The sequence below is a fragment of the Lissotriton vulgaris genome, chromosome 2_1, assembly GCF_964263255.1.
Source record: "Lissotriton vulgaris chromosome 2_1, aLisVul1.2, whole genome shotgun sequence".
NCBI lineage: Eukaryota > Metazoa > Chordata > Amphibia > Caudata > Salamandridae > Lissotriton > Lissotriton vulgaris.
In genome coordinates, this window is record NC_141687.1 from 80,688,225 (window position 1) to 80,832,403 (window position 144,179).

General features: G+C 47.2%; 1 protein-coding gene across 2 annotated transcripts; it reads right to left on the reverse strand.

Annotated features, from left to right (window-relative positions):
- Window positions 1-9,036: 9,036 nt before the first annotated feature.
- On the reverse strand, window positions 9,037-91,336 carry LOC147729596 (uncharacterized). 2 transcript variants are annotated; one of them, XM_086958462.1, is made up of 6 exons: window positions 91,259-91,336; window positions 62,869-62,940; window positions 55,775-55,875; window positions 51,029-51,178; window positions 46,451-46,620; window positions 9,037-9,630 (listed from the first exon to the last, which is right to left on the reverse strand). In XM_086958462.1, the coding sequence occupies exons 2-6, from the start codon at window positions 62,938-62,940 to the stop codon at window positions 9,485-9,487; spliced, it is 639 nt and encodes a 212-aa protein (XP_086814588.1). In that variant the 5' UTR covers window positions 91,259-91,336; the 3' UTR covers window positions 9,037-9,484. The 2 variants fall into 2 exon arrangements, with proteins under 2 accessions (XP_086814588.1, XP_086814589.1); XM_086958463.1 differs by having other exon boundaries at window positions 91,255-91,286.
- Window positions 91,337-144,179: the final 52,843 nt, after the last annotated feature.

The window sequence follows — 144,179 nt, forward strand, 5'->3', positions numbered from 1 at the left end:
ATTACAGAAGAACACATTCATTTGTGGTAGGCACGGGGAGACAAAGCGATTTGCCTGGAATCACAGGATGTTGAGCTGATGCCGATATTCGAACGTAGCTCCCCAGCTCTAAAGTTCGCAATTCTAGAACTTGTGGCGGGAGGTGTGTCTAAAAGTGTATGTCGGTGCTGGCCATCAATGAGAGAGACCTGTGCATTTTTCAAATGGGTGGTGAAAAAAATTTGAGTATGTTGCTGGAGATGTGGGCCGCCGTGCCACCAATGTACTTACCAGGGGAGGGTAAACACCCATTAATCCGCAACTTTCTTTCCGCATACCATGACTCCGCATACTTTCATTACGAAAGTACCATGACTCCGCAATGCCATTATAACGCATGGCATTACATTTTATATGCTTTTACCTCACATACATTTACAACGAAATTCGTTGTAAATGCATGAATGGTAAAAGCATGTTTTTTTTTTAATGTTTGGATAAGGTAAGTATGGGTATAGGGGTATTTTTTTGGGGTACTGAGGTATATGTTTTGGGGTGTTTGGGTATTTTAAGGGTTCAGATATAGTTTTGGGTTATGGGGTACAGGGGAAGTTTTAGGGTTTAGGGATAGGTATGGGTTTTGGGGTACAGGGGTATTTTTAGGGTTCAGGGCTAGGTTTGGGTTTTGGGGTATAGGGGTATTTTTAGGGTTCAGGGGTAGGTTTGGGTTTTGGGATACAGGGGTATTTTTAGGGTTCAGGGCTAGGTTTGGGTTTTGGGGTACAGGGGTATTTTTAGGGTTCAGGGCTAGGTTTGGGTTTTGGGGTACAGGGGTATTTTAGGGTTCAGGGGTAGGTTTGGGGGTACAGGGTTATTTTTAGGGTTCAGGGCTGGCTTGGGTTTTGGGGTACAGGGGTATTTTTTAGGGTTCAGGGGTAGGTTTGGTTTTTGGGGTACAGGGGTATTTTAAGGGTTCAGCGCTAGGTTTGGGTTTTGGGGTACAGTGGTATTTTTAGGGTTCAGGGGTGGTTTTGGGGTACAGTGGTATTTTTAGAGTTCAGGGCTAGGTTTGGGTTTTGGGGTACAGGGGTATTTTTAGGGTTCAGGGGTAGGTTTGGGTTTTGAGGTACAGGGGTATTTATAGGGTTCAGCAGGGCTAGGTTTGGGTTACAGGGGTATTTTTAGGGTTTAGGGATAGGTTTGGGTTTTGGGGTATAGGGTATATTGATAGGGTTAAGATGGGTTAGTGTTTAAGGGTGTTGGGGTATTTTAAGGAGTAAGGGTGGGTTATGATTATGGGGTGCAGGGGTATTTAAAGGGAGCAGGGTGGGATTAGCACACGATATGAGACATGGCATGAAGGGCGGAACGTACCACACGCCCCAGCGTTTGTCACGCCCCCAGCACACGCCCACAGCACAACGCAGACACGCCCACAAGGGACTACTTTGCTGGCACGGTTCTTTTACCTTTTAAATGTATATGGTGGACGTCTGCATAGCCTATGTTCTTCTGCTGCAACTTCCCTTTCCAACGCTGTATTGGGTGTTGTGATTGGTTCTGTGGTTCCTGAGATTACCCGCATCAAAGGTTTGGGCTCTCTCTTCATTATATTAGTATAGATATCTATCGGAATTGAAAATGTTTGTTTTCATTTTGGGATTATAACCATACCATTAATTAGAGTTTTTTAGATTAAATCGATTTTTATTAGTCTTTCTACCAGAAAATAACATTTAACACAACTGCTTGCCTACACCACAAGGCCGGCGAGGTAATTGGAGTTTTTGAAAGGATTTTTTATGATTACAGTAATGTTAACTCAAAATATACGCTTGAGCATTTGAGGTCTGTGATTATATAGTTTAAAATTACTTGGAATGTGCCTGTACTGTGGCCTTCATTGCTAAGGATGTGGCCTTTGAGCCTGCAATGCCCCCACCCTTCTGACACAAGATTTGAGAGACCTCTGGCAAAGCCCTTTTGTCAGTGCCTTGGATGCTAAAATCTACAAGGCAGTGTTTGGCAGTGCCCAGTTGGCTCTGGGAGTAGGAATTGGCCTCCAAAATTACCCACTGGCCTGTCCCCCTCCCACAGAGCTGACAGGTTATAGACAGAGTCTGTGCCTGGCAGACTCTGGTGGCATGCTTGCACGCCCATGCCTCCAGAACCTCCTGCATGGAGCCTTTGGAGTGCCTTTGTGCTTGAGCGTGTGTGGAGGAGGTAGACAGGGCGGAGGAAAAACCAAGGTAGAACAAAAATAATTATTAAACATGATGCCGTGAACAATGTAGAGCTAAGTCAAGTGGAGGCAATGTATTTATACCCAAAAATTCTCCATTTAGATGTGTGAATCTTTATATCACTTCGTAGAATTATATGGGCCAAAATTATTTATGAGGTTCCAAATGACTGTATATCATAAATACAAAACAAAAAGGACCAATTATGTACCACCACTCCCAACTACGAGGTACTCAGTTTAGAAAGTTACAAAAAAATAAAAACATAAGCCTGTGTACCTTTTAAGAAAAAGACTGAGTCCTTGAGGCACACAAAGCCTCGGGATTGATGGTTCCTAAAAAAAAGTGACAGAACTATGTGGAAGAATATGACCTTTAAGTAACGCGATGTCGCGCAGCAACCAGGCATGAAGAGAAACAGCAATAAATTACTTTGACTTTAAAGTGCATTCGTTCACCGCATTGTAAACGGAGCACTGGGCGGAAAAGTCACTAAGTACCCAGCCGTCATGATGTGCATGTGGGGGGCGCGTCGGGACAGTCGCTGGATGATGCCCGATTGACCTGCAAAAATGCTGAGTCAATAGTAAAACAAACTCAACAGTAAAAATACTATCAGAGGTGCTTTTAAAAGCCGTAAAAGTGTAGAATACCCTGCCACTAAAGAATGGGAAGAATATTAAGATCTAATTCTATCCAAATGCGTTTAAGGTTCTAAATCCTATTTATTACGTGTAGGCTTGCATCTAACACCAATGCACGCAAACTGATTATAAGAATGGGACGAGAACAATCATGTTCACATCAACACGTGTAAATGCCATGGAGAGATTTTGAAACAAGAGGCCTACAACGGTGTGTCCGCACTCAGAGAATCGGTGGGCGGAGTTAGATGGCAGCGCAGTGAAACAAGCCCAGGGCGGAAAACTCAACAGAAGGCGTACCGCTGTAAACTGGCGCCGGACATAGTGGCAGGCAGCAAAAGTGAAACGGGAACGCGGATAAAAATTCAAAAGCTGCTGCTACAAGTAAGAGAGAGACATGCCAAATAGTGTGTGTGCCTGGCCCGCAATGGAGGTGAGGCGAGCTGTGTAGGCTTAATTAACCCCGGGGCATTGAAGTGCAAAATAGGCCTACAGCAGTATATCCGTGTTTGGAGATGCGGTGGGCGGAATTGGTGGGCAGGGCAAAGTAACTTGAGCTTGCGGAGGTCAAATTAACAAAGGGAGGAAAGGAGAGCTTGAGCCTGGGATGGCTGTGAACAAATGCTGAGTGGACACGGCTACAAGGCTCTGTGGAGCCGACGGGGAGGGGAGGAGGGAAACTGAAAGTGCTCTCAGCAGTGTGTTGTGGGGGCGAATGAGGCTCAGACAAATGGTGTGGGATGTGGCTGGCAATGGTGTGGGTGTGCGATGTGCAATGTGCACGCGCCTGGCTCACATGAACTGTACCCGATCCGCAGCAGTTTGGGTAGACTTTTGAAAGCCCTTTCTAGAATCTCGACAAACCAGCATTGCTAAAGCAATGATGTAGGTCGAGACCTAAAAATGTTGATGCTGTCCTCACTGTGCTCAGTCTCAGATTGAACGTGGTCAGGGTTGCTGGTGTTCTCATCTGGAGGAGACCTGGCCTGGCAGTTTGGGCAGGAGATAGGCTGATGTGCACCACTCACCTCAGACTACATTGGCATTGTGGGAAAAAACAAAAAAGATGGACTAGAATGCACTCTAAGAAGAACAACGCTCAGATAAACTTGAGCACGTCACCCCATCGTTTTCCCCATAATTTGCTAGTGGCACAGTCTGCCCACAGTACGAAAGCCTTCGTCTGTTCTGACGTGGCCTGCTCCGGAATCCTGGCTCTCGAAAGGAGTGCAGTTGGTTCTGATCTGTGATTCTACAAACAGCCTGAACTCTCGCTGGCTGAAAGTTTTGCTGGTAAATATTAATGAAGTGTGCTTACAAGGCCGTGGGAGCTCCAGGGTGGTAAGTGCACCAGATGCAGAGGGGTTTCCAGTTTCTCCGGCTGCTGGGGCTGCTCCGAGGTAGCTCATATTCCAGAGTGAAACGGTGCTCAAGGGTGCACTGGTACCTCAAGAGGTGAGAATTCTGGGATTTGTAGTTCCTTCAGGGTGTGTTGTGAACGTATCTAGGACCCTATTCAAATGCTTATTATGTATTTTGGGGTGGGCTCGAAAACACATGCTTCTTTATATGTTTAGTATTGCTTAGTATTTAGTAATGATGGACATTATACGTTGAGTGGGTGTTGTGAACGTATCTAGGACCCTATTTAACACATTCCCGATTTATGCCCTTATGTGGTTATATCAAATCATATCCTTATAAAGGCATAAAAATCATATCCATATTAAGTCATAGCCAATGCAGTCCAAATACGGCAAGGCTACTCCCATAGACTCCTAGAAAGCACGTGTTCTTAAACAAACCAAGCCTCCAGAAGTTCGGGAATTCCCCCTGCTTCGGTATTGATTTGTCCTAGAACTCCTGGAGTCCTGAAAGAACTGCGAGTTCTTAGTGACGTCTTATGTCCAACCTTACATCAAACTCGGCACCTTCCAGGTATAAATATACCAACATCTGCCTTAAGCAACACACGGTGGCTTGGAGCAGATCGGCTATCTACTTGCCCGACGCCCTGCTGATGCGAGTGCCGAAGGAAGCCGACCCTCCCACTGACGCACTGAGAAAGACGCTGTCTTTTCTCCTGCTGAGAAATCCAGCTCCAGTGTTTCCCTGTCACCCTTACGGGCTGCTGGGAGATTGAGTCCTGAGAGAGAGATACAAGACCTCCTTCATTCTATACCCAAGGTACGGAGCTGATTAGACCCTCAGAGAATTCTTGATTCAGATTCTTGGCAAAAACTATAACTCATCTACTCCTTCCAAAGTACTAGGCTTAGGTTAGGTAGACCGGGGTAGGCGTATCTTAGAAACACCCGTTGAGTAGGTTTAGTCATTATTTTATCATTGTATGTATTTTATCCATTTTAAGTATCTTATGGCTTAGAAATCATATAAATGCTTTTACAGTATTATTTCATAATACTCATTTTACTGTACGCACTTTACTTTATGACAAGTATTGCAATTGTGACAATTCACTTCTCTTGCATGAGAAAGAAGACTGCTCAATAAATAATCACTTTTATTGAAAACGCCCGTCTCTCCATTTCTCTGCACTCCTGGTGAAACTAAGCATGCACGATTGACTGAGTAAAATAACTATCTATTGTTTCCGTGAATCTGGAGATATTCCTTATTTCAGGGGGAACAAAGTTGTCATGTTATATGGTTGTCAGAAGCTAATCCCTTCTTGTGAATTCGAGAAAGTTTCTAGGGACCTCTGAGCTAGCTGGCACACACGATTAAGTCTAACATATTCAATAGAGACCTAGTCGACCTAAGACCTACGTCTAAACTATCGTTTATGTTATTCCAATGCGCAGAGCCTATTGGGAATATAGGAACTACACTACATGGCACCCAACGTTTTGTAAGGCGATAATTTAACGCTAGATACTAGAGTAACTCAGTCGTGCTTTTCACACAGACCCCTTTTCCCAAAAAAACTCCAATAGATGTCTGGAGTGGGTAAAAGGTTAATATCCGCCAAAACTTAGTAGGAAGAGATTCCTATGTATTAGTTTTTTGGTTTAGTCAACGTTAAAGGATACAGTGTTCCAAAATATTGTACACCTAATCTTTGTTTCCTTGAAACTTGATCTGCAAACTTTCAGTCAGTAAAATGGCGGAAAGTGACGAACAAAAGGGAGAGAGCTAGACTAGCAACTCAACTTTTGGCGGAAGACACAAGTCTCCAACAGAATGAACCGGATGCAATACTCATCCCGGTAAATGTAAGGAGAACCATAACTATAAAACTTATAGAAAATGGAGTATCATCAAGAGGTGGTACAGTCATATTTGTTGTCGAGGCACATGAATATCGGCAGACAGAGGTATTCTATTCATGGATTAATTTTCCAGCAGCAAATGCTGTGTCACACGCGAGTTCCACTACTATAAAATAGATGAACCTCCAGAGGAATTTGCCCCTTTCGAGGACGTTGAAATTCCACTAACTTACCAGGAGCATGATCTCTGGTTTAATGGCGCCCTAAAACATCAAAATCACATTACCAGGCTCGGTCCACTAGGTAGACCAGGAGCCACATGGCCGGTTCTAGACAGCTATACACCACATCATGGCATTGAAAAAATGTCAGACAGAGAACTTTTAGTTCAACTAAAACAATTAATTAAAATACATGGACAATTTGTACAATATGTCATGAGGACTTTAACAGTCCAACCGGCAATACAAATTCCACAGCACACCCCTCACCAGGGGAACACAAATAAAATTACACCGCAGAATATACAATCATGCATGGGTAAAATACCCGCAAAACGGGAACAAATTCCGTTCTGGTTAGTTAAAAAAAATTCTCAAATAGGAGGCAGTATTTCCTGATACTACCCCTCACGAAAAACACAGAATTCTGACAATCTGCCTACCAATGGGGATTGCACCACATGTGGAGGACTGTGACACTTGGGGAACAGTCTTTGCTTCAATATACACAAAAACACATGGTGTTCCGTCTATGGCGGTTATACCAGATGTACTAAGACAGATTCAAAATGAATACGGTCCAGAACCTGCTTTAAATCTAGGTATGAAGTTACTGAAAGACTTTAAACAGGTCTCGGCTATACTACTAGCCAACATAAAAGGAGAAGCAGCATCTGTGGCGATCCGCCAAAAATTAAAAGAAACAGATATAGCAGACAGCCTTTTGAACTTGCCAGAATAATTGAAAAATCCTATGAAGAATTAGGTAGAGATAGTTTGGGTGGGAAACCACTAAAACCACAACTAACTGAAAATCCTGAAAAAACTTTTATTAAGAATAATCTCATTACTCAAAAAAAGAAGTGGGAGGGTAATAAACAGACCACTCCCAGAGAAAAACATTTCCAGACCAGAGAAAGGTCTCCCCAACGAAGAGATTGATCTCCAGAACGGGGGGGGCAAGTCTCCACAACGGGAGCCCTCTGAGAAAAGATATAACCTTAGAAATAGGGACAATTTGAGAAAACCTGACAGATATCAAGATATTGATACACGTCCCTCTCGATCTTTTCAGACTTCCTCACAGAAATCGGAAAGAAGAGGACGGTCAGAACATAAAGAAGAGCCCGTCAAGTCCAAAGACAAAGAACCTGCTCATCAAAGTAAAAAATTACTATTTCCCAAAAAGAATGTAGCCAGTATCAAAGTAAAACATGCAGAGGATCCTGAGGACACAACTCAAGACCGGAGAATGGGCCCAAACAATGCTAGACAGCGCAGCAGAAGTAACCATAGCTCGCAAGATCCTGATGAATCTTCTGGAGACAGTGGACACGAATTAATACATTCAGGTGGAAACTGCAGACACCAGAGTTAGTGTACCCCATAAATTATATGACATAACATTACGTATAGAGGGGGACAAAACTAGGAAAATAAAAGGTCTCTTTTGGGAAAATCTATCTAAAGGCTATGATAGGGAAAGAGACCAGAGTAAATCGTGAGACAGAGACAGTCGTAGGGAGGGAGGCCGCAAGATCAAGACAGAAGGAAAGAGACAGACAGCGTGACAGAGTCAGATTAAGGCATACAGAGAAGAAGTTAGAGGGTCAGAGACAGGTAAAAGGAAAGAGGTCAACAGAACCACGGGGTTAAAAACAAGCATTGGGCACTTAACAAAATTAACGCGAGTTGTGCGCACGACTGCGTGCGCAACGAAAAAAAGTGGCGTGGACGTCACGCGCGTGCTTGTGCGGGTGAAGGGTGCGGCTTCTAAATGTCTCGGCCGAAATCAGCGCATGCGCTGGATCAGGCCGAGACCTAAAAAGGGCACTCTCCGGCCCCAGTTTTCAAATAATAATTTAAATGTTAATGAACATGGAGTTTGTGCCCTTCCGGGTAAACCTCTGTGACTATCGTTTGTGAAGAGCGGATTACCAACTCTTCCTCTGAAGGCCAGTGGAACGCGAGAGATACCAGGGCAGATCCAAAACAATCACTGGGAGAGCGTACTCAAGATAAAGCAGTTCACATCCTCAGAGTGATCACTTACAGCAGGCAGCAGCAAATAATTCAACTTTTGTAAGAGACGGAGCAGAATCATAGTGAAGAGCCCCTGTAGATGTACAATAGGACAAGAATTCCGTAAAGTGGATTAGTGGTGTTGTGGGATAAAGGGGTTTAGCCTGTAAAAGAGACTGATTCAGTACCACTCTTTCTGAGAATTTTCTTAATACATTGACCTTTAAGAATAGGCAGTTTCATAGCAGCACCAGAATATGAGGAAAGAAGCTGACTGCATGCAGCTTAGCCACTCCAGGATTTGTTTTTTGGACAAAAATACAGGCTGGCTGTTGTCATTGATGCTTTGAGATGTAGCTTCAGCCACTGGTGTAAGGCGGTGTATTAACCAGTAAGGGGTGAATGGGTGAAGTAGAAGCTCTTTTTGGATGACAGGCTGTACATTGGTTAGAAAGACAAGGACTTTACCAATTATACCCATTGGGACAGAGAGGGACTCAAGAAGTGTTTGCTAAGTTTGTGTTTTTTCTGTGTCCTTCCTTTAATATCCCCAAATTAGACTTTGTATATGGTGATAGACATTGGTGAGAAAGCTGTTTGTGTTGTTTCTGTGCACATTGCAACCTTTCACTCTGCTAAACGCCGCTAGGTGGATCCATGCACTCTTTGTAAAGACAACAGAGAAAATAACATGTTGAAAAAAAGAACTTTAATCATGGCAGATAGATGAAAATATTTTTTTTGTAAAACTCTGCATGACCTTCTACTGTTTGTCCGTTTCCTCAACATTGAGTATTATTCTTGTTACATAAAATAACCTTTGGTGTTCACACACAGCACAGAGTACTAGCCACTAAAAGATCACGGCCCCATAACCTTTGGTGTTCACTAACAAACATAGAACCAGGAAGGGACCCGACTTCCATGCAACTATGGAATGTTGGTGCTCATCTTCCTCCTTCTGGTTAATGAATACAAAACCAGATCCTTTTCTGTCCCATATGCCATCACCTATAAAAACCAATGTGGCCAGTGCACCAGAATCTGTCACAGGATACCCACATACATCAGCCTCCATTATGAAGTGATAGGACATCTAGTCAACAGGATCGCTCAACTGTCATACATTAAACACCTATCACTCATTTCATTTTCTTAGTAAGACGCTGCAGCATTCCCAGTCGTTCCAAACATGCATCCACGAGCCGGTCTGTTTCGGTCTCTGCAGGGGACGCCACCGAGCATCCACTGGAACATTCTTGCTGTAAAGCACGAAGCTCTTCCTCCGCTGCAGAAAAAAAGGAAACCCAGAATGTAAAATATTTTATTCAGATCTATCCAGTATCTTACATTGAAAAAATTACAAATTTCTTAAAAACTTTTATCAAGACTATAACATGCATACAGTTTCGCATTCTTTGCGCAGTTTATAAATCGGTCTACGGCCTACCCCCCTTTCTAACCTTGTTCACCAATTCCATCAGATTCCAACTGAGAATTGCGGCTAACAACGCAGTCTAGAATCCTAATCCTTGAGCATTCTTGCGCTTTCTTTCCCCTAACTGCCAAGCTCTGGAACATTCTTACTCTTTCTGTCTGCTTTGGGCCTTCCCTTTCCATGTTGTAACAAACAAATACCTGCTAGTGTCTGCTTCGTACATGTATATAAAGCATCCTTTGCATTGGCTATCAAATGCTGTATGTTTCACTCATTGCTTACTATTGGTTTATGTTCTGTCAATTGCTTTTTGCAGAGTGCCAGATAAATTGAATACAATCCTGTTTCGCAAACAGTCACATTTTTCGATAGAGTGCTAACATATAGCATAGAAAAGACCTGGACCTATTTGTACCATTTAGTAAGGATCTGTGTACATATCATTAAGATGGACGATTTTTTAGCCGCTGTTTTGGTTCCTGAAGAGGAACTTTTACCATGTATATCTTTAGCATCCACATTGCTTAGTATAAGCAGGTGAACACATTATTTCATCATCTACAGTATGCTTCATTTACAGCTATCCATAAGGTGTCAATGATCAACAGCCAAACAGATATCTGTATGTGAGAGACCAGCGTAACCGAACAGATGCTAAATTCTGCAGATATTTATACCCATCTAAAAACAAGACATCTATTTTTGTTTGTAAAATATTTTATTGATTTTTCCAAACAATACAACATGCATACACCGTCCAAATAACCAATCCCTAACACTCCCTCTCCACTGAGGTCACCGGCTAAATTACCAGAAACATATCTCATCCATCCTTTTCAACTTTTTAAAAACAACTTTATGCATCCCCTTCTTTTACAAATCACCTTTTCATGCGCATAGCTTATGTTTATTTTCGTTTCCCAGTCTCTGCATAGGAGCCACAGAGGATCATGTGCCCCTTCTCCCTTGGCTAGGAGAAACCCCAGGTAAATTGATATGTGCTGATAAGAAGATGCATCAGCTCCACTCCATATCCTTAACAATATGGATAGGGTCTCCGGAGTAATCCGGATATCAGTAGCACCCTGAAGTCTGTGTCACCCCGTCTCAGAATTCACCTAGGATCAGGTACTCCAAGAGTGTGTGGAAGAAGGTACCCTTCTGTTCACACCCTTACAAACAGTCCTCATCCAAGATTTTACCTAATGTAAGCAGGAGAGCTCTGGTACAACAGACCCTGAGCAGGATCTTTAGTAGCATCAGTCTGTAACAGGTCTTCATACTACCTGCCTGGGGAATTCCAACGCCTTTCCCTAGTCCCCATCCTCTAAGTCTCCAACGTCCCTCTGCCATCTTGCCCTCAAGCATTCAAGTTTTCTTTGGGTATTCCTCATCGGAGTCTGGTATGCGAGAGAAATTGCTTAAATGAGTATTGGCCGCTCCAGCAATCTGTTCTACAGAGGTAAGGACTTCATAACCTCCACATCCAACGCGATACTAACCTGTAGCGCATGTCTCAGTTGGAGGTACTTGAATACCTGAGAGGGAGGCATCTTGTATTCGGTTTGAATCTATGCAAACCCGCTGGCATCCCATACATCTACCAGTATGCTAACATGTCCCACTTATGGAAGCCAGCAAGGCCAGATAATAATCTCAGTTGTGCGCCCATCAACAAAGGGGTCCTTGGAGTGAGGAGCACTCGGCATCCCTTTCTCTTTGAAGCTCATGCCATACAGCCACTACCTTTTTCGCTGCTGGGGGGGCATTCTCAGTCAGCTCCCCACTGTAGGTAACATGCAAATAGCCCATCTCTCCCAGCATCTCTCTGTCGAATCAAAACACCGGGTCTTCTGATTGTGCATAGACGCAGCCATTGATCACGTTTTAATGTGGCAACTTATAGTATCAATTAACATTAGGCAATGCCCTCATAAGTGGAGCGCTGTAGAGTAGTCAATGCTATTCTTGGGGGGGGGGTGGGGGGGGGGGAGGGGGCACCTCCCATAATTTCCTCAGTAAAGTATCTCATCTTTAAAAACATATTGTAGTATATAGGTAAAACGGGGGAGTGCCACCATCTTAAACAGCGCTGCTCTACCCATTAAGCCCAACATGAGCTCTTGAACCCTTGCCTGCATACACAGTGTAGGGAGCCCGGGTGATTGCTACCACAGTCCCCAATCCTCCTTTGGAGCGTTGGCAGCACCTGACCAAGCCAATCGTGCTGCTCCCATGCGGTTTCCTAACAAACAGCATGGGAGCACAGTCTGAATTGACCAGGAGTGGTGGTGGTGGGGCTCAAGACTGAGCTGGTGGGCAGGTCACTCACAAGCTTGGTTTGATACCGGATTGGAGCTACTGAGTAAAACCACCTTCAGCTTCTGAGGAGTTTGAGAACAGGGGGCAGAAATAATTGGTTCGGATGCTCTTGTTCACACTACCAGTTGGATAATAAGAAGGTCCCACAGCAATTGAGCATACGTTGCAGATAAGGTATTGTTTGCATTTATAATTGTGATTATGTAAGGATTTTACCCGGTTTATGGTTGAAAAAGCATTTTGGACGAGATGGGCCAGGTGGAGAATGTGGGTGTGGCTTCCGTATCATACACAACGGTGGTGGCCAGACTACGGGTCTCTCCGCTGCCGTGGTATACCCCTATACCAGGACTCAACAGCCCTCCATTTCGCCTTCACTAGCGCGTGTTTCGCGCTAAGGCTCTTTTGGGCAGAGACTGATAGGGCAGCAGTCCTCCTCTCCCAGGGACCTACAACTCCAAAAAGCCCCACACTCACCCCGGGCCTGGAAGATTCAGCGACTATTATTTTGCCATCTATGCTTAACTGCTTAACTGCTTGAGGCGCTGGGATCCGAGGTGTTACCGGTGCCACTTAATGCGTGTTGATATCCCCTTACTGTGCTCTGCAGCAGGATGGGTCGAGAAACCCACTGAGCCTTGCGAGTCCCGAATACTGCAACCAGTTTCTCAAGACAAATTCAGCCCGCTGCACTGCTTAACCAAAGCTCCAGGGCTGGAGAGCACTTTAGCTATTTTTTCTCAAATAAACATTTTACAGGTGCGCTGCTACTCCCCTTCAGGGATACACAAGGTTATTGTATTTCTTATTAATGAATATTGTGCTACTGTCAACCAGATTGTAAAGCGTCCTATTGGTTTAATCAACTTAAAAAATTAGCACAATGTGTGCCGATGTCGTTAATGTATCATGTCTAGCGAATGGTCCGCCACAGGACCAGGTGTATTCAAGAATTTCAGGAGCCCATCACCAGTTAGCTGCATACACATTAGGTCTGTATCTATGCAGTGTGTCACCTATGTGCACAACCACATGTTCTTGAAACACCAAGACTGTACGTGTGAACTACAAAAATATCATAGCCACAATGTGAAGTGCCAAACGTGGGGAAGAACAGTACAGATTTACTATTCTTGTCTCCAAACACATGGACTTTGATGATACATGTTGGTATGGTACCTTCAGTGAAGTTATGGATCACAAACCTATATTCAGGATATTTTGTTTATGATGTTTTGTGACATATATTTAAGAGTTGATTTCCCCACAGTACATCATACAAAGTTAGGCACTATAACCAAATTCACTCCAAGTCGCGACTATAGCACTGAACACTGTACTTCATCCTTTTCTAGGCACTGTAATTTAAATGATAAACATTAGCCATTTTATGGTGGTTACAACCACAGACGAGTGGAAGGCTGAGGATGATGTCAAGAACCTAACATTTGGCAGTGGTGAGTTTTCAGCTCACTGAGGTATCCTTTGGCCTGGCATACCACATCTTTTAGTACAATACCCAGTTACACAGGCTCCGACTCCGAAGATAGAAGGTAATGTGTACACACTGTGTCTGGAACGAGTATGGTAAAGAAGGCATGTAAGAACCAGCGGTATCGGGTAGATCCTATGTTTATATCCATATATCTAAGTCTTAGCAGGTGGCCTCCTCGTAAAAACGTTGAACAATAACCTAAAAGAGTGGAAACAGTTGTTACCAGCAGTTCTCTATAAAATTGTGTTTAATGTACACATATACTTTGAAAACATAAGCCACACTGAACCGCCGACGATCTTTATACAAAGTTGTGGGCCAGACTTGTTATCATCCTGAGCAAAACAATCGCGATACAAGCCGCGAACCTGAATTTTGGGAAACATCTGGGCTGAACTACACCCCACAAACATCTTCCTAATGCATTCAAAATCTGTGTGCATTCCTGTGCACAAGAATGAATAGTAATTTGAAAATGTAGAAAGGCTTGCAAGAAACCTCTGCCCCAGCCCTCCCAGTCTTTTGAGGGGTGGTCTAAGCTGGACGCCAGCACGGTAGAAATGCACAGCTTCCGTCGTTGATGGTGGAGCTGGATAGAGGAATAATCAACTATCACCATAAGCACAATAACCTCTAATGCAGAGTTGGTTTACATTTGAAAATCCTGAACGGAATGGGACATCCACCCACGTGCTAGCTGGGTTTCAGAGAGCAATAGAAAAGTAGCCCTGTCTTGTGCCTCTCACCAGTGATGAACGTTTGGGTGCACTCAGTGGGTGATGAGTCCCATTGCCCGAGCAGAAGAGGTGTGCATTCATTCTTCTAGGGGAATCCGACAAAGACTTCTTCCAGTCTTGGGTGCTGCTGGATGAAGTTAGTGGTTTGCTTGTTGGACATGCCTAGATGCAACACCTTGTCCATAAAGTAAGATCCGGTGTTCTGTCTCCATTATCCACTGTTGAACCAGCAGACTAGTGTTCAAAGCCCGCATACACCAATTGATCAAATAGTGTACACCTGAATAAATCATGCTAGCCCAGTGCCCAAGATGTACTATATACAAACATTGTAAACGCTTAGGAAAAGGGCAACCACCAATATAAAAGGTTACATAAAGAGGCATAATGCGGCCTCATGCTCCACTCATGCATTTTGCCTGAGTACCACAATATCAAAACTAACAAACATTGGCGAAGCCAACAGGTCCAGCCTTGGCCACAGACCCTTTGACTTAACCAATAGGGGGGGATGTGCTTTGATGGATCACCTCGTTTCTAAGCAAAAGAACCAAGAGAATCCACTTCCCACCTTTCACCTCTGAACCAGAGCAGATCACCTGCAGTGTCCCCCAAGGCTCAGCCCCACGCTCTTGAACGCATAGACAACCCCACTGGGCAGCATTGCCAGATCACATAGTCTCAACTTAATTTCCTATGCAGATGACACCCAACATATCCTGCCGCAGCCAGATTCATCCTTGGCCTTCCTCAACGAACCCACATGACACCCCACCTCAAGAAATTCTTTGCGTCAGTGGCACAGCCTGCATACGCCAGACAGCAGAACAAACCCAATGCTTACTGTTTCCGAGAACATGCACTAATTCTGACAAACATCGGCAGTTTAGAAGTTGCAATTGCACAAAAATAAAGTCACATTTGTGTCCTGCGTAACCACATACATTCATGATAGGGTATGAGGTTGCCACTTCTTCCCGGAGAAAAATACCGGTCATCTGTTCACGTTTTAACATTCTGAGTTTTTAGTAGAACTTTAAATTAACTTGTCCCTATTCATTTTTTAACATGATATTTCTGTCTTGTGTACTTTAATTTGAGTCATTTGAGCAGCTGAAGAACATATTTTAAGGTGTTTTAATTCTTACATTTTCCATTATAAAGTATGCACTGATAAGTGGAAAACATTCTGACTTTATATGATTTTTCCAATTTTTCTACCGGCCGGACACTACATTTTCAGAAATGCAGGTCTACAGCCGGCCAGGTGGCACCCCAACTAGGGTACATATCTCATGTCATGTCTACCCCTGTATACAAAATTCAATTTCCTGAGTCAACCTCTCACCCAGCCCTTTCATTTCTTATTCATACATCAGCCACATGTCCCCCTGGTTATGGGTCAGCTGTGTGCTTCAGCGGCACCTACAGATCACACTACACACAAGGGAGAAAAATTAGGGAGCCTGCGTTTGCCAACAGAACAAGTAGAGGTATAAGTGTTATCTACAGTTATGGGTTTGATGTGTGTTTTTTTCTTCATTTTGTTTACAAGGCGCTCCCACCTGCAGTGCCCAGTCTCCCAAAAGAACTAAATGATAACAGCAGCAGTTTATTTATATGAAAGTCGTCTACTGGTATTCGAACACACAAGACGCTACCATTTCATAGGCAAAAGAGCAACCACTGCGCTATAGCTGTAGCACGCTGAATGAAGTTCACCATATTAAGCATGTGGAAATACACCTACCACCTCATATATCTAGGACTAAGGGGAGAATGCGAGATAGCTGCAGAAAGCAGCCGGTAGCAGCTTGTTGGGAGCGGCAGGGACTCTCATAAAAAAAAAAAAAATTATACAATGTGTTTCCAAAAGCAAAGCACAAGTAACAAATTATAAAAAAATGAAAAAAATATGTAATACAAATTGGCAGATCAATTATGCCAAACACCTCACATAATGAAATAAAGTCAGTATCGCCTTCGCAGAATAGCCACCACACTATTAATTATACATTCTTGTAGAGGTTTGCAGCATTACTATCTCGGTAAAAAGACCACTGCTCTTTACAATCTAGGTGACAAAAGAATGTGAGCTGAAGCGAGCTGGCTTGCTGTCGGGAGCACCAAAAAACAAATGCACTGGCAAAAGCAAAACTAGTAACCAAAAAACAAAAAATGAAAGGTTCATTGGTTCACAAACCGTGCCACTGTAGTGCACTATTTTGCCAGTGAATAAGAATGTTTGTTGACAAAAAAGGTCACTCACCATGTGAAATGCCAACGACTGAAGTGGGCTGACCCATTGCCCCATGATGTATGTTGTGGTGGGTGGAAGAAAAATGTAAATGATAGCTGAACAAACCAATGGAGAAGAGCACTGATTGGAACCCCCTTGATGTATGTATATCCTTATGTATTTTATATTTAGGAATTTTTCTGAAAATAGAAGTCTGGCGAGACTGCTAAAGCAGACTCTAGGTGTTTGGGAGTCATTAGTTGACAGAGGTTTGCACCCTGTGCAAATGTTTTAGCACAAAGTACCTCAGATTCGTAAAAATCAAAGACGAAAACAGGCACAGGGAGGCGAGATGCCGGAAAACAAAAGTGATTAATCGAATCCTTAATCCCAGTGGAGGTAAGGCACAGTTCCTTATGTTAGGCAGGGGAAGTGTTACGTTGATTCCTTACTGCGAGAGGAGGTGATGCGTCGATTTCCAGACACGGTGCATCAGTTTCTTACTGGTGGGCAACATCGATGAGAGAGCATCGAAATACGATGTGTTGAAATTTCGGACACGCTGTTTAAACGCAGGGGTGGCGAAGCTGGCACTGCGTCAGTTTCACAGTTGCGAGGCAGGTGATGCGTCGGAGAAGGTGCGGGTGCCACAGACGACGGTGACAGTGCTCAGGACTCAAAATGCAGCAATCTGTCAGCTGCCAAGCAGGCTATGCGTCGATTCTCCAGCCGCACGGCGGAGCTGCATCCATTCTTTGGCCGCACTACAGGTGCAGCGTCGATTCTATTACAGGACCGGAGGCTTCAGATTATGCTTCTCAATCTTTACTGCAATAAACACAGCAGCCAATGAAAATGTATATTTTCATAAAAAACAGTAAAACAAACTACATTTCCCATGAGTACACATGAGTATAGGCACGCCCCCATAGTCCATAAGAACCCCTTACGTGCACCCATCATCCTCTTTCTTTGCTGCTCACAGCAAGAGTTAAGTGCACCTATTTTCTGGTACCCTCACTCTGCTTTAGGAGGGGGGTATTTAACTCTTATCAAGACTTATGATATGTTTTTTGTGCTTCATTACTTGACTGCTTGTTGTTTTGATAACATTTAAAGGTTTTACCTTGGGGAATCTGGTTTAGAAGTTGGTACATTCTTAAGGAGATTGTTGAGCTTGTTGCTGCGCTCCACGGCGCTTAGGAGCCTCATATTTGCATCGTGGGCTCTTCGTCGGTTTCAGACATTCCTTTGACACTCGCGCTTCTGGCACGTCTTTTGCACGGTCTCTAACCGGCAGGGAGCCGGTCGCTTTGTCCAGTAGAGCCCGTTGTCCGGTAGCCCTTCGGCGCGCGTTGGGCTTCCCTGATACGCCCTGCACGTTAGGACCAGGTGACTCACGGCCGGCGCGCGCGCCCAAACACAACCAATTTGGGCTTATTTTTGGTTGGATTTTGGTCGCGTTTGGGCTGCGCGCCTCGGCGCGATTCCCAAGCAGACACGGAACGCATTGGCTGTGCGTTCTCCACACCGGCAGGCTCCTTGTGTGATCGCCTGTCTAATCAAGTGTGTACAGGTTGTAAAATAGAGGCCTTGTTGAGTGTGCACACGCTCCTGGGATACTCTGGCCAAGGTCACTGACCATACTGATTACAGCATTGCTGAGGGGGTTTGGGTAAAGTTACAAATTTGACAAGTGTGCTGTGGACTGACCCCCCCCCACCCCCCCCATTACCCCTCCGGAGTGTGGACAGTAGAGGATTGTCCCTGTGAGATATCAATCCAAGCATTATCAGTATGGAAGAGTGGGCCCAGGACCCTGAAGAATACTATGGAGGAGAGGAGGAAATTGGTGATGGACAGCAGGAGGCTGTTTTAGAGGACAACATTGTTGAAGCTTAAGATGCTTCGGTCCAGGCTTCAGTAAATAAAGCCATGGAAACTAAAGTTCCTCAAACTGTGCAGCAGGCACTAGCTGTGGCTCTACGCCCTATTAGGAAACAACTAGAGGGCTTTGCTGAGCGTCATGGGTATGACAAAAAGAAGACACCGAAGACGAGGGAATCCTCGTCTACCGCCACGAGCGCGAATACCCAGAAAGACTGGCCGCATTCTCAGACTCTGGCAGCCTTGCCAGCGACAGGTATGGCAGAACACACCTACGCAGGCGGGAAGGCGAAAGCTAAGCATCCTGCTCCGGTGGATACGGATACGACAACCACCAACACAGACACTGACACAAATTCCTCGGAGGAACCACCTCCTCCTCCTAAGAAGACCAAAGTTGCGCCCAAAGCTTCGGCAGAGCAGGTCAATACTACTTTCACCTTTGATCCCTCGGACATTATGCATCCCCAGTCCTCGGATTGGATTCCACCCCCTGCAGTGTCGGATTACCTCCACGAAAACATGCGGAAAAGCTTCTCTAGAGAAGTCTGTAATCGTTTAAAATCTGAATGTCCACGTCCGGAACTGCCAGACAACGTGGCAGTGACTCCGGAGATCGATGCCAGCATGCTCACCTTCCTGAAGAAATTCTCTAAAGACCCCAAACGTGGGTTGGACTGTGCTTGGCGAGGTTGCCAAGATAAAATGCTCGACGTTGTGGGTCCCCTAGCGAAAATATTGAAGATGGCTTTGGCGGCCAAGGAAGGGGCGAAGCCAGTTGACCCGGACATTTTGGCAGGCTGGACCCAGCGCGCTATCTGCCTCATTGGAAACGCAAACTGTGCGATCTCCTCGGAGAGACGCACGTCCTTGCTCCTAAGAATGGACAGTAACCTGGCTGAGTTGGCAGAGGCAGAGCCAGGTCCGCTGGCGGGTGGTCACTTGTTCGGTGACCGGTTCGTCAAGGATGTTTCGAAATATGTTGGGACATTCACCGCACTGGACAAAGCCCAGAGTGGTATCAAAAGAGCCCTTAACCAGGGTGTTTTCAACAGAGCCAGGCGAGGCGGGGGCCGCTCGTCAGGCCGAGGCTTCCAGCAAGGCTCCCAGCGCGGCGACTATGGTCGCGGAAGAGGAGAGTGGGACTCCACTTTTACCCGTCCCGTAGACGCTTCAACAGAGGTCGTTTCCAATCGGGAAACAACAGGGCGAATTTCAAGTCACAGCAAAGTACAGGCGAGTGTACAAGATAACTCTCTACTGCCCTTGGGGGGGGTCGAACACAACATTGTCTTCCTCAGTGGCAGGCTCTGACTCAGGATGCTTGGGTATTGCAGACCGTTCAGGGGTTTCAGTTTGAGTTTTATTCTCATCCAACACAAGCGTTTCCTCCACCGATTCTCCATTTTTCCCAACAAGATCGCAGTTTGATAGAGGAAGAAATTGCAGACTTGCTGCAGAAGCGAGCGATTGTTCAATGCCTAGGCGGACCTCGCGGGTTCTGCAGCAATGTCTTTATTGTTCAGAAGAAAGGGGATACAGATTAGTGCTCAACCTCAAGGATTTCAACCAATACCTTACTTACAACCATTTCAAGATGGAAGGTATCCATCTTCTTGCGGATTTGTTGCAGGAGGGAGATTGGTTGGTCCGATTGGACCTCAAAAGACGCATATCTGTCCATACCAATTTTTCCTCCACACCGCAGGTTCCTGCAGTTTCTCTGGAAAGGCAAGTGTTACGAATATTTGGCTCTTCCTTTGGGCTCTCCTCAGCACCCTGGTGCTTCACCAAGGTGATGAAGCCAGTGGTGGCCCACCTCAGAGAGAGAGGGGTCAGACTTATAATTTACCTAGATGACATCTTGATCTTGGCTCAGAGCCAATCCACGCTCGAGCAGCATTTGGTCATGACGACGACGCTGCTTCAAAGCTTAGGTTTTGTGATAAATCAGAAGAAGTCGGTAATGGTGCCGACACAGGTGATAGACTTCCTGGGGTTCACGATAGACTCCCAGGCGGCACAACTGTGTCTACCTCAGGCGAAATTGAGGGACTTGAAAAGAGAAATTGTGAAGTTGTTGGACAGCCAGACGGTTACATTGAGAGCGATTGCCAGGGTAGTGGGAATTTTGGCCTCCTTGATTCAGGCGATATTCCCAGGTCTCTATCTCTTCAGCACTGGAGCTCACCTAAATTTGGGTTTATGTTTGAATCCAGTAGATCACAGGATGTATATTGTATGAACTATTATTGTTCTTCATAATTGATGTTGTTTATTATCTATGAACTATTATTGTTCTCTTTAGCTGATGTTTGTAATTTATCATATGTATAAAAACAAATGAAAGAAATTGGAATGGTGGCACGGTTCAAAGTGGTGTATATTCTAAAAATGTGATTATGTTTTCTGTTAACAATAGATTGAATACGGACTATTTTTGCTTATGCGTTGTGTCCCCCACTACCTCAACGTGAGAGCCCTGATGAAGGTGCGCCTGTTCATCTAGGCGGAGCACCGAAACGCGCATTGGCTTTACGTGTGTTTTGGATCCTGTGTCTGGCAACTGGCCACGAAGATCTTCCAGGATCCTATTATTTACTGTGTCACTCTGGTGATTACGTTGAGGAATGTGTTATTCTTTTTGTTGAATGTCTGGATGTGAATGAAAGATACGAGAGGATGTGGTGTGTGAGAGGTGTTGTGGGGTGATGATGTTGAAAATATATATAATATCTATTTGAATATGTTTTAAAACTCTATGAATTGATGTATCAAAACATTACACTCTTTTCATGAAGTCTGTTTTGATGAAATAGAAAAAATATGGAAAAAAGAAAATAAAGATTTTTATATTTTTCTATAATACCTTCTGTGTACCGTGTGACCTCTCTATGACCCTCAGGTGAGCTCCTTGCTGTGGGTTATTTAATATGTTGGGTCCCGTTTCGGGCCACTGTTTAATTTATTAGGGTAGGCTTTTCCCTTTAGTAGGATATTCCCAGGTCCCCTTCATTACAGGGCACTTCAGCGCCTGAAGATCAAGCATCTTCAGAGAGGACTATCGTACACGGACTCCATACCACTGTCGGAAGAAGTCCGAACGGAGTTACAGTGGTGGCTCGGTCATGTAGAGGCCTGGAACGGCAGGGCGATCTTCGGATCACAGCCAGAGGTGGTGATCTAATCAGATGCCAGCAGATGGGGCTGGGGCGCTTGCTGCGGAGATATATCCACAGGCGGCAGATGGTCAACGCAAGAACTATCGTTACACATAAATTACTTAAGAACTGCTCGCAGGGTCGTTTGCGATTCGCACGTTATCCCCGAGGCAGACCTCTTGCTGCATCCTCCTGCGACTGGACAATGTCTCAGCAGTGAGGTATATCAACAAGTTGGGCGGCACGAGGTCGTAGCTTCTTGTCCAGATGGCCAAGGACTTTTGGCACTATTGTCTTGAGAATCAGATCTCAGTGGTAGCAGAGTATATCCCGGGGCAGTCCAACCAGGTAGCGGACTGGAATTCCAGGCACCTCAGGGATTACAGCGACTGGAAGCTGCTTCCCCAAGTATTTCAGTGGTTACAGACACTTTGGGGCCCTTTTCAGACGGACCTCTTTGCCTCCAGGCTGACCTATCAGATTCCCAGGTTCTTCAGCTGGAGGCCAGATCCGATGGCGACTGCAACCAATGCCTTTCTCCAGGATTGGTCGCAGGGGATTCAGTATGCCTTTCCCCGTTTTTGTTAATCCCCAGGGTAATGACACAGGTGATCAGACAACGGGCGGAAGTAGTCATGGTGACACCGTGGTGGACGTCGCAAGCTTGGTTCCCCAAGTTGTTGCAGTGGAGCTGCGATCGCCCCCGGCTACTGCCGGACGAGGAGTGGCTGTTGCAGGGCCCTCGTCAGGAGCAGCACCCGTTGCTGTTGGAGGGCAGGCTAACGCTGATGGCATGGAGGCTTTCAGGGAACAGTGGCAATTGCCACGAGTTTCGAGCAAAGCTTCAGAATTCATCAAGCAGGCATGGGCACCATCTACCAGGAAGCGTTATTCCGCGGCCTGGCAAAACTGGGTGGATTGGTGTGTGGGAAGACAGGTGGATCCCTTGGGGGCAGAGTTACCCAACGTGATGAGCAGCTGGCGGTCTGGCTTATCGGTCAGTAAATAATTTCCGTTCAGCCGTTTCTGCGGGGCATGCTCAGATAGACGGGAAACCGGTAGGCATGCATCCGGTGGTTTGCAAGTTACTGAAAGGGATAAGGGTTGCTAAACCCAAATATACGGGTCTGTGGGATGTCTCTTTAGTCATCTCCTTGTTTAACAGATGACCTACTATTGAACTTTTGTATAGGAAACAGTTGTCGGCCAAACTTACCATGTTGCTTTGTCTATCGTCTTGCAGGAGGTCTTCGGATGTGAGAGCACTCGACGTTACAGGTAGAGTGTTTACCCTAGAAGGGGTTTCTTTCTGTATTACAGGTCGTATGTGTAGTCCAATGTTTAAAGGCATATGAGGATTGTACAAAGGCCTTGAGGCCTCAAGGTGGTTCGCAATTATTGATTGCTTTGCAAAAACCTTTTAGACCAGTGGTGGCTGCCACAATTGCCAGATGGCTTTGCTTCATAATGCAAGAAGCGGGTATTGATACACAGATCTTTGGTGCTCATTCAGTGAGGCGCTATGGCGTCGAAAGCTTATAGTTTGGGATCTAATATCCAAGACATTATGCGTTGTGCAGATTGGTCTTCAGAATCAACGTTTAAGACGTTTTATTATAAGCCGTGGGTAATATTACTTCTGTGGTCTTTAAAGAGCGTTAAACTAGCATAATCTGAAGCCTCCGGTCCTGTAATAGAATCAAAAATTTGCTAGCATTCGCGCCAAGAATTTTCAATTCTATTAAGGACACGGAGGCGAGGATTATCCCACCCGGCTTAGTTTACAGTAATAAGCTTGCCCACCCAATTATACAGTGATTACGGTGGTGTTATTTCCTTTCTTTCAGGATCAGATAAGAAGTCTGACTGATCGATGATGGACGGCAGGATGTTTGGCCTGAAACCTTGGTTCTTCCATGTTGGAGGAGTTATGATCTTATTCAAGTTATTGTTGGACTTGGATCGCCTCAAAGAAAGAGGATGATGGGAGCACGCAAGGGGTTCTTATCGACTATGGGGGCGTGCCTATACTCATGTGTACTCATGGGAAATGTAGTTTGTTTTACTGTTTTTTATGAAAATATACATTTTCATTGGCTGCTGTGTTTATTGCAGTAAAGATTGAGAAGCATAATCCTTGCCTCCGTGTCCTTAATAGAATTGAAAATTCTTGGCGCAAATGCTAGCAAATTTTTGATTCTTCAGCTGCACGGTGCTGCGTCGAAAAAACTGGTGCCGAGAGGCGATGCATTGATTTTTTCACTAGATTTATTTCCAAGGACCCCGGAAATGGATTTGGCACCACATGGCAAGTCAGGGCTCTCAGCAGAAGAGCCCAGGTACTGGTAGGTGAAGTGTTTGATGGCAGTTATACTGCTTAACAGGAGGCAAGCATGCACAAATCCTTGCAGAACCTTGGAAGCAGGATGTAGAAAGTAGAGTCCTTTCACTCCCAGGACAGAAGCATCAAGCAGCAGGCTAGCACAACAAAACAAAATGCAGAGTGTCAGTCCCTCCTACAGCATCCAGCTCTTCTTTCTGGCAATATGTCATTTAGTCCAGACATTTTCTGAAGTTATGGGGCCACAGCTCCAGTACTTATACCAGTTTCTGCCTTAGAAGTAGGCAAACTTCCAAAGAAAGTCTTATTAGTGCACAAGACCTTGCCTTTCCTGACCTGGCTCCAGACACATTACGGGGGGGGGGGGGTGTTAGAGACCGCTTTGTGTGAGGACAGGCACAGCCCTATTCAGGTGTCAGTGACAACTCATCCCACCACTGTAGCTCAGGAAGGCCCATCAGCCTATTGATGGCCCATCAGGATATGCAAGGCACACCTTTGTTCTCTTTGTGTAACTGTCTACAGTGAATGTACCAACTGTCGACCAAACCAAGATGTGGATTTCACAGACAGGCAGAGACACAGAACGGTAAAGCAACAAAATGCCCACTTTCTAAAAGTGGTATTTTCAAACATTCAATTTAACAACCAACGTCACCATAAGATGTACTTTTAAATGAGGAGTTCAGACCCCAAACTCCAAATCTCTATCTGTTCCCAATTGGAAAATACACTTGTAATGTGCTGTGAGGTAGCTCCAATTAAAACCTATGGGAGAAATAGGCCTTGCTGTAGTGAAAAAAGAAATTAGCAGTATTTCACTACCAGAAAATGCGGAGAGGAGGAGAAATTGGGGAGAGGAGTTGGCCTAATGGCTAGGGCGGTCGACCTCGAATCTGGGGAACTAGGTTCGAGTCTCAGCAATGACGCTGAACATCCTGTGATTCCGGGCAAATCATGTAATGCAACTGGTGCTATATAAAGCGTTCTGATACCCGATTCTGGTCTAGTTCACTCTATATAAAACTCTGTAAAGTAAAAAATAAAATGTAAATATAAATGTCCTACTTTTAGAGACATGGCACCCTGACCATGGGGCTACCTTGGTGCCTTACATGTAGTAACAAGCATTTACAATGCAATGGTCTCGGCATTATTAAAGGTAGAGCTATTGGCATTGCTCATGACCTTTTTTAAATTTTTTTTATCATAAATAAATGGCATTGTCATTAACATTGCCAATAGCTTAATCGTTAAATAAATGGCATTGTCATTTACAATGCCAATAGCTTAAACGCTCGCAAATGCATGACCTATTGCATTTACACCCACACACACAAAGCTACCCACACACACATACAGAGCCACCCACAGAGTCATTCACATAGACCCACCTACACATGGATATTAAACATTTGAAAGCCATGTTCCTTCTGACTTGAAACACCCTCATAACTGCTAGTGACGTCACATGACGAAGGGTGTAGTTAGATGGTAAGGAGTCTCAGTTGAAGACCACAAAGGCAACATTGGACACCACACAAGCAACTTTTATTTATGTTTCCTAAACCAGTGGACAGTCTTAAAATCACTGCAGAGTTTGTTTCACTGTTCGTAAGAGGAGCCAAGAGAAGCAAAATAATACTTAATTTTTAATAATGTAAAGCGTCCCTCTACTGAATAAAGGGTTGCTGTAGAGAAAGAGGTAGCAACAGAGAAGGAAGGTAGTGAGAGGAGAGTTAGGGAGGTGGAGAGGTGAGGCTGCGAGTAAAGGTTAGACAAATTGAGAGATTACCTTGTGAGAGAGGTGGGGTACACAGATAAGAGTGAGTGACGAGAGGAAGAGAGGAATTAGATGGAGATGAAGGGGGTGGGGTGGGGAGTGAAAGAGTGGGACTAGAAGGACGGGGAGAGGTGAGGTAAAGTGAGATGAAAAGAGGAGAGCTAAAGGAAAAGATGAGATTGAGAGAGAGAGAGAGGTGAGGGAGTGAGATGGGAACAGTGCAGTGAGGTGCAAAGAGAACTGTGACACAGTAAGGTCATGATAGTGAGTGACAGAGGTCAGGTACATAGAAGTGTACCTGCGAGAGGTGAAGGGTGCTGAAGAGATGTGAGAAAGCCAGAGGCGAGATGGGAGTGGGTGCATGAAGATATAGTGGGCGTGAGTCAGAAGACCTGAGGTAACCTAAGGACAGAGGTGTGAGACACAGGTTGGTGAGGCAGAGATGGGGGCTAGAGGGTGGTACAGAGAGGGGACACTCAAAGGTAGATAGAGAAGAGCTGCAATTTATTTATTGTGAGGTAGAGAGATAAGGTAATACAATATCGAGAGGTAGAAAGATGAGAGAGCCAAGGTAGAGGGAGATGATGTGAAGAGTAAGTTAGTGGAGGTAGACAGAGGTAAGTAAACATTAGTAAGGGTAGGTAGAGGAAGATGGCGGAGAAAGAGGTGTGGAAAGGGGGAGATACATACGTAGGGGGTTTGGAAGAAAATGATAGAGGCGCAGAGGCAAAGGAGAGAGAGTGGTGAGGTAAAGTAAGGATAGGTAGAAAGAGCGAGAGTCAGGGGTAGAGGTACGCAGAAAGAGGTTGAGCTAAAGAGAAGGGGGAAGAACCAGAGATCACTTTATCGCTGGTGGGAGGTTGGGAGTGGGCTCTTGGAAAATGGGAGGCCTGTGCCCAGGCTTAAAAAGCCTGTGCTTACTTCTTCCGTCTACGTGGAAAGCTGAAAAATAAACGCAATAGATCTAAAAATGTACAAAGCTGAAGCCGACGCTGAAACAAGGCCCTGTCATAAAAGGGCAAGAGAGAGGCCTGCAGACATCCAGTGTGGCGGAAAGGGCGTCACAATGTTGGGCGGGCCCCAATACTTTTGCAATAATAGTGTTCCTTTTGGAATGCCCGAAGTGCAGGTTTCCAACACGTCCTTAAGTCCCAAAAACACTTGATGCAGCGTGTCAGCAACTTCTTTAGTGTCAACAACACGGGATGCAGGGTTTTAGCAACTTTTGGCCAGGTTGGAGCAGGCTGTGCGCTTCGTAGCGCTATGGTGCGCTTCGAACGGGAAAAACAAAGGCCCTACCGATGCTCACGCATCTCGCGGTACGGCGCGTACTGCTTGCAACACAGAGACTCAGGAGTACGCGGCAGACAGTACAGGCGGTTCGCAGCGCACATATTCGTTCTGTCGATGCGATGCGTACAGTTCTTTGCTTTAAAATCACAGCGTACAGTTCAATGCTTTTGGTCTTAGCGTACAGTTCTAATGTGCCCAGGCAGAGGTACGCGACGTACCGTTCGCCTGGGTCTCAGGGCACAGTTCAATATTAACCTGGTGTACACAGCGTACAGGGTTAACGTGTAAATCAGTGCAGGGAGCGTACGCAGCGCACAGCTCCCAGCGTACGGTTCTTCCTGAATTAAAGAGGACGAAGCGTACCCTTCTCTTCGCGGAGCAGCAGGGGTACGATGCAGCCAGATCAAAGTACGCCGCGTGTGGGTCAGTTTGAAACTTTAGCAGTGGCACACACTCTATGAGAAGCGTACCAGAGGCAGGGAAGTACGGCAGGGGTACGCGGCGCAAACTTGGATCCAGGAGGGGAAAACAAACGTTGCGGACCCCGAGTCCGTGGGGCAGGCTGCTGAGCCAGCAGCGCGCAGAGAGACCTACTGTCCACAAATCACTGCTCCACTGCACCACGCCATGAACACGACCACGTTTCTCCGAGGCGAGGCAGAAATGCCTCGGAGAAACACACGGCCATTTTGGGATTCGGGGGTGTGTTTTTTAGGTTCTTTCTATCTGTGATGTCATCCGTCACTCAAACCTAAAAAACACGCCCCCGAATCCCAAAATGGCCGTGTGTTTCTCCGAGCCCTTTCTGCCTCGCCTCGGAGAAACGTGGGCGTGTTTTTTAGGTTTGAGTGACGGATGACGTCACAGATAGAAAGAAGGAGTAGTTTCTTTTCTGTAACTCCAGTTCTGTAGTAGGGGTATCTCTGTTATAGTCATAATCTAGTGAATAGTCCCGCCCATGTGCGTGGACCCCGGAGCAATCAAAAATAATCTCTTAAAGTGTCGAAAAAATGCAGAACTGCACAGACACTGAAGAGAGAATTTAAAGACATATAATGCAGCCTATAAACAGGCTACACTGTCCAGTACTTCAACTAGCAATTCCACCAAAAATCCACAAAACAGCAAAGCCTGTCCAGATTTCCCTTGCCTTCAGCAAAAACCCCTCTGGAATGATAGAGAGGAAGACATGCACAGACAAGCCCCATAGGCTGCCATTATGTGTCTCAGAACAGGATACTGTGCCTTTAAGAAAACTTTCCAGAACTTCACAGTATCCCAGAATGCCCTGCAGGTCCCTCTTACTTTCAGTTCTTTTTGAAGGCGTAACACGCCAGACCTGTAGCATTCCTTACATGAATATCTTACTCCACCGGGGAGGAGGGCGGGCACTTACGACTATAACAGAGATACCCCTACTACAGAACTGGAGTTACAGAAAAGAAACTACTCCTTCTGTAGTAGGGGATCTCTGTGTATAGTCATAATCTAGTGAATAGAATGGCAAGCCCATCCCCACACCAAAACGGCGGTGGAGAAAAGAGAAATAACACCACTATTGTGCGAACAGATTTCGCAGCGAAGCCTGCCCAACCTGAGCGTCTGCCCTGGCATCAGTGTCCAGGCAGTAATGCTTAGCAAAGGTATGAACCGACTTCCAAGTGGCGGCCTTGCAAATTTCTGCAATCAGCACATTACGGAGCAAGGCTGTCGTGGCAGCTTTGCCCATGGTGGAATGAGCCTTAGGCTTACCTCCTAAGGTCTTATTAGCTTTCTGGTAACACAGTTGTATGCAGGACACAATCCACCTAGAGATGGACTGCTTAGAGGTCGCAAGACCCGTCCTGACCGATCCATAATTGATAAACAATTGGTCTGACCTACGAATACCTTTGGTCTTATCCAGATAAAATTTCAACACCCTCCTAACATCCAGGGAATGTAGAGACCTTTCCGCTGGAGATGAAGGGTTCTGAAAAAACGTAGGCAAAGTTATAGTCTGGTTGACATGAAAATCAGAAATAACCTTGGGAAGAAATTTAGGGTGAGTACGCATAACAACCTTAGCAGCATGAAATACAGTATAAGGTTCATTACAACACAACGCCTGAATTTCACTCACCCTGCGGGCCGATGTAATGGCCACGAGGAACGCCGCCTTCCAGGACAGGTGCTGCAACGAAGCCTTATGAATGGGTTCAAAAGGCTCCTTCATCAAACTAGGCAGCACCACATTCAATTCCCATGAAGGGGAAGGAAGCCTGACAGGAGGGAACACTTTCTTCAAGCCTTCCAAAAAATCTTTGATCACAGGGATCTGGAAGAAGGAAGTCTGTGAAGGGCTTTTCCTGTAGGCAGTCAATGCAGCAAGATGAACCTTAATGGAATGAACATTAAGGCCAGACCGCGCCAAAATGTAGAAGGTAAGGAAGGATGACATCTTCCTTGCACGTCGTTGGGTCAAAGTTCCTGGACACACACCAGATACAAAATCTCTTCCACTTGTAAGCATAAGAAGTCCGAGTGGAAGGCCGTTTAGACTCCTTCAGTATGTCCATGCAATCTTCGGGCAGATTCAAATGGCCATATTGCACTATCTCAGGAGCCATGCCGCCAAACTCAAGGACGAGAGGTTGGGGTGCAACATCTGCCCCCCAAACTTCGTGAGAAGGTCCGGCCTGCACGGCAGCCTTATGTGCGGAAGGATTGACCGGTGTAGAAGGTCCGGGAACCACCACTGCCTGGGCCATCCCGGGGCAATCAGGATCGTCCGTGCCCTGGACCGGGACAGCTTGATGAGCACCGATGGAATCAGTGGAATGGGCGGAAAAGCGTAAACAAAGCTGTTCGACCAGTTGATCCAGAGTGCATTCCCCAGCGTCCCTTGCTGGTAGTACCTGGAGGCGAAGTCTCGGTATTTGCTGTTTTCGGCGGTGGCGAACAGATCTACGTCTGGAGTCCCCCACCTTTCGAAGACTTCTCCTAGTACGTCGTCGTTTATGACCCATTCGTGGTTTTCCTGAATCAGTCTGCTCAGTGCGTCTGCCTGAACATTCTGCACACCTGGTAGATGGGTAGCCGTTATCGTCAATCCTCTGGCCAGAAGCCAGCGCCAGATCGTCTGCGCCTTCCGAGACAGAGTGCACGATCTCGACCCCCCCCTGCTTGTTGAGGTAATACATCGTGGTCGTATTGTCCGTCTGTACAAGCAGAGAGTTGGTCTGGAAGGACAGAAGAAAGGCCTTCAGTGCCAAGTGAACAGCTCTGAGTTCCAGGAAATTGATGTGGTACGTGGACTCCATCTGAGACCACGTTCCTTGAATCTGCAAGTCTCCCGAATGCGCTCCCAGCATTGGAGAGAGGCATCCATCACGATAGTCTGAGTAGGGATGTCCTTGTGGAAGGGAACCCCTCTGAGGAGATTCTCCGCTGAACACCACCACTTCACAGACTGAAGAGCATGCAGAGACAGTCGTATCTTGTCGTCCCAAGATCCTTTCCTCTGGTCCCATTGGTCCTCCAAGCACTCCTGCAGAGGTCTCATGTGTAGCCGTGAGTGAGGAAGATACAAGAGGCCATCGACCCCAGTAGAGAAGACACCGTCCTCACTGTTGTAGATGGAGCGGTCATAAGAGCCTGAGCCTTCCGAAGGATTGATCGCCGTCGCTCCTCCGAAGGAGACACGCTTGCTGACAGCGTATTGATGGTGGCTCCCAAGTATTGAATGCACTGAACCGGGATTGGGACAGACTTGGACATGTTGATGTGCAACCCCAACTTGTTCAAGAGAACGCATGTCTTCTGGAAGTCTGCCTGAGCTTCCGAGAAGGAGGAGGCCTTGATCAACCAATCGTCCAGGTACGGGTAGACAAACACCTTGTTCTTCCTGAGGTGTGCCGCTACCACTGCCATGCACTTCGAGAAAGTCCTGGGTGCAGATTTCAGCCCGAATGGCAGCACTGTGTATTGATAATGGTTGGTGCCGACTTGAAATCGCAGAAACTTCCTGTGTTTGTACGCGATGGGCACGTGGAAGTAAGCATCCTGTAGGTCTATGGCACAAAGCCAGTCCCCCTGTTGCAATTGAGGATAAATCTGATGCAACGACAGCATGCAAAGCTTTTCTCTGCGAATCCACTTGTTTGCCTGCCGCAAGTCCAGAATGGGCCTGAACTCGTTCTTGTCCTTCTTGCGAACCAGGAAGAACCGGGAGTACAGACCTCTTCCTCTTTGAGACAGAGGTACATCTTCTATCGCCCTTTTCCTTAACAGGATATCGGCCTCCGTCTGGAGCTCACGCAGTTGATACTGCGAGCTGACCGGAGGGATCGCTGGAGGAGGGCTGATGAACCGAAGACTGTATCCATTGCAAACAATATTCAGCACCCACTTGTCCTGAGTAATTTTTCTCCACTCTGCCAGAAAGAATTGAACGCTTCCCCCCACCGGAGCGGGTAACGGATGAAGGGGAAGTAACCGCTCAGGGTCGAGACCCGGCCGGGCCCTTGTTCGCGGTAGAGGACTGCTGTCCTCCTCTACCCTTTTGCCGTTTTTGGAAGGGTCTTCGGAATTGCTGCTGTTGTTGCTGCTGTTGTCCCGAAGACTGTCCCCGTCCTCTTCCTTGTGCACCGAACCGCCTTTGGAACGGTCGGTAGGCTTTCTTTTCTTTGGGCTTCTCCAAGCCCACAGCCGTAAGGGTCTCCGCCTCCGCCTTCATGCGGGCCATCTCATCATCTGCGTGTTTCCCAAATAGGGTCTCCCCGGAAAATGGCAGATTGGCCACCCGCTGCTGGGCCTCCGGCTTGAGTGACGTGAGCCGTAGCCAGGCATGCCGCCGCTGATTGATTCCATGGCAGTAACCATGTGCGGCCAACAGGGAGGAGTCCGCCTCTGCACTGATCACCTGGTTTGATACCAGCATCCCTTCCTTGAGGATCTCCTGGAAGTCCTCCCTCTTGTCTCTCGGTAGCAGTTCCACGAACTGTTGTAGGGAGTCCCACAGCGCCCGGTCGTAACGGCCCAGCAGAGCTGTATCGCTGGCAGCCTTCATGGCTGCAGACGCGGTCCCACACGCTTTCCTGCCCGCCGAGTCGATCCATCGACTCTCCTTATCTGGCGGCACCGTGGATGACGAGGAGGTAGAATGCAATTTCCTTGCCGCCGTCACTATCACTGAATCCGGTACCGGATCCACTCTCAGAAAGGCAGGGTCCGAATCCGGGGCCCTGTACTTCTTTAGAAGCCGGGACGGAGCGGCCCTCACCACCGCTGGCGTGAGGAACAGCTCCTCCGCAGGTTCCTTCAATCCAGGTACCAGAGGCAGAAGAGGGCGAGACAAGTGCTTCTTGTGAAGCGTCTCGAATATCACGGACGTCGTAGGTGTTGGAGCCGTCACCGTGATACCTAGCTTCGCAGCTCCCCTCAGGAGAACTTCCTGGAATGTGGCAATGTCGTCCACTGGAGAGATCCTGGTCTCAGGAGAGTCCGATAAGGTCGGCGAGTAGGAATGGGTCCTGTACGAGTCCGTGCGGGACCTAGACCCCCGCCTCCTATGGCGACGCCTTGATCTGGTGGAGGATCTATGGCGACTCCTTGATCTTCCTCTCCGTCCTGAGCGTGAACGGGACCTCCTCGGCCGAGGACGATCAACCAGGTCCACCGGAACGGGTGACTTGGGTTTGGACGGAGCCTTCGGTCTAGGTGTACCCTTGGGAGGCGTCGGAAACTTAGGTAACGAGGTTGACCTCGGTGGAACCGGAGGTGGCTTCTCAGGCAACCCTGACCCAGGTTGCGGGGGAGGCAACGGAGGCGGAGTAGGCGTCCTCGGAGGGGGACCCCTCGGTAACGGAGGAGGGAGAGTCACCTTCCCCGACGGGGTATACACCTCGGAATACACCGAGTGCAGCGAACCCCCTTCTCTTCCAGCCTGGGACGTAGGCGAACCTCCCACGGCATCAGGTCTCCTTCCACCTCTTTTCGGCGTCGAAGAACGGCGACCATACGCCGAGCGTCGGCCCCTGGACGTCGAGCGTCTCTTCCTCGGCGTCGAACGCCTTCTGCGCCTCGACGGCGACCTTCTGTGCCTCGACGGCGACCTCCTGTGCCTCGACGGCGACCTGGGCCTCGACGGCGACCTTGACAGCGAGGACCTCAAAGACGACGTCCGCCTCCTCTTCGCCGACGGCGAGCGGCGGTATCGCCTCGACGGCGAGCGCCGACGCCTGGCTCGTCGACGCCGATGCCGACGAGGATGACGATGAAACAGTCACTGGGGACTTCGAAGGTCTAGTGATATCCCTCGACGCCGAGCGTCGACGTCGTTTCGTCTCCGACGATGGGGAACAGACCGCAGTCATCCCTCTCGACGCCGTAGTGGGCGCAATGGACCCAGGCGGAAAATGGTGACGTTTGCTGGCCTTCCTGCCCCTGGGGAGCCCCCCAGGGGCCTCAGCATGGGCAGAAGAAGCCCCTTCAGACCCACCTTGTGCCTTCAGTCTTCTTTCTTCGAGACCCTGAAGTCTGATCTTCTTCCTTTCCCTCAGGGTCCTTCCAGAGAAGCCTTGGTAGATAACACACTCCTCTGGAACATGAGAAGCTGGAAGGCAGAGGATACACACCTCATGGTGGTCCGACCTGGCCTTTTTCCTGGAGCACTCCGGGCATTTGTCGAATAATGCAGGCATATTCGACAAAAAACAGAGTGAGAAAACCAAGAAGAAAAGCCCCACAGTACAATAATGTACTAAATCTGTGAAAATTAGTGAAAAAACACCAAATAAGTCCCAAAAAGGGAGAGCTCAATGCTCCAGGGTCCTGCTAGCAGGAGCCGGAAAAAAGAACTGAAAGTAAGAGGGACCTGCAGGGCATTCTGGGAAACTGTGAAGTTCTGGAAAGTTCTCTTAAAGGCACAGTATCCTGTTCTGAGCCACATAATGGCAGCCTATGGGGCTTGTCTGTCCATGTCTTCCTCTCTATCATTCCAGAGGGGTTTTTGCTGAAGGCAAGGGAAATCTGGACAGGCTTTGCTGTTTTGTGGATTTTTGGTGGAATTGCTAGTTGAAGTACTGGACAGTGTAGCCTGTTTATAGGCTGCATTATATGTCTTTAAATTCGCTCTTCAGTGTCTGTGCAGTTCTGCATTTTTTCGACACTTTAAGAGATTATTTTTGATTGCTCCGGGGTCCACGCACATGGGCAGGACTATTCACTAGATTATGACTATAACAGAGATCCCCTACTACAGAACCTAAAAAACACGCCCCCGAATCTCCAAAAGACAGGGCTTAAAGGGAGTGACGCCCCTCTCCTCCAATGGCTGGCAGGATTTACTAGGCCAGCCGATGTAGAAGAGGGGCGAGTTCAAGCCCCCTACACTAAGAAACATAAAATCTTCGGAGCTCCGCACACTGCTTACCCAGTGCGACGGAGTCCTCGACACGTTTGGGCCTGGCAAGTGGTTGCAATGGCCAGGTCGACATGGCAGTTTAAAACTGCACTCACAGACACTGCAGTGGCAAGTCTGAGATATGTTTCAGGGCTACTCATGTGGGTGGCACAATCAATGCTGCAGTAGCATTTGATTTACAGGCCCTGGGCACCCCTTGCGCGCTTTACTACGGACTTATTAGTAAACCAAATATGCCAATCATGGATGAACCAATCACAAATACATTTCACACAGAAAGTACTTGCACTTTAGCACAGGTTAACAGTGGTAAAGGGCTCAGTCCTAAAACCAGCAAAAATGACATTCAGCGCAGAGTAAAAACGAATATGCTACTTACCAGTATGCATCTGTTCTTGGCATGTAGGGCTGCTGACATTCATATCTGTGCATAGATCGCCGCCTAGTGTTGGGTCCGGATGATTGCACATTGTTGTCCTGGAAGAGTCTTCGAAGTATCACGAGATAGGTGGCTCCTCCCCTGGACTACAGTGCGCATGGGCATCGACTCCATCCCCAGATTGTTTTTAGCCATTGTGGCCAAGATGGAGTGAAACTCAGTGAATGATGACCATGCTATCAGTATATGTGAATACTGCAGCTGCTACAGGCGCCGGGGAGGAAGGCGGGCGATATGAATGTCAGCAGCCCTACATGCCAAGAACAGATGCATACTGGTAAGTAGCATATTCGATTCGAGGCATGTGGGCTGCTGAATTCATATCTGTGCATAGAATACATAGCAGTCCCTCCATTAGCGGCGGCCGCCTGTGCCAGCTGCAGCAGTTTGGAAAAGTGTTTTGAGAACAGCCTGCCCTACAGCTGCCTGCTGTTTGGAGTGCACATCAACTCAATAATGCTTAGTAAATGTGTGTGTGGTAGACCATGTGGCTGCTCTACATATGTCTTCCAAAGGAATGTTTCCAAGGAATGCCATAGAGGCCCCCAACTTTCTAGTGGAGTGGGCTCTTGGTGGAATGGTAAGAGTACGTTTTGCTTTCAGATAGCAGATCTGGATACATTTAACGATCCACCTAGCAATACCAGCCTTGGAAATAGGGTTACCTTTGTGGTGTGGTGCAAAGGCGACAAAGAGTTGCTTAGTTTTCCTAAAATCCTTGGTCCTATCGGTGTAATACATTAGGGTCCTTTTAAAGTCAAGGGTATGGAGCATCCGCTCCGCCAGTGACTCAGGATTTTGAAAGAAAACAGGTAATTCGATAGTTTGGTTGATATGAAATTGAGACACAACCTTGGGTAGAAACTTAGGGTTAGTGCCAAGCACTACCCTGTTTGAATGAACTTGAATAAATGGCTCTTGGATAGTGAGGGCTTGCAATTCACTAACCCTCCTTAGCGACGTAATTGCTAAGAGGAAAGCCACTTTCCACGTCAAGAACTGAATCTCGCAGGAATGCAGTGGTTCAAAGGGAGGACCCATCAGCCTGGTAAGGACCACATTGAGGCTCCACTCAGGAGCTGGTGGAGTCCTTGGCGGAATGACTCGTTTGAGCCCTTCCAGAAAAGCCTTAATGGCAGGCACCCTGAAGAGGGAGAGGTGCTGCCTATTTTTGAGATAAGCGGCCATTGCAGACAGATGAATGCGAATGGAAGCATAGGCCAGATTACACTTGTATAGATGGAAAAGGTAACAGATGATGTTTTGAATGGAAGCATCCAGCGGGTTAATGTGGTGCTCCGCACAGTAAATGACAAACCACTTCCATTTTGCCGCATAGCATGCTCTGGTGGTGGGCTTCCTTGCCTCCCAAATGATGTCCATACAGTCGGAAGGCAAGTGCAGGTAGCCAAACTCTAGGACCTCAGGAGCCAGATCGCCAGGTTGAGCTGTTGCGGATCCGGGTGCTGAATGTCGCCATGGCTCTGCGTCAGAAGGCTGGGTGTGAGATGGAGCCTCTGATGCGGTACCACGGACAGTTCTAGAAAAGTGGTGTACCATGGTTGGCGAGCCCACGTTGGAGCAACCAGGATGAGAGTCATCGAGTGCTGCCTGAGCTTGCATGCCACCAGCGGTATCAGAGGTGCTGGGGGAAAAGCGTACGCAAATTTGCTTGACCAGTTCATCCATATCGCATTGCCCTGCAACTGTGGATGTGGGAACCTGGCGGCGAAGCTTTGGCATTTTGCGTTCTCCCTTGTGGCAAAGAGGTCGATCTCTGGATGACCCCACCTTCGGAAGTACGGTTGGAGAACTGATGGATGTATCTCCCACTCGTGCATCTGGTGGCTGTGCCTGCGGAGCAGGTCCGCCATCTGATTGTCCTTGCCCGGGAGGTGCTCTGCCATGAGGAAGATGTTCCTCTGAATGGCCCACTTCCACATGCTCTGAGCCAGATGAGACAGCTGCGGAGAGTGTGTTCCTTCCTGCTTTTGAATGTAGTGCATTGCTGTCATGTTGTCCGTCCAAATCAACACGACCTTGTTGCACAGATGTACTTTGAAGGCTTTTAGTGCCATGAAGATTGCCATCAGTTCTAGAACATTGATGTGCATCTTCCCTTGTTGATGCGTCCATAGTCCCTGCACAGTGAACTGGAGTACATGTGCTCCCCATCCCTGGAGAGAAGCGTCCGTCGTCAGGATGATCTGTGGCACAGGCTCCTGGAACGGTCGGCCCTTGCAAAGGTTTTGTGGATTCCACCAATGCAGAGAGTTGTATGCCCGACCGCTCACCAACACTAGGTCTTTCAACTGCCCATGAGCCTGAGTCCACTGACGTGCTAAGCACTCCTGAAGCAGACGCATATGTAGTCTCGCGTGCGGGACAATGGAGATGCAGGAGGCCATCATGCCTATCAACTGCATGAACACTTTTGCTGGAAGCGAGTGTTGAGGTCTGAATTTCTGGATCAGCGATTGGATGCTGCTGACTCTCACTGAATTCGGCTGTGCTGTGGCCGCCAGAGTGTCTATGGTCGCACCCAGATACTGTCGTATATGGGCGGGCTGGAGGTGGGATTTTGGGTAATTCAGTGAGAATCCCAGATCGTGCAGGAGGTGAATGGTGTGGGACACGTGGGCGGCACACTGCTGGGCTGACTTCGCTTGGATGAGCCAGTCGTCCAGATAGGGGTAGACGTGGATGTTTTGTCTCCTTAGATGTGCCGCCACCGTCGCCAGGCACTTGGTGAAAACCCTGGGTGCCGTGGTGACACCGAAAGGCAAAACCCTGAACTGGTAGTGCTGGTTTTGCATGGTGAACCTGAGATATTTCCTGTGTGAAGGATGTAGTGGAATGTGAAAGTACGCATCCTTTAAGTCTAAAGTCGCGAGAAAGTCCCCCTGCTGGAGCAGCGGGAGCACTTGCTGCAGGGTCAGCATATGGAAGTGCTCCGACAGGATGTAGAAGTTGAGGGGCCTGAGAACCAGGATGGGCCTGAGGGACCCGTCCTTCTTTGGAATCAGGAAGTACAGGGAGTAAACTCCTGTGCCTCTTTCCTGCACAGGCACGAGCTCTATTGCCCCTTTTTGCAGCAGGACGTTGACCTCCTGCTGCAATAAGTGCAAGTGCTCGTCTGACATAGGACGGTGCCTTGGGGGTATGTTGGGTGGAGTGGATGTTAACTCCAGACAATAACCAAATTGGCTAAGCTTTCTGACCCACCTGTCCGTGGTGATGGACTTCCACACAGGCAGGAACTGCTGGAGTCTTCCCCCGACCGGTGTTGTGTGGTCGGGGGCAGTGACAAGGCGTCACTGTTTGCTGGCGGTAGAGGACCTGGAGCTGTTGTTGCCACGTCCTCTGCTTTTGGCGCTGTTGCCGCGATATCCACCTCGACTCTTGTTGGCATAAGTAGTCTGGGTGTTGCCCTTGTAAAACTGCGCGGACTGTGAAAGCTGACCCCTTGAGGTGACTCTGGTATTGGAGCGACGAAAGGACCCACCCCAAAACTGTTGGGACTGCAAGGCACCCATGGATTTTGCAGTGTCAGTGTCTTTCTTCATTTTCTCTAGGGTGGTGTCAACCTCCGGGCCAAACAGGTGATCTGGGTTGACCGTTTGGTTCAAGATGGTGGTTTGGATGTCTGGCTTGAAACCAGAGATTCTGAGCCAGGCATGTCTCCGAAGCATAACACTGGTGTTAATGGCTCGCGCAGCGGTGTCAGCTGCGTCCAGAGCGCACTTAATGGAAGCGTTGGAGATTAGCTTCCCCTCCTGGATTAGCATCTCAGCCCCTTCTTTGTATTGATCAGGCAGGTGTTGCAAAAGGGTCTCTAGTGTATCGTAGTGCGCCCTGTCCAAACGCGCCAGAAGTGCTTGTGTGTTGGAGATGCGCCATATGTTGACTGCCTGTGCTGCTACCCTCTTCCCTGAAGCCTCAAAGACCTTGGATTCTTTGTCTGGGGGAGGAGCATCACCCGTAGTCTGAGAATTGGCCCTCTTCCGGGCATTCGAGACGACCAGGGAGTCCAGAGGCAACTGTCCTTTAATGTAAGTTGGATCAGTAGGCGCCGCTTTGTATTTTTGGTCAATCCTCGGGTTGATGACTCTCGCCCTGGTAGGTTCTTTGAAGACCTCAGCAGCATGCTTCAAAACTCCTTTAAGCATTGGCAGAGTTTTTACAGTCTTTTCAGACACAGAAAAGGTGTCAAAGAGGAAATCCACATCCACAGGGTCAGCATGCAGCTGGACATTGCGATTGGCAGCGGCCCGTTCAATAAGGGCATTGAAAGCAGCAGAGTCCTCAGTAGGTGAAGTCTTAGCAGAGAAGAGTTGAGGGTCTTGTCCCGAATGAGGATCCCCAGGGTCACCACCAGCTGACCAGGGCTCAGTTGTATCTTCTGGGTTGTGTAGACCGGATAGCTATATTCATCCTCCTCATCGCCCTCACCAGCGTCCACATCGGAGTAAGTTGGCGAGACCTCATGAACTGGTGGTGAAAGGGGCTCCACCAAGGCAGGAGTACCAGAAGAGTCCATTTTCTTTTTGAGGGGGATTTTGTAAGACTCCAAGTGAGGTTCTGGGGTGATTTTCCTCTTCAGAAGGGAAAGCCTGCCCGTTTCGGCGTCGATGAAATGGTCCTGACGCCCCTCCTCTGAGGGTTGTCGAGGCCGCGGGCCGTGGACCACCAACGCCGCCTTCGGCGTCGAAGAGACCTTCTCGGGCACGCCGGCCCCCGGCCTAGGAGCGAAAGCCTTCGGCGCCGTCTTAGGCGGCAAGGTAAAGAGGATCGGCGTGGAGGCTTTAGCCGGTTTCTCCAGAGGTTTGGCAGGTGGAGGGTCTTTCGGCTCGACCGCCGCGGCGCCGTCCCTAATTCGCTGCAGGGACTCGGTGACCTTTTTCGTGAAAGCGGCAGATGGACGTGCCGGTTCCACGGAGTCCTTCGAGGAAGGTTTCGGAGTTGAGTCCTTCGAGGTTACTTTCGGAGTCGACTCACGTGGCGCAGCCCCTTTGGCCTTGTCGTGTGGAAGCGGGGCAGAGAGGCTTTTCGGGTCATCGGATCGCCTCCTTGGGTCGCCGAGAGACTTCTTGATGTCGTCGGCAGCCTTCCTTTGCTCGACCCGAGCCTTGCCGGCGTCGACCGTCTTCGGCGCCGATGCGCCAGCGTCGAACACCTTCACCTTAGTCTTCGGTGCGGTAGCCTTAGGCTCGGCAACCTTGACTTGCAGAGGCCGCCGCACCCTCCCGTAGGGGGGGGGAGGCTCGAGGGCCGGCGCCATAACCCACGCGGTGCCAGCAGTGGGGGTGAACTGGTTCTGGGCGCCCCGAAGCGGCCAGGAACCAGCGGAAGCGGGGTGCGCACCAGCCACCCCGACAGGAAGTGACCTCGTGACACGGGCGCCTTCAGGGGGCGACCAATGGTCAACCTTGCTACCTTTGAACCCCCCAATCAGGGGAGTTCACCTGAGACCCCCTAGGGGTCTCAGGAGGATTTAAGCACCGCCGCTCCCCAGCAGAAGCACAACGTCTTCAAGGAGCTGGGAGAGCGGCGCGACAACGACATCGTTTGAAGAGGAAGGAGGAACCAAGGATCGACTGCTGCAGGAGACGACGAGGGACAGCCGAAGCAGAAGGAAGGGGAACCTACCCCCCCCCCTCCCGGTCGTCGGTGTTCGCCCTGGACGGCACCGCAGAGTAGCGCGCCGCTCCAGCCTCTCGCCCAGCTCCGTGAGACTGCAACGCTGACGATTAGGAAGCGACGGAGGCGGAGTACGAGCCCGGCGGCCCAGCCAAGCTCCACCGCAGTAAGCGACTCGACTTTCCCCCGCTTTCCCGCCCTCCCCGCACATAGCGCGCATTGAGCCGCTACACCTAACGAACGGGGAAGGAAAAATAGAGGGAAAAAGCGGCGGCCGGTAAGCTTGAAGGTCTAGGCCAACCCATCCGGGTTAGCCGGCCCGGAATTTCTCCCTCGATCCAGCGGCGCAGAAATCAGCCCGCAGAAACCAGGCCGGGGCCCATCGACGCGATCCAGCGGCGCAGAAGACAGCCCGCTAAAAAACGCCACACAGCCGGAGCAAGCCACACCTCCCCGCCGACCACGTGGGAGAGCGCGAACGCGCCCGCTCGGTCTCCCCTTGAAATCTCACGCATCAGGCGGTGCGGACCATAAAAGGGGTACAACGTGCTCAGAGCCCGCCGAAAGCACACGCATCGTGCGGTGCCACCGCAAACGGCCTGACGCAGACGCGAGGGGAAGAAGACACCATGGCGGAGGATCAGCCAGAGGAAGTAGCGGAGGTGTTGAAGAGGATCCGCGAAATATCGGCAGTGCACGGCGACGACTGGCTCCAACCTCATTTGGCCAAAGGGAAGGAGAATAGGCCGGAGGGCCAGGCGGAGGAAGAAGCAGGCCCCTCAGCACCCAAGAAGCCCAAGACCACACCCCGGAAGAAGACTTCCAAAAGAAACCCCCCAAAGAAGGTGCGCCAGAAGCCCCCACCGCCGAGGCTGGACGATGCCAAGCAGGGCGAGATGACCGGCAGAGCAGTTAATGGTGAGCATATTAGTACCATTGTAAAAGAATGCTTGAAATCGCTGGCGCCAGCCTTGCTTAATGGCACAGGGCAGGGGGCTGCAGGGCCTAGGGAACAGCGCGCGGAGGAAGCAGGGGGCATGACATGGCATATGGTCGACCCGGGGTGGGCACGGCAGACAAGGGTCCAGGAGCAGGTGGGCCTGTCCGCGCAGGGTGAGCAGGTCTCTCCGCTACCCGGTTGGGGGTACACTACTTCGTCCGGGAGCCCAGGGTTGGGGGGGCTAGGCACTGACCTCTATGTTAGGCCATCTCCCGGACCGGCCTCCTTGACGACAAAAGCCACTGGGCTGGCATGCCTTATTCCTCTCGCAGTGAAGGAGAGGATATGGCGTAAGGAGTTTATAGATATATTTTCACTGCTGGAAATACAGCTAGAGGGCCTCGACCTGACCACATGTGACAGGAAGGAGGATGACAAAAGAGAAAGGCGCGGGGCCAGAAAGGAGCGGAATTTTGAGAATTGGCTAGACGCATTCAGAATTATGGCATGTATCATAGTGGAGAGGTTCCCCCACTGCGCGGCTGATCTATGGTTATACAAAGCCAACATACACTTAGCACAGAGGCAGTTCCCTGGGGACGCCTGGTTGGAATACGATAAAGGGTTTAGATTAAAGATGCAGAGGCACCCAGAGATGGAGTGGAATGAGGAAGACGTATCAGGTTTCATTCATAAGATGCTCGCGGCCAAAGAAGTGAGACCCTGGACAGGCAAATATGACCAGTCCTTTCGGAGCTCTTCCCAAAAGGGGAAGAACAAATCTTACCAAAAACATTCCTCGGGGAGATCCAACTCCCCGCCCACAACCAAGGCAATATGCTGGAGATATGATGCGGGGGACTGTTCATGGGGCTCCTCGTGCAAATTCCAGCACGCATGCTCGAGCTGCGGGGGCAGGCACGCCGCGGTGGCATGCAAAGGCTCCAAGCGCGAATCAAAAGGGGACAAGAAAGAGAAGGCTGAAGGCTCGCCACGTGCCAGGGGCAGAGAACACGGCTGCAGATGCGTTATCCCGGTCCCAAATGAAGCGGTTCAGACAACTTGTACCCGGGGCGACCAGGGAGATGACCCCCCTTTCCACCATACCTGTGGGACCTGGGGGGGTTGACCTGTCCAGATTAATAGGGCACTCGCTCACCTCTGAGGCACACAGGAGATACAAGAAAAACGCAGGCACAGTGATGAAAATTGGGGGCATAAAGTCACTGGAGGACAAGGCCGAGGCACGCACAGCAGTTGAGAAATTCGTGCAATGGGCATTCAACGCCAAGAAAACGAGATCTTGGGCCCAGGCACACCTGTCCGCCATTGCTCACTTTGCCAGGCTCTACACAGGTGAGGACCCCACGGCCTCTGCCTATCTAAAAACAGCTTTGAAAGGCTGGCGAAGGGTTGAGGGGATTAAGAAGGACGGCAGGCGCCCCATTGACTTCGACAAGCTGGGGCAGCTACTGGGTACCCTAACCAGCATCATTTCAGACAAATACGAGCTGCTACTGTTCAGGGCAGCATTCACCACGGCATTCTTCGGGGCATTCCGTGTAAGTGAGATAGTGGCTCCCAGCAAATAAGGCCCGGCACAGCGTTGCCTGCAAGCCAGGGACATCAAACCAATGGTAAGGGCCGTTGAGCTCACGCTGAGGCAGTCCAAAACGGACAGGGCACGAAAGGGGACGACGATACGCCTCCATAGCATCCCAGAGGCTGGGCTCTGCGCGGTGTGCTGGCTTTTTAAGTACATGGCGGCCCGCCCGGCTGGCGAGGGCCCCCTCTTCATACATCAGGATGGAAGGAACCTGAGCAGGTTCCAATTCACGGCTGTAATGCGCCAGGGCCTCGGTAAGGCCGGTTTCCAGGCAACATCATTTGCTCCTCATTCCTTCAGGATCGGCGCAGCGACCTCGGCATCGCAGCATGGCATGCCGGAGGACAGGATCCAGGCCGTGGGCAGATGGCGTTCCAGGGCCTACAAGTCTTATATACGCCCACACCTCATATAAAAAAAAAAAAAAGAGAAGAGAGGAAAAAGAGGGGAGGTGGGGGAGGGGGGGGGAGGGGGGGGGCGGGAGCAGCCGCCTTGGGATGCCGCACGGCAGGGTTCTTGCCCTCCCTCGACCACACCCGGTGCGCAGCAAGCCACCTTAATGGAACGCTTTCTCTTGACAGGGGGACGCCCGCGGCTTGTCTGGGTAGTGGGACATTCATTCGTGTCCAGAATGGAGTCGTGGTGGCGGCGAGCGGGGCACAAGGCAAGCAGACCCAAGGCGACATACATCCGCTGGATAGGACGGCCCGGCATGAGATGGGAGTAGTTACTGCCGACCCTGGACGGCCTTATGGCAGACTCAGCGTGGCTGCCCGATGTCCTGATCATACATCTCGGGGGGAACGACCTAACACGTTTGGGCCGCAAGGCGGTGGGTCAGGCCATTCAAAAGGACCTCACCAAAGCAGCGGCATGGCTGGGTCCCACGACAGTGGTCTGGTCGGAGATGATCAGCAGGAGGCACTGGAGGGGTGCCGACTCCAACAAGGCGGTAGATAATGCGAGGCGCAAGTTGAATATCGCTATGCATAAGTTCTGCTCTACCAATGGCCTAGAATCAATCCGGCACGGCCTCATCCACCCAGGCCGCCCGGAACTTTATGGACAAGATGGGGTGCATCTGTCCGACAAAGGAATGGAGGTGTTCTGGGATAACTTGTGGGGTGCAATGGCGCTCGCAGGTTGTCTTTAAAAAAAAAAAAAAAAAAAAAAAAAAAAGGAGGTGGGTAGCCGCGAACCAGGGGCAGGGGGGGAGCCGCAGAAAGACGTGAGCCTCCCTGCAGCGTGGCGGAAATCCTACAATGGTTGGCTAACCAAACACACCGGCGGGCGGTGTGTAGGAGGAGGGCCACTCACTTTTGAATGCCGCACGGCAGGGTGACGTGGCCGCACAAAGGAGGGGAGGAACAGGAGGAGACGGCACTCGCGGCCCAGACCCGGCCGGACGGCAGGGCGCAAATGGTAGCGAGCTGGGGACCTAACTCCAGACAGATAAGCTCCCCTCCATGACACCCAGAAGGGCGTGGCCAACCAACCACTGGAACACCAATAGACTGACTAAGAACTGGTTGTGCACAAGTGCCATTTACGAACCGAGGAGTGCACAAAAAGACAGACACCTGTATCAGAAGATGGTGTCATAATCTGTAATGTGATGTGCATGATTGATGACTAGAGTTCGCAAATGAAGATTGCACAACCAGTATGTTATTAATATTTGTTATTAATATTTGTTTTGATATTAATAAATCTGCGGCCAACAATGACCACCACTAAGAACTGCTATTGTTGGCTGACATTTTCTAGTAGGGACAGAAAATGTATGCAGAATGCAGACCGGCGAGTAAGTATGTGTTGGTGCCCACTGAATAGGCGCATGCGAGGGTTATTGCAGAGGCCGCCGCACCCTCCCGTAGGGGGGGGGAGGCTCGAGGGCCGGCGCCATAACCCACGCGTGCCAGCAGTGGGGGTGAACTGGTTCTGGGCGCCCTGAAGCGGCCAGGAACCAGCGGAAGCGGGGTGCGCACCAGCCACCCCGACAGTAAGTGACCTCGTGACCCGGGCGCCCTCAGGGGGCGACCAATGGTCAACCTTGCTACCTTTGAACCCCCCAATCAGGGGAGTTCACCTGAGACCCCTAGGGGTCTCAGGAGGATTTAAGCACCGCCGCTCCCCAGCAGAAGCACAACGTCTTCAAGGAGCTGGGAGAGCGGCGCGACAACGACGGCCATTTTAGTTTTCTTCGGCGCCGAGGCCTCAGAAGTCTTCGATCCGACCAATGCGATGCGCACTTTCAGGTTCGATACCTGCACTTGCGCAGCATCTGGCGTCGAGACCGTAGTTTTCACTTTCGGTTTCGTTTTCACCGGGAGTGACTCGTTAACAATGTCCATGGCCGGGCCCGAAGGCGGGGCTGAGGAACTGATATCTAGGTCTTGGGTAAGGCCCGAAGGCAATCCCTCGACCTGGGCCTTATAAATCGGCACGGCCCCAGAGTCAGTTTGAGAAAGCTCCTTGTCCGAGCTACCCTCCATGGCCCGAGGGCCCCGTCGTCGTCTCCTACCTCCTCGACGACTTCTTCACTTTCGAAAACCTCGGCATCCGCGTCGTAGTCTTCTTCGATGTCCGATGCGGGGTATGATTCGGAGACGTCCTGGATATCTTCCTCCTCGACCTCCCCAGCATCGAAAATGTCTGTTGGCGCCGGTGCAGATTGCTGGGCCTCCAGGCGCGCAGCTCGACGGAGCTTGAGTGTCTTCTTGGACCTGAATCTCGAACAGGCCATACACTTGGCCTCATCGTGGTCCGGCGACAGACACTTGTTGCACACCGGGTGGAAATCGATGTGTGGGTACTTGGAGTTGCAGACCGGACATCGTTTGAATGGACTCCTGTCCATGATGGATGGTCGATGAGTCTGGAGCGTCGACAAGGCCTTCCGCGCCTAAAGCACGCGGAAGTACAGAACTCGGCTCGGAGCCGAAGTAGAATATGTTAAGCCGAACGCGAGACAATACAGACGTAAACTAAAGACCTTTTGGTCTCAAGGAAAGTTTTTCTATCGATTCCGACAAGAGGGAACCAAAGACATCCGAACCCAATGGCGGAAAAAAACAATCTGGGTATGGAGTCGATGCCTATGCGCACTGTAGTCCAGGGGAGGAGCCACCTATCTCGTGATACTTCGTAGACTCTTCCAGGACAACAATGTGCAATCATCTGGACCCAACACTAGGCGGCGATCTATGCACAGATATGAATTCAGCAGCCCACATGCCTCGAACACAGGAGGGCAGAAGCAAAAAGACAGGGGAAAAATGCACCAAAGATACCAGGTCTAACAAAAGGCCAGACTTAAAATGACCATTAACATGTTTGTGGAACTGGACCTGCTGATGGGAGGCCGTCTCACATGCCTTACCTGCACGCTGCAGCTCACGCACGTTTGCAAGGGAGGCCTGCGCAGCTTCTAGTTGCTGATTTAGCCGCTCCTCCTCTGCCCTGAGCTGGCGCTCTCGCTCTTCAAGAGATGCCAAGGTGGCCTTTGATTTGGTTTCCAGCTGTTGAAGCTGATCAACATCGGTCTGCTCACTAGAAAAAGACGAGAAACAAGGCTTTAGATTCACACCCTGCTGCTAACAGGTTTAAGCCACTATTGGACTGAAAACAGCGCCTGGTTTAATCACTGTGCAAACAGGGCCTCCGCAAGTTATAGAGCCGCTGGCAGATCTTAAAAAGCCCAAGGAGCTGGGACAGTATATATCAGTTATAGTTCGAGACAGACTTCCAGCACAGCTTATGACAACACTATCGGGTCAAGTGAAAATTGTACCGATTAGAGGTGTTTCAAACTCAGGGCGGTTTATGGTTAGGTTTTCAGGCGGTAGAACCCTAAAATATCCTGTCCCAAGTTTGGATGTAACAAGAAATCCTATTTCTTTGTTGCGCACACCTTTGTCCATACCGATTTAATGACTCTAAAACCTTAAGTACTCTCAAATTTTAAATATACATCAATGTACATAAATCCCATATAAATCAAATCAAATTGTATCAAGGTATTGCGATTGCCAAGTTATTTGGTTGGGAGGACTAGTGGGATTTCGCCACTCCCATTTTATGCATGAATTTCACGTTGGGATGCTAGGAGTGATTCTGATATGCATAAAGTATTGATAGGGGCACTAGTGTAGCAAACTAGTGTAGCAAATATGAATTTGTACAACAAATTTTAAATTGCACAATTGGAAACTGGGTTTATTAGCAAGTGCTGGTCCATTTCAATAAATCCCACCGGGTGCAGTGCAGTGACCCAAATGCATACAATGAAAGTGTGAATATGACCTTTGATGTTAAAAGAACTCCCATTTTCAATTGTATTGTATTGTATTGTAACTGCATTTATGTGAGACTCTGGGAGACATAAAACGAGAGCAAGTAAGATTCGGAAAAATTATAGCTCGCCAGAGAATACATATGCCAACAAGGGATGTAAGCGAGGTATCGAGGAATGACAATGGCATTATTTGTAGCCACAAATGACTTCACAAGTGACAAAACATACATTCACTTCTTTTAAATGGGCTTTACCTATTCATCAACAAAAGCACAATAATGCATTATTTTGCCCATTACCATTATATACTGAATATGGCATGGTGGAAAGGCAGCCCGTCTCGTACTTTGCAATACTTGGTAGTGTGCCACTGTGCTCAGTGGTGTGTGGGTGTGCTCTTTCAATCTATATGTGTGCCGGGGCTCTTCCAAACCCTGTGTGTCTGTGTGTGTGCTCTTCCAAGCTCTGTGCCTGTGTGTGCTCTTTCAAGCTCTGTGCCTGTGTGTGCTCTTCCACGCTCAGTGCCTGTGTGTGCTCTTCCACGCTCAGTGCCTGTGTGTGCTCCTCCACGCTCAATGCCTGTGTGTGCTCTTCCACGCTCAATGCCTGTGTGTGCTCCTCCACGCTCAATGCCTGTGTGTGCTCTTCCAAGCTCTGTGCCCGTGCGTGCTCTTCCAAGCTCTGTGCCCGTGCGTGCTCTTCCAAGCTCTGTGCCTGTGCGTGCTCTTCCAATCTCTGTGCCTGTGCGTGCTCGTCCAAGCTCTGTGCCTGTGCGTGCTCTTCCAAGCTCTGTACCTGCGCGTGCTCTTCCAAGCTCGGTGCCTGTGCGTGCTCTTCCAAGCTCTGTGCCTGTGCGTGCTCTTCCAAGCTCTGTGCCTGTGCGTGCTCTTCCAAGCTCTGTGCCTGTGCATGCTCTTCCAAGCTCTGCCTGGGTGTGCTCTTCCAATCCCTGTACCTGCTCTTTCAAGCTCTGTGTCTGTGCCTGTGTGTGCTCTTCCAAGCTCTGTGCCTGTGTGTGCTATTCCAAGCGCTGTGCCTGTGTGTGCCCTTCCAAGCGCTGTGCCTGTGTGTGCCCTTCCAAGCGCTGTGCCTGTGTGTGCTCCTCCACGCTCTGTGTTTGTCTGTGTGTCCTCTTCTACGCTCTGTGCCTGTGTGTGCCCTTCCAAGCTCTGTGCCTGTTTGTGCCCTTCCAAGCTCTGTGCCTGTTTGTGCCCTTGCAAGCTCTGTGCCTGTTTGTGCCCTTGCAAGCTCTGTGCCTGTTTGTGCCCTTGCAAGCTCTGTGCCTGTTTGTGCTCTGCCAAGCTCTGTGCCTGTGTGTGCTCTGCCAAGCTCTGTGCCTGTTTGTGCTCTGCCAAGCTCTGTGCCTGTTTGTGCTCTGCAAAGCTCTGTGCCTGTTTGTGCTCTGCCAAGCTCTGTGCCTGTTTGTGCTCTGCCAAGCTCTGTGCCTGTTTGTGCTCTGCCAAGCTCTGTGCCTGTGTGTGCTTTTCCAAGCTTTGTGCCTGTGTGTGCTTTTCCAAGCGTTGTGCCTGTGTGTGCTCTTCCAAGCTCTGTGCCCGAGTGTGCCCTTCCAAGCTCTGTGGCAGTGTGTGCTCTTCCAAGCTCTGTGCCTGTGTGTGCTCCTCCACGCTCTGTGTTTGTCTGTGTGTCCTCTTCCAATCTCTGTGCCTGCGTGTGCCCTTCCAAGCTCTGTGCCTGTGTGTGCTCCTCCACGCTCTGTGTTTGTCTGTGTGTCCTCTTCCAATCTCTGTGCCTGCGTGTGCCCTTAAAAAGCTCTGTGCCTGTGTGTGCCCTTCCAAGCTCTGTGCCTGTGTGTGCCCTTCCAAGCTCTGTGCCTGCGTGTGCTCTTCCAAGCTCTGTGCCTGCGTGTGCCCTTCCAAGCTCTGTGCCTGTGTGTGCCCTTCCAAGCTCTGTGCCTGCGTGTGCTCTTCCAAGCTCTGTGCCTGCGTGTGCCCTTCCAAGCTCTGTGCCTGCGTGTGCCCTTCCAAGCTCTGTGCCTGCGTGTGCCCTTCCAAGCTCTGTGCCTGCGTGTGCCCTTCCAAGCTCTGTGCCTGCGTGTGCCCTTCCAAGCTCTGTGCCTGCGTGTGCCCTTCCAAGCTCTGTGCCTGCGTGTGCCCTTCCAAGCTCTGTACCTGCGTGTGCCCTTCCAAGATATGTGCCTGTGTGTGCTCTTCCAAGCTCCTTCCAAGTTTTCTGCCTGTGTGTGCCCTTCCAAGCTCTCTGCCTGTGTGTGCCCTTCCAAGCTATGTGCCTGTGTGTGCCCTTCCAAGCTCTGTGCCCGTGTGTGCCCTTCCAAGCTCTGTGCCTGTGTGTGCTCTTCCAAGCTCTGTGCCTGTGTGTGCCCTTCCAAGCTCTGTGCCTGTGTGTGCTCTTCCAAGCTCTGTGCCCGTGTGTGCTCTTCCAAGCTCTGTGCCTGTGTGTGCTTTTCCAGGCTCTGTGTGTGCTCCTTCCAAGCTATTTGTGCGTCTGAGCTCTTCCAAACTCCGTGCTCTGCGAGTTTGCTCTTCTAAACTATGGGTATGTAAACAGTTTCTTGCTGCCTGTGTGACTGATAGTGTTTGCTGCAGTCCCTATGGACAACTGATTTAGATAGCCTGCATGGCTACAGACAATTCAGAAAATTAGCTACGAGTAAAAAGGAGAAACCAGGCCAGTTTAACCATATGGAGAAAAAACCAATATGCAAATACAATTAAAAAAATCAAAACAATGCCTAATCGCACCACAACTGTTTTACTACAACAAGAGTGCCTCCATGTACGCCATTCAGAGGACAACTGCAGTCTATAAATGAAATCATCAACATTAAACTTAATTATTACACTTTGCGAGGTAGTTCGACGTGAAATACCTGCATCGTCCATTTCTAACCAGAATATAGGGCATGTGACTGCAGGACGTGCAATGTCGGAGGAACCTCAGTGAATTCATCATAAGGAGAAAACAAAAACATCTTTCTGTCACCTGGCTGAGAGCGGTCTTACTATTGGACAGATTTGTTCTTTATCTTCACGTTTCAATGTGGACTGAATACACTGCTGTGGAACTCGACTCTGCACTGAGGCTTATTGGTGTGTAATCTAAAACTCTGGGAGGTATTTTCTTTTAAATCAACGAATTGTTTAAGAACTACTCATTATACTCCTATTGAATGTGTGTTGCACAACATATGCATATGAAATATATCCTATAAATGTACAGAATGAGAAGAATTTGGGATACTGTTTATCCCTTAATGACGTTTATCTGTACAGGAATAGGATATCTATACAGCACAACATTTGTCTGAGATTTTGAGTTTTATTTTAATATGACTGTATGATACCTTATTAGTTATAGCCCTGAAAACGCTCCTGATTTAATGGAACAGAACACCGCGACAAAAGCAAAGTTGTGGATTTATTCATAAATATAAATGAAAATCAAAAACAATTTTGTGAAAAGATTCCAATGTGGTGGCTGAATGGTGCACTTTGTTACACTAATTGAAACAGAACTCAAGTCCACAATACCAATAAACAGGACCTTGATATGGACACCGGTCTGTGTGGCCTTTGAACAGTACAATACAGCTACATTTAGACTTACAATCTAGAGCATGGGCCAGTGAAGCGAGCGCAGTGCCACGAATCCCAGCTAGCCTCTTTCAGTGAGCAGAGACCATACCTGTGGGTGATCCGGGACGCACTGTTTGCGTGTTCTAGCATCTGCGACACCTTCTCAATGTCCTTCTGGGTCCTGGATTCCTCGACCAAGGCAGACTCCAGATCCACAACCTCACTGCTTCGCGATAGGTAGAGGTTTCTTTCAGAGGTGCTGTAAAGATCAGGACATCAAGTCAGCTTCGTGCTTTACTTTGTGTATTTGATCTAGACGGTCATGGATGGTTTCCCACCATACTGTGAGAGAAAAACTTCCTAGGCAATTATATCAATACAATTAAAAATTAAAAGTATAAAACAGGGAAAATTAGACAAAGAAATCATGTAGAAAAATATGGTATATTTAATTATCAAAATAAAAACATACATTTAAAAACAACATTGATTATGCATTCTTCATTTGAATTTACTAATTTCATTGCTATTTAATACAATATACACAAATGTGTGAAGGTGGCAGTCTGTATCATTAATATCTATCGATATGATCGAATGCATAATCAATGTGGTTTTTAAATTGTATGTTTTTATTTTGATAATTAAATATACCATATTTTTTACATGATTTCTTTGTCTAATTTTCCCTGTTTGATACTTTTAATTTTTGATTGTATTGATATAATTGCCTAGGAAGTTTTTCTCTCACATTATTTTACCTCGTCCTAGGAATTGAGATATATTCACTTCTCAGGGGGTCCTTGTTTATTGCAACTGGTTTCCCACCATACTACATCGTTACCTCTACATCATGGGACTTCATATCTCAAAGGTAACTTAAAAAATAGCAAAAAACAATAAGTAAGGTTAACTCAATTTAATATTTAAAAACAAAGGTGTCAGGGCATTGTCCTTTTTATCATGCGAACAGTGTTGTATTCTGTTATCTCTCAGTTCCTGCTGCTCAGCCTGTGTGAGTGTGATGCAATGGAATGTTTGAATGAGTGGTCAGTTGGAGTGAGTGGGGCTGAGAAGCAGGATGCTCCCGGTGAGGCAATACTCACCATCTTACTTGTAACTGAATAAACCTACTTATACAATCCACACTATTGGACTGATTACCTACAAGGGCCTTGTCTTGTTTACAAAACTGGTGACAATTGAAAAAAAGAGCCATGTGCGAAAAGCTAAGAAACTGCACAAGAACCTAAGAGAAACAAGCTGGGGTCTGAAGAGAAGCCTATGCAATGTCCTAGATGCCCCACCTTTGTCTATTACAGCAGACAGTCTACAGAAATGGCGTTTGACATGTGTGGCTTGAAGACAGAATACCTGCAGAATTGAAGTTTTGGGCATCTCTCTTTAATGGCTGAAAGTCAGAGATGCCTGCATTCAGCTGCTGTATATAAATAGTACAGCAAGCTGGAAAAAACTCGACCTGGGAGTGGCTTTAGGTGCTGTGACTTGGTTGGCAATGCAACAGCAAGTGAATATTTTCGGCAAGAGATGATCGCGTAAGAAGACTAATGGGGCCATCACTGTTGTCAGGAACTAACCCGCTTCTATTGTGGGCGGTGAGTAATTTGCAGCGTGGGCTATGTGGCAGTGCAACTGAGGAGAAAAGCCAGTGACTTGGGCAGTGCTGATATGTGTATGCAGGAATTCATCTACTGTGACCCCCTTGTGCAAGAGACATTGGTGTATCTTTGAAATTTTAAGGACACGCTTGGGAGTCCTTCAACTGCAACAATCCGTCTGCAGGATCCTGAGTCAGTATGCGGCTGCTGTGATGTGTATGCAGCCATTCTGAAAGTAGCACAGTAGGCACAACCTGATTGTGATGTCAATGTGTTCCTCTAATGGCAGCTCATTGGTTACGGAGGCCGCAAGACGTTCCTGCTGTAGTGACCAACGCGTATCTCAGCAATGCTGATGCGACCTAAGGTGCTGGTAAGCCAGAATGTGTGAAAGTTTTTCGGAAGCAGAGTACGACGTGGATGTTTTGAGGGATCGTCAGCAAAAGAAGGAAACATCTCAAGTGCTGATGTTCACAGCACTATGTGAGACGGGCAAGTTTGGTCTGGAGTTTGTCTGCGCACCTACTTATCCTGGAGCAGGTGTATTTGCTGTGCGCAAGCCTGCTACATAATTTTTATTATTTTGGATGGTTCGTTCATGTCGTTGATCAGAATAACACTATATTCCAAGTCGATGGTGAAGTCATCCCGGAGCTATTTTGGCACTGGGCTCTATTGAGAGTTCGCTCACCGAATATTTGGACAGATTTTAGAAACTACTGTCACATACCAAACTAAGTATTTTACAACGCTATGCTGATTCTGATGCATATTGTCTTGAAGGTTTTGTTGTATACATTGGTTCCCATGCTTAATGGAGTAGTATCGCATGTGAGTTTGTATTTTGGTGACTGTTGCACTTTGGTTAGGTGCATGATCTTATGCGGTATGGGGTGTGCATGATGTCTTGTGTTGCACGGTGTAGTTTCCCGTTTGTGAGATTGTGTTTGTGTTAAGTCTTATGTTAGGGCCTTCTGTGGCGTGTGAGTTGGAAAATAATCTTTGTATAATCCCTGTGCATGGGAATTGGTGTGGTTGGATGATACCCAGATCAAAGATTTCCTTTGGGTTTGGATGATACCCAGATCGATGATTTCCTTTGGGTTTGGATGATACCCAGATCGAAGATTTCCTTTGGGTTTGGATGATACCCAGATCGAAGATTTCCTTTGGGTTTGGATGATACCCAGATCGAAGATTTCCTTTGGGTTTGGATGATAGCCAGATCAATGATTTCCTTTCGTTGTGGACGATACCCAGATCAAAGATTTCCTTTGGGTTTGGATGATACCAACATCCAAGATTTGCTTAGGATTTGGATGACACCCAGGTCGAAGATTTCCTTTGGGTTTGGATGACACCCAGGTGGAAGATTTCCTTTGGGTTTGGATGACACCCAGGTGGAAGATTTCCTTTGGGTTTGGATGATACCCAGATCGAAGGTGTCCTTTTGGGATGAATGTTTAGGATTGGTAGTCATCCATAAATTGCAGTAGTGGGAATGAGTGGGTTCCTTAGTCCTGCAAGGTGTGCAGTAGTTGTCATTACAGTCTGTATGAATGTGGTGTAATAGAATGTTCATGTGTGCATGGTTTGTATGACTGGTCAGTTGAAATGAGTGGGGCTGAGCAGCAGGATGCTACTTCAGGTGAGGCAATACTTGCCATCTTACTTGTAACTGAATAAAACTACTTATACAATCTACACTACTGAACTGATTACCTCGGCCTTATCTCGTTTACAAAAATACAGTACACCACAAATGGCCTTCTAGTCTCTTTAGAGAGACTGCAGCCCCTTGCCCTTCTTTCTGAATTGCCTAGGAGGTGAATAAAAGTGTTGCACATGCATGCATGACGCCTCGCACCAGTACAAAAGTGCAATGCACTAAACATAGAGGTAAATTGTAAATTGTGTGTCTTGTAATGTGCACTGCTACCCGCACCGCAGGCCTCGTAGCGCTATAGACCGCTGGGGAACCCGTCCTGGCTTTCCCTGTGAGATAGTCCCTCCTGGGAGTCTCCAAGGTGAAACCAGGCATCCCCGGCGTTTGTGAGGGGCCGTTGTGGAGATAAGGCAAGCTTAATGCCCAGAGTTGCCGAGTGTGATCCCTGATTAGAGTAGGCACCAAGGCGAGAATTATCAAGTCTGCTGATACTGGTCCAAGACCCTGCCGCGTCAGGAATCGAACCCTGGTCCCAGGCCGTTCTCTGCTCTCGGGTCTGCCGCCTCTACCCAGTGAGCCACACCACTCCACTTAGTGAGCCACACCACTCCACTACTATGGCTGTGGCCAGCATGTAGATTAATCCAATAGTGGATAACCCCAGTAGATACTTAATGCATTTAACAGGGAGCATGACTGAATAAGTTTGGATAGCATTCTGTACGGTTTACCAATTTAGGATTCTCTTCTATTAGCTGAAGTCCAAAGGGCGGTGTTTGAATACACTCTAAATGCAGGTTAAGAGGTAAAACTGCACATCGGCCTGGAAAGGGCTTGTCATAGCTTCACCCCTACTAGCGTCCCAAATTTTGATTCAGACCCTCAATTCCCAATATCTATGAAAAGGAACAAGAATGGTCACCATCTAACCCACCAACCAAAGGATATGCCAGCTACAATTCAACCTTGCTTTAATACAACACAAGAAACCAAGTCTACGAGCATTTAAATCCAACACTTCTATCCAGCTAACTCTTTTGGAGGGTTTACTCCTGAACAGAGGATTTGAAAAGAAAGCGGACTATCAGTACCAATAACCTGATTGTCGAGAAACTCACCCATCTCCAAGCTTTCCCAAAAACCTGATTCACTGGCGCATCTGCTCCTTACCTCATGGACCTCCTCCCAGACAACCACAGCTTCATAACAACAAATAGGGAAAACAGCAGAAGTGAGGTACCGTTCATCTAAATATTGATTACTTGTATGGAAATACACGGCCCAGATTGTGATTGCTTTAAATATATGTTAATTAAAAGCTTCAATCACCAATCCTTCGCCAATCTTCAAATCTCCTGTGCTAAATCTCAGCCCAGGAGCTCCCACTGCACTGGAGTATTGTTGGACCCCCAGGAACAGAATGTGAACCAACACAATAAAGAGGACATGCCATGAGCTTCTGTAGAAATCCTACTCACCGTTTCCAAGAAAAGGATTTCCATAGGAATCCTTAAAAGATTAGGAACAATGCCCCACTGCTCCACTTTCTACTCCTCAGTGCTAGACTTACCTCTTTTCTACATCAGCCTTCAGTTTCTGAACTTCCTCTTTCACAACCTCAAGGTTCTCCTTTTCTGCAGTCACGTTCTCTGACAAAACCTCCACCAAGTTCTGAAAATCAAAACAGTGGCTCACATGAAATGAACTTGGCATGCTTTCACATCATGCAGGATACGACTATCAATCAACAGCTACAGGTCAACTAGTACAGAATCTGAGTTTCAGTTATGCGGGCCAGATTGCATCTATTCTTGGCTCAGAACCAGGTACCAGCCCATGGGCCAGCGGGGTATAAGAGATGCGGCTCCATCTCATGTCAGCAAGCCAACCTCAAGATACATACTGCTTCGTACATGTTGTCTGCAGTGCTGCACAGCATGGGGTGCATGGCAAGATCATCACTTTTTGCGATTTTACATTTTGCAAAATGAACTTGAAATTAACTGTGAAGACTGATCCCCACATTTTTCAGGACAGGGGCTGCAATAAAACCAAATAAACCTTGAAGCCTGCTGTGGAAAAGGTGGTGTGAATGGATGTTAAATCAATCATCACTGATTCTCGTAAGAAAAAAAATAGCTTTTGGAAATTATTTTAAATCTTAGAACTCAACTACTGCGGTTGATATTAATTCCCAAAATGATAAATTGACTTTATTTTTAAAGTGATTGCCTTCACCACTGCCTCCTGCTAACATTTTCTGGGTAAGGAAATAAGGTCACTGCAATACCACATAGAGCTTACTTCTCCTAACTTCCACACTGAGCGATTGATGGCTGCAGTAGTTCGATCGATCTCTCTGCAGGTTTGGCTAGATTCCCAGCACCCTGGCTCACTATCCACTAAAACGACTTTGAGTATCCATTGATTGAAGCTTCTAACAAGTCATCCCATTTTTTTCTACCAGTTTGCCTTATCTGATCTTACCGCAGCCCTGTACTGGATTCTCAACTCCCTAATCTCGTACATGGCTCCTTTTTTAATGCTTTACCAAGATTTTTCTTTGCATCCTGCACTGTGGTGAGAAACACCCAATCAAATTGCCCTTCCTAGGGGCCTGCGTGAAGCTTTTAACAAAAACGTCTTTAAGCCCAGAAAATAAATAAGTGTACTCAGCCATGATGGTGTAGTCTCCCCAGCTGTCGACCATCATAGCCATGTGGGTATCAACATTGGTGTCGACGTCTGAAACCACCTTGGAAGAAGAACAAATAACTTCCCACTTCACATTTCTAAGATTGTTACTCACCTTCAATACATACCCACAATACTGAGTAGATGTCTCTGTAACATGCGTTAGTAGATCCCTCATAGTTTAAATCAGGGGGTTATGGTCACTCTCTTCCCTGTCTACCACTAACCTATCCTGCATGAATCTCAATATACTAATATCAAGAATGATGTAATCGATTTGGCTAGTGTATGTCCCTCTCAGAAAGTGGGATGGGAGACACATCGGAGGGTGAACGCCTGTTACATGCTTGAGACTATGGGTAAGGAATAAGTCCACCATTTGGAAAGCAGCCCCGGAAAGATTACTCCTTAAAGGGGATGTTAACTCAGGAATTCCCCACGTTATGTCTTCCTCACCGCACAAGTTCTATAAGATGCCGCTGGGTTCACAGGTTAAATTCAAGTCAGCTGCATGATGAGTCCCACTATAAGGAGCCAAGATCTCATCTAATAAGTGGTTAGATTGAGAATCCTTTAGGTTACCATAACTCCTGTTATAGATGTTAATTAACAAAAGGGATATTCCCTTTGATGGAGTAACAATCAGTCCTCAGATGTCGCACAAGTGGGAGCTTAACTACGGAGCAATATTGAACCAGAAGAGTAAACCAACCGATGGGCGTCCTGCTAGGGATCTTACAGTGGGTGAACAATAACTCTTGAATACACTTCTATGAGTGTTTTCAGTAGCCCACGTCTTCTGAGAAAAACGCACTCCTTAGGCATAAATGAATTGAACCCACTTCATATCACCTAGTTTTTAGTTTATTCCAGCAATATTCCAACTAAGGATAGCGGTAGTGATTGGCAACATTGTCAATAAAGATGGGAGAGTGACTGTGTCAACTGGCCCTGAAACAGATAATGGAGAATCAACCAAGTAGACTCCAGTCACTTGAGATACAACTACAGGTACACTAATGGAATGGAAGGTCATGTAGCAGAAGCAACATTAGGTTTGCTGGTAACCAATTTAGGGGGTCAGAACTCGAATTACAGCAATAAATTGTAGAGAGAATCAAGGGAGCACTCTTTTTAAAGAGGAAAACCCAGCCCACCCTATGAACCATCAAGATATCAGACACCATGGAAAAATAAGAATTTGCATTGAAATAAATCTAGGAGAACCTTGTTTTTTAGCTGGAAAAAAAGATTCAACACTATTTGAAGCCAAGCACTGGGCATTTGCCAGTTCTCTTACATAAGGACAAACCTCAGGTGGAAGATTTATTATAGATAGCATGACGTCTGCGGGTGACTGGGCTACCGACCACCCCAAACTTCCTTTCCATCCCCGGGGCCAACCCCTGCCACTCTCACACAGGCAAATGCAGCAGAACAATACGGCCTTGAGACCCCCTTGTGAGCTGGCCAGTTTATAGTCATGCTGGAATTGTCTACTACATTTACATTACAGTTTTGGGGCAAGGGAGGGGGGGGTGGGGGGGGGACTGGGGAGGCTCCTCCCAAATCAGGGTCATCAGGCTGAACTGGGGGCAAAGTCAGAGACAGCGCAACAGATTTCAATTCATGAAGTTCTGCCTCAATTACTCCCAGCCAGTCATAAATAGGTTTTAATTTGGACTCCCAAAAAACCTTCAGTATCGATATCGCAACCTCTACCTAAATCCCACATGGCGGAGGTAGGTTGGCGACTATTCTTAGATTTTGCACTTGGCTGGTGTCTCTTCCTGTTCACAGGCAGACCTATTGCTGGGGAGCAAAGCTGATTAGTCGATGGCTCCAAGGGCACAGGAGGCAAAGGACTAAGCGACTCAGATGAGGTAATGGTAGCGAGACCCAAAGACTCTGAAACTCCCACTATTGAGAAAATGGATTGTGTTAGTGGATCAGTAGTTAGAGATAAGCTTTGTTCTGTAAGTTCTTATTCTTTATTGATTACCCCTACAGCCCGATGAAGAAACCCATCAAGCGAGGAGTCCGTTTGCAGGTTGGGAAATTAGCTGATGTTGCGTTTACCCATCATAATAATGCTAGCCAGTGACCATGGGCAATCACAGAATACAAAGAAGAATATGGAAGGAGAACACTAGCACTAGACAATACCTAAGCAGCAGAAGTGAGAGCCCCAAAAAATAAACTGTTGAGCTAGGAGGGGTGGCCTGGCCTGGCCTGGCCTCTTCGGGTCAATGATGGGTTAAGAAGGGCCTGCTCTTTGCCTCGGCAGGCGGGTCCCTCGCCACGGAGGGATCCAAGTGCTTTAAAACGTTGGAGCCCTTCCTCCTCCGCTTAGAGCGCTAGGAATTGTGGGTGATATAGTCCCCATTCTGCACTCCACACTATCTGTTGTTGTATCTGAATGCAAACTTGACAGGTTCAAACCCAAGACTGCCAACTCAGTCTTTCATCCTACGGCAGGTAACAGAAATGCTACAGACTTTAATGTCAGTGCGTCCTCCCGATAGTGAAAGCCAGTTTTCAGTGCCAAGATTACTCATAAATTGTTCTGGATGCGATCCTTGCTGGATAATGTTGCCGGGATTAGACTTTGTAGCTGTGTCTTGGCAGCAGTGGACAAGCAGTTCAAGACCTAAGCTCTACTGAGCTGTTTGAGGGTAGGTGCTAGAAGCAGTAACAGTTATCCCTAGTCAATGATTGGGAATGTCCCTTCAACTACTCACTTTTGAAGAGTACTAACTCTTTATTGTAAATATAAAAGGAGAATGATAGAAGAAAACCAGGTTTCTTCCCTAATGATTACACAGCTCTTACCCTGCACAGGTTGGATAAAGGGCCTGATTACAAGTGGTCCATAGCAAAGGCTGTAATTACCATGTCCGATTAAATCAAACACGGATGTGTTCGGGATTTACTGGATTTGATCATTATCGCCAATGTGCAAAGAGGTGCTAGTGCAGACATCCCAAATGAAGGGGTCACTTGTATTCATGCCCTGGCCGTCCTTCAAAACCGTGGACACCTAGGATAACCCAACGTCAGTCACTTCAATGATGTGCTCCAATGGACAAATTTTTTGGGACGCATACCACAGGCATGTTTGAGAGATATTCGTATTTGTACTCCCGGAACAGAAAGTATGTGGTGATAGGGTACTTGCAAGGGGCCATTTGAAGACATACTTACTACTCCCTGAAGATGAGGGTAGCACAGTAGAGAGGTTGTCCACCACAGTGGGTTGCACCCTTTTACTGAGACAAGGATTTAGTCAAGGATTTAGGCTTTATCAGGACAGAAGAGTCGGCTATTCTGCACTACTCTCACCCTTCTTACCACTTTACTGGAGGTGGGGAGTGGAAGGCATGAGTGAATTGAACAATTTAGATGTAGCAGGCATTGGGCATGAGGTTGGGTCTCCAGCACAGACTGTAGGCTGTTGCTGCTGATGTTCCTGATGCAGGAGGAAGGAGGCTCTAAGGCTTGACCTCAGTCTTTAACTTTCACAAGAATGCTGGTGAGTCTCCAATTCTGTTTAGAGGCCCAGGCTCGGCGCTCCAGCGTTTAGAGTGCTTGGATCTTTTAATCCTTAACGTTCATTACATAAACTCTGCCCTTCCAGCCAAGAGCATATTGCAGTGAACATGCATGGAAAGTGCCCTGAATTTTTGGTGAAGTTTGTTTAACACCAACATACCTGAGGTTTTTCCCATAGTCCTATTGACTGTAGGCAGGAGCAAGGACAGCACGTGGCATTCGCGTCTTTGCACTGTAAGCGTACTCAAGGGGTGGCGAATGTAGTATCTGTAAATGACATCTCCTATCTGGAGGCTTGGATGCAAACAGCTACGGCCAGTGGCAACTGTTGGTTCGCAAGCACCCCCTTTCATAGTCTCCTAGAAACAAAGAGTTTATGGGGCATGTAGTGAGATAACGGAGCAAAAAGGGCTAAGTACTCGTTCATGCAAAGAGAGGGAATAGATGTGCAGGTGTTTGGATAGAATAGTAGGCTTCTTTTTTCCACTCATTTTGTGAAAACTACAGCAGCCTACTTGAACCGCAGATGAGTCTAGAATAAAAGGTACAGGAGGAACATGCATGCTAGAATGACCGAAACATCTGTTGCATGTAGAAGGCAGGTTCATTAACTGCTGTGTGAGTTTCAGGGTACCAATGTAGTACGGGTGAGAGGAGCTAGGTCTTCGGCTACATGGAATGCCACAATGTCAGGAATAGGGTATTTTGCTCAACACTGCACGGGCAGCAAGAGCCAGGCTCTCTCTCTAAATCCAGTTGGTTGTAAGGAGTGCACAGCGCAACAACCACAAAATGATAGTACAGGAGGCAGAGCAGTAAGTGGTGGAGCTCCTGGTAGCATGAGGCTAGAAGTGCCTGAAATGACTGGTGTACCGTGTGACCAGAGGGTAGGGTGTAATATTTTTTTTTTACATCTTTAGTTTTAATTTTGAGTGAATATAAATAACAAACTTAATCATCTCATCTTCCATTATTCTCTCAAATACTGTTTCCGTGACATTCACTTTTTTCTCATCATTTCCATCTGAACTTCCCTTCGCTTGCCTGATCTGTGAGATTCACCCATGTCACTTCTTACCAATCTGAATCCTTTATAACTCTGCCACTGCATCAATTCAGTTATATATTCTGCTGCTCTGTCATCTCTTCTGATCATTTATCATTTGGGATTCTTCTGCTAATGCCCATTCCTATACATATTGAACCCAGACATTATTAGGAGGGTTAGTGCAGTGACTAAGGGGGTATCAGCCAAGGGAGATACCTGTGTGTTATGGTTGGACGAGTGAGTTACCTGTGTTAATTGCAAGGCAACAAGAGGTTCCGGATGTTTATGGTTGAAACAGCACCAGTAACAACTTGACAATATTTAGAATGGCTTGGTGCATAACTTGTTGGGACTTCAGGGATTGCTTTAAGGGCCTTGTCAAGTGTTTTCCTTAGTTGGGGGTCCTTTACAGATACTTCTCCATTCACCAATTAAAAAGATAGAATACAACCAATAGATGTTCATGTTTATCAAGAACAACGGAGGAAAGCACAGGGCTAGCTAGTAAAAACATGGACACAACAGGAATGCACATCTTTTAAAAACCATGAAGCACACTTTTATACCAACACCTCTACTTCGAACACTGGCAGTCAGTCAGGGTGATCATCATTGAGGGAGGAGCCATGGGTAGCAGAGTACCTAAATGGTCTTTTTGGGGGGGGGGGGGGGGGGGGGGGGGGGAAGGGGTTTAGCACTCAACCATCTGAAAAAGAAGAACACGAAAAATAGATTTATTCTAATCACTAAATATGGTGCAAAAGTTCTGCAATAAATGCAGTTATGTGCCACAAAATATCTTTTTTTATGCAACTAAATGTTTAATTCCTTGCCACAATATCCTAGTGGACTGAGATGTATACATCTTATAGTTCAGTTGACAATAATCCACTCCCGTAGTGAGACTCGAGTCGCACAATTTTGTATCACACACATACTTTCAAATTGCAGACCTACTAAGTCATAAAACATAGGGCTGCTTTGTGATCTCGAGTTTACTAACTTTCCAGAAGTACTCGAACTTAAGCACCCGAGGTCCTGTGCCAAGGATTCAAACATATATTCAAAGCAAGACGTCAAAACGTGCACCGTGAAAACAGAATTTGCTGCATAAGAAAAACAGACACAGAGGCAATATAATATAGGTTTTAATTATTCTAACTAGTATGTCAAGAAAAAATCTCGCATGTAGCTTGGGGTTCCATCTACAAATAAAGGTTACCAGTTCGGGTAATAGACATCTTTCTCACCACGAAGTAAAATAGTAGCTTGCTTTTGTGCACTCAAACACAGAAAACAATGTATTTTGGTAAACAGTAAAATCAGACAACCAGTCATATACAATAGAGATAAGGGTGCAAGACATGTACCTCAAGATCCAAAGTGCTCTCAGATAATAAGGCATCACCGCCCTCGCTTACGAACAACTCCAACTTCTCCATCTGTCCGGTTTAAAATATGTTCGTTATATTTTCAAGTAACAATATGAGATACATAAAAATGGAAACACCTAATCAATGTATAATCCAGAAAAAAACATGATATCCTTAATGACAGGGCAAAGGAGGAGAAATAGAACAGAAGGTATAACATAAGAACACAGACATCATAAAGCATTGTTCATAACTTGATCTCAAGAGGACCACCAAGATAGATTCTCCCTTTTGTAACTGTTAAAAAACTGAAAAAAATAAAGTTTTTAAAACAGATGTAGAAATTTCAGAGAATTCTCCCCTTGGGAGCGAAATCCACCAAATACTCCCGAACCGGCACAAGCAGAGAAACTTGGGTTTGCGCCCGCCTGGCGGGGGCATTTTTGAAACTTCCGCCACACATGAGCAAACACAAAGTCTTTTTATCACCTGGCAGGAGCTTTAAACATGCTCCGACCAGCTGGAAGCAGACTTTTGATCTGTTTCCCTGCACAAACAGATCAAGATGTTACTCCTGCCCCGACGGAGCAGCATACATAACAGCTCCTTTTGGGCGGAAGCAGTGTCCACTCCTGTAGCATGCGGGAAGCCAGCTGGCGCTGAAGGGATTCTGGGGCTAACCGTGGCCCTCCAACACCTGCATGGTAGGTGCCCTTAGTGGATGGGTCCCCAGGGCCAAATAAGGCTGGAGGAGATGACCCAAAAGGCCCCTCTCCCCTTTAAAATACTGAAGGCCCTAGGTAGATAGGGTCCCTATGGGGGATATATATATATATAATCTCCTCTATGGTTCTCCCTTTTAATTGCTGCTCAATACAAACAAAACAGAATAATAATGAAAAATTGTGGGGAGCCTATTCTGGCATAAGATCACGTTAGACGCGTCAGATGGCACAGTCGGCTCACGTGACAGGAAATGCCTCTCATTCAAATAAGCGACTCTAGGAGCGTGGCTCTAACATTCAGGGTGACGGGAAGCGAAATAAGTCAGGACGGGGACTTAGTCCTTTGATGCAGTAAGTAGACAAGGAGCTACACTCCAATCATAGCAAATGAACGTTGTACACAGAACAAAACTTTAACCAATGTTTCTTTCTTTTTTCTGATAGTGTGACTGCAAGGACGGTTCCACCAGTTAACCTTATGAAGCCTAACTAGAAGGTAGGCTATGTAGGTGCAGAACAATCGTACCACTGCATGTATACAGTATCAGGGTGTGATGTATTTCACAGTCTGTCTACCGTGCCTTTTTAACTTTTATGTACATAATAGAGATTAAGGGATGTCAACACACTAGTGAATGAAGATTATCACAATAGCACAGGAGATAATGCATATAAACATGGAAAATGCATATGAGAATTTTTTAACGATATCCATTTTTTTCTCCATTTATAGTTCAGACCACAACAAAGGAAAGAGTCCAAACAATTGGCCTGTATACTCGGAGTGCATGTTTTCTACCACATGAATGTATAAAACATTGGAATATCAGCTGCAACACGCAACATTATATAAAGGATTATCACAAGGTTTACGGTCCTGAAGAAAGCCGATTGACCCATGTGGGCATTTAAATGGCTGAAACATGCTAGTAACAGATGGATGGGGCCACTAGAACCCCTGAACATCATATTGTTTTTAAACATTGCAAAGGACCAACTGATTAAAAAGACAGTAGGATTTGGCAGGCAATTTTGACATAACAAATCCCTAAACATATGTTCAAGCGATCCGCTTAGAAAAGCGTTGTGCCCGCCCACCCACACTAGGTGAGTGGTACCTGTGGGTGAGGACCCAACAATATATCCTACAAGGTGTATTGATCACATCGATTTGATCTGACACTGATGTGATATACTTTGGGCCACGCAAAAATCTCAAGGATGAAAATGGGATTTAGAAAACAAGGGTGACCCTCTCTAGTGTTAATCAACATTGACTATACACCATACACTTTAGGGCAGCATAGTTAATTTTGACTAACAACCACAGATAAAAGGGTAACCTCTACTGCGCACAGTGTTCAATCTGTATACTACAACTGTTCAGAGAAAACCAAATTCCTCTAGATACTGACACCCCGTTACATAACTAATGCCCTACTACAGACAGTCTTTTCTTGTATCAAACACCTCCCAGTCACCAAACCTACAGTGAGAAATGAAGTGGATAGCAGTAGAAAAGTGGGTGTCCCCCAGGGCTCAACATTGTCCCCCTTCTTTTCAATGCCTATCTTCAGCCTCTGGTGGCCACACTGACTCGCATGGAGTGCCAAAATTTTCAATTATTCGGATGATACCCAAATCATCATCCAGATTGACAACTCTCCCCCGGCCCACGCACAGATGCAGAACATTCCAAAGTACACGGTCAACTGGATGACGCCAACTCCCTCAAAATCAACCCAGATAAAACCGAGGTACTGGCCATCTGCACGGATATCAACTCTTGGTGCGACCTCTTCTGGCCACAAGAGCTTGACACTATCCCTAAGCCAGCCTAAGTCGTAAAGAACCTAGACACAAAAATTGATGCCAAGCTCTCCATGTCCCACCAGGTATCGTCTGTGGTGGGAACTTGTGTGGGCCTGCTAAGACAGTTACGAATACCCCCCCCCCTCCTATTCACAGCACTGCGAATGGCAGTGTCGGCAATTAACTTGTCATGATTAGACTATGGTAACTCCCTGTTTATTGGCCTCCCGGAGAAGCTGCTAATGAAACCACAAGTAATCATGAGTGATGCTGCCAAATTGATTTTAAGGCTCCCAAGGCGGGCGCACGCCACGCCCCTACTGCAGCAGCTGCACTAGCTTCCGGTCAGGCAGAAAACTAAGTTCAAGGGCTATGCGTAGCCCACAAAGCTATCCACGGACAAGCCCCAACTTACATTAGGGACCGGCTGGTAAACTATGTGAAGGGAGGTCTCTCCGCTCCTCGGAGGCCGGCCTGCTAGCTTTCCCCCGTTTTAATACTTCGTCCAATGGGGGCCTGATTGCTAGCTTTCCCCCGTTTTAATACTTCGTCCAATGGGGGCAGAGCCTGTTCCACAATGATTTCTCAACTATGGAACAAGCTACCGACAAGTCTTTGAAAAGAACCCGTCCTCCTCCAATTCAGGAAGAAACTAAAAAACACACTCCTTTTTGTCAAAGCCTGGCGCATAACCTAAGCCAAGATTTCGTGGCACACTCCAGTAGATGAGCCAAGGTTGGGCTCTCTCAGTGCTTAGAGATCTGTTGGTAATAATGCGCTTTAGAAATCCCAATTAACATTAACATCACTGTAAACAGTGTTTACACTACATAGACAGTTTTGTGAAACTCCTATCAGAAATATACCACAGAGTATTAAAAAGTATCTAAGAACAGAGTACACTCTATGCAAAACTTGTCCGAAGGGAGACTATTCACGTAAAATAACCAAGGTCTCAAGGTGCTAAAGATTATACTACCTGTAGCCTTCATACTGTGGTGAAAACTTTATAGATAGTCCATCTTGTGAAGCAAAACAAGCGCATGTATATACCTCTAATGCGTGATGCCCACAGTCTTCTAAGTTATGCAGAAATTGTTGTGACTAGACAATTCTCTCTAATAACTCAAGGACACTTGCAATACTTAGGATATTATATGTAGAATCTTTGCTCTGTTGGAAAGTTTTTCTGCAGTTCCAAAAACCTTTTTGTTGAACTTGCTGTCAACTGCACAGAGTTACTCTTTAATAGAAAAAGTGCAATACCTCTACACAACTATAATGTGTTAGGCGCATATGCATTTTGTAAACACTGACACCCATTAGCTAGACACAGGCTGTACAAAATTAGGTAGAAAAGTAATATGGTATTTATTTGCCATTAAGTAAACTATAAAACAAACCAACACACTCTTTGGATAATGTTACCAGTGCTGTAATTTGAGATGCAATTATAGGGTTATTTTAACCTTTGGTTATATATCTCACAAAGCCTGACATTTCTTAGACATATCCTTGTTTCGTAATAAAAGGAATTTACTTTTAATGATTAATTTGTAGATAGTCGCTCAGTACGCAGACTTCTTTGTTTAACCTAGGAAGTATTTATCATTGTTGTAAGCAAGCAAACCACCTGTTTTTATTTGACTTAAAATGGAACTATATTATAAATCTGATCTTTAGCAGAGTTCAACATTCTTTCAGTAGATTATTTCTTTTGTAAATTCTTGAATTTTACTAAGAAGTTGTGTGGGTATTGTCAGCAAGTATGGAAATAGCATTACTTTTGTATCATTATGACACCTAAATTTAAACCGCATGAGGTGTTACTGGATCATTGTTCAAGAAATAATTTAGAATTGCTTTATGCTGTACATTTGCTTCCTCCATTCAAAGCAACATCAGTGATCATGTGCCACATGGAACTTAGAAATGCAATGTCTGACATTTTTAAATTGAACAAAATCATAGCATGGTCAGAAGTTACATAAAACGGAATAATAAGGTAAACAGAATGTAAAAACTAGAAGTCAGAGCCAAAGATCCTAAATGTAAGCGCTCAGATACACTCTTGGGTCAAGTTGCGCTATATAAAACTTTATAAATAAATTAAAAAAAATATATATAATAATCTTATTGGTGCAACGTCACATGGGGCACCTATGGGGGTTGGGGGGGTTGCAATTCTGGCCAATGGGTTGAAATGTAAATATGTGGCTGTGGATACTCCGGGTCGATGGGTTGTGGTAGTCTGTCATACTACTAGCGGAGCTAAATTTACCCTCTGCATAGAGTATGGTAATATCCTGGATAATCCCTCAGTTATCCCAGTAATTGATATCGCGGACCCTACCCATAGTTCTGTGTGGGGACCTGAATATCAACCTCCAGAGTGATTGGAATATACTGGCTCAGTTTTCATACGCCGTCCGGAAACCCAGAGTATTTAAAGCCCTGGAAGGGTTGTCTAAAGAACACAGGTTTTTTGATGTCTGGGCTGGATTGAAACCAGCAGAGCATGGTTATACATATTTTTCTGCTCCACATTCTACACATGCCCGTCTGGATTATTTCTTTTTCTCAAATTGGCTCCTCGCTGCCTGTAAAAATCAACAGATACCCCCAGTTCCTTTTGGATCATATCCCACTAGTATTAGCTATCCAAGGAATGGGGGTAAAACTAGAAATGCATGGAGCTTTGAGCGTGGCTTGCTCGCTAACGAAAACCACTGAACACATTTAAGCAAGATCCCAACATATTTTAAAGAGAATGTTGGCAGTGCCACATCGGATATAGCTAGGGATGCATTCAAGGCCTGTTTTTCCAGGGTGAGACACTTAGATTTTCACTGAACCGGACAAAAACAGAGAGGCAATACGTGTAGACCAAACAAGATGGCTTAGTTGTCGCAGAAGAAAATCTGATGAGAGTGTTGCAGCAAGGAGTGGATTTGAAAGAAGCCCAGGTTGGGGTCTTAACAGCCAGGGCCGCAATAGATGACATTTTTGCAAATAGAGCAGCAGAGAAGCAGAGAAATATACAGTCTGGAAGAAGAGAACATACGAATGCAGTGAGCAAGCCGTGCATCATCTGGCGGTCAGAGCTAGGCAGAAAGGCTTGAGTAGTGAGATACAAGAAATTTGTGATCCTAATCTCAGGTTAGTCGCAGATTCAAATAAAATAAGAAGCGCTTTTCAAACTTATAATCAAGCCCTATATACTCAAGATATTAGGAGAAGTTCACCATATATTGAGGAATTTCTTCAAACGGTGCTCGCAAATAACTTGTCCATCATAGAGGGGGAGTCTCTAGAAGGAGAATTATTATGGGAGGAGACTCTTTTAGCTCTTTCCAGCTTACCCTCCGGGAGAGCGACAGGAATGGACTCTATCGTCTCCGAATTTTATAGAATATTCGCCTCCAACTTAAAAATCATTTGAATGCACCATTTAATAAAATATATGATGGCGCTACTCCCCCGCCTTCGAGGTCGGTTGCTAAAATTGTAGTATTTCTGAAAAAGAACAATTAGCTGTGGAGTTAGGGTCCTATCGGCCAATAACACCATGTGGGAGGGCGGTTTGATAAACAGGCGAGGAGGCTGTATGTATTTTCGAAAAGGAAGATTTTTATTTTCAACAGTGACACTGATGGGGGTTTCAGGGAGTTTTTCCTCTTGTTCTTCTCCCGAGGTGTCTTGAGATGAACCAGAACTCGACGGGGATCCCAAGGGTGATGTTTCTAGTTCCTCTTCCTTGGTGGCAGGGTGATCTCCCCGGAGGCTCATAGGAGGGAAAAAGAGGAAGCCGTCAGATAGGGATTTGCATTAAGTTGGATGGATTTATACCCGTCACCACACATCTGGTGCTGAGAGGACTCCTCTTCTTGTGTGGGGCTTTTCAGGTTAGTGGGGGGGGGGACTTTATTCAGTGTCTAGGGTAGTACAGGGCAGTGAGGGATACAAGAAGGGCTCTCTAATTATCACACACAGGTTTAAGGGGTAGATGGAGAAAGAACTGCGTATACTCTGGGTCTTGTTACAAATATACCCCTAAGGATTCACACAATATGCTGGCACAAAGTACTGAGTGGTTTTCCCCTTACCCGTTTCCACTACACGCTTCCCACAACCCTCCTCCCAGTTCCCTCAAGCCACTTTCACTCACTGGCTCTGCCGCAACTCTCCAGAGTTGCAGCCGCTCCCCAGCATCCTCCGTTGGACACCACCAGTCCTCACACCAATTCTCGTCCGGTTCCCCGGGTTCTCCTGCTGGTCTCGCCTCCTCTGTTTCGGGTCCTGCGTCTTCGGTCCCGGGTCCCGCGTCTTCGGTCTCGGGTCCCGCGTCTTCGGTCTCGGGTCCCGCGTCTTCGGTCTCGGGTCCCGCGTCTTCGGTCTCGGGTCCCGCGTCTTCGGTCTCGGGTCCCGCGTCTTCGGTCTCGGGTCCCGCGTCTTCGGTCTCGGGTCCCGCGTCTTCTATCTCTGCTCTGCTTTCCGATGTCCACGCACAGGGTCTGTTCTCACTCCTCAGCTCACTCGACTTCCTTCCTGTCGCTAGCGTGCCACCGGTCTCCGACGCCTCCTCTGGAATTCGGCCTCCTTTCATTGGATCGGAGGGAATACTTCCCGAGTCATTCTCCGTCACTTCCGGGTTACTTCCAGCGTCTGCGTCTTGCTGTGAACAAACAGAAGAGGGGCATGGTTGTTGTAGTCCCCTGACGTAGGACCGGTCTCGGCGTGGAGCCTGTTGCCGCGAATCTTCCCATGGTGACACCCCAGTGAGTCCTCCCTGCGTTTCCCGCACTTCCTCACACACCAATAAAGTATGATTCAAAAATATACTCTAAAGTGTTGGCAATGAGATTAGCCCAGGTCATAGCAAAACTGGTGGCAAGTCAACAACACTGATTTATTCCAGGGAGGGATACCACCGACCATAGTAGATGTCTGATTTCAATGTTCAATGCACTATAAGTGTCAGGAGACCCTATGGTTTTAATATTATGCAACGCTGAAAAAGCATTCAATAGAGTCTCCTGGCAATATCTTTGGAAGGTTATGCAACAAGGGGTAGAGGTACAAGATTTATACAGGGAGTGACAGCTTTATATTATAACCCAATAGCAAATGTGTCCATTTCCGGGGGTATGACGGAACTGATGCCAATTACCCTTGGGTCTCAGCAGGGATGTCCCGGTTCTCCACTCCTGTTCGTTTTTATATATTGATCCGTTTATAAGAAAGATCATGCAGAGTATTATAATATTAGCTTATGCGGACGATATCGCAGTAGTAACTCCCAATCCGGAAACAGTCATTAAAGCAATAGAGATGAAAGTATTCCTCTTTGCGGGCATCTTGGGCTTCCCTCAGAATAAAGAGAAAACTCAAATCGTTATTAACGATAAAATTGTATGGGCGGATAAATGAGTAAGCAGTCAAGCAATATATTTAGGTGTCTGCATATCCTCTAATGTGGTGAAGATCGTAGATTTAAACCTAGAGCCGGTGTTAGCTAAAATTAAGAAAGATCTATTAAGGCTGAACAATTTAAATCGTACTATGATTGGCCGTAGCAATCTTTTAAAAATGATCTTTTTCCAAAAATATCATATTTTTTTTAGATTGATCCCCTTGGAATTTTCCAACAGCTGGCTTAAAGTGTTTGACTGTATTTTTTCGAGATTTTGATGGGCCTATACCAAACATAGGAGAGCATTTCAGGTACTTATCACTTCCAAAAGAAAGAGGTGGGTCGGCGCTACCAAATCTTAAATCTTTGGCCACGATGCTGCAATATCTCTGTATCTTGTTGATGAATTCTCCATCTCCATCTCTATTGAACGATTCCCCACAAACCACACCCACTATTTATGAACTATTAATAGGACAAGAAGCACAGGGATACCTCTGTAGGCAAATAGAACAGAGTTACTACAAAAAGGTACAGTTTAAATGCCTTCTAGGAGCTTTTAGGTATGGACAGTGCTGCGGAAGCTGCTCGGCCTATGGAGATTAAATTTCTATACCCCAAGTCAGAACAATTTGATTTTACCTGTTATCTTTAGGGGTGGTTATATTCAAAATTGGGTATCAGCTGGTGTAGATAAACTAGGTGTCTTCCTTTCTCCCTTATTCTTTGTCACGTTTGATGAACTGAAGATAGAGTTTGCCATTAATAACAAGGAATTTTTCCTGTACCTACAAATAAGGGATTTTTTACAGCGTAAGAGGGGTGGGCCTATTGGTTTTGACAGGAGAGCTGGTTGAAAATTTAGAGGCATAGACTTATATACGTATTGGGACATTATATCAACTATTAAATCATGAAATGAAGGATGACCTTGATAAGGTCTCCCGAAAATGGCAAGAAAAGATGGTAATTTCAGAAGCCGATCTCTCACAAGCTCCAAGTACATCTGATACTGTTTTAATGTCTGCCAAACTACAGGTGCAGTTTTATAAGACTTATTATTTGCTATATTATACACCTGCGACAATTGTGAAATAGGGTACGAGCCATGGGACAAGTTGTCTTCGCTGTGCATTGTCTTGTGCCAATATAGTCCCTATCATATGTTCGCCACTTGCACTTTATTAAGTTCTCTCAAAAATGAAATTCAAGATTTTTTATATGGTAAATTAAATATCGAAATTTTATTGACCTCAAAATTGATCCTATTTGGACTATCTGATGAAGGACAAACGCATGACACTGAACTATTCCTTGTTATTGCAACGGCGATTTTAAGATTGGCAATTGCCTCGGCATGGCTCGATCCACAACCTCCACAGGTTACAGTTATGGGTGGCTCACCTACTAACAGTTTGTAATCTTGAGAAAGCGATTTATGCAAGAAAAGGCCATGAAGCAAGGAAAAAAGACTTATCAATCTGGACCCCTTCAGCAAGGTGGGGAACATAAACTAATATCTTTTGCCGAGCATTTTGTCTGGCAACTTTTTTAGCAACTTTGGTTGTCCTAACACTTGCACTTTAAAAACAGCTGGTTCCCAGAATCTATGACTTTTTTTAATATGTGTGGTATCTTCATTCTTAACCCAACAGATTTGGTTTGCTAGGTTTTGTTTTTTATTGGTGGAAAAGATAAAAGCAAAAGAAAAAAAAAGAGAAAAATGAAAAGGTGCACTGCATTATTGGATAATAAGTAATCAGTTCAAAACTGAAAATTCACTAGAAAACATCTGTCGTTTTCTATGAATCAAACATCCTTTTAAACAACTAGTGAAACAATAACTGCCCTCACTGATAGAGGGCAGAACAGAATGATACAGGGCTCTGGAGAGGACAGAAAGTGTTTGGACATAATCAAAGCTCTGGGAAACAGCAACTGACATTAAATGGTGGTTTTGTAGAGCGCAACCGTCACTCAAAGGAGTGCATCCTGGTGCTGTGATACAACACATTCCTGAGAGATTGAATTAGATTAACAACCTACTGACTGTCAGAGGCTCAGAGCTTTTAAGCTCTTTTTTTTTTAATGCTTCTGCTTCGATGGAACGCATAGTGCTAGGAAGGAGGTTCCTTACATTGGAACCTAGAACTGCAAGGGATTTTCCCCCTCGAGATTTCAATTGAAAAGATGGCAGTTTCAGATGGTTAGCAGAAGAAGATCATAGTGTCTGTTGGGGGAGTGTAGTAATCTTGTAAAGAATAAGAGAAGAGCTGTAGTCTTGAAGCAATCCTTTTTATTAGAATAGCTTGTAGCGTAGAAGAAGGAAACATGCAGATCTGGTGGAGCTGACTGCAGAAGTGACAATCATAACATTCTCAACTGTACAAAGTTACAGAGAACACACAACAAGGTTCTACTTACTACATTCTGAGCATTACATACACAATGTTCCTACATCATATTCCATAAAGGAATATGCCATTACTACACATCCCCCTTCCTTGATAAATTTAAATGAAGAATAAAAGAATAAAACTAAATAAACACAAAAGTAAAATAAAAACAAACCTAACATTAAAATCGTACAAAATCCTGAAGTTTCTTTAGGGTGACTATACGTCTTCCAACCCTTGTGGACTTGTTAACAGCATCACCATCAAGAACATCAGAAGCTTCATTGGGAATAGAATCATCTACTAATGGCTGAACTTGGGAATCAACAACATCGTCACATCCCCTTTCACTAGGAGAAAAAACAACATCACTCTGAGGAACTGCTGAACCCTTCATAGGAATCGGATTGTGCTTTTGGGATCCAACCGGGATTCCAGATTAATTCTCTTTCTCTAAATTAGATAAAACTTCCAACCACCAATAATTTCTCTCCTGAACAGGAGAATAATTCTTCATACCAGCAGCATCACCAGCTAAAGCAATGCGACTCATGTGATGAATAGTACCATCGTCTAGCTCTACCGTGTTCCTCATAACCCTAGTAATAACTTTGGGATCCGAAAATTTAGATTGTAGTTTCCCAGACTTCCTACTAGACTTGACTCTTACACATTGTCCCACTTTGATAATCACCTCTTTAGTACCATGTTTAGAGTCGAAATACACTTTGTTCTTACATTGAGATTTAATGATGGACTGTTTTACTACATCAGGATCCCATTCATACTTCTTACTCCTACCAATTCAACCAGGATTTAACCTACAGTGAGGAAATCGTCCCCTCATCAATCAAAAAGGACTCTCCCCAACCGTATCATGAACCGTGACCCTGTAGGACCAAATCAACTTGTTAAGCTCATCATCCCAATTTTTATTTCCTCTCTTAGCTAATTGCAGAACCCCTTTCAAAACTCTGTTCATTCTTTCCACAACTGAATTGCCCCTAGGATGGCAGAGAGCCGTAAATCTTTGTTCAATCCCAGAATTACACATACATTTCTTCATCAAATCAGACTTAAACTGCACACCATTATCGGTTAAAAGGGAAACTGGAAACCCCTCTCTTAAAAAACACTTGTCCAAAAAATTGATGACCATCTGTGTATCCACACTTGTGACCACTTCAACTTCAATCCACCTTGAAAATAAATCGACAAGAACCAAAATGTACTTTGAAATGCCATCTTGCCAAATAACTGAACCCATCATCTCCAAAGCAATGTGCTCCCAAGGTAAATTTGGACAACCTAAAGAGGACATAGGTGGATTAAGGGTTTTTTGTGACTGGTCTGCACTCTCACAATGAATACAGTCACGAACATGTCTTTCAATATCCAGGTCCACCCTAGGCCACCAATACAAAATGTTAATGTTCCTCTTGGTGCGAGAAACACCTGGATGTCCCTCATGACCCAACAACACAATATTATTTCTCATGCCCATTGGAGGTACAATTTTTCCAGCTCTGCACAAAAATTCCCCATCAACACTTAACTCATCACAAACCTCCCAAAATGGCCTAAGTTTTGGATCTAATTTACAATCTTTACTCCATCCCTGAATGACTCTGTCTCTTACAGTCTGCAATACTTCATCCTTTTTGTTCTGCTGATCCCACTTGTCCTTAGATAAACCTGGGGAGTCAGTAAATACTGCAGCCACACACATATCATTCCAAGGATCAGGTTCAATTTCCTTGAGTGGCAAAGGAAGTCTACTGAGGAAATCTGCAATGACATTTTTAGCACCAGGTACATATTGGACTTCATAAACAAAATCTTGTATTCTCATTGACATTCTTGCAATCCTGGCAAGAGGCTGGACAGACCCTCCGTGGTGAGCAATTTTGTTAAAGGCTTATGGTCCGACCTCAATAAAAATGTCTTTCCCCATATGAATTTTCTGAAATGCTCCATGGCCCATACACATGCTAATGTCTCCCGTTCTATAACTGAGTACTTCGTTTCAGCAGGAGACAGCGAGCGGGAAGCAAAAGCAATGACCACTGTATTTCCTTTGTCTGTGATCTGAGACAACACACCACCCAGACCTGTTCCGCTGGCGTCAGTCGTAACAATATTGTTCGCCAGGGGATCAAATCCTTGCAATGCAGGTGCATTGGCAATGGCTTTCTTAATACATTCAAAAGACTTCTGACATCCCTCATTCCATACAAAAGGAACCTTGTTTTTCATCAGTAAACGCATCTCATATGTCTTTTGCGAAAAATTATAAACAAATTTTGCATAAAATTCTGCCAAACCTAGGAATGAACGCAATTAGTCCTTTGATTTGGGAGCAGGGGCCTTGAGTATAGCTTCCACTAAGGAATTTTTTGGTTTAATACCATCACCTCCAATTTCGTGGCCTAGATACGTAACTGACCTTTCGGAAAACTTAAATTTGGTACTTTCAGCTACTAAACCATTGTTTTTAAGGATAGACAACACTTCTCTCAATAAAGCATCGTGCTGGACTTTGTCCTTCCCCATTATCAAGATATCATCTTGAAAAAACACGACCTCTTTAATGTGGCCAAATAGGTTAGACGTGAGCCTTTGAAAAACAGCAGCGGCCGATGCCAATCCAAAAGGCATACGTCTAAACCTGTAACACCCAAAAGGTGTACAAAACTAAGTACATTTCCTGCTATTCCTGTCAAGAACCACCTGATGATATGCCGCCGAAAGATCCAAAGTGGAGAACCACTTTGCACCACGAGTCAAAGCAAGCATTTCATCAATTCTGGGAAGAGGAAACTGGTCTACCAAGATGTTATTATTGAGATGCCTGAGGTCGACACACAAACGGGCTTTGCCATTGGATTTTCGGGCAACGACCAATGGAGAAACCCATTCGGCAGACTCTACTGGTTCAATAACTTTATTAAGGAGCATTTTGTCTAACTCCTCTGACTTCTTCTCTGATAATGAAAGGAATATTACTAGCCTTATGAACTTTAGGACATGCTCCCTCTTTCAAACGAATCTGATGAGTAAAACCTTTTAGTTTTCCCATGCGCTTCTCAAATACCTCTGGAAATTCCTGTAAAACCCACTTCTTGGTGTCTACACTTTCACAAGATACCAAAACCTGCTCTTTGCTATGGAGATTAAGGATTATGTCCAACATCTTCTAATCCTTCCACCCCAAGACAGAAGGCCCCTCTTCAGATATGTACAGTTTACCTGTGCTGTGCCTTTCCTTAAAGCGGAAGATTAATGTTCTGAATTCTAGCATTTCTATACTTTTACCAGTATAACCTTCAGCTGCAATATCGTTTGGTTCTAACCATTCCCCAATAATGTTGACAAACTTATCCCTCCAAACATGTTGTGACACAATCGTGAAAGGCGAGCCCGAATCAGCCGCCAACTGGATCATAACTCCTCCTAGCGAGATGTGACACAAAGGTTTAGAAGAACAGTCACCCGTGATATTAAGTACAACTTTTTTCATTTGTACCAAATTCACTTGAGTATCAGAATCACTTGAGGCTGAAGAGGACGTATCCTGGACATATGCAACCTTCTCTTTTGAAGTTTTGTTATTCTTGCGATTACACACCCTAGAAAAATGACCCACCAGACCACATTCTATGCATTTTGCAGATTTAGAAGGACACTTTTCATACGTAGCAGAATGTGAATAACTACCACATCTGTAACATATCACAGTGCTAAGCTTTTTGTTCTCAGCACTACTTCCAGTTTTCTTCTTATCAGGAAAATAATAGGAGCACCCTCAAGAATATGATGCTGCATGCATATCCTCCTTCCAACAGTAGTCATCACACTCGCCGATGTCGAAAGTTGCTGACATCCGTTTTATTCAGTTTCAGAAAAACCACTACCCACCACCACCCGCAACAGGTTCCTCACAGAAGCTGGAGCAAGATCACCGCCGACCAGCTCACCGCCTCCCTCAGCCAGAACCCACCCACCAGCACACCGGACCCCAACGAAGCAGCCCGCAACTTCACGTAGTGGCTGACCGCCTGCGCTGACGACCTCGCACCACTGAAGAACCCTCCCAGCAAACCCAGAAGCAAGAAAGCCCCCTGGTTCAACGACGAACTCAAGGTCTCCAAGAAGACCTGCCGCACCCTCAAGAAAGCCTGGCTCCTCGACCGGACCACTGACAACATGACCGCCCTCAAACACGCGACCCGCAAGCACCACCAGCTCATCCGCGCCACCAAGAAGAAATCTCTGAAGGATCGACTGGACAACAACGCCCACGACAGCAAAGAACTCTTCAGAATCGTCAAGGAGTTCTCCAACCCCAGCACCGGCAACAACAACATCACCCCTTCACAAGATCTCTGCGACTCCCTCGCCTCGTTCTACCACCGCAAGATTGCCGACATCCACAACAGCTTCGGCACACCATCCTCGCACCCAACCGTCGAACCAACGCACCCCACCGCCACCCTCCGCACCTGGACCGCAGTGACCACCAAAGACACAGCCCGCACAATGAGCACCATCCACTCCGGATCTCCGACTGATCCCTGCCCCCACCACGTCTTCAACAAGGCCGACTCTACCATCACACCCCAACTCCGAGACATCATCAACACCTCCTTCGACACCGCCACCTTCCCGGAGAGCTGGAAGCATGCCGAGCTCAGCGCCCTACTGAAGAAACCAACAGCGGACCCCACCGACCTCAAGAACTTCCGCCCATCTCGCTCCTCCCTTTTCCTGCCAAAGTCATCGAGAAGATCGCCAACAGACAGCTTGCCGCCTTCCTCGAGACAAATGGATCCCTCGACCCCTCGCAGTCCGGTTTCAGAGCCAACCACAGCACCGAGACCGCCCTCATCGCAGCCACCGACGACATCCGAGCCCTTCTCGACAACGGGGAAACAGTGGCATTCATCCTCCTGGACCTCTCCGCCGCGTTCGACACGGTCTGCCACCGCACCCTAGTCCAACGCCACAGCAACACCGGCATCCAAGAGAAGGCATTGAAGTGGATCATCTCGTTCCTCGCTGGAAGAACACAGAGAGTCCGCCTCCCCCCGTTTCGTTCCAAGGCCACCGAAGTCATCTGCGGCGTCCCGCAAGGATCATCACTCAGTCCCACCCTCTTCAACGTCTACATGAGACCTCTCGCAGCCATCGCACGCCAACACAACCTCAACATCATCTCCTACGCCGAAGACACCCAGCTGATCCTCTCCCTCACCAGAGACCCCGACACCGCCAGAACCAGCCTCCACGAAGGGATGAAAGACGTCGCCGAGTGGATGAAGAACAGCCGCTTGAAACTGAACTCAGACAAGACAGAAGTCCTCATCCTTGGGCCATCACCCACCGCCTGGTGGCCCCCAGCCCTGGGCACCGCCCCCAAGCCGACAGACCACGCACGCAGCCTGGGCTTCATCCTGGACTCCTCCCTCTCGATGACCAGACAAGTCAACGCTGTCTCCTCTTCATGCTTTCACACCCTCCGCATGCTCCGCAAGATCTTCCGATGGATCCCGATCGAAACCAGGAAGACGGTCACCCAGGCCCTCGTCACCAGCCGGCTGGACTACGGAAACACCCTCTATGCCGTAACCACAGCCAAGCTACAGAAAAGACTACAACGCATCCAGAACGCCTCCGCCCGACTCATCCTGGACATCCCTCGACGCAGCCACATCTCCGGCCACCTGCGGAACCTGCACTGGCTCCCCGTCAACAAGAGGATCACGTTCAGGCTCCTCACCCACGCACACAAGTCTCTCCACAACCTGGGACCCAAGTACCTCAACGACCGCCTGACCTTCCACACGCCCACCCGCCAGCTACGATCCGCTAGCCTCGCCCTCGCCGCCGTACCACACATCTGAAGAGCCACCGCCGGAGGCAGATCCTTCTCCTACCTGGCGGCCAAGACATGGAACTCCCTCCCCATCCACCTTCGGCTGACCCAGGACCACCTCGCCTTCAGGAGACAACTCAAGACCTGGCTGTTCGAGCAGTAGCGGCCTTGAGACCCTTCCGGGTGAGTAGCGCGCTATACAAGTATTATGATTGATTGATTGATTGATTGAAGATATGCGCTCGGCAAATCGCTCGGATCTCGGTTGTCCTGGAAACCAAGTTTGTTAATTTCCAAAATGGCCGCCGTGCGTAATTTGTGACGTGTGCATAGACGTGGTAATGCGTGACCTTTGCGTGTGATGTATGCAGACGCTGTCGAATCTTGAAGACTCCACTACAGCGCAAGTTCGTTGAGGTGACGGCACCCGCACTGGAGAAGCAGATTCAAAGGTAAACACTTCCAACGTTGTTTGACCAACCGCAAACTCCAATGTCACAGCAATCTTTTTTCCAAAAAAATTTACTTTCGGCAAACAATGAATCACAGCGATGCAATTTTTGCAACTCCACCAATCAGCCCGTAAACTGTCCTACATAGTACTCATACCTCCGTAGCAAAAAAAAAAAAAAAAATGCCAAGATCGAGCATCCACGCAAGTAACACACAACGGAGAAAAAAAAAATACTATTTCTCGGTGCCAGTTACAACACAAATTTAGGAATGCTCATTGAAAGTAGCATTTGAGTACTCACGAAGTGGTTAATGTCCATGGAGAAATGAAATTCAGAAGTTTGCCGTTTTAACTTCAAAACACAAAGATTTTCCCTTTTTAGGTTTTGACTGGCCATGCGCTTTGCGCATGTGCCAAAAAACCTCTTGAGTTGTGTGTGTGTGTTTGGGTCGGCCCTCGTCATTCATTGGCTGGCTCCGTAAATGGAGCCTTGCCATTGGACGAGGGGCCTGTCCGTCAATGCCGGACCAGACACGGGGGCGTTCCCGACATTCTTTGGCTTTTGCCGACGTCACGCGACGCCGGGAACGCCCCCGAGTCTGGTCCGGCATTGCCGGCACCTTCCTTGCTCCCCCTCCCGCTTGTTGTTTGATGTATTTCTAATTGGCTCTGCGCTGTTGCCTCCTTTCTGTCTATTCGTCGTGCGGCGCTGCTCTGTTCGTCGTGTACGTCTTGTGGTCAGACGATGCCAGGTATGTGCTGCTTTCTCGCCTCCCTCCCGGCCTCGTCCCTGGGCATGACCAGGTTGCACGGGGCCCCAATGGTTGCGACCAAGGGGGGGGTGAGGAGTAGCGTCAGTGTTGTGCGGGCGAGCCAGTTGCAGCCGCCTCTGTGGTTCACAGTATTCAGCCTATGAGCCCAGCGCTCTGACAGACACACGTTGTGCTCTTTGGCGTTTTCGGTTCGGGTCGTGGGATGCTGGGTCCCGGTCGGCGGTCTGGCGCGGGGGAGGGGAGCTTGATCCATCTCGGCGGGAATCTACTTCTTTGGTAAAAGGGTTGATCGCGCCACGCTTTTCTTGAGAATGGTGGCTTAATGGAATGTAGCTCAGATTCGTACGGTCTCGCAGATATAAATATGGGGAAAACGTTGGATGCTACGCCCGATTTACAGGCAGCCCACGACACTAGTCGAAGGTCAAAACTTGGCCTCCGACGGTGACCCCGTCTGCTGGCAAGTTGCGAGCAATGGGACTCGGAGTCCCCCTCTCTCCCCTAGGCCTGATCTCAGCTAGTGCCCTGAATCGCTATCCGGTGTCGTCTCCCGTTGAATGGGATGGCTATCAAGGTGGGGATGTATGTTGCGGGGCAATGGTGGGTCCCCTGCAGCGGAGTGCTTTCCGGGGCTGATGGTAGGAGGAGGCTATGGCCGCAGTTCATCAGTGGGAAGGCCATCTTGTGTATCACACATGAGCGAGGATGCCATGCCGGGTGAGTTGCCCCTCTCCGCATGTGGCCCCGGGTCGGCCCACGTTTTGTTCGTGCAACTTTGGCGCTCGTGAGGTTCGAACTCTTGTGGCATTTGGCTGCTTGCACCTTGACACAGACCCGGTCGGCGGCATTCTTCGTTGCTCTCTTGTTTTGGAAGGGATAGATGTACTTTTGGTCCGTCCCACGAGGCCGACCTGTAATTAGGCGCCCACACCCGAGTATTCATCTCATCATCGCATGACCTTGCGACCCTCCAGAGATTCATGAGGGCTTCAGACACGAGAGATTAGTTTATAATTACCATTTATCAAGGACAAAATCTAGTGCCTGAATATCAGTGCCGCCTCCAATAATCCCCTGCCCGTGTACAGCACAGGAGACTCCTTTGCACATCAACATTCACAAATTCTTCCGTGGGAGGAAGGTGGAATATGGTTAGAGAGAGTAGCTCAGATTTTGCCCTAATTTCTATTTAAGTCAAGGGAATTAAAACTACAAACGAAAACGTATTTCGCACACGTCCAGATCAGTTGCCATCCGACTGGCCCATTTCGGCCAGCCTATGATATGACCAGCAAACTGCACCTGAAAGAAAGTCAGAAAAAGTGCGGCCAGCGTGGACGGATACTATGCGCCTGAAGCTGCTGGTGCGGCGCACAGAAGCGCCCAAAGAGCACCCTGCAATCGCACTCATTATACAGTAAGGGTGTTTGCATTTCTACCCAGGACATGATATATGTGTATTAAAGGTAGAGAGGTTGTCTATGTATTCACCGTTGAAATTAAAATTAAATGTTACTTTACTTTGATGACAGAGAATGTATTGTCCGATTCACAGAATAATTTTCAAATGCAGGAGCAAAATGCACTAAGTGAAAAGGACTCCTTCGACTTAAACAAAACACACGGGTGGATAATGTTTGGACATTTTAATGTGTACCATGACTAATTAGTGCAGTAAATCAGGCAAATGCAAGAAACAAGGTCCTCAGAGGCATTGTAAGTCCCAAACAATGAACTTCCTCGTGGCCTAGTGCCATGAGGAATACGCATTCCCAATGAAAATTGGTCTGGTAATTTTAGGTCTGGCTTACTCATTATAGATTGGCCTTCCTTTATATCCAATTTCAGTATACACACATTGCCCCAGCCATGCTTTCAATTATAGTAATAATACAACTACCAACCATCACGCTGCTACTGCACTTTCGGGGACGTCCCTCCTCGAAACGCTAAAGTGAGGTGCCGGAAATAGCAGCAGTTGTGGAGCGCTGCCTCCGGAGAGGTGTCCCGGCGCCGGGGGTCGTCTGGGAGATTAAGCGAGCTATTATTGCCCAGAGTCACACTGTACATGACGCCTCCTCAGAGAAGGCTTCCCCAGATATGAATGGAGCTCATTGCTAGATCAGGCCATTGCTCCTTCAGAATACAATTCACAACATAACTGTGCGCACCCTTCGTGGCAAGTCCGTAGGACAATGAGTTGGTACTGCATTATATTGACCCGTGTTTATTTAACTGGCGGATCTGTAGATTGAGGGGCCTATGGTATAGTTAGTGCTCCTTTCTACCTCTGTTCGCGCGCTTGACACGGTATGCGGTAGAGCGTGTATTCACCCTACTCCACTTTTCAATAGTGTGCGTGTTTTTTCTTTCTTACTTCTTGCTGTATTTTCCGTGTTTTGTCTATCTCCGTTACTAACGGGTTCCTTTTCTATATTACAATGCTTGTTTTTTTGGTTGGGGGGGAGAACTTGGCATTACTTTTTAGCAATAACTGTAGCTTGGTGTCCAGCTCGCCATAAACACACGATGTGTTGTATAAGGACCCCCCCCCCTCCCTCCCTTCAATGGTGATCTTCAGCGCTCTTCTCCGATGCATGAGCGCGGTTTCTTGTCTTCTAATTTCCCATCGGTGGCTTTTACAGGCCTCGCACTAGATGGGCTGCACCTGCTAGCTTATAATATATAACGATGTTGCCCTTGAGCACAAGAGCAGAGTCTCTATAGTCTTCCTCATGTGTATACACTACTTGGGTGAAAGTAGTAAAGGTGTTTGTGAGTCGTAACTTTTTTATTACTTCTATGGTTTCATTTGTTTTCCTCTGGAGGAGGGTATTAAGTGATTCCGGTTACCTAGGACTGCATCATAGTTTAGTGTTGGGGCAGTTAAGTACTTACAACACGTGCTAACGACTTGTAAGTGGAAATCCCGGTTCCTAATCTCTGACCTCCCCCTCCCAGTAACAAGGGGCCACATTCCCTGATCCCCACGCACCCCCTGCTGCAATAAATGGGGTTATGGGACCCGGAGGGGATGGACATCTACATACCTATAAACGAGACCCCCCGGGGTTCTTTAGGTCTTCTTACCCCCACAACAAAATGCATCTGTCCGAGAAGAGTGCAGCCTGCAGGAGGCCAAAAGTGACTATAGCTCTGCGCTTTCAGAACCCATCCCCGGCCAACACTAGGAAAGCTAATTTCTCCCTTGAGTGAAATGACGGCGTTTAAATTCAAAGCACAGAAAGTTAAGTGCTTATATTTGCCTCCCTCCAATAGCCTAATCTTCTGGCCGCTAGATGTCGCTGGCACCCGGCGTAGCAGCCGAAGTGGGAGGGACGCATATTTTGTTAGGGTTCTACGCGTTAGTATTATTATCCAGGTTTTTTTATCCTTCTTTAAATGTGGTTAGTCTGTTATGACACACACTTTAAATACACGAGAAGATATGGTGTGGCTTAATTAGTACCCCAGCTGCCGACTTTGGTACAGGGGAGCTCGAGTACCAACGCCTGCTCGCTTTCCTTTAATTCTGGGCTAATTAAGTAACTTCTCCCCTGTCTTCGATGAACACGGACTGTTTGTGATAGAATCTTTAGCTCATGTGAAGCTAATATTCCTTAGCGACATGCGCGCCATATACAACTGAAAAAATGAAGACACCCAAAGTAACTTAACATTAACTGGGGACAATTGAGAGTTCGGTAAAGCGAAAATGACGGTACGTTCTTTGCCTCAGATTTCGGGGGTGGGGGGCGGAGTAGTCAGCCCTTTGACATATATTCACTCACTGTACTCATCTGTGAGAAATCATTATCTGTATCATAAGTATATGAAATGTAAAGCGAACGAGTTAGTTTCTAGGTGCCCAGTGGGTTTCAGTTTGGCCTTCCTTTCAGGGGTTCTCCAAGTGACGAAGCCCATCCTGACCAGGTCCTTGCCTTGCCCATTAAATACTTGATCTGTTTAGTGTGACCAGATCTTTAGAACGCTTGGCGATCGCGATGCTACACTAATGCCCAATAACCTAATGTCTCCGCGCTGCATCCCTTTACCCCCCTTCCGCACCAGGACAGACACAGTCCGACGTTGGTCCCTGAAGCCCTGGCTCAGCACTTCCAGGGCAGGAACGACCCCTGCATTTCCTAGGACAAACAAAGGCAGGAAGCTCCTCCCCCTTTGGTACCTCTTCCTGCCCCGGTAAGTGTCCTGGGCTGCCCCTGGCCCCTGCTGCAGTCCCCGGCGCGGCCCCTGTCTCCTAAGCACCTCCTGGACGGTCGGGAGCCCCCCAGGAGCCACGGAATGAGCCCTCTCCCCAGGTGAGGCGGGCACAGGGTGCCCCACTGGCACCGGGGCACCCCAGGGGTGAGTGGGCGGTTCGGGTATGTCGGGCGGTGTTTCCTCTGCAGGTCGGAGCCTCCGAGGAGCAGGCTGGGCTTGAATGGAGTCAGTCACTAGCTGGGCGGTAGTTAGGGAAAGGGCAGACTATTGCTCTGGAAAGGCCAGTAGCGCTGGGTCAGAGTCAGTCACAAGGAAGGGCCACTGGCTCACAAGTTGCACTGCGTCAGTGGCAGACAGGGGCCAGGCTGCCGACTTGGCGCTATGAAGAGAAACAGGCTCATAACGACCTACACAACTTGACAGGGCGGCGGACCAGGTGCATCCGTGGTGTCCATGTGCACTTAGTCTTTAGATGCTCCAGCTTCACCATCTCGTGTGTTCAAGCTAGTCACGTGACAGGCATGTGTATGCATTTCCACTTGCAAGTAATGCAAACTCTTCTTGCGTTACATGCCTGTGTCACAATTTTTGTTTTGCTCATTTCCCACTGTTAGTTCGTTATTTATGTATTTTTTTTTCCTTCACTTAAGTCTTGTGTGTATATTATGAGGTTACAAATGGACGTCACTTCAGTTCATTTATGGGAGGCTTTTTGTTGTTTAGACTATAGTTCACTGGATAACAATCTTCCTTGCTCCCCTGCGTAAACCCCTTCCTCTCTATTACAATATTTGTATTTGAATAGCTGCTTGGCGCATTGAATTTTATATTTTAGTGTTTATATGTACCGAAATGTATCAATGTTTTTATACAAACTTTTATGCCAGGAACTGGCCAAGTAAAGAGTTTTGAGATTAGTCACGTGTCAGAAGTGCCTTGGGTACGCCTATGGCTGGGGCAGAGGAAAAGCCATTCACATGTCAGGACTGAACCCCTTGTGGTCCATAGGAATGGGTGAAGGTCAATCGGGTAAGGCCAGATTATCTGGTAAGGCGGAGGCAAGGTCATTGAAAGTCAGACCTGTGCTTCTGGCTGTCCATAGGGCTGGGGCAAGGCAAGTCACATGTCAGGAGTGAACCCCTAGTAGTCCATAGGAATGGATGACAGCCAGATTATCTGGTAAGGCAGAGGCAAGGTCAGTGGAAAGTCAGGCCTGTGCTTCTGGCTGTCCATAGGGCTGGGGCAAGGTCAGTCACATGTCAGGACTGAACCCCTAGTAGTCCATAGGAATGGATGACGGCCAGATTATCTGGTAAGGCGGAGGCAAGGTCAGTAAAAAGTCAGGCCTGTACTAGCTTAAGTGATTGGCAAGAGTTAAAAATACAATAGATGCTGCAAATATGGTGATCTTTGAGTTGCATTGAATATATTGTTGCACAAAAGTAAACAGTTATTTGTACATTCCAATAGTGGGTGATTCAAGTATTGAGATTTTTTTAACTTCAAGAAATTCAGTTGACTCCGGGTCAGGGATACTTGGACTACGTGATAATTGTAGTGAATGTGCGCAGACCTGCGGATCCTACTGTACAATAGTAGTTTGTAAAGCAAATTCTTTGACCCACTGCTTGATCTGATGTCTGTCTAAAACGAAGTTTTTGTTTATTTGTTGCATCCATACTGCCAAAATCTTTCATTAAAATGTTTGTAATTAGTGGCAATAAGCCCTTTGTGTTTGAGGCACACATGTTCCTGTGGCTGCTCTGGTGCATTGTTTTAGAGGCTACTCGTGTTCCTCTGGCTGCTCTGCTGTCTTGTAAGACTGCTGCATTGTTTTTTGATGCCACACATGCTGCTCTGCTGTCTTGTAAGTCTGGTGCATTGTTTTAGAGGCTACTCGTGTTCCTCTGGCTGCTCTGCTGTCTTGTAAGGCTGCTCTGCTGTCTTGTAAGACTGCTGCATTGTTTTTTGATGCCACACATGCTGCTCTGCCGTCTTATAAGCCTGGTGCATTGTTTTTTGAGGCTACACATGTTCCTCTGGCTTCTCTGTCCTCTCCCTGCCTGTTGTGTCCCGGTGGCAGCAGGCAGCAGGCAAGAGCGTGCACTGCGTCCCCGAAGTAACAGCCCCAAAGCAAGCAAGAAGTACGCCCCCCTCCCACCAATCCCTGTTGGGTAGTGGAAACTGTCCAAACTGGGGTGCAGACAGCCCCTCTCACCTTTCGGCCTGGTACCCTACTGACCGTTCTCCACTTCAGCCCCGACTAAATTACAATTCCTGCTTGTGACTCTTTTGCCTGCTTGTGCTTGTTTTCGTGACCCTGTTGCCTGCTTGTGCCTCAGTTTTCGTGACCCTGTTGCCTGCTTGTGCCTCAGTTTTCGTGCCCCTGTTGCCTGCTTGTGCCTCAGTTTTCGTGCCCCTGTTGCCTGCTTGTGCCTCAGTTTTCGTGCCCCTGTTGCCTGCTTGTGCCTCAGTTTTCGTGCCCCTGTTGCCTGCTTGTGCCTCTGTGTGCCCCTGTTGCCTGCTTGTGCCTCCGTGTGCCCCTGTTGCCTGCTTGTGCCTCTGTGTGCCCCTGTTGCCTGCTTGTGCCTCCGTGTGCCCCTGTTGCCTGCTTGTACCTCCGTGTGCCCCTGTTGCCTGCTTGTACCTCCGTGTGCCCCTGTTGCCTGCTTGTGCCTCCGTGTGCCCCTGTTGCCTGCTTGTGCCTCCGTGTGCCCCTGTTGCCTGCTTGTGCCTCAGTTTTCGTGCCCCTGTCGCCTGCTTGTGCCTCAGTTTTCGTGCCCCTGTCGCCTGCTTGTGCCTCAGTTTTCGTGCCCCTGTCGCCTGCTTGTGCCTCAGTTTTCGTGCCCCTGTCGCCTGCTTGTGCCTCAGTTTTCGTGCCCCTGTTGCCTGCTTGTACCTCCGTGTGCCCCTGTTGCCTGCTTGTGCCTCCGTGTGCCCCTGTTGCCTGCTTGTGCCTCCGTGTGCCCCTGTTGCCTGCTTGTGCCTCCGTGTGCCCCTGTTGCCTGCTTGTGCTTCCGTGTGCCCCTGTTGCCTGCTTGTGCCTCCCTGTGCCCCTGTTGCCTGCTTGTGCTGTGTGGGTGTGTGGGGGGCTTTGTGTGGCTGTGTGTGTGGGGGGGGGGCTCTTTGTGGCTGTGTGTGTGGGGGGCTGTGTGTGTGGGGGGCTCGGTGTGTGTGTGTGTGGGGGCTCTGTGTGTGTCATTTGCGAGAGATAAAGCTAGTGGCATTGTATATGACAATGCCATTTATTTATGTTAAAAAAAACATGAATAAAAATAATGTCAAGAGCAATGCCAATAGCTCTAACTTTAACAAAGGCAAAACCATTGCATTGTAAATGCTTGTTATTAGAATAGCTTGTAGCGTAGAAGAAGGAAACATGCAGATCTGGTGGAGCTGACTGCAGAAGTGACAATCATAACATTCTCAACTGTACAAAGTTACAGAGAACACATAACAAGGTTCTACTTACTACATTCTGAACATTACATACACAATGTTCCTACATCATCTATACTACTATTATAAAGAGAGAACTTGCACCTTTGGGCAAGGTAATCTCGGGAACCACAGCGCCAATCTACACACCCAAGACATCTTAGAAAACCTCAGAGGAAGCAGAAGGATATAGGCTACATAAAAATAAAAATAAAACGTTGTTTAAAATATTAATAAATGAAAAAAAGTAGTCCCTTGCAACTAGCGCCGGCCGCGGCGTCTGCGTGAGGGGAGGAGCGGCGTTCACCAGAACCAGGAAGAGCAGACGACATGAGCGACGTCTGCGTGAGAAGAGGGGCGGCGTTCACCAGAACCAGGAAGAGCGGAGGACAACAGCGCCGGTAGGAGCTGCGGAGCGGCGAGAACCGGAGGAGCAGTGGCAGCGCGGGGAGGAGCGGCGGGAAGCGGAGGAGCAGTGAGAGGTACGTTGCTGGAGATGTTGCTGGGGCGGAAGGCGAGAGGGAGTCGGCGGGTGCGCCGCGCGGGCTGCTACTTAACTTAAATCGGATGTTGCTAGAGTCCGGGCGGGAGGAAGTCGGCGGGTGCACCGCTCGACAACATGCTGCCCCAGCCACCTTCTGCCCCGGGGTAAAAATGCAGCCCCCAGCCCCCTTCTGGCCCAGGCAACGCTGGGGCGGGCTGCTAGTATTCCATAAAGGAATATGCCATTACTACAGGGAGGTAGTGGCAAAACCGGTCACCAAGGCATTTAGGGGCTTTAGTATTGAAAGCTTGGTGCACTGTCAGGAGTAATTCAAAGAGGGAAACTGGTTCAGTTACCCGTTATCAAAAACTTTTGAACGTCATAACACAATTAATAAGACGATTAAACAAGAATAGACTTAACACTACAAAAAAACCAACAATGAGCCCTGGTTTGATCATGCCTGCAGACAATTCAGTGGGGCTGGGGACTAAAAAGCTTCATCCAAATGAGAGCAACAGCTGAGGACATAAGAATAACAAGGAATAAAATACAAATCTCATAGAAAAAAAGATTCAGCAATACAGAAGAAGTGGAATGATTTAGAGAAAGTAGATACAGAGAATGGTTCCAGGACATTCTGAATGAAAGTTTGTGAATGAAAACGGGCCAGAAGGAATATCTTGGAAGGAAACCTCAAAGAAGAATACCGGATGTCACTTCAAAAAAAAGTATTTGCTAGAGAAGACTCTCCTAGCTGCGACTTGCGTCCCAGGCCAAACATTATGGCTCAAGCTCTCACTGTTAGACCTTTCTCCAGCTCTACTATCACTTAAAATAATTCTGTACTCGAGAACAACTTTGCATTTCTTCTTATTTCAAATCAATCCTAACACAGAGCAACCATTATGACATCACTATTGAGATTCACACAAATGCTGTCCAGGGCCCCTAAATGATGGTCTACATCATCACCACCATTCCAGTGCTGTGACCTGCATGTACACCTCCATCATCCCTCGCAGGACTCTATAAAGAAACATGAAGGCTTGGCTGTACCAGCCTTTGGTTTTCCACTACTGGAAGCCACACTATGCTTTAAGAATGGACATATGCATGAATGCTGGCCAGTACGGCTAAACACCTCATCCCTTCCCTCGAAGATGAAAATGACCTGGTCACAGCCATGCAAGATGATCTGGTTTTAGAAGGGACAGGGATATTCCCTTTGTCTACAAGGAAATCTGAGGCTCGAACGTTCACTCATCTTCGAATAAGGAAAATGGAAGGTTCCCTGTGCTTCCAAAGCTCAAACAGAGAACATTCCCCATGTCTCAAGAGCACAAGGAGATTTCCTGTATCTCCAGAGCATAAGGAGAGACTGTTCCCCTGATCTCCAAAGCATAAGGAAAGAATGCTCACATGGCTGAAAAAGGACAGGCGGAAACAATCTCTATGACTCTAAAGCACAACATTCACATGTTGACTTTGGGGTAAGGATAGAAATATCCCCACTGTCTCAATGGGGAGGTAGGGCAAAGCAGTGGTGTCCCAGTTTGAGATGTATGGTGTATGGAAGGTATGTGCATGCATTAGAGATGGAAAAGTCTAAACGTGATTTGTTCTGGTGGGGTGCTAATAAAGCACAGTAATAATTCAGATTGGGTGCACAGTAGAATTTTTAAACACATACTTTCAATAGTAAAAGCTAAGCTATAGGCCCAAGATTATACATGTGGCTAAAAAGCTAGGATTAGCGTTGAATGTGTCATCCATGCTATGGGGTTCCTTGGCAGATATACACACTTGAGCAACCTATATTAATTCAGCAGCGTCAGTAAACTAGTGTTATGAGCAGGGGTACACTGGATTTGGGGGGGGGGGGGGACAACTCTATGAAAAAACTGGCACCCCAAAACCCAAACACACCCTGAACCCCAATATTAACCCTTGTACCCCAAAATCCAAACACACTCTAAACCCTGAAACTAACCCTGGCACCCCAAAACCCAAACACACCCTGAACCCCCAAATTAACCCTTGCACCCCAAACACACCCTAAACCCTAAAATTAACCCTGGCACCCCAAAACCCAAACACACCCTGAACCCCCAAATTAACCCTTGCACACCAAACCCAAACACACCCTAAACCCTAATATTAACCCTTGTACCCTAAAACCCAAACACACCCTAAACCCGAACACTAACCCTGGCACCGAAAAACCCAAACACAACCTAAACCCCCAAATTAACCCTTGCACGCCAAAACCCAAACACACCCTGAACCCACAAATTAACCCTTGCACACAAAACACAAACACACCCAAAAACCCTTAACCCTTGTACCCTAAAACCCAAACACACCCTAAAATTAACCCTCGCACCCCAAACCCAAACATGCTCTAAACCCTTAAATTACACCTGCCCCCCAAAACACAAACCCACCCTCAACCCTAAAATTACCATGTACGCCCTAAAATCCAAAAGCCCTACAAACCCCCAAACTTTTTATGAATGCGGAATGCCGGGTGGCGCTGCTGTGATATGATACTTTCCGTACCCCCAGGCTGCACTTCCTTCATAGAGTATTTCCATAAACACATAGTTTAGTGGAATCCGATTGTTAGACTCTTTAAACAACTGCGGACAGACCTGCTCATAGCCCGAGGAATAGAGTATTGCAAAGGAAAACAAGCTTTGTCGTCATGGTGACTGCCGAATTCACTCCATCACAATACTAAAATACATTTTTAAAAAGCACAGCTGCCTCGAACACAATGCCAAAATCACCTACTGTAAACCATCAGTCTGCGGGCTGGCTGGGACTCGAACCGCAGATCCTCAATGGAGAGCCTACGCACTTCCGGGAGCGCCGGAAGTGACGTCATTGATCTGCGGCAAGAACGAAGACTGCCGTGAGTGCAATGGCCATTTAAGGGACAGATGGATTGGCATCGGTCTCTTTATTTTTCCAACTCCACTTCCTTAATCGATTCCAGCGTATACTCAGTTAAGTGCTGCAGCTGTTAAAAAAGAGCAGCATCGATCCTCCGCTCTCGGTCCCAGCTGCTCAATTTCCGTCCTAGACCAGCTTCCTCATTTTTCGGAAAGCACGAGTTTTCATTAAGGGGGCAAATTCAGACGCAGCTCAGTGCATGTGTGTGCTTCGTACGTGTTATAATGAATGCCTGCTTTGCAATGTGTGTGTATTATGTGTGTTTGATATTTGTCTGTATCAGCCTGCCTGCTTGTTAAATATGCACCTTTTGTGTTTGAGCATGTGTATTTTTGTGTATGTGTGACGTAGTGCGTGCCTGTGTAAATTGTGGAAAATTGCAAAAAGCCTAAAAAATATCTACTGAAAAGTTGTCAATCAAAGAAGGCTAAACATATTTATTTATGTGAATATTGTATATTGTTGAGCATTACTTGTGTCCTTGCAACTTGTAGTGAGCTTTGATTACTAAATGAATGTGTGCTCTATTGTTGAATCCTGGTCACGTTCCCCAAGCTGTGTAGTGTGCAGAGCAGCACATCTTCTAAAACACTGGCAGCTTTCGTGGATGCGTTTCAAAGCATAAGGATAAATGCTTCAAATAACTTAGCCGTTGTAATGTTGTTCCTTATTTTGTTTGCTATTTGTTGATTGAAAGGCCTGGTTGCCTGTGGCGATTGAGGTTTACTCCCTATTTAGGAAACGTAGTCCGACGCATTCCAACATCTTGCAATATCTACTTTCGCAAAACAGGCTATCATTCTGACTTCGTTCCATGTGCATGCAATGTTTTTAACTCGTTTGTATATATTATTGAGACGGGGCCAATTACATATTCCCTGTTTGCGCTAATTTACCTTGACCGCTAAGATCTCTGTAAAAATGAAGCAGGTCTTGTTACATCTGCCACTATCGATCCCAGCCATATATTATCCAGTTACAACCTGACCTACTGCTAAAGTACTGAGGCAGAGGGATCGAGCCCTGAGATAAATCACATTAATATTTCCTATTCTCTCTCTCTCTCTCTCTTTCTCTCTCTCTCTCTTTCTCTTTCTCTCTCCTTCTCTCTCTCGCCTTCGCGCTCTCTCCCTTCTCACTTCTAGCATTCAACTGTCTCGGATCATGTGTTAAATATTTATAAGGTGAAAGCACGCACAAGTTGCAGTAACGCGTGCCTTCCCCATTGATTGAGATCTTATAAGAGGGTTCCCCATGCCCTCTTCTCGTTTGAACTGCGGGTACTGCATGTGTCAACGAGGTATGGGATCCCTTTATGTTAAATTGCATCTCTTACCAAACTTCCAAACACCTCTGGCAAAACGCTTATAAGGTCCCAGAGGGGAGACCTATTGGCTATGCCAATGCTTTTGCTTTATGCATTTGCCATTGTAATGCCTTTTGTTTCATTTATAAAGCCATTACATATTGCACAATTAACGTACAATACTACTAGCAAAGCTAATATCTTTAGCTTAATAAAAGGTGAAACCTATTGCATTTTTAACGCTTGTCCTTTCATGTTGGGGGTGCCGTTGGGCAGAGGGTAGCAGGCATCTGACTCTCTATGCATCTGTGGGGATAGGTAACTTGATTTCCAGTCACAAACCCCTGTGTGAAAGTTCACTTATTGATAGTTCTTCTATTTCTCTCATAATGCCTCTACTTTGCTATTACTATTTGTCCTGAGCAGCTAGACCTAAGCATACACTCTGGCTCTCCAAAAATAAAGTTGATTATTAGGTAATTTCCTCAATGGCCTTCAGTGCATGCCCAAACACTGTAGATGAAGCTGGTCGGCCAATCACCGAAGAGAGAGATTTTAAAGCTATGATTCTGTTCCAATCATCTGGTTAGCACAATAAGTAAACCTTTATAATAAGTTTGCAACTGCAGGATAACGGTACAAATTACTAACCTGTTTCAGTAAAAACCTACATTTGTGATTAATTAATCCAATAATGGACAGTAAAAATGAACATGCATGTTTCCACATATACCTTGGATTGCTCTCCAGAGACAAATGTAACACTTATGAAAAGGACTGAAACGTTTAGCTTGTGGCACTACTATAAGGCAGCCATTTTTGGATAAACTATTTTATTTAGGCAACGTTTTTCAGGAGGTCCAAGTTCAGGCTTACAATGTGTACTGTCTATTAAGGAAAACTTACTTGGTTATGGATAGATTGTACATTTGTCCTTTATTATCAATACCTCTTTATTTATATATTATGGCTAGAGCGTGAAGATATAGTGCAAGTGGTCAATGTGTTCTTTTCTGTTTTGAAGTTTATATGTAAATATATATTTTTTTTCTCTTGCTTTTTCTTAGTGAAGAAACAGTGTCTAATGATTCAGGATATTTTTCCAAGAGATAACTGCAATCTATTCTGGCACAACAGAGGGTCTAAAACAGGTGTTACTTCAAAGGGCACTGGAGAAAAAGCAGATGTTAATGGATTGTGGCAATCGCTGGTAGACTTAAGAGGGTGTTATGCGAACTACAAGAGGAAGAAATTGCAGAGAAAAGATGCAAGGACAAAAAAGCCAAGCAGAGTGGACTGGATTATATAAGAGTTGGTAACAAAGCTCATGCTGAAAGCACAACTTCTCAGCCTGGTGATGCAAGTTCGCGGATGAATTTGCAGAAACTTGAAAACCTGGCCCTTTTAGCAGGGATGGCTAGTGTCATTCATCAAAAATCCACAACTAAAAATGACGCATCAGACCGTGAAAATGAACTTGTCTTGGAGTCCCCGCTTAAATCCAAATATCAAGGACAAAAGCATGCCTCCTTTTCACCACGTTATCCTGGAGTAATCAACACTCATTCTGAAAATATAATGGGGACATTCTGATGTAATCAATAGCCATCCTGAAGCTGTCATAGGATCATCCAGGAATAATCCACACTCATCCAGAAATTGTCATGGGATCATTCCAGAGTAATCCACTTCCATCCTAGAGCGGTTATAGGATCATCCTGGACTAATTGACAGTCATCAGGGCTCGACAAATCTAAAAATTCTTACTAGACCTGCAGGTCGAGTGAGTAGACTTTTCTACTCGACCCAACAGCAATGCACTCGACCCACAAACTGATCGCATATTAATTTTTTTCAAAACCTTTACAGCGCCAACAACCCAAGAAAACATTGGCCAACCAAATTAGCAGCAAATTTGATTAATTTATCACCTAGTTACCTCACTATGTGTGTATCAAAGTGCCGTGGTGAACGTTTCTGCAAACATACATGGCAAATACCCCATAACCCTACGCTGCAACACACACCGCCAAATCAAACTCTCCACATGCTGATGCTGCATCCGGGAAAAGCTAACCTTTTTTAAACAGTTTACATGGGCGCAGCACGCACTGTAAACAAATTGTTCAGACTAATGCAACAATCCTTAATAATTAAGCATGCCCTCTGAACGATGCAGAAATGATGTGCATCAGAGAAAAAGCCATACATATGCTGAGGCGGGTCAAAAACAGTGCAAAATGAAAATGGATAAAAATACGTCAATGAGAGAGGACTGTGCTTGGCAGGCAGTGTAACCATCGCACCTGTATGTCAGTAGTCAGTGAGCCACCTCTGAGAGTGCTCTGCTGTGCTTTCCTTATCATGACACGGTTCACCATCAACAGTGGCATGTTTTCAGAATGCAAGCAATGGGTTTCGGCTGTACTAGTATCTTAATACTTTGGAGATTTCTGCTTGTCTAGATTGTATGGGTATTGTACAAGGCCTTGAACTGTACTTTTGCGTTTGGTAGTCCATGCAGAGCTCGCCAAGTGCCAGAAATGTGATCAGATTTTGGAAGATTATTAACTATTCTAACTTTAAAAAAATCTGCTTCTTGCAGGCTAGTTATAATATATGTGGGGAAGCCCAAGTAAGGCTACTAGAATAACCCAGGCCATTTAATCCGCACATTCCCTGGTTGCCCATACAGCTTGGACTTTCTTTAGACTGCAAGCCTGTATTTGCTCCCACCCTTTAATTCTATTATGTAAAGTTAAGCTGCGTTAAAAGGCAATAACTCAATGAGTGGTGGCTGGAAAGTACAGAGATGTGCGTATTTTAATTTATTTACCCTATGGTCGAAAATATTGAAACCAGGCATTCGAAAATATCATATTTGTCGTTTGAGAGAGGAAATGGGGTTACCAATAAAACCCCTAAAAGCCTCAGAATTAACATACAAAAATGTTTATTAGCAAATTTATGATGTGAACAAAAAAAGTCATAGATTCAAAATTATTTCATTCATTATGTATTTATCAAACATAGAATACATTTCACAAATACATTTTTTTTACCCCAACTAAAACCTAATTTCAGCACACGATCCCATAGCAAAATATAATCTACACAGTATTATTGTGGAAATAAAGACAAAATAAAATAAAATTTGTCACTCTCCCTCACCCACTCATGTGGCATGCATGACATCCTATTTTAACATCCTATTTTCTGGTCCAATTGGTGCACCCACTTACATACAAAGGTTGGACAATATTTTATGAAAAGTACAGCTGTTTCAGTATTTCTTTATACTATACCCAATGCCAAATGAATATTCCTACAGGTCCCAGGGCCAGGATGTGGTGAGCGCTGCTACAGAGAGCCCTCCCCACGGGGAGGGAGCGCCGAAGCACCGAGAGGCAGCCGCCGGGCCCAGCTCACGGAGGCTGTAAACCTTACTGCAGCCGTGTGTGCAGCGGTAGGAGGTGGGGGCAGAGCCGCATTCTGTTCATGTACTTGGCCAGCATGGGATGGGTGTGTGTGTTAGTGAGAGGAGAGGAGAGGTTCCTTAGACATTACTGTCAGCCAGTGTGATTGCTCCAGAAAGGTACGGGGGGCAGGCTGTAAACATTACTGCAGGCCGGGCGGCCATGTCTGAAGCGCTAAAGGGAGGGGTAGGGGGGGTTCCAGGCATATTCTGTGCATGTACTTGGAGAGCATGGGATGTGCGTGTGTGAGGAGAGGTTCCTTAGACATGACTTTCTGCCAGAGTGACTGTGTGCTCCAGAAAGGTCGGGGTGGCTGTAAACATCAGTGTTTAATTAATTATTTATTTATGCAGCTCGGTACTTCACGGACGTCACGGCAGCTTTAATCTCATTATTCAAGGCCGAGAAACCCCTTCGACGGCGCTGGGATGGGTGGGCGCTCGGTGGGGGCATGGTTGCTTGTCATGTACTCGGTGGCCTGGCGGGGACGCGGGGCTTCTGGAGGCAGAGGTTGGCGGCGAGGACTGCAGCGGACCCCAGGGCTCCAGTTTAGAAGGTGTAATAATGCCCAACTGATCCGACACTACTCCGCTTTGTAAGAGATGGATTTCAAGATGGGAGTTTCGGGGCGCTGATAAGATGTCTACAGAAAGTTATAGCTAAACTGATAAGTCATGATTTAAGAAGGCCTGCAAAATTAAACCTACTCACCTCCAAATAGCCCTGCACTCCGTCCTGACGCCACCAAAGACAGCGCGTGGTGTCATGCTGCGTCACTGCTGCACTTTAGGCAGTACAGCGTGGGGGCAGGCCAGGGCCGTCATTGGTAGCGCTTTCGCGCGCTACAAGATTGACGGCCCTGGGACCCACAGAAACAATAGGCAGCGCACCACACCACCACCACTAAGTTAGGTAGTGCGTGCATGCTGCCCCCTAGAGCTTTACAAGCATCACAGTGTCTACCTATCAAAGGTTTCAACAAAGCTCAGATGTCCGTCGTTGCCGCCATTGTAATGCTGCCCCCTAGAGCCTTCACCTGCTACTGCAGTCCCAGATAGCACTCGCCAGGCCGGTCAAGTAGACCTTGAAACTGACTCGCCCTTCAGGAAATTCACTCGCATTTGCGAGCGGGCGAGTACATTTTGCGACCCCTGGTCATCCTTAAATTAGCTAGAACCCATCCTGGAGTAATTCTCCCTCATCCTGAAGTTGTCAATTAGTATTCGTGGAGTTGTAAATAGTTACGCACTCCCTGCCAGTAGAAGTCATCAGAACACCATCCTACTGTAGTTTTTGTGATGAGTCTAGGTTCGTCATCACATTTACAGTTTTTGTCCTACAGACATACTTCAGGATGGCTTGGCATAATTGCAGGAATAGCCTGACTGTATCTGCACCCTGTGCCTGATACCCCCTCCCCCTCCACCACTGGGCCTGAGGCCCAGGATATAAATAGAAAGGTGGCACTTGTTACATGGATATGAGAGGGGGGGTGATATGGGTAGGGGGCGCTGCTCCCGTGCCCCAGGGTCACCCCAGCAGCCCCAGAAGAGTGACTTACAGCCACTAGACGTGCTTCTTAAATGGAAACGCGACCGGTAGCTGTCTCTCACTAGAATGCTTTACACAGGGACTTTAATTCCTCCTGTTCAACACATCGCGTCACCAGCATGTATTTACCCAGATCTCAACACCGCTCGCTAATATAATAAAACCTAGCTAAAGAATGTTCTGAAAAGCTACAAGAGGCACAAATATGTCAGCTGAGCTCTCGCGTTGTCTGTTTTTGCATTTCTTGGAAAACGAAGGACAGACGCTGTGTTCACTTTTACTGGGTACAAAGAATGACCAACTCTTAAGAGCGGCTACCCCCGGTCTGAAAGGCGCTGGCCTCTCAAGCCACAGCGGCTTGTGTTTACCAAGGGCTGATGGACCGAGGTGGCTGCAAGAAAACCACTGCAGCATTGAAGAGATGGACGTTGTCTTAATGGGGCATTAGCAGCTCACTGTGACGGGCTTTGAAGTGCCCCTCCCGCCTCTGGCTCCCTGCTGGAGACCCTCCTGGTGACTGGGGCGAGGCGCCGCCCTCTCCCCTGGAGCCGAGGGTCCATATGGTAAAGAAAGGGTGATTGTTCGCTGACCTGTATGCGGAAGGCCCGGCGGGAATACAACATGTGCAGCCAATGCTAACACGGGGCTTTAAAAAAAAAAAATAGCGACATCTATCTTCGGCTCCACAAAAGCAATGGTTTTTTTTTAAACCGTATCCTCGTGGCCAGAATACAGCAGGTTGAAAGAATGACCTCTGCAGACACAAACACTAGCTCAAACCGAAGGTTTCTTAGTGACTGGACCAAACTTTTTCCTCACTGGCAGGATGCAGCAACAGCTTGGAGTGGGCAAGCATGGACAGATGAAACTCTGGGAGCCGGTGGATTTGTGCTTTCTTTGGCAGGCAAAATACACCAAAGGAAAGAGCAAAATAATAGTCAAAGTTGATAATCCCAAAAACAGAACATGTTAAAAAATAATTTCTTGAAAAAAACGCATCTTGTGCAGTTAATTCTGTAATTTTTTGTCTTCCAAAAATTCCCAATATATGCAAGTAGGAGTTCAGGAGGTTTTAACAAAAAAGTAACCCCTAAACCAGAGCTTTACCACAACATTGTGGACATTCATTTCGTGTAACTGTCAAGCTGTAGGAAAAGGGAATTACTTAAACTCACAATCAAGAGTGTTTCTATCAGACCCCCCAGGATATAGCGGCTTTTGTCAAAATGCCGCGATTTCTACAAAAGTGCTGATTTTGCGGGCACTTTTGCAAAAATCGCAGCATTTTTTCAAAAGTGCCGATTTCGCGGCAAATCGCAAAATTGCGATATCCTGGAGGGTCTGTGTATTAATCCGATGGATGATCATCCTTTTTGACATGGGTCAATGGGTTGCTTCTTGCGTTGCAGAGATCCTCAAGGGAGTTACAGGTCCTTGTACTATTACTGAGCGTTTGGTAGCTGCAAAGAGATGCTTACTTTATGTATTCTCAATATATGTAATTATTCTAATGTTGCTAAGAATGGTGCCTCTGTGCAGTGATAACGACTTTCAGGCGCTTTACGAAGGGCTATATATATAAAAATCAGTATTAGTCTAACTGGCAAATACATATGTTTATAGTACTTGACGTATATTTTACACGCAACCACGACTGGGAACAGTTTTTAACATTGCCCCATGGGTTAGTGATCCTGTGTTTCGGGTGTTTCAAAGCAGATTTAATGCCCTTTTTGAGCTCTGTAGTGCCCGAAAGGGTGTAATGAGTAATATTTATGTCTTTACATGTAATCCCATTGCTTGATGTTCAGTCGTGATAGAGTATCACGCGAGGTGTCATACACTGAGCAGTGAAATGTCATCGTTTTGCATACAGAAACTTTGCAAATGCCACACATAAGCAATTTGAAAATTGAGCAACTATGTGACAGGGTAAACAATGAGCAATGTACACAATGCATAAAGGAGAGTTGTATTATATCCCCCTAGAGAAGACATGCACCCCCACCCTAGGCCCTGTATTACACGTAAAAAGAACTGTCTGAATTCAGCTTTCACCTCTAACCTCTATTTATCAGGAACTAAAGTCAGCGGCACCGCCCACGCGAAAGCGCAAAGAAAAGACAATACCAAGCACCATCTACTTTCTTTTTCAAAACAGCTGCAAATTCCCGCGCGTGAATAGGATTGGCCCTTCCGGACACCGTAGCCGAAGTCACAGCAGTGAAGATAACAAAACCGCCATCTTGGCGTAGTGTGCCATTCGGTAAAACCAAATAAAAGTTTGACGTATTTGTAAACGACGTCATATATTTACGATTTATTTTAATACTAAATGCCAGAATTAGATATTTTAATGAGCAGCTTTCCAAATATAGCTGCTATCTTCATATTGTGATTTTTTTTAAAGAGGGGAAAACTATTTTCTTTAAATAATTGAAAACATTTAACTTGACTGCTTCTGATATTTATATTAAATGAATAGTTTTGAACATTAAGAGACTTCGAGGCGACTATCGGAAAAATATTGCCCCATCCGCAGTACATATGACGTCCGTATTTCGAAAAGTGGACCGGCTTCATTACCTGGGTTGATGGGATGCATGCCCCGTCTAAAACATTATTTCTTACTACATCTCTTTTAGATAACCTCGCATTTTTCACTTTTGTCGTTCTTCTTGGTACATGTTGCTGTAAAGATGTGCCTTTTCATAGGCATGAAGTATCAGGAGGCACTAGGTAGAGGTGAGGAATATATATTTTTATTTATAGTGCACAGAACTGGAGAGCGCCGAGCATCCGGCGTTCTCTAGCACTTTCACTTTTTTTTCTGCTCACGCATGCACAGCCGCTCCTCATCTCGCGTCCTCGCGCACCACGTCGTGACGTAGGACGCGAGGACGGGAGCGCAACTCTACATATCTCCCTCTTTTTATTTACAACAGTAACAATGTTATTGAAGGTCCCTCAGGACGCTTAGCTTCCCCCCAGTTCAAAGTCTCGGAAGCGGTTGGGCCTTACTAACACTCTGCCTGCTCGTGTGCATCTTACCGGAGTGGAGAGGGCTTCCCCGGTGCAGTTCTCTGCAGGGCTCACTATCTTGTCTCTCGAGGTACCCGGCTCTTCTCTTCTCGGGGTCACACTCTCCCCTCCATGTTGTTCCTCCATCTCAGGAATTTCTTGGTCTCCAGACTCCTCACAGCTTCCTTCCGCCCCCTGGTCCTCTTCTTCTGCAGGGGTACTTCCCTCATTCTTTCTTTGTCCTGGATCTTGCTGTGTCCTCTCGTTCTCCTCCGGGGGCCATTGTAGGATCTTGTTGCATTTAGACATGCAGTCTTGGGACCATACATTCCCGTCACTGAGCAGTGCTGCTCTATCGTACACTTCTTTCACTTGCAGTGGTGGACTGTATTTGCTGTCTCCTTTTTTTCTTAGTACTGCTAATTTGACTCTCACCCATTCCCCTCTCTCCAGGGCTGTTTCCTTCACATTTCTCCTCCGATTGTAGTGCTCGGTATATATCCTCTGGGCCTTCTCTAGGTTGTGCTGCACCACTGCAGGGGACCACTTGCTAGTGATTGTCTTTTCCCTCCAGGCTACGTTGTCCTTGGTGAAGGGATGTCTTCCTCTCAGGATTTGGAAAGGACTGTACCCTGTGCTGGTGGGGGTGATACGGTAGGCCCACATCATGCTTTGGACTTCTTTCTCCCAATCTTTACCCATCGTGATGGCTGCTTGGATGGACCCCATTATAATGGTATACGGAGGTGTGTTTGATTTTGATTCCGTTCCTCGCCGCGTACTTGTACCACTTCTCTGAGGTGAATTGCGGCCCATTGTCGCTCAGAATGGTTCTTGGGATACCTTCCCTGAGGAAGACAGAAGTTAGGAACCTAAGCACCGTCTCAGCGTCCATCTCTTCCTGTATGTGTTTGACGTAAATAATTAATTTACTCTCTTAATTTCTATGCAGGTAAGTACTTAATCAATAATAACTCAATCAGAAGGAAAGAAAACAGAGTCCGTGGTGTTAGAGTTTCTAAGGGTTTTATTCCTCATAAAGGAATCGGGATATCATGTTCTGACCACCACAGGGGTGTCAGAAGGGATAGATGAGCGCGCACTCGTTTATTGACAATACATAGCTTATATACTTGATTTACATCATAGGAGTCAATGTAAGAGGCGTAACAGCTGAGAGAAGACAAGATAACAGTATACACGTGGTACTAATACATCATCAAGAGGCGTAAACTAGGCGTGAACTAGAGGTGTGTGCTAGAAACGTCACTGATAGGTGACACAAGTGGGTGGCACCAAGGGGTGGTGCTAACAGAATGTTGCAATGTCAGCAGAAAATCGGAGGCTTGGATGCGCGCGCAGCTGCGTGACGTGTGATTGACGGGGTGCAGGGATCTTGACATTTACACTGACGGAGAGAGACAGAAGTCTGGCATGTCAGATCAACTTGTACTTCTATCATATCTGATATCTGATGTTTAGGAACTATACTATCTGGGCGGAAAGGTCTCTAGGGCAGAAGCTATTCTATGCTAACTGTGGATGCGTGTATGAGCGCCTAAGTGTCTACATGTGAAGCGTGGGGGCACGGGGCCTTCCTTGGAAGCATGGCAACGGAGGCTATGAATTACTTGCATTAAGACGGGTCGGTCCTTTGGCTCTGCAGCTGGAGAGGATGTTTACAGGATCTAGTAGGCAGGAATGTATTCTCGGGGAGCGGAACAGATAACTCGGAGGTTATAGTCAGTCTTGGCAGAAAGCAGGCTTGAGCTGAGCGCGAGGGGCCGCGCTGAAAGTAGGACAGAGTTCACGGGTACAGAGGTAGCCTGGGCAGAGTCAGGAGCCACAAAAGAGGTTCAGATGGCAGGAATTCAGGGCCTACTCTTGCTAGAGCAGGAAAAATACGAAAAGTGTACTACAAAAAGACGGTGGCATAGCATACTTAGGAACGGACCATATAATCCATTTATGGTGGATCTGAAAGAGGACAAGTTAACGGTGGACGCAAATGTATTTGCGTCTTCATAGCTGGCACAGGAGGGAAGTTACATGCACGTTAAGCTGGTACATGGAGTCGGTGGGGTACGCGCTAGGGAACACATCATGACCAAAATTTAATTTTCCTCATTCCCTCCTTGTTCCCTACGGACCCTTCATGAAATATCGATCCTCATGAATCGATCAGTCTGGTCTTGTAACATCATTTGTTCTTCTTTCTTTCGGTTACGTTTTGAATGGAAACTGGAATGTTCAATACAAGAGGTGGCACACAGTCCACAAATCGCTGGCCCACACTGCAGGCACAGGCAGCAACTGAATACTAGGACTAGACCAATGCCTAGGAAGGATAGGATCTTCCATCCCCAAGCTGTCAACGTTGTCCAGAACCAACCGGACCAAGTCCAGGTGCCTGGATTCTGATGTATCTGATTTGCAATCTTATGGAGACGGGTGATAGCTTGATACACAGAGGGTGCATTTTGTGGAATGAAAACACAGCAGCTTGACCCGATGACCTTACAGGCTCCACCTCTATCTGCCAAGATGACGTCAATTACAAGACGATTCTGAAGGACAACAACCCGCATAGCGGACTGCTCTTCTGTTAAGTTACCTAAGGCGGAGGTAGTTTCATTTACTACGGCTTCAAGTGTTCTAGTTAATCTGCGTATTAATTTACTATTCTGGACAGGGCCTAAAAAGAAAAAGAATCCTTTATTAAAATCAGTGTACTGTTCCCATGCCGTTTCTGTGTAGTCGACAAGGGGGGCACCTCTTCTGGGTCTGTTCTTTACTAGATTGCTATTTCTGTGATAATCAGGAGGAGCTAGGAAAACAGGTGGCAGGAGGAATGCAATGTAACAGGTACCATCCCAATCTGGAGGTAGACGAATGTATGCGGTATGACCACAAACAAAGTAAGAATGACTGGTAGCTTTGAAAGATGATTTTCCATCATCACTGAATTCGACCACAGTAGTGCATTTACTATGACCTAAGTGTACTGAACCTTTCTTCTTGATACATAATTCACCAGTGACTGGCAGTACTGACATAATGGGTAGAACTGGTGCGGCTTCGGATTCGACAGTAAGAATCATAAGGCTAATTGTATAATTACCTAATCCATATACTTCATTTTCTAGATCAGTTCCTATTCTAATGGGGAGTCCCTCCTTATCTGGGTAACAGACGTCTAGTAGGACCAAGTTCAGGTTTCCCCAAACCCAACCCCCATCAAAAACAGCAATGTCGGGATCTAAGCAATTAATTATCTTAAACCATGCTCCGCAGGAGCCATTGTGAGAGAACGGATACGGAAAGAGAGGCAGTGCTCCCTTGTAATTCTGGTAGGGAGGGAGTCGGCCACATATCCAGCAATTTGTAGCATTGTTAGTTTGATGAGAATGATGTAACATACTAATGAATGTATTGTTGCGCAGCGCGAGTCTGTAGGAAAGTTCATGAGGAGGTAACTCACTAAAAGTGTGTTCAGCAGAGACATTGTAAGCAGATTGTTCACGCTTGAAGATAGGATAATATATGGGTAACAAGATGCTAGCAACAATTATTAATATACTTAGAATAAACATAATTATTAGTGTCACTATGCAGTGACTACGAAGTGATTTGCAATATGTTCTTTTCTTTTCTTCTCTCTCTCTAACTCGATCTAGGGGATACATGTCAGAAACTATTTAACCGATTCACCTAGGGGAGGACTTAAACAATTAAACTGTCTGACTTGCTAGATCGTAACTTCATACGATATTGTTCTTGAGGAGTCTTTTCTCTTTTGGGTTCGGAAAAGTCTTTGGGATCACAGTCTTTGGTGGGGGTGGGTGTGTCTTGTTCCGGTTTCAGTCCTGGGAATGTTTTGATATGGCTTAGGTGGACCCACCCCTTTCTGCCTTCCAACTTGACTGCGGTCCTTGTCGTAAGTAGAACGGTCTTCGGAGACTTCCAGCGGGGCTCCAATGGACTTTTCCTGTCGAAGTTTCGGACGAGGACAACGTCCCCGGGGCGGACGTCATGCGGCTTCACATCAGTGTTGTCAGGGAAGGCTGCGGCAACCTGTGAACGACATGATTGGAGTGCAGACATCAAGGAGGCAAGGTAATCTGTCAACATATTAGAATCAACATCTGTTATCTTTTTAGGAATGGGCGTCCCCCACATATTCGGTGGTCTTCCAAAAACCACCTCGTACGGAGATAGCCCTGATCTTGAATGGGCGACCATTCTCATATAGAATAGTGCCACCGGCAGGGCGACTATCCAGTCGACCCCTTTGTCCTGACATATTTTGGCAAGGCGGATCTTTAATGTCTGGTTATGCCTTTCTACAAGGCCTGCTGCTTCTGGATGTCGGACACAATGGAACTTCCACTGGTATCCCAATAACAAGGAAACTTCTTTCATTAGGGCAGACGAGAATGGTTGACCGTTATCTGAGTACACGACACGGGGCAAGCCGTACCGTGGGAAAAATTCACGAACCAACTGTTTGGCAGTGGTCGGAGCAGTGTAATCTGGGACTGGGTATGCTTCGGTCCAACGGGACAGAGCACAGACAACTACGAGAACATATTTAAATCCTCGACAACGGTCCATCTGGATATAATCCATCTGGAGGACTTCAAAAGGGTGATCGGGAGGATGGAATCCACCTTGTTCTACAGGGACGCTTTTACCTGGATTGAACTGACAACAGATCATGCAAGTACGCACTTTCTGTTTTGCGGCTGCTCGTAAGTGTTTATTGTTCCAGAGATTTTGCAAACTGTCTAGCATTGCTTTCTCTCCTAGGTGGGCAGGACTATGTGCTGTATTTATCATGACTTGAACCATAGAGTCAGGGAGAAACCATGTAGATTTCCCCTTCGTCATCCAACCTTGATCTGTCTGGATCCCTCCTAGTTCGGTCCATTTCTTTATTTCGTCTGCAGTAGCATGTGTCTGAATGTCAATAACATCTAGTGTGGGATCTCTGACTGTCATGCAGTTTGTCGGATCTGTTGTCTTTATCGTATCAGTTGTCTGAGTGTGAGTCAGTGCTGTATGTTTTGCAGTCTGATCTGCCAGGTCGTTACCCTGGGAAACAGAATCTGTGGCTTTAGTATGTGCTTTACACTTCATGACTGATATGGCTGACGGCAGATGTATTGCTTCTAACAGTGCTTGAATGAGTGGACCGTGCTGTATCTTTGTACCATGAGAGGTCAGGAAACCTCGTTCTTGCCAGAGCATACCAAAGTCGTGTACGACTCCGAACGCATAACGGGAATCTGTGTATATGTTAACATTTCTGTTCTTTGCTAGAATACAGGCTCGGGTCAGAGCGATGAGCTCTGCTGCTTGGGCAGACAATGTATCAATACGATGTGTTTCTTTAACTTCAGTTTCAGTGGTCACGGCATACGCGGCCACTAACTCTCCTGTACTTGTTCTCATGCATGAACCATCCACATAAAGTGTCAGGTCTGGATTTGTCAATGGAACATCTGTTAAGTCTCGTCTGGGCTTTGTTACTGCATTAATAATTTCTATACAATCATGTGGAGCTGGATCTGTCATAGCTGTAGGTAACAATGTTGCTGGATTCAAGATACTGCAGCGTCTGATTTCTATGTGTGGCTGGAATAATGTCAATTCGTAACCTGTCAGTCGTGCTATAGTCAAGTGTTGAGTCTGGGTTCTGTTTAACAGAACCTCTACAGAATGTGGAACTTGTACTGTTAACTGATGACCTAAAACAATTGAGTCGCTTTGTCTGATTGCTAACGCTGTTGCTGCTACTGACTTTAAGCATGCAGGGAGTGCCTGAGCTACTGAATCCAATGTGCTTGAAAAATAAGCGCAAGGCTTATGTGAACCTGCTTGATCTTGAGTGAGGACAGACAATGCTGTACCGTCACGTTCTGTAACAAAAAGTGTAAACGGTTTGCTGTAACATGGTGTCGCTAAAACTGGTGCTTGGCATAAAGCTTTCTTTAATTCCTCAAAGGCTTGTGTGTGTTCCTGAGTCCAAGGGAGGACAGTCGAAGTCGCTGCCTCCTGTGTCGTTAACTGGATGAGTGGTTTAGCTAGAAATGCATATTGAGGAATCCATTGTCTGCAGTACGAGGTGAGGCCTATGAAGGCCCGCACTTCTTTTTGTGACTGGGGTCGGGGCATGTTTACAATTAATTGAATGCGATCGGGAGTGAGCTGTCTCCCCACTTTGGACAGCAAGTGACCCAAGTACACAACTTGCTGAACACAGAATTGTAGCTTCGAAGGAGACACCTTGTGTCCCTTGTCGGCCAGGAAATGCAATACTATCAGAGATGCTTGTTCACATTCGCGTTCACTTCGTGCGGTGATCAGTAGATCATCGACGTACTGTAGTAAAGCGGTATTAACTGGCATTTGGATACAATCTAGTTGTCTTTTCAGTGCTTGACTATAGATGCTGGGGCTTTCTGTAAATCCTTGAGGTGCGCGGGAAAATTTGAAACTTCGTCCATTTAAACTGAATCCGAAGAGATATTGGCTCTCCGGGTCAATGGGTACACTGAAGAAGGCGTTCTTGAGATCTATTACAGTAAAGAACGTTGCTTCTGAATCAATGGCAGTTAACAGGGAGGAGATATCGGGGACCACAGGATACTGTGGTACAATGCATTTGTTCAGTTCTCGAAGATCAATCACCAGCCGATACACTGGCGGTGCATTGCGGTCTGTACGTTTAAGAATTGGAATGATGGGTGAATTACAGATATTGGAGTCGGTCTCTACGACCACTCCCTGGGCAATAAGCTCTTCAATAATTTTCAGTAAAGCCACTACAGCATCGGGTGGTAACTTGTATTGTCTGATTCTGGGTAAAACAACTCCTGTCTTGAGTGTAACACGGTATGGTGTGATATGCATACAACCTACATCTGCTGGGCCTTTTGCCCATAAGTGATCTGGTACATTTTTCAATCTGACATCAAAGTCACGTAGAACATAATGACCCTTGAAATCCCGTAGAAAGAGTCTGACTCCCTCCGGGGAACAGCAAATTATAGCTCCTAGAGCCTTCAGTGTTTTAATTCCTAACAGATTTTCGGGACATGATTTCGTAAGTAACAAATCTGTAACTCAAGATAATGGACCCACAGCTAGTGGTACTGGTTCTGATACTTCATTTACAATAGGTTGTCCTGAAAAACCAAGGGAAACATTCTGTGAGCCTGAGAGGGGTGCCCCTGGAACTTCATTATGACTTATAGTAGTGCGACTTGCCCCTGTGTCAATTAAAAACTTTCTGTCTTTTCCTAATACGTGACTATGTACATAAGGACCTTCTTGATCTACAGGAATTTCAATAAGAGGCAAATCACTTTCCCTCCCTAGGCTGTTTCATGTATAACGCTGATAATCTGGATATGCCGATTGGGCATACTGGTACATCTGTTGTGAGACTTGCCGGGTTGCGGCAGCGGGCTGTGTTTGAGCATGCTGTGGCTGCGGTACTGCTACTGTCTGTACTGTATGGGACTGATCATGCATAGGCTGGGTATTCTGCATTGGCTGTTCGTTCTGTGAGGTCTGTTGTTGACCCTGTTCATGTCTAGGCGGACGCGGTCTTTCTTTAGTTTTACCTGTCTCGATGTTATGTTTCAGGACTGGACATTCATGTACGTAGTGACCTGGCTGTTTGCAATAATTACATGTCCCTTTAACGGGAGCGGCAGAATGATTTGTCTGGGCCCCACCTTTTCTGTGACCCTCGGCTGGAATCGTCTGTGCTACTAACATTTTCATTTTCGTGTCTTTCATACGTTTCTGTTCCTGATCTTGTTCTTCCCTTATTCTGTTCTGGTGATATTGTAACATTTGTAACATCTGTGATGGCGTATTTGCCTGCCAAGTACTTTCAACCTTGTACACTCTATTTTTAACTAGTGGTAGGGCGTTCTCTACTAATTTTGTTACAAAAAGGTGTGGATATGACTCGCTACTAGTTTTTAGACCACTATTGATAATGAAACATTTCTCGAATCTTGAATAAAAGTCACTAGTATCTTCATCTTGTTTCTGTTTACAGGACGAGATTGCGTCCCAATCTTCCTTTCGAGTTGTCAATAATCTTGGCAGAACCTGTACTATTAAACCTGGTAATGCTTTAGTCAGATCCCCAAGGCCTAACCCTGGGACTCGTTTGCTTTCCTCGTCTTCTATCTCCGCCCATGCTATCTTTGACTCTCCCACTTCCCAATCCTTCTCCTTTAATTTCTCGTAAATGCCCGTGGGCAACAATACCTTTAGCATTTTCATAATATCATCATACGTGTAATCTCCCATCAGTAACATGTCTTTAAGCTCTCTGTGAAAACCCGCAGGATCTTTATCATGGCACGGAACTAATTTCTTCATTTCTAATAGTTCTAACTTAGTCAGTGGTGTGTGAACATACACACGCTTCAAGCGTTGGTCCGCACCCATAACTGGATGTACTTCTCGTAAGGGATTCTGACTTTCAATGCCACCACCGCATTGCATGTGGTACATTTTTCTTTCTGGAGGCGGGGCGGGAACATATTCGGAGCTTAGGAAGTTGTAATACTTACGTCGTTGCTCTAGAATTATTTGTATTAATTTGGTACTAAAACCTCTCCATCTATCCATAAGTAGTGCTTCTAATGTTTCATGTAAGGGACCTGGATCAGAATGATGATTTCTGAACTTGATGAGGAGATGCTGAATCATGTATACACCTGCTATTTTCTGCTCTTCCGGGGAAAGGTTCAAGAATGTCTGCACTAACGTGTCATCATTATATATGTCTGGGTTTTCGGCCCATAACACGGCTGACCGGGCTAGTTCCTGTTCATCCATAGAATTGAGTATATGGTACCCTACTCGATCTCGAAGCCTTTTATCAGTTTCCTGGAACTGATGTTCAGAAGAATTCGGATTTGTTAAAGCAGAGAAAAAAACTCTCTTGCTCTCCGGACGGATGCCTTTCCTAAGGTAGGCTCCCCTACCTACATATGCTATGGTATCTGTAAACCTTCCTGGTGCCTCGTGTTCATCTTCCTCCTCGGAGGAAGCTTTGTCACTCTCTTCCTGGTGTGCAGTCAATACTGCCTTTCTAATTTTCTGGTACATACTGGCTATGCAAGTCCCCTTGTCATGTTTCGCGTCTGCTATATTTTGGCCCCACTTGTTTAATGCGTCTAATTCACTTTGATCTGTCCCAGGCCTGTCTCGTTCTCTTATCACACAATTTATGAAAAATCGTAATATCTGTGCTTGAATGTCAACTTTCTGTTTATGCATGGCAGCTTTAACGCTTTCGGGGTCTTTCCCTGTCAGTACGAACTTATATAATCTGTCGAATTTCCTGCATTCCTACATAGCATAGCAAGTTATCGGTGGCAGATCTCAATCGGAGTGATGCTAATACCATTAGATCGTCTTTTCCGGGTACCGGATCATATCTACAAACTGACATCCTATCTTTGAATACGTCAAGCCGGGATGAGTAGGGGGACTGGAAAGGATTCTGCGTGTCCCTTAAATGCACTCTGTGTGTCGGTGGCGGGGTCTGTAGACCCGCTGTCGCACCTCCTGAAGCGGATGCTTGGGCATTATCTCTTCGCGGAGTCTGGATTTGGACTTGAATTTGTCGTTTAGTAAGATCAGGTAGTACTGGTTTCGGTAGGTCTGTTTTGAGTGGGGGGGGTGGCGGAGCTGGCGGAACAGGGGAGGTCTGTCGCGGTACCGTCGGAACATTATCTGGGGGTGCAGTGCCACCCCCATCCCTGTCAGTAGGCAGGGCACGAACAGGCAGATTGGTATAAGCTGGTACTACATCCTCTAGATATGAATTCAGGAATATGTCTTTAGTAGTTTTATGCATTACTTTAGTTGGAACTAATGGTGTCGGTAAGTTTTTCGGTATCTCTGATTCAGTTTCGGATGTGCCATCTGCTGCAAGATACATACCGTTTACAAGATTATTTCGGGCACGGTCTATTTGTTCTGTTTTTACTCGGATCCCTTCAGTAACTAATTCGTTTTCTTGCTCTTTATCTGATTCTTTAAGTCTGTCTTCTCTACGAAGTGCTTTGTCAGCACGCTTACGTGATTCTTTACGCCAAAACTCTATGGCGTCCTTCTGAGATTGTCTAGCTTTCTTTTTCCATAATGCTTCTTCTACCCTCATGATGCACTCGGCATCCCACGTTCCGGTAACAGGCCATCTGTGTCTTTCGTCTAGGTGTTTGGTGTAATCGGCCCATAAATCTAGATATAATATGGCATCTATGCCGTGTTTTTGATACATAAAATTGCCTGGAGTGTCTCTAGGGGGGATAGGAATTTCTTCCTCCAGTAACCCTTTCCTAGTTCCTATCTGTTTTAACTTGTTGAAGAACGGCATCTTGCTTACTTATTACTGAACGTTAGATCTTTATTCCTTAATACGAGTTGCTAGTTGATACAATAATACACAATAAAACAGTCACATTCATACCACAACATTAATCACATAAAAACATTAAAAGACATAGCTAACTACCCCCTACACTGAATGTACCGCTCAACGGTACGGATACACTGGTGTAACAGTGCAAAAATTCGGAATACTTTATATACTGCTAAACAGTACAGATACACTGCCTAAGAACAGTGCAGACCGGACTTGCGTACCCAAACCCGTCTAGATACGACCCAGCAATGGTACTCACCGGGAAGCACGGAAAACAGAAGGCCTCGGAAAACTCGACTGGACTCGACTCGGAGACTTCGGAAAACTTCGGAAAACTTCGGAAAACTGGTGGGCCTCTTCACACCTCGGACCTTGCTTCTTTCGGCTGGGCTCTGGTCGGGATCCTCCGCACTCCTCACCGCCTCGTCTGGGCACTGATCGCAGTCTTCGTCACCTCCGTGGGTCAGAGGGGGATGCAGGAAATCCTGCCAGTACACGTGTAGTCCGTCTAACTGATGGCAGGGGACACGGATTGCAACGCACCTACCGGCGCGTGAGGTGGGGGAGGGGTCCCTATTCGGGCGCCAAAATGACGTAAATAATTAATTTACTCTCTTAATTTCTATGCAGGTAAGTACTTAATCAATAATAACTCAATCAGAAGGAAAGAAAACAGAGTCCGTGGTGTTAGAGTTTCTAAGGGTTTTATTCCTCATAAAGGAATCGGGATATCATGTTCTGACCACCACAGGGGTGTCAGAAGGGATAGATGAGCGCGCACTCGTTTATTGACAATACATAGCTTATATACTTGATTTACATCATAGGAGTCAATGTAAGAGGCGTAACAGCTGAGAGAAGACAAGATAACAGTATACACGTGGTACTAATACATCATCAAGAGGCGTAAACTAGGCGTGAACTAGAGGTGTGTGCTAGAAACGTCACTGATAGGTGACACAAGTGGGTGGCACCAAGGGGTGGTGCTAACAGAATGTTGCAATGTCAGCAGAAAATCGGAGGCTTGGATGCGCGCGCAGCTGCGTGACGTGTGATTGACGGGGTGCAGGGATCTTGACATTTACACTGACGGAGAGAGACAGAAGTCTGGCATGTCAGATCAACTTGTACTTCTATCATATCTGATATCTGATGTTTAGGAACTATACTATCTGGGCGGAAAGGTCTCTAGGGCAGAAGCTATTCTATGCTAACTGTGGATGCGTGTATGAGCGCCTAAGTGTCTACATGTGAAGCGTGGGGGCACGGGGCCTTCCTTGGAAGCATGGCAACGGAGGCTATGAATTACTTGCATTAAGACGGGTCGGTCCTTTGGCTCTGCAGCTGGAGAGGATGTTTACAGGATCTAGTAGGCAGGAATGTATTCTCGGGGAGCGGAACAGATAACTCGGAGGTTATAGTCAGTCTTGGCAGAAAGCAGGCTTGAGCTGAGCGCGAGGGGCCGCGCTGAAAGTAGGACAGAGTTCACGGGTACAGAGGTAGCCTGGGCAGAGTCAGGAGCCACAAAAGAGGTTCAGATGGCAGGAATTCAGGGCCTACTCTTGCTAGAGCAGGAAAAATACGAAAAGTGTACTACAAAAAGACGGTGGCATAGCATACTTAGGAACGGACCATATAATCCATTTATGGTGGATCTGAAAGAGGACAAGTTAACGGTGGACGCAAATGTATTTGCGTCTTCATAGCTGGCACAGGAGGGAAGTTACATGCACGTTAAGCTGGTAGATGGAGTCGGTGGGGTACGCGCTAGGGAACACATCATGACCAAAATTTAATTTTCCTCATGTTCCTCCGGCCATTTCGAGTACTTGTCGACGAGGACGCACAGATATTTCGGCGTTCCTTGGGTGTCAAGCACGGGTCCCAGAATGTCTGCAGATACTTCTTCCCAGGGGTTGCTTTTTTGGGTAAACTTCCCCAAGGTCGGTCTTAAGGGTTTCAGAGTTTTGTCCGCTCTTTGGCATTGATCACATTCCCTCACGTGTCTTTCCACTTGGATGTCCAGTTCTGGCCACCAGTACATTTGCTTCGCTCTCATCTTGGTTTTTACGATTCCTAGATGTCCTTCGTGCAATAGCGCTAACAGGTGGGGGACAAGCGTTGTCGGGGGGACTACTTTATCACCCCTGTACAGGAATACCCCATTGTCACCCACAGACAGCTCCTCTCTGACTTCATAGAATTTCCGAAGCACTTCTCGCAAATGTTTCTTCTCTGGCCATCCGTGTATTATGTACTCCTTGACCTCGTAGATGTCCTTGTCTTCTTCATATGCTTGGGTCCACTCCTGATTGCTTATCACCTGTTCTGGGTCTTCCATCACTGCTACCATCTCCTCATTTTCTGCAGATGGGTTGGGAGCGCCTTCCATGGCTGAGGCTCTACTGAGGTAGTCTGCCACTTTGTTTTGTGTCCCCGGTATGTATTCCACATCATACCTGTATTCAAGCAATTTCAGCGTCATCTTGGCAATGCAAGTTGTGGCACTCGCATGCCCACTCGAGGTGAGCACTTTGACCAACGGCTTGTGGTCTGTCTTGAGTTGGAATCTCGTGCCCCATAGGAATTGGCGGAACTTCCCCATGGCCCATACCACCGCCAGCATCTCCTTCTCGATCACACTAAATTTCTGTTCCGTGGGTAATAGGGATCTCGAGGCGAAACGGAGGGTCTCCATCGTCCCTATCTTTCCTCTCCTGCATGAGGACTGCTCCCAGTCCTTTCTTGCTGGCATCCGTCGTTAATATCGACTGTCCAAGGGGGTCGTATCCCTGTAGTGGTACAGCTTGACTAATGTCATTCTTTAAGGCTTCAAATTCCTTTTGTGTCTCTTCTGTCCACTTGAACACCGTTTTGTCCCTTATCAGCTGCCTCAGGTGGTGCGTCTTGGTGGCAAAGTTTTGCACAAATTTACTGTAATATTCGGCCATCCCTAGGAAGGATCTCACCTCTTCTTTGTTGGTTGGGGCCATAGCATCGCAGATTGCTTTCACATTTGCTCGTTTAGGTGTGATGCCGTGGCCTCCTATCTCATGTCCTAAGTAGGTGACCGACGTCATTCCTAGTCGACATTTCTCCCTTTCTGCTGTCAGGCCATTGTTCTCTAGCACAAAAAGCACTTTGTCTAGCTTCTCATCATGGTCCTTCCGGTCTGCCCCCATCACTAGTATATCGTCCTGGAAGTACTGGGTACCCTCGATGTCCTTGAAGAGACGGTGCATTAGTTTCTGGAACACCGCGGCTGCTTGAAGCAAGGCCAAAGGGCATTCTGCGGAATTGATAACATCCGAAGGGTGTTGTGAAGGATGTCAATTTCAGGCTTGTAGGATGTAGATCTATCTGGTGATAGGCGGAAGTGAGGTCAATGGTGGAGAACCACTTTACCCCCTTCGTCTTGGTTAAATCGTCGAATCTGCGGGGCCTCGGCAGGGGTGCGGCGGCCCTTCAGACGCGGAGACAGCCTGTACTGCCCTGGTGGGACCTGCCCGGAGCTGCGGTGAGTGGAGGGCCGCTGGCCATTTGCGGTGCCTATTTGTGGACGGGGGAAGGGCTGACTGCCGACGTTGGGTCCGGGTGCGGCCCTGCTGTGCGGTGCAGACTGTAATCGCGGGGCGAACGTACCCCATAAAACATTACCCGCCCACTGCCCTGCCTCGGCTGCCCCCGACGCTGCTGCCAGGAATTTATTGGATCGTCAACCGCTTGCTGCCACATACACCCCGGGAGGTGGTGATGAGTTGAGGCCCCCTGCGTGGAGATGCAGATCGAGGCGCGAAGGGTGGTATCCCCAGCGCCGGACGCCACACGGCAGTGTAAAGGAGGTGGGAGAGGTCTAGGACCGCGGCCCGGTCGGGAGCCCTGAAGACAAAGTTGAAGAGCACCCTGTGGGGTGCTGTGCCTCCTCCCGCTGTGTGGCCCGGCCCCGATCTGTTCACATTGCCCGGTCCTGTTGCAGGTGGGATTCATGCCTGGTCTACGTTGAGGGTCCATACGGTGTACCTGCAGCGGGCCCGGCGAGCGGATGCTGGAAGATCATTGAAGGTGTGACGCCATTTCCCCTGCTCTGCAGTGAGTGTTCAGGGTTGTGTAATTTGAACATTATAAGGAGGTACATACAGTCCATATCCTACCGCCACTTCCCGTGGGATAAACCTAAGCCTGAATAAATCCTGCTACACGAGGACGGAACTGGGCCCCAGGTGGTTGAGAGAGCGTGGTCTGGATAGCCCTTCCTGCGCCCCGTGTCGCCATACAAACAGGCGGAACGGCTGCTTTGACCCAAGTGGACATCATGGGTAAGCCTGACACCCGTCAATCCAAGTTCTCGTTCGAGAATAAACCCGGCCAAGCAGTTGAATCCCGATCAAGAAAATCAGGGTGCCACGGGGGGAGGGGGGGTAGAAGGAGATGGTATTACCTTTATGTGTGATACGACCCTTTTCTCTTGCCAGTTTTAAGACTGTGTCCCTGTCCTGGTAATTCAGGAGTTTAGCCAGTATAGGACGAGGCGTGCCACCCACTGCCAACAGTGCAGGCGGCACGCCGAGAGTTTCTGCCTGCCAAACGTTTGTTGATGGAGGCCGAGGTTCCCTATGCGTTGCTGTACCCAGCCAAACTGAAGGTATCCCACGACGGAACTGCGCATTTTTTCACAGACGCCAAATCGGCACTTAAGTTTGCTAAACATATTTGTGGCCCCAAGGGTAAGAAATCGGGGGTGAAAGTGAGTGACACTCAAGGCCACTTGAGTGACAATGATTGACCCTACTGTCTCATCCACATGCTCTGATACCTATTTTTTCCTTTGAATAAATTCCAGGGTATCCCGCTGGCTACTTGCGCATGTGTAATATATGTCCTAATGTTGCTGGTAGCCGAAATGCTCTGAACCTTGACCTATCACATAAGTTCGGATATTATTGCTTCACATGTATCCTTTGATTTACGCTAGACAAGTTGTGACCCTGATGTCGAGGTTTGACACAGGCTCAGCCACCCCGTGCGAACGGGGGTGTTTGCGTGTGCTCCCATGCCTCCGAGGGATTGTCCCCACTGTTCAGTTGTTCCCACTGTTTAAGTGGTATGGGGTGGGGGGGGGGGGGGGGGGGGATTTGTCGCAACCTAATTGGGGGGTTGAGGTGGGTGGGGGGGGCGGTCCGGGTTGTTGGGGTTCCTTTTCTATTTCAGCTGTCAGGGCTTTCTTTTACTACACAGGTGTATGGAAGTGGTTTCTGTATAAAAGTGGTGCGCTACCTCGATATGGCCTTGGTAAGCCGATAGGGACTGACTCTAATTTGTGTAGGATCCTTATGTGGGACGTCCGAGGTATGAATGATTGCCGTAAAGCGCGCCTGATTCACACGTACTTGTCGAGGCATCGTATAGACATGTTTCTTACAAGAAACCCACCTCAATGCCCCGCCATCATCACGCTTGAAACATACTAGATGGTCAGGGATCCATTCAGCAATCTACTCTAATTATGCACGGGGGGTAGCCATACTTCTGCGCAGAGGCCTTGACTGGAAGGAATGCGGGGCTGAATTGGATCCCGAAGGTCGAAATGTTATACTTCAGGGATTGCTGGGTGGGAAACCTGTTACTATGGTAGCACTCTACGGACCAAATGTAGACTCCCCAGATTTTTTCCATAAGATTTGGGCAAAGCTAGCTTCTACTAACTACTCTACTGTTATTTGGGGTGGAGACTTCAATGTGGTGCTGCAGGACGCGCTAGACAGAAAAGGGGTGCCTAGATCACTGCATCCCGCTGCGACCCAAACCCTTTATGACTTAATGGACGAGGGGCAATTGCTTGACATTTGGAGGCTCCGACACCCGGATCTGCGGGAGGGGATATGTATTTCCAGTCATCATGCGGCTTGGTCCAGGCTTGACTTTTGGCTCGTTTCCCATGATGTAGCTGTGGTACTGAAAAATCTGGACCCTGCTATTGTATGGTACCGAAGCTCTACACTCGTGTCAAAAATATCATCGTATCATGATGAATTTGGTATCGGCAGACCGGTAATGATTGAGATACTATGCCTGTGCATTTGCGTCACAATCGAGTGACGCAATCACCCTGAAATCGTAGTTTCTGTCTTGAACTCTCGGGTTCCATTTTGTGAGCGGCATCCATTTTGTGATTGCCCTTACATAGTCAAATGACCAAGGCCGAATTCGATCTAAAAGGACAGGTACACCTTTTCTGACTCCTCTGTGACCTGGGCGAGCTGACTCCACTGCCTCAAGCCAAACCTGTTCGGGCAGTCCCCATCCCAGTGGCCGAATGAGATTAGTTTCAAGGCACAACATGTCATAAACCGTTCATCGCATACAAGCAATGGCTAATCTCACACACACCTGTCCCGGTTTCTTCTTTATGATCTGTTTTACAAGGAGGAGGTGCCTGATTTTATTAGGGGTCCGTCGATATCTGATGAAAGTTCTGGGCCTTGCCGGGTAATCTATCACGAACTGGCCAAACTGAAATGTGGGCATGTCATCATGACTCTGCTTTTTCTTTGTAGTGAAAATATTTATATGGCCAAACTGTAAAACTAGGAATTCTTGCCTGAAGCTTAATATTCAGTATAAAGAGAAGAGGCTGGTTCTGTAAAAACGAGCAGTCTCATGAGAACCTACACGCTGTTGTACTTCTAGGATACCTGTTACTGGTTGCAGCCAATAAATTCGATCCTTGACATCACCTAGAAGACTCAGTGTTTCTGTGGTCCAAAACAGGAAGGACTCTAGGTCTTTGGGTGTTCTCCCTGGCACCGCCGGGTCCATAAAAACCCGGTACCTCAGTTGGCGCCCAACTCGGGGCGGTATCAACGGTATTGGTCCTAGTCAGAAGTTCGTGAGGAGCTTCGTGTGAACATTCCAGAGGACGGGCAGCCACTTCAGCGACCTCTGTATGTCGACGTGGTTCCGAAGGTCTTTGCTGCGAGGTTCCCCGCGTCCCGACGGCTACGAAGGACTGCTGCCCTGACTATCGCCCTGTTTTGGACCCTTGACGATTGGTAGAGCGAAACGATAGACGAGTCTTTTGGTGACGTCCTCGATCATCGATACTTCAGTTAAGTATAAGTGGAGCGTCTCCCAGTCCTTAGTTTTGGTTCTTAGTTTGATATCCTTTGGGATAGCTTTGATTTGGAACTTGCAAGTGCCAAAGCCGAGGGACTCGTGTATTCACAAGACTATCGTATTCGATAATCCTTTGAAGTTTGAAGCTAGACTAGAGAGCGAAGATGCCTGGTCTTAGCAGACTTGGAAATTTGTTTTGTCTTGGTTGTTGTAGGGACTCCTGATTGGAGGACTCGTGTCCGGTTCCTCCGATTGGAACTCCAACATATGAGCTCTATGTGAAGCATGGCGTAGGCCCTATCACATATAATGAAGTATGGATCCGATACACCAGAAACAATGGTTTTCTAAAATGGCCCCAATATGGTAGTTTTGACACAGAGATTTTAGATAATCTAGAGGTTAAACTGTTCAAAAAGAAAGCCCGGCCAGCGATGTTTGACTCCTTTCGCCTATGGCGCAAGAAAGCCAAACAGAAAGAAATGAAATTAGCAAAGAAAAATAAACGAGGTAGGTCAACGGTGCAAGCCGCCGTTGCGTTCAGGGATAATGAGGAAGAGCAAGAGAATGAACAAACGCTCAGAAGTAGGAAGTTAGCAGTAGATAAATGCTACCCAGTTCTGCCACGTAAAGGACGAGGATCAAAAGACGAACTTGATAAGGATCCTTTAATGTCCCATTTACTGAGTTCACCACCTCCATATGCGCAAAGTGCTACAGCACCACAGCAACCTTTGGTTGTACAACCTCCTATTATTGGACCACAGGTCCTACCACAATCACCAGCTCCTCTTCAGCTGGTTTCTACTCCTCCGGCGCAGCCCTCTCAAGGGCCGCCGCCTTTGCTACCTACTCCATCTGTCTTTCCTACGACTTCGCTTACTGCTCCAACTGCTTATCCTAATGCTCCCTCTGCTACTGCCTCCATCTCTGCTTTACATCAGCCTGTCTTTTCTGGCGTATCTACCTTTCCGCCAGTTTCTCCTTCTGTTCGGCAGAGAGTAGCAAACACTGTCACTGGTCTTTTCTCACCTTTCTTTGGGTCGCCTAAAACGACCCCTAACACAGAACGTAGACCGTTGCGGAGTCGACTGCCTGACTATCACGAGAGAGAAATACTGAATAAGTTAGCACGTAAATGGGTTATCAATACAGTAAGATACGACGTTCAGTCCGTCATGGAAGTCTTCCGTCAGTGGGAAGCATCTACGCAGAGATATGTTTTCGAACAAATGTGTGTATTTCTCCGTGAGGATTTGGAGGGCAATGATCCGGAATACGACATGCCTGAATTATTCCGTGTACGGTTCAAGTTCGCGGAGGGCATGATTGTAGGCACTGATCTTGAACAAGCGGTTGCGACATTATTGTCTTATAGGAGTAAGGGGAGCAAATCCCGATCACTGTCTGAGCATGACGCACCAGGTAGGAAAAAGGCGCGACAGTATCCCATGAGAGAGGTTCCCCCAGTTTGGAGGGAAGGTGATGCAATTGCTAATCCAGCCATTCCGCCGCATTTTCAGCGTGTGTGGGTACATGTTCCTTGGAAGAGATCTGAGGTTTTGGCTCTGAAACAGACATTGCCTGATTCCCGTAAAAATCCTGCATGGTATTATAAGGAGTTATCACAAACTGCAAGCTCCTGTATTATGAATCTAGCGGATGTAGACATGTTGTTTGGAAATGTTGTTCCACAGCCTTTATGGGGAAAGATTCGTCATGCAGATCATGATCAAGAATTAGGTGACACATGGGTTAACATCGCTGCTGCTGATGCTAGACAAGTTGGTGGCGCTAAGCCCGAGCCTTTGGTAGCAGAGCTTCCTGGTAGAATTATTACGTATATGAAGACCTTAATGCCCGAATTGCGTGTTAATTGGGACAAGTTGTCAGCGTGCAAACAGAAAAAAGATGAAAATGTGTCCGACTTTTTCACGAGGTTCGAAGAGATCTTCGTCGATCATAGTGGTCAGGATATGGCTACCGAGGGTGGCCAAAGATTGTTTGTTGACAAATTTGTACATAATTTGCTTCCTAAACTATGTAATAAGTTGAAGGATTCTGAGAGTGCATGGGCTGTCTCCACGTCAGTGCAGATTTTAGCCACGGCCCAGTACTATGAGAATAGGCATAAAGATGAGTTAGAGAAGGCAGATAAAAAGACTAAAGAATTGAAAACTAAAGTCCTTCTGCAGCAAGCTTATCCACCTCGTAATAATAGTCAGCACAATTATCAGCAGCCCCAGCAGTATTCGAGGAGCTCGCAAAGGAACGAGTCTTCTCAACAGCGTTTACCGTATGAGCCCAATCATTGCGCGTATTGCAAGGAAGAGGGTCATTTCAAGAATAGTTGTCCGGCTTTGTTACGGCGTATGAATGGTGTTTCTGGTGCAAGAGGTCGAGGTGTTCAGCAGGCCCCTAGAGGTAGGGGTCGTGGAAATGTCCCCCAGAATGCTCCTTCTTTCCCGCCTCAGAATTCTATGAATAGTTTTGACCAACAGAATAACGCGGTTTCTAGGACAGCTCAGTACTATGCTGATGACTACTATGCAGAAAATTAGAATATGGAGGGTAACGATTGCTAGGACAGCCATGGACAAAGAGAGGGAGTTGTTTCAGTTCCAGTAGATCAGAATGGACCTTATGTTGAGGTGAGTACATCAGGTGTGTCAGAACCTTTTCTGTTGGATACTGGTGCTACAAAGAGTTCTATTATGCACTCGAAACTCCCTGGCGCACCTTTGTCTGGCGAGATGAATGTTTCAGTAGGTTTTTCTGGCGCCCCGGTTAGGAACCCGATCTCTAGTCCTATGTCCCTTTCTGTTGGGCCATGTGAATTAGAAGCACCCCTCATTCTTACAACAGGTTGTGGTGAAAACTTGTTGGGATTGGATCTGTTACAGAGATTATATACTTTGTACTGTTCTCCTTCGGGAGTACAACTTACATTGGGTAAGAAAGTGGTTTCTCCAATGTATTTGTCAAGGGAAAAACTTCCAACAGAATTGTCTTCTCTCCCGGATATACTTTGGGCTACTGGCTCTAATGATGTGGGTCTCTTGGAAATAGCGCCATATGTTATAACATTGAAAGCCAATGTTAGAATGCCACGTATTCCCCAATACAAGATCTCTAGCAAAGGTGAAAAGGCGTTGTTAGCAATCACTTATGATCTGATTGAGAAAGATGTCATTGAAGAGACAACAGGCAACATTTGTAACAGTCCCGTTCTGCCGGTTTTAAAGCGTACTGATCCTTCCCAACCACCTGTCTATAGGTTCGTGATTGATCTTAGAGAAGTGAATAAGATTGTTGTGCCACAGTTTCCAGTTGTTCCTGATATCACTGCCCTATTGACTATGATTCCAGCCTCAGCCACTCGGTGATTGACTTGAAGAACGCTTTCTTCAGCATCCCGAATGCCGAGGAGAGCAGAGATATTTTTGGCTTCAATTTAGGAGGCCGAAGTTTCCGCTTCAAACGCGCTCCTCAGAGCTACTGTGAAAGCCCATCAATATTCAGTCAGGCTCTGAAATCACAGCTTGATACGATTGTTTTGCCCGACGGCGCTACCCTTATTCAGTACGTCGATGATTTGCTGGTCGCTGCGGATACTGAGGAGATTTGCAAACAAGCCACTTGGTCATTGTTGCGTCATTTATGTGATCTGCACCACAAAGTCTCTCTTTCAAAGTTGCAATATTGTCGACAAGAAGTGACCTACTTAGGTCACATCTTATCGAAGGAGGGAAGGAAACTGACCTCAGAAAGAATGCAGGCAATTGCAAAATTGAGTGTCCCAAGGACACAGAGAGAAGTGCGTGCTTTCTTGGGCATTACATCATATTGCAGACAATGGATACCGAATTTCTCCTTGTTGGCCAAACCTTTAGTGGCATTAACTTACTAAGATACACCGAATCCCATTCCATGGTCTGAAGATTGTCAGAAAAGTTTTTCCGAATTACGCAATGCGTTGTGTTCAGCTCCTGTGTTGGGTACCCCGACTACAGTAAGCCTTTCACATTGTATGTCCATGAGAAAGAAGGTTGTGCATTATCAGTCCTGACACAGTCTTTTGGGGACAAACAGCGCCCATGTGCGTACTTTTCGTTGACTTTAGATCCTGTAGCTAGAGCGTTGCCGAGTTGCTTGAGAGCTACGGCGGCAGCAGCTGTTTGTTTTCGACAGTCTGCTGGGATAGTAATGAATAATATGTTAATCGTCATGGTCCCACATGCAGTAGACATTTTGTTAAACAGAACAAGGACACAGCACTTAACTAGTGCTCGATTGTCAAGTTATGAGCTGACACTATTAGCGAGTCATGTACACATAAAGAGGTGCGATACATTGAACCCAGCCACGTTATTGCCCATTTCAGTAGGGACAGATGAGGTCGAAGAACATGACTGCTGTTTTAGGACAGAAGAAGAGACAAAAGGGAGAGTAGATTTACAAGACACTTCTCTTCCTGAATGTGATAATGCTTTATGGGTTGATTGTTCATGTTTCAAGTTGCCAAATGGTGATACGACTGCAGCGTACGCTGTGACGACTTTGCATACGATTGTTGAAACTGCACATATCCCACACAACTCAGCACAAGCAGCAGAATTGATTGCACTTACAAGAGCGTGTGTGTTGGCGAAAGGAAAAAGAGTGAATGTGTACACGGACAGCCAATACGCCTTCGGCGTGGCTCACAGTTTTGGACGATTGTGGCGTGAACGTGGGTTCCTGACGTCGCATGGTGCTAAGATCCAGCATGGTCAGTTAGTGAATGAGCTTCTCGAGTCATTGACCTTGCCACTACGGGTTGCGATTGTAAAATGCAGTGCACGCAAAAAGGTTACGGATGATGTTGGTCGTGGGAATGCGTTTTCGGATGAAGTTGCAAAAGAGACTGCTAGGAATGTAATGAGTCGAATGTATGTTGCAGGCCCCGCAAGATGGATTGGTGATATTGGTATGTGTGAAGATACGATTGAGAGTGTGAAGTCCATCCAAGCTGAAGCCACAGAGAAAGAGGTGAATGAATGGAGAGAAAACAAGGGTAAATTGGATGCAAATGGTTGTTGGATTGAATTGTCCGAGCATCAGAGATGGTTGTTACCCGATGCGTATGTGCTTGCAGTGGTGACAATGGCTCATGGAATGGCTCACATCAGTGTGAAAGGGATTTGTAAATTGCTGGCTCCAGTATGGCAAAATAGTGGGATCCCTAAGTGTGCAGAGAATGTGGTCAAGAATTGTATGGTGTGTCTGAAGTACAATCCTGGTAGGGGAACCCCAACTCCAGCTGATCATTTTGCGCCTCAAACGTATCCGTTCGAGGTTTTGCTTTAGATTTCATCCACATGGAAAGGAGCAGCAATTTGAAATACGTACTTGTTGTTGTTTGTGCCTTTTCCATGTGGGTGGAAGTGTATCCCCTTAAGGACAACACTGCCTTATCTACAGCCAATGCCCTTGTCAAAGAATTCTTCCCTAGGTTTGGAATGCCTGGAATGGTCTGGAGTGATAATGGGAGTGAATTTGTGGGTCGAGTGATGAAGAGAGTGTGTGAAGGGCTAGGCATAACAACAGAAGTTCCACGCTGCAAATCACCCCCAATCAGCTGGATTAGTAGAGTGCTATAACGGCACGCTAAAATTGAAACTGGCCAAGATTCAAGCAAGCACAGGTCTTAAATGGCCTGACGCCCTGCCTTTGGCACTCCTATCAACAAGAATGACTGTTCACTCTAGAGTGGGACTTAGTCCACATGAAATTGTGTTCGGCCGCCCGGCCAACATAGGCAGGGCCGATAAAGTTCAGTGAGATCGAACACCCTGTACTGCTTGATTATCTGTATGAATTGACGGCTAAATTGCGTGTTTTACACCAACAGGTCCCCGACATTCTACCTCAGGCCTCCGAAGCTCCAGGGCATCCTATCAATCCTGGATCATATGTGCTGGTCAAGAACTTCCAGCGAACAAAGAATGACCAGCCCCGGTGGACCGGCCCTCATCTAGTCCTTCTCTCGACCAGATCTGCCGTCCGAGTGGAAGGAAAGAAACATTGGGTGCACGACAGTCACTGTAAGAGGGTCCCACTGCCTCTTCCGTATGACCGGTGGGCCCAGAAGGGAATCGCTGATTCTGAGACTGAGTCTGTGCCTCGCTTCCTGCCTTTTAGCGATGCACGTTTAAAAGGAACAATTTCTGAAAAGGAAAGCGACAACATTTTACAAGAAGCTGTGCCTCCGTCAATTCGATTGAACACTACAGAGCCTGAACTCTTGTTCCAAGACCACACAGCACCTGGTAGAAAACGACAAGAAGCTGTGCCTCCGTCAATTCTATGTTATGTTATGTTATGTTACGAAATTTATTAAGCGCAACAGCTGCCCCAACAAAGGGGCGTCCCGGCGCTGCCAAATCGTGGAACAGACGAGGAGGCCAGCCAGAGAAAGTAAGGTAGGAGACTATGATGATGGAAATAGGAAGGTTTTAATGGCCTTCCGGAATTGCAGCAGATTGTCAATGCCACGGATGGAATCTGGCAGAGAGTTCCATAGTTTAGCTGCCAGCACCCGGAAGGAACGGCCACCCATGCGGCATAGTTTAAAGCGCGGCACCTTCGCCAAATGTTGCCCCAGTGAGCGCAAACTGCGTTGCGGGACATACCTGGTCAGCAAAGGGCGTAGTAAGGTTGGGCTCTCAGTTTTAAGAATCTTAAAGGCCATGACCAGGGCTTTAAACTGGATCCGGGATGAGATCGGTAACCAGTGAAGTTTATTCAATGTAGCTCTCACTGAGCACCAGCGAGGAAGCCCTATCAGAGTTCTCGCGGCCATATTTTGAACTCTTTGGAGTCGTAGGATCTCGGATTTGTTAGCACCCAGGAGCAACACGCTGGCATAATCCAAACGTGAGGATATCAAGGCTTGTATGATGGTTTGCCGTACGTTCGGTTCAAAGTATTTAAGGATAGGCTTGAGACCTCTCAATAGACCCACGCAAGTAGCAGCCACTCTCTTAGTGTGGGTCTGGAAGGTAAGTGAGGAGTCCATCCAGACTCCCAAATTCTTAACAAGGGTTGTTGGTATTGGCATTTCACCCAGCGATGCCGGCCACCAATGCTCATTCCAGAGAGCAGTGTCCTTCCCTGCCAGTAAGACCTCCGTTTTACTGGCATTCAACTGTAGGTAGTTATCCGTCATCCATTGGGCAACAGCTGTCATTCCATCTCTGAACCTGGTGGCTGAGTCAGATGGTCCTTCGGATAAGGTAATGACCAGCTGGGTATCGTCTGCATACGATACCAGCGTAAGGCCCCACTTTTTTGCTACATCGGCCAGGGGTTGCACATAAAGGTTGAACAGTGATGGGCTGAGTGCAGAGCCCTGCGGGACACCCTGACCGATGTGATGGGGTTTAGAGATGAAAGGTGGGGCTGAGACCCAGAAAGATCTCTCCTCAAGGAATGAGCGGAACCACTCTAAGGCAGCTCCCGTAATCCCTATCGCTTCCAGTCGACACAGAAGGATGTCATGGGATACCGTGTCGAAGGCAGCACTGAGGTCTAATAAAATCAGCGCTGCACTTCGACCGGCGTCAAGGATCATCCTGAGGTGTTCAGCAGTAGAGAGTAGGGCAGACTCGGTGCTGTGACCTGGCCTGAACCCGTTTTGCGACGGAGCCAGTATATTATTGTTGTTCAGATATTGGGACAGCACTTCACTCACATGGGCTTCCGCAATCTTTGCGGCCCACGGAAGGAGAGAAATGGGCCTGTAGTTTGCTGACAGAGAGGGGTCTAAGGATGGCTTTTTGAGAATGGTAGAGACCCAAGCTTGTTTCCAAGCTTTAGGTACTCTAGCAGAGGAGAAGGACATATTAATGATATCGCCAAGCGGCTTTTGGAAGTGCGCCAATGAGTCTAGAAATTGTGTTGGCCTCATAGGATCGGCCGGAGAGCCAGATTTCACCTTCCTACAAAGTTTGTCTAGCTCCGCATCCGACAATTTGGGTATGTCCTCCAGAATGGGACCATCCAGCTTAACTTCACCAGGGGTTTGAGGGCTTAAAACGTGTTGTGGGAAGGTCTTGTAGATTTTTTGCACTTTTTCAATGAAAAAGTTGGCTAGTTCCTCACAGTGCTTTGTTGAAGATATTTTAGATGCCGTACTTCTAGGATTTTTTGATTCTTGCAAGATTTTAAAGATGCATTTAGTAGGGTTGGGACTAGATTGTATTTCCTCCGCATAGTATGAGGCCCGCGCTGTACAGATAGCTTTATGATATATCTTCAACTTAGTCAAATAGATGGCTTTGTCCCCATCCTTGTAGTCTCTCCTCCAGGATCGCTCCGCTCTCTTACAGTCTTTCTTCAAGGCTCTCAGAGCATCATTATACCATGGGTTTGAAGTGGATTGACGTCCCTTTGTATATTTCATAGGTATGCAGGCGTCCAGACCTTTGGTAACCCATTCACAGAAGGCAGTATATGCCGTGTCCGGGTCTGGCATGTTTTCCAGGGAGAGCTCTCCAAGGAATTTATGGAATTCCGGTAGTTTGAGCCTATGCCAGGGTCTTTTCAAGACCCTCTTCGTTTCCTCCACCTTAAACGGTGCTGAGATCTCTACATTGGCTTTTATCAGAAAGTGATCAGTCCAGCCCATGGGTTTAGGAATAGCTACAGACAGGTCGGGGACATTCGAAAAGACGGGGTCAAGGGTATGGCCGGCTAGGTGCGTAGCCCCACTCACCAGCGAGTTCAGTTCTAGAGCAGTTAGGTCTGCCAGTAGGGTATGGATAGTAGGATCCTGAGCTAGATCAAAATGCAGATTCAGGTCACCAAGGATTGTAAAGTTGGCAGACCTCGTCACAAGCGAGTTGGCAGTATCTAGCAAGGCTTCAATGAACTTAGCTGCCGGCCCTGGTGGACGGTAGATATAGAGACCAGAGAGTGTGAAATGAGCGTTGATGGTAATTTTAAAACGTGCGCATTCCCCCCCATCTATCTCTTCCTTGGTAAAGGAGCAGGGATACTGGGTTTTGTAAATAACCGCAATACCGCCGCCTCTAGTCTCCCTATTCAGTGCCTTCATAGAGTAATCTGCTGGGAGAATCAGGTTAAGTATCCCAGTCATATCGTCGTCTCGCAACCATGTTTCACATAAGAAAAATATATCCGGAGATTCCTCATTGATAAGTGTCTGGACTTCTAAGTAGTGTTTATTAAGTGACCTGACGTTTAGCTGGAGGATTGAAATCGGGGTCAGAGTAGCTGATCTAATATCCGATCTCACGTGACCAGGGGCGGGAAGTTTAAACTGACATACGGGACATTCCGTGCAGGCTTCACCCATCAGTGATAGTGAATGCGTGCATCTCTCCTCCCCTTGATTCAGAGATATTAGTAACTCTCTGTCGTAAAGTGGGGCATCAGGTGTAAATTGGCCAGCGGTCCTGGCGAGAGGCGTTGATGTGGCGATGACGGGCGCAGACGGGCTTGCCTTTGGCGCGCCTTCGGCGCGCCGCTGGAGCGCCCGCTGGAGCGCCCGCTGCGCCCGCCCGCTGCGCGGACGGCTGTTAGTTGCCATATATAGGGGGAGAGGAAGGGGGCGGGGATCTCCCAGCAACTAGACCGTCACCCCAGACTGGTCTCAGTATGGCGCCTGGGTTCGCGGTGGCAGTGGCAGTGCAGAACAGGGAAGCACCGCGTGGGGCGAGTGTAAGTTAAAAGCAAAGTGCAAATAAAACTCACAATGTCAATGGTTTTCAATCAACACTTTAAAAATTATCAATCAATTTTTAAAATAACATCCGCTCCTAGCTTTCCCGGCTGTGCCTCAGGAAGCGTGTAAATTAGTCTGGCTAGTGCGCGAAGCTCGTCGCGATTCAAATAGCCTCTGTTCCAGGGGGCGGGGATCTCCCAGCAACTAGACCGTCACCCCAGACTGGTCTCAGTATGGCGCCTGGGTTCGCGGTGGCAGTGGCAGTGCAGAACAGGGAAGCACCACGTGGGGCGAGTGTAAGTTAAAAGCAAAGTGCAAATAAAACTCATTGACTCATTGAAACTCGATTGAACACTACAGAGCCTGAACTCTTGTTCCAATACCACACAGCACCTGGTAGAAAACGCTACGATTTGAGGCCAAGACCTATGACTATGGACAAATAAAATCTTTTTCTTTTTGATTGTGCAGCTCTCTCATCCAAGAAACTTGCTCATTTTTGATTTTCGAACCGCCATCCGGTTCTGCTGCTAGGGTTGCGGCTGCCCAAAGTCTTTGGGGTGCAGCCGAAGACGTTTAGGTCAACGGTTCTAGTTGGTCTAAGGGAGTTGCCCTGGACTGACAGAAGCACCCCTTAGCAGAATCACCCTCCCGCCGCGGGCAGCAATTTAGAGGATGGAGTTTCCCAAGATGGAGAGACCTGCCAGATCAACGAACTTTGAAACCAGAATATGCACTGTGATGGCGAAAAAACGATTTTTAATGATATGCATTTTCATGTTGTGTAGTATAATGATGTTTTAATAGGCTATGCTTTAGTCACCTTTCGAGTATCATTTGCACACACCACACCGCCCACACCTCCTCCTACTGTTTTCTCGCACTCTTTTCACCCTCTACCTGAACACGAGTCTGCCAGAAGATTAGAATTTATAAATAACTCATTCGTTCAGCTCTTACACCAACACCAGTTTGTAATGAACATGACAAATTGTTGGGTATGTGGACTTATGCCACACACAACAGATAAGGGCATCCCGTATTTTGTCTTGCCATTCAGCTACTATGGTTCTTTGTGGGCATTTCAAACAATGTTCCTATTTGCCATCGAACCATATCCCCCACGTTCCACAGGGAGCAACTCGAGCAACAAGGCACTAGTGGCGGGAATCAGGAATATGAGCAGGGATATCGACGTGTATAGAACGATTCCCAGAGATGAATTGCAGGCTTACAGTAGATGGAATATAACGAAATATGGAATTTCCTTGAGTGAGAGCCAGCGAGCAAAGAAGTCTTCCCCAATTTGGATAGTACCCCATCAGGGTCGCCTATGTCTGCAGGGAAATGGCAAAAACCCCAGAGCTCAGTTAGGGAAGAGCATCTGTACAGAAACATATGTCTTCTCGTCTCAGACCTCCCCCTCATTCTTGGCAGCTAAGGGTACATACTTCGTCTGCTATGATAGAGCATATACATGGCTGCCCCCTTACTTTTCAGGCACATGTTTTATCTCGTTCCTGTTGCCACCCACCTACACGGTCGCGGCAGACTACCATAGGACAAGGACAGTTAGGGGTGTCGTGAGTAAAGACGACACTGCGGAACAGGAGTTTGGGAATTTCGCAAAAGGTTTTCTGCCGTTTTGGGGGCCTATGGTGAACAGCAGGAACATTCGCCAGTTGACCAGGGTAGTTGAATCCGCCGTGATTGAAACGGCTGGTGCCCTTAGTAACCTCACTGCGGAACTCCAGTCGGACCGCCTTATGACTCTTCAGAACTGGGTTGCCCTAGATTTGATACTTGCAGACCGCGGCGGGGTATGTAAAGTGATCCTATCAAGTTGCTGCATTTTTATCCCCGATAACGCTCCGACAGTATACCAGGCCATCTCCAAACTGCATAAAATCTCTGAATCCATTCACGTGGATAAAGGGGACTGGTCATTAATAGGGTGGTTCTGGGAACTGATATCTGCCTGGGGATGGAAGATTCTAATAGTCATTGGGATGGTCTTAGCCATTCTGTTCATGTTCTGCCTGTGTGTACAGTGCGCTCCTGCAATATGTGGCCTCTGTGCTACATCATGTGTAAGGAAGCCTGTATCAAGAGATGAACTAAGCAATAGGATGATGCTACAACAGCATCTCAATGACTTTATGTACACTGACCTGGACTCAGATTAGCATGAGTATAGGCTATTGCCTATATAAGGGCAAAAGGAGGGTCTGTGGTACTGAAAAATCTGGACCCTGCTATTGTATGGTACCGAAGCTCTACACTCGTGTCAAAAATATCATCGTATCATGACGAATTTGGTATCGGCAGACCGGTAATGATTGAGATACTATGCCTGTGCATTTGCGTCACGATCGAGTGACGCAATCACCCTGAAATCGTAGTTTCTGTCTTGAACCCTCGGGTTCCATTTTGTGAGCGGCATCCATTTTGTGATTGCCCTTACATAGTCAAATGACCAAGGCCGAATCGATCTAAAAGGACACGTACACCTTTTCTGACTCTGTGACCTGGGCGAGCTGACTCCACTGCCTCAAGCCAAACCTGTTCGGGCAGTCCCCATCCCAGTGGCCGAATGAGATTAGTATCAAGGCATAACATGTCATAAACCGTTCATCGCATACAAGCAATGGCTAATCTCACACACACCTGTCCCTGTTTCTTCTTTATGATCTGTTTTACAAGGAGGAGGTGCCCGATTTTATTAGGGGTCCGTCGATATCTGATGAAAGTTCTGGGCCTTGCCGGGTAATCTATCACGAACTGGACAAACTGAAATATGGGCTTGTCATCATGACTCTGCTTTTTCTTTGTAGGGAAAATATGTATATGGCCAAACTGTAAAACTAGGAATTCTTGCCTGAAGCTTAATATTCAGTATAAAGAGAAGAGGCTGGTTCTGTAAAAACGAGCAGTCTCCTGAGAACCTACACGCTGTTGTACTTCTAGGATACCTGTTACTGGTTGCAGCCAATAAATTTGATCCTTGACATCACCTGGAAGACTCTGTGTTTCTGTGGTCCAAAACAGGAAGGACTCGAGGTCTTTGGGTGTTCTCCCTGGCACCGTCGGGTCCATAAAAACCCGGTACCTCATAGCTAGTTGGACTGTTGAGGTCAAACACCTTGCTCGCTCTCTCTCGGACCATGCCCCGTGTTTACTGAGCCTTGCCCTCCCAGATATACCAACTAAGGCTTTCAGCTGGAGGCTCCCGCAGCATGCGTTGTTGGACGAGGCATTTAAGGAGGGCATTTGATCTGATATCACTGCCTATTTTGAATTAAACACTCTGTCGGTGTCCACGATCGCATCTTTGTGGGAAGCCTTCAAGGTGGTGATCAGGGGAAAATGTATATCAAGACAAGCTGGAGTGTTGAAGGCGATCAGGGGCACCCTGACAAACATTGAAATGCAAATTCGAGAGCTTGAGCAACAATTCTGCACTGATAGCAGCCCAAATGTGGCAGTAGAGTTGAAGACTAAACTCTTGGATTTTGGCTGAGGATGCACAACGCGAACTAAAGTTCCTAGGCAAATACGCTGAAGCTAGACGTTACGGCGAGGGAGATAGACCAGGGCGCACACTAGCCAATATGATCCGAAAACCAAATTCCTCCCCATACATACAATTCACACCCGCAGTGGTGGGTCAGGAAAAGTTCCTCAGTGCATTCCGCACCTTTTATTCTAACTTGTACACTGCCACACAGACCGAATGCGCGGAGGGAATGCAAACATTCCTCGACTCCGTTGCACTCATCTGGTTCAACGACTCACACCGTAAATGCATGGACCTCTCTTTTTCAGTTGAGGATATAAACTTAGTCATAAAATGTCTTCCCATCAATAAAGCTCCAGGACCTGATGGTCTTACGACAGCTTTTTATAAGACATACACAGACGAACTGGTTCCACATCTTCATGCAGTATATGAGGAGGCACTCGAAGCAGAGATCCTTCCAGCATCTACGCGTGAGGCGCTGATCATGGCGCTGCTAAAACCAGATAAAGACGAAGCTGAACTGGACTTGTACCGTCCTCTGTCACTCATTAACGTGGACGTTAAAATATATGCGAAACTACTTGCCAACCGCCTCCAGCCCCTATTGCCAATGGTGCCATTGCCTGACCAATCTGGGTTCATACCTGGTCGCTCGACATCCCATAATCTCAGGACACTATTTTCAATTTTACACTATTTGCACCCCTCGGTAAAAGCTGCTGCTATCTTTCTGGATGCCACAAAGGCATTCGATTCCCTTGAGTGACCTTATTTGTTCCGCATTTTAACTTGAATAGGTTTCAGTACTTTGTTCATAAAGCGCATGAAATTACTTTACACCGCCCCACTGGCCAGAGTGCGAATCAATGGCTTGATTTCCGCAGCATTTTTTATTTATTTATTTTATTTTATTTATTTTGAAAGTTTTATATAGCGCGGACAAGATCTTTGCAGATATCAGAGCGCTTTACATAGAAGGGGTACATGAGGGAGCATAGTCAAACAGATAGATCAATCAAGCTAACAGTACAAATAGGTGGATGCAAAGCCAATCAAGTGAATCAATAAGACAACTAATACAAATAAGCAAAGGGGTCAAACATGTAGTACAGATCGGTGCAGAGTCTTTAAAGAGTTTGAGATAATAGTTCAAGTGTATTTAGCCATGAGGATAGCTTTTACTTCTTTCTTAAAGAGTGTAGTGGAAGAGATAAGCCTGGTTTCTGGAGGGAGTGAGTTCCAGATCCTCGGCGCCATTCCTGAGAAGGAGCGCTTATAGGTTTTTTCCTTCCGGAATCTTCGAGGTTTCAGCAGAAGATTGTTTGTGCCTCTAGTGTTTCTAGCTCCGCCAGAGATTGTCAGCTTCTGAGCGAGGTAGCCGGGTGAGTTCAGGTGTACCGCCTTGTGTGTCATGCAGGCGATTTTCAGATGTATTCTGGCTTCAAAAGGCAGCCAGTTCAGGGATTTCAAGTCAGGGGAAATATGGGAGTGCTTTTTTGACCCAGTGATGAGTCTCGCTGCAGCGTTTAGAAAAGCTCTTAGGGGTTCGGTAGTAGTTAGGGGGAGTCCGCAGAGGGCGATGCTGCCGTATTCTATTCGAGGGATGACTAGTGCTTGTACTGCGGTTTGGAAGTCTTTGGCTGGGAGGAAGGGTTTAAGTTTCCTCAGAGTATTGATTTGGAAGTTCGCTCCCTTGGTTGCATTGCTGATATGTTGCTGCATGTTGAGATTGGTGTTGAGTGTTATGCCTAAAGATTTTGCTGATTCCACGATGGTGGGTTGGACATTGAGTGCAGTTAGGTGTTTAAGCCAAATTTGAGTGGTGGAGATCTTCGCTGGAGGTGAGATCAGCAGGAACTCTGTTTTCAGGGCATTGAGTTTGAGATGATTATCGGCAAGCCAGGATTGGGTGCCTCTGATCGTTGAGTTCAGGAGCAAAATGTCTTTGGGGGATTGTAATTTGAGATAAAGTTGGGTGTCATCGGCGTACATGTAAAAGTGCATTGGATGCTTGTAGCAAGGTGGTGAGAGGTTCCATAACTAGGTTGAACAGAGTTGGGGATAGAGAGGATCCTTGGGGGACGCCTAGCGTTACAGGTATTGGCGAGGACATCAGGATGTTGCTCTTGAATTTCTGCGACCTGTTGTGAAGAAAGGAAGTGAACCACTTGAGAACAGTTCCAGATAAACCCATTCTTGTGTTTAATAGTTCTAGTAAATTCTCATGTTTAACCGTGTCGAATGCTGAAGAGAGATCAAGAAGGATGGGGAGGCAGGTGTCGTTTTGGACTAGCATTTGAAGTGCGTCGTCAATTATGTGAGTCATAGCAGTTTCTGTACTGTGTCCTGCTCGGAAGCCTGACTGATGAGGGTTGAGGAGATCAAATTGTTCAATGTGTTTAGTCAATTGTAGTTGTGTGCATTTTTCCAGCAGTTTGGCGAGAGTGGGAATATTGGTAATGGGACGGTAATTGTTGAGATCAGAGGGGTCGGCTGTAGGTGTGACTTGTCCAACTTTGAGGGAGTCAGGTATGCTTCCTTGTTGGAGAGAGCTGTTGATAATTTTAGTCCAGAGAGGGAGAAGCAAAGGGGTAAAGTCCGTGAGGTGATTGGATGGTTTCAAGGTGCTGAGCAGTTTGCCAATTTCTTCCGAGTATGTGCCAAAGGTTGACCATGTAGCATTGTTTTTTGGTTCAGTGGGTGCTATGCAGTGGGGTTTGGAGTAGAGGCTTGCGTCAATGAGGAGATCGCTCTTTATGTTGTCAGTTTTTTGGATAAAGAAAGCGGAGAAGTCTTCACAGTAGGGTGCTTCACGCACAGTGCTGAGTGGTTGGGGTTGTTCCTTGGATTGTGATATGATTAGCTCAAACAGTTTTCTCGGGCGGTTTTTTGCTTGGTCGAGCTGGAAGCTGAAGAAATCTGATTTTGAGCGTTTTATTTTCCTGAAATAGGCGTTTCTCTTTTTCTTCAGAGCTTTTAGGTGCAGTGCAGAGGGAGCTGATCTCCAGGTGCGCTCTGTCTCGTCTATCCTGAATTGAGACTCCTGTCGTACCATGGGTTGGAGATTTTAGTAGAGACTCTTTTTAGCTGCATAGGTGCAGCCTCATTTATTATTGAGGTCATAGCGTTGAGATAGTGGTCAGTCAGGGTTTGAACGTCCGTGGCGCCGGTCGGTGGGAGTAGGAGATTGCATCTGTTAGGAGGCAGAGAGCCTGGGTTGAGTTTTTTCATGTCTCTTTTCCAGACTTTGTGCTTGGAGGATTGAGCCGGGTTAAATTTAACTTTTTCATTGATGAAGAATGTGACAATATGATGATCTGACCAGTCACAGGGTTGGATGGACTCGAGTTGGATAGAGTCCTCTTTGGAGATGATCAGGTCGAGGATAGAGCCTTTCTCGTGGGTCGTGCTGTCGGGCATCGAGGAAATTTTTAAGACTATTTACCACCGCGTCATTGCGATCGTTCCAGTGGAGGTTGAAGTCGCCAAGGTATATTTGGGTGAGCTGCCGACCGGAATTGGTTGAGATCATATCCATGATTTGTTGGGAAAAGATGAGGTTGTCCCTGGGTGGGTGGTAAATGCTGTGAAGAGAGCATATCGGTTTGCCCTCACTAATAATGTCGAGGCAGATGTATTCACAGGATGTTGGGGATGGTAGGGAGGTGGGATTGACTTTCAGAACAGAGAGGTTGTTCCTGTAGATGCATGCGATTCCACCCCCTATTTTGCCTGATCTGTCAAGTCTGATGATGTGGTAGTTGGGAGGAACCAGAATGTCTATTATAGGTGACGAAGATTCAGTTAGCCAGGTTTCAGTCAGGATGATTAGGTCAAGGTCCAGCGATAAGAGGAGATCAGCAATGGCGGCGGAATGTTTTGAGGCCGATCTGCAGTTGAGGAGAGTGCATTTGAGACGGGATGGGTTGAGGGTGGTAGAGGGTTCTAGAGAGAGAGGGACTTTTCTAAGGTTATTGGGGATGGAGAATCTGCTGTTTAGTGTGGGGGGTCTAAGGGGATTTGAGTGTATCGTGGGAATGGTGAGGTGTGAGGTGGTTGTGTGATTTTGGGGGGCTGGGTCATAGGAGCAGAGAAGGGTGAGTGTGTCGAGGTCCGAAGTAGGGTTGTAGGTGCGATGAGGGCAGTTGTTGCGATTGCGAGCTGGGATTGAGGTCCAGTGTGGGGAGAGTTGAGTGAGAGAGTCAATCGGAAGGGTGGGGGACAAGTTGGGAGGGGAGGTGTAGTTGGGTGAGGGGTTGCAGGGGCGACGAGGGGGGTTGCTGCGATTATGAGCAGGGATTGACGCCCGGTGTGGGGCGTGTTGAGGGAGTCAACCGGAGGGGTAGGGGACAAGTTGGGAGGGGAGGTGGAGGTGGGTGAGGGGTGTAAGGGGTGTGTGGAGAGTAGTTCTTTGATGATGTGCATGTCTTCTTTGATTTGAATGAGGGTGGCCATGATGTTGTCTAGCGTGGGGTAGGAGGTGGAAGTGGGGGTGGCAATCAGAGGTGAATGACTGACCATGGAATTCGCGTGCAGGTGGGGGGGTGGGCTGGTGTTCGTGCAGGGCTGCGTTGTGTTAGTGTACGGGATGGTGTTGGGGAGGAGAGAGGTTTTGGACGGGAGGGGTGTGGATGAGGTAGGGAGGAGGTTGGTGGTATGAGTGAGGGCCTTGATGGTAGGCGGGGAGATCAAGGTGTATGCCGGGTGTCTGATAGTAGTGGTGGGGGTGCATGAAGGGTAATGGGGGCTGAGAGTGGGGGGGGAAATGGGATTGGAGATGGTTCTGTTGTGGGGAGGGGGAGTTAAATTAAGAGAGGAGGTGTGTTCTGCGTAGTTAGTTAGAGGGTAATGGGGACTGAGAATGGGGGGGGGGATAAAGGGTGAGATTTGTCGATGTGCGTGTCGCTCTGGTGCTGAACTAGGTTAGATGTGTTGTGGGTGGGAGCTGTGCTCTCAGGGGTGAGAGGAGTGTTAATGACTGCTGTAGGTGTGAGAGGAGTGTTAATGGTATGTGTGGAGGTCCGAGGGTTGGTAGGAGGGGTGGGGGTGTGAGTGGTGTATGAGGGGGATCGATCTGTGTCTGTGTTTGAGGCGTGTGTGGCAGCTGCCTGGTGCTGAATTGGGATAGAGGGGTTGTGGGTGGGAGATGAGAGGTCAGGGGTGGTAGGTGTGTCTCTGATTGAGGAGTGTGTAGTAGCTACCTGGCGCTGAAATAGGTTAGAAGGGTTGTGGGTGGTGGGAGCTGTGAGGTCATGGGTGGTAGGACTGGAGGAGATATGAGTGTTGGTCCGCGAATTAGAGAGGTGCTCTTTGAAAGTGGGGAACAAGTTGTCTAGTAGTTCCAGGTTCCTGTCTGTGGATTGAGATAGGACAATCCCGTTATTGTAGATAGTGATGGTGGCTCTGCCTGGGAAGAGTTGGGATGGTGTGATGGAGAGAGTTAGGCTGTGAGCGGATTTCCTGGTGGTGGAGACGGTGAGTAAGGTGAGGAACGCTTTTCTCCATTGAGCTCTGCATGTGGTATGGAAGATGATATCGGTGTTCAGGGATCCATTGACCGGTGAGAAGTAGGTGTCGGCAAAGGGGGTTTCAGGGTGTGACCTAAGGAAGTTGTGTTTAAAGCGTTTAGCGGCTTTTTTGGTGAGTGCGGATGGGTAGTTGATTTTATATGTGTGATTGCTGATAGGATCCATGTTGGGATGGTGGTTTAGGTGGGTATGGGAGAATGCACTATAGTGGTACACATGTGCAGAAAAACAAATACATACAGTAAATTACAGAGAACAAAAGTGGAAATAGTGATCAACCAGCATAACCAAAATATAAGAGGTAGCAGTTGGTATAATCCAGGAATAAAAAGTGAAATGGGTGCAGCTTACAAAAAAAAGTACATAAATATGTGAGGTAGCGATCAGTGCAATACAAGAGTAAAAAGTGAGATGAGTGCCGCTTATAATAATGTACAGTATACACATGTACATAAATATGTGAGGTAGCGATCAGTGCAATACAAGAGTAAAAAGTGAGATGGGTGCAGCTTATAAAAATGTACAGTATACACATAGAAGTATAATATTAATGATATATCGGACCAAAATACAGGTGCAAACAAAAGGTAGCATGAGTCAAAAAGTGACACAAGTGAGCAGCCAGAAATATATGAGGTAGCGGTCGGTGCATAAAAAACAAGTAGAAGTACAATACTGCAATAAAAGGCAGTCACTCGGTAGTCGAGATTAGTCTAAAGAGGCCAGTTCTTAGGTATGGTCATATATTGAGAAAGACTAGTCCATGATGGCCGCCAAAGAGAGAGCGAGACCACTCTAAAATGGCCGCCAAAATAGGGGAGATAGATACGATAGTCCTCTGTTAGTTGCTGTTGCTTTAGGAACAGGGAAGGGCAGATTCAGTTTCTATTTGAGCAAGCCCAGTTCCTATCTTGCTGGGAGGGAGTCTTATCTCTATTTTGGTGGTCTTGTGTGGAGGAGTCAGGCCGGGGAGCCTCGTGAGCCTCGTAGATACAGGAGGGGGATTTATTGCTACAGTTCTATGGCCCCAGCCATTTTGAACAAAGGAAAAAGGAAAAGTGTACAAGCGATCAGGGTAGATAAATACCTTCTTGTAGATTCTGCTCAGCCAGTACTTTGATGTTGCCAGCAAAGTGGTGCAAAGTGATGCATTTGTCGGAGGTCTAGTCAGAAAGAGCACAGCTACAGTGTGCAACGCCTACTGGCAGGTTGAAGTGCGTGCACGGCCAGAGCAGCTGAGCTGTAGCCCCTTCCGACTCAATAGGCGTTGTTGTATCCTTCTCGATTGCCTGTTCCCCCTCTCCTGTAGTTCCTGTAATTCCCCTGGGCAACGACGTGTTGCCGTGTGTATTCCCGACCGCCTCAGGGCTCAGGAGTCAGACATCTCCGTTGGTCGGCAGCGCAACCCCTACAATCACCTCAGTTCCCGGCGCAGACGGGGCAGGCTCTAGTCGTCCGTTGTCTCCCCTGGATCCCGTCCGCCTCACGGCTCCACTCCTGCCGCTCTCTGGGCGGTGGCGCCTCACCTCTGGTCATCTCCGACTCCCGTCACAGGCGGTGAAGGCTCCTGCTGTGCGTCGCTGCTCATCTGGATCCCGCCCGCCTCAGGGCTCCACTCGGTCAGCTGCTGCTCCTGTGGTGGCGCATCACGCCTCCCCTCGCCTCCCGCCTCCTGTGTCGTCCTTCCAGACCCCGCCGGGATCACCCGGGACCGCAGTAGCAGAAGACCAACCTCTGCAGCCGGTGCCGGTGGTGGCGCCCACAGGAGTATCGGACGCCTCTGATGGCCAGACCGCTGGTGTGTCCACCTCTACTTTGCTCGGCGCTAGTGGTGGTGTTTGCCGGCGGGTCGGATACCTCCGGTGCACCGCCACAGCTCGTCTAGCAGGCACCTCCGGTGCACCGCCATAGTTCGTCTTGCAGGCAGTCACGGGCAGCCACAACGTGCACCCGTCGTCCGCAGCGGGCTCCAGGCAGCAAGCATCCGAGTCGTGCTCCGCCTCTGGCCAGGGGGAGCCCAGGGTCCGAAGAGGAAGGTAGGGGTGACTCAGTCTTCTCCAGCGATGTGCCGCCTCCAGGCAGGTCGGTGATCCTCCGCAGGTTTCGTCCTCCGCCAGGCAGGTAAGGAAGATAAAGTTACTTTAATTCCAGTTACTTGTAATCCAGTTACTTTCGTATTACTTTGCACAGAATGGTGGGGGATGCAGCTGGGTGCTAACGGAGATAAAGGCCAAAATTGGGATCTCCAGCACTTGGAGCTCTTACCAAGAGCTCCTACCCGGCGGCCATCTTCATTTCCGATCACGTGGCACTAGACAGGGATGTCCTCTGTCACCTCTCCTGTTTGCCATTGCCATGGAACCCCTCGCTGCCCGCATTCGTTAGGCACCACACCGCCAGGGGGATAGGATTTAGTTCGCATAGCTTACTGATTTCAATGTACGCAGACGATGTTACGCTGTATATCGTCAATCCCTCCGAGAACCTAGATCCAGTGTTGCGAGAATTTATCAAATTTGGAGGCCTCTCGGGGATCTCCGTAAACTGGAGGAAATCAGTGATTTTCCCCCTCACGGATGGCACACCCGAGGTTCACTCGGAATACCCACTGCATTGGGAAGCAGACAAAATCAAATACTTAGGCATCTGGGCGTGTCGCAATATGCAAGACATCTGGTCTATGAACTCTGGAAGGGCCATTACGTGGCTTGAGGGTAAGGTAGCGATTTGGGCCAGGCTTCCCCTGTCTGTTGCCGGTCGGGTAGCACCACAAAAATGGTTATACTACCAAAGTTTTATATCTTTTTGCGAACATACCGATCCCGCTGACACAACAATTTTTTAAATGTCTCTGCTCCCACTTGCGCTCTCTCATTTGGGCAGATAGTCAAGCGCTTATCTCGTACAGTCTTTTGACTTTGCCGCTGCGCCAGGGAGGGCTGGGGGCCCCTGATATGCAATTATATGCGCTATGCGCGCAAGCCCAGTTCCTGCATTTCTGGATATACCAAAACCCATACCAACCACATGTCGCAGTGGAAATGGACGCAGTGGCTCCACTGCCTTTGTCAGTGGCACTGTTCAAAAAAGCGCCGCGCCCCGGGACAGTTGTGGATACTGCGGACACGCTGAGATGAACCTGGAGAACCTTACAGCGAAGAGCACATCTAACGCTCATGTACACCCCTGCAATCCAGCTTCGTCAAAACCCAATGTTAGCATGCCTGGAGCTGGGAGGTGGAGTTCCTGAACTTGATGGTACCCAATTACTGACATTTGCGGATCTGTACCCAGATGGTACCTTTCGGCCCCCCCACTGGTGTAGATGGGAAGGAGGTTCCCTTTATGGAGAAATTTACCTACCACAGGCTCCGCTCTGCATGTCAATTGTTTGGAAATGATTTCCCTGAGGCCCCCCCCACGCTCCAAGCCTTACAAACTTTACTCGCGTGGGCGACGCCAAAAAAGTTGGTGACTCGACTATACACGACTATGCAAGACCAGTCCCAGTTGTCACACCAAAATCTCTGGAATGATGACTTAGATCCCCCACTAGATGAGGAACAGTGGTCTTTTTGCTGTAGACAGCTCCTAGACCTCTCCCCCAATTATAAACTTTGCCTCATTCATTTTAAATTTCTACATAGATATTACAGAAAGCCTGTTAGCCTGCATCGAATGGGATTGAGGGAAAATGCTGGATGCTGGAGATGTGGGTTTGTACCGGCTACATTCCTTCATATGGCTTGGGACAGTCCGGAGCTCGCCAAGTTCTGGTCTAAGGTCTTCGCTGCCATTATTCAAATTATTGGACACCATGACGACATAGTGCCGCATCTGGGATTATTGGGGTTGGTCAAGGACACAGTGCCGCAGAGGAGAAAACTACATGCCCTTTTGCTTCTATATGCTCGTAGACAGGTTGCTGTTAAATGGGGCAGACGCAGTGTACCTACCTTTAAAGCGTGGCTTGCGGATGTGAGTTATGGCCACACACAGTTGGAGACCTTCTGGGAGTTGATGCCAGTGGCCTCCAGGCCTAGAGATATTTGGGAGCCCTTTCTGCAGTGGTCCGGGTCGAGGGCGCAATCTCCCCAACCCGACTCCTGAGTTGTGTGTTCCAGAGACTCCCTGACCCATGTGTGAGAAGATGGTAGGATAGAGGTTGCATGTCTCGATGCTATACAGGGTGATCACGTCCACATGATGTCTGGTGTGGTAATAACGTTCCTATATGAAGTCCGCGGGCTCCTAATTTGTTGAGATATGTACATGATCCCTGTACCCAGTATGTATCCGTTATATGTGTTAGCGCCCCACCTAATGTTATATGCGCATTACACCTGTAAATGTGAAACCACATTCCAGCAACTTAAGATCAGATCACTCAATACTGTTGTGATGTGTTGCCCTGACAGACCCAGAGCCTTGTGCTGTTTTGCGATGGTTGTTTGTAAACTGAATCTGTTCTATTGCTTGCTGCATTGGATAATATGTGTTTAATTGTATGACATGTCTTTTAACTCAAATGCCAATAAACAGATTAAAAAAAATTAAAAATGAAGCAGTATTCCTGATATTCCATTCAAGACAAAAGAAATAACTGCTAATGGATCTTTTGGACTAACATCACTCAGGGAGCTAAACGCATACCACTTAACTATGCAACTACATATGGACATGTACTGTCCGGTACGGAGCACCTGCGCTTCTTTAATTTGAAAGAGAGAGTACCGACACTTCTCTTCACTGCTGTTATACATTTAATGGGAGAGAATCAGTAATTAAAATAAGCCGGTATTTTGTACAGCGCGAACTAGTCACCTTTAAAAGGTCTCAGGCTCTGGGGGCCAACAAAGAGATTAAGTGAGCTATTGCCCAGAGTCACATGATGCTGTGCTGATCTGTCACTGGCGCTGGGACTCAAACCATGAGTCCCACGAGCGACCCTTGACCCTGTTCTGGGCCGGTCGCTCCACGCACTGCGCACACTCCCCGTGAGTGAGCCCAAGCACCCCCCGCTCTGCCGAGTTCGCCGCTTCCCTGCAGCTGAGTTCCTGGGTTTCTTATTCTGTAGTCTGCCCCTGCATTTTGTTGTCTGTATTTCGTAATTTGTTCTGTGCCTCTGCATTTTGTATTTTGTTTTCCTGCCTCTGTGTCTTAACTTCCTGCGCTTGTTTTCCCCCTGTTTGCGCCGCTTCTGTGCCCTGCCCCTGCCGCCTTTCCCGCCCTTCTCCCCGCCACTGCTCCCCTGCGGCCCGCCCCTTTTCTTCTTGTATCCCTTCCCATTCGCCACCCCGCTCCCGCCTCCCAGCTGCTCCTCTCTCCCACTTGGCCATTTATGGCGGAGTGCGAGCAGTGGTGAGCAGTGACCCTTGACCCTGTTCTGGGCCGGTCGCTCCACGCACTGCGCACACTCCCCGTGAGTGAGCCCAAGCACCCCCCGCTCTGCCGAGTTCGCCGCTGCCCTGCAGCTGAGTTCCTGGGCCTCTTATTCTGTAGTCTGCCCCTTCATTTTGTTGTCTGTATTTTGTAATTTGTTCTCTGCATTTTGTATTTTGTTTTCCTGCCTCTGTGTCTTAACTTCCTGCGCTTGTTTTCCCCCTGTTTGCGCCGCTTCTGTGCCCTGCCCCTGCCGCGTTTCCCGCCCTTCTCCCCGCTCCCCGCCGCTGCTCCCCTGCGGCCCGCCCCTTTCTTTTTGTATCCCTTCCCATTCGCCGCCCCGCTCCCGCCTCCCAGCTGCTCCTCCCTCCCACTTCGCCATTTATGGTGGAGTGCACGCGTACGCGCAGCGTTCACGCGCAGCTGGCGGCCGATTGTGCGCCAAAGGCAAGCCCCTCTACGCCCGTCCGTGCCTGGACCGCGCCCAGCGCCAGAACCCCTGGCCACCGCAGATGCCATCCCACCCGCTGGACCTACGACGCCGCCACCCTCTGCGCACTCAACACCGGCCGCACCCCCGGATGCTACCGAGCCACCCAAGACGCACCCACGGACCCTTCACCTGCAAATCCTGCAAATTCGCCTGCATCCGGACCTGTACCTCACCCGCCAAGCCGAGCACCAGCAGCAACCACCTGAAGTGCATTCTGCTCAACAACAGCTCCGTCCACAGACACGCCGTGGAACTCTGGAACCTGCTCGACACCACATCTCCAGACGTCGCCTTCCTCACGGAAACATGGATGAACGCCTCTTCAGCGCCCGACATCGCCATTGCCATCCCGGACAGATACAAGATCACCCGGAGGTACCGCGTCAATCAGACAGGAGGAGGCATCGCTATCGTCCACAAGAACACCATCCGCATCACAACCATTTCCGACGACACCCTCACAGCCGCCGAACATCTTCACTTCCAGATTCACACCGATCCCAAGACCACCCTCAGAGGCACCCTCATCTACAGACCCCCGGGACCTCGCACACAATTCAGCGAAGACATTGCAGACTTCATCAGCCCACACGCCCTCTCCTCCGCTGACTACATCCTCCTAGGGGACCTCAACTTCCACCTGGAGAACAACAATGACAGCAACACCACCACCCTGCTGGACAACCTTGCCAACCATGGACTCAAGCAACTGGTGAACACCCCCACCCACTACGCCGGCCACACGCTTGACCCAGTCTTCTCCTCCAGCAAGTACATCTCCTTTAGCCACTCCACCGGACTCCACTGGACAGACCACAGCTGCGTCCACTTCAGCTTCAGAAGGACCACGACCCACCACCACCCGCAACAGGTTCCCCGCAGGAGCTTGAACAAGATCACCGCCGACCAGCTCACCACTTCCCTGAACCAGAATCCTCCTGCCAGCTCAACGGACCCCAACCAAGCAGCCAACAACCTCACACAGTGGATCACCAACTGCGCTGACGACCTCGCACCCCTGAAAAACCATCCCTGCAGGCCCGGCAACAAGAAAGCTTCCTGGTTCAACGACGATCTCATTAACTCCACGAAGAACTGCCGCACCGTCGAGAAAGCCTGGCGCAAAGACCCGACTACAGACAACATGACTGCCCTCAAGCACGCCACCCGCAAA

Bases quoted from the DNA above. Each gene is read 5' to 3' on its own strand.
- LOC147729596 (XM_086958462.1), bottom strand. From the start codon at position 62,940: ATGGAGAAGTTGGAGTTGTTCGTAAGCGAGGGCGGTGATGCCTTATTA. The intron at 55,876-62,868 runs GTACATGTCTTG...TTTGATTTTCAG, and splicing joins AGAGCACTTTGGATCTTGAG to AACTTGGTGGAGGTTTTGTC. The intron at 9,631-46,450 runs GTAAGGCATGTG...TTTTTTCTGCAG, and splicing joins GCGTGAGCTGCAGCGTGCAG to CGGAGGAAGAGCTTCGTGCT.